This window comes from Mytilus trossulus, chromosome 6 (assembly GCF_036588685.1).
Source record: "Mytilus trossulus isolate FHL-02 chromosome 6, PNRI_Mtr1.1.1.hap1, whole genome shotgun sequence".
Lineage (NCBI taxonomy): Eukaryota > Metazoa > Mollusca > Bivalvia > Mytilida > Mytilidae > Mytilus > Mytilus trossulus.
This window is the reverse complement of record NC_086378.1, coordinates 39,344,968-39,489,146: the sequence shown is the minus strand read 5'-3', so window position 1 is coordinate 39,489,146 and position 144,179 is coordinate 39,344,968. Positions and strand designations below refer to the sequence as shown.

The following is a 144,179-nucleotide window of genomic DNA, read 5'->3' as shown; positions in this document are numbered from 1 at the left end:
TTTGTAAAAATAAAATTTTGTTTTTTCCGTATTTTACTTTTAAATGGACATAGTTTTTTCTGAGGGGAAACATTACATTCACTCTGTGGTTAAAGTTTTTAGAATTTTAATAACTTTCTTAAGCTATCCTTGGTTTGTACCAAACTTGGACAGATGCTTGTTTATGATCATAAGATAGTATCCAGAAGCAAATTTTATAAAAAACTAAGTCCATTTTTTCCGTATTTTACTTTTAAATGGACTTAGTTTTTTTCTGCAGGGAAACATTACATTCACTGTGGTTAAAGTTTTTGAAATTTTAATAACTTTCTTAAACTGTACTGTATTTCTACCAAACTTGGACAGAAGCTTGTTTTTTCCGTATTTTACTTTTAAATGGACATAGTTTTTTCTGAGGGGAAACATTACATTCACTCTGTGGTTAAAGTTTTTAGAATTTTAATAACTTTCTTAAGCTATCCTTGGTTTGTACCAAACTTGGACAGATGCTTGTTTATGATCATAAGATAGTATCCAGAAGCAAATTTTATAAAAAACTAAGTCCATTTTTTCCGTATTTTACTTTTAAATGGACTTAGTTTTTTTCTGCAGGGAAACATTACATTCACTGTGGTTAAAGTTTTTGAAATTTTAATAACTTTCTTAAACTGTACTGTATTTCTACCAAACTTGGACAGAAGCTTGTTTATGATCACAAGATAGTATCCAGAAGTAAATTTTGTAAAAATAAAATTCCATTTTTACCGTATTTTACTTATAAATGGAATTATTTTTTTCTGACGGGAAACATAACATTCACTCTGTGGTTAAAGTTTTTAGAATTTTAATAACTTTCTTAAACTATCCTGGGTTTGTACCAAACTTGGACAGAAGCTTATTTATGATAATAAGATAGTATCCAGAAGTAAATTTTGTGAAAAGATAACTCCATTTTTTATGTATTTTACTTTTTAATGGACTTAGATTTTCTTCCAGTTAACATTACATACAGTCAGCAGTTAAAGTTTTCAAAACATTTATTAGATTCATTAACTTTCCTAGATTTTTACCAAACTTGGACAGAAGCTACTCACAATCATAAGATATTTTCCAGAGGAATATTTTTATTGATTTTTTTCCTCATTTTTGTTGAGCCTGCGATTTACAGCAAAAGTAGGCGAGACACTGGGTTCCGCGGAACCCTTACAAATTTTTATATATGAATTGACATCGTTTGGTGCACATATATTTTATAATGTAAGATTCTCAATTTAGCATATTTATATATGATATGTAGATCATACCCCAAATCAATATACAGTTATCAAACGTAAATGCATTTTGATATAGGGTGTCATTAAAAAGGAGGGTCATTCTTATATAAAGAAAAAAATTATAATTGCCTTTCAAGACGTCATAATTATTTAGACTAGATACATATATGTAAAAAAAAATATGTTCAGGGGAGATAATCATACATGTACATTGTATCTTATTTAATAAATTAATAAAATGCTACAATTAAAACTGTTTTTAAAATCCAATGTTCATTTTTTCTAGAGGATTGATTAGCTTCAAAAGACCTTTTCAAAATGAAGTATATGTATGTGGAATAATAAACTTTAAAAAATAGTTTATACAATGTACAAAAGTATTGCATTTTTGTTGTATCTATAATACTAAAATAACGAGGTCAAGTTTGTCAGCCCTTTTATTTTCCACATAATTAATAATGCCAATAATTAACAAGTTCAGGGTCGAATCCGATAACGATAGTATATTCACCTGTTACCTACAATATCTATATTTAGGATTTTGCTATATATATATACACGGGTCATACTCGCAGGGTTGACACTACTAAATTTGGTCATTGTCAAGTTGTTCCCTATTGTAGTATTTTAATCAGTAAGACTTTCTGAGATAACGATACAAATACTAAACATCTGGACTTTAAATAAGGCATATATAGGTACAGTTTTTTAATTTGTTAGCAGGCATGACGTAAAACATCGAAATCAAATAACTCAAATTTATTTATAACTAATATAGGACAATACTGTTGATTAAAAAATACTCCATTCCAGGACCTTTTGTTTTCCAAATAATTAATATTACCAGTAATTGATAAGTTCCAGGTTGACAGGTTCACCGTGACAGAAAAAGTTTGAAAGCAGAGAAAAAACTGTGGATCTTATTATCGGCATCACTTTATCAGCTTACAATACCAATACTTAAAACAGGCTTACACATAGTTATATACAGTCACGCCCGCGATATCACGTTGTGTTCTAGTATTTCATATAAAAACACAATTTTTCAAAAAAATATTTTGAGGGCATTTATGGTTGGATTTATATGAACAAGGCATTAAAAGACATAGAATTGTCTAAAGTTTGTTTGTTTATTTGGTAATAGTTTTGTCTCCGGGTGTTTTTTACATTTTTTTCTCTTGATGTGAACACAAACAATACATTTTTATAATTTAATTTGGTTGAATACAGTATATAGCGAATTTCTGAACAGAAAATAATATTTGATGAAAATGAAAATGATCCACAAAAAAATATAACCAAATAAACAAATAAACATGTGACAATTCTGCTTCTATTGGTACCAAGTTGCTTAAAATCAAACCAAAAATGATCTCAAAATATTTTTTTGAAAAAATATAGTCTTATATACCGGTACAGTATAATTCTAAAAATCTCAAGTGTTGAATACTTATGGCCACACTCTGTACTTGTTTTATGATTTTTATAAATTAACAAATGACCATACAGGTACATGTAAAATGTTCTTTACATGAACAGTTTTTCAATACTAATTTTCATGGGTTTCATGGTTACATTGGTGAACTGCGAAATCAAATGTTCAATGAATAACAATAATAGGCTAACAATAATGAATAACAATAAATAAATTTTTAATAGGCTTTGTATGCAGAGATTGGCAAAACCACGAAATCAAATATCCACGAAAATGTAAGTTATCCTTAATCCGCAAAAATTGATACCCTTGAAAATAAATGAATCCACTAAGTCAAGAACTGAATCATTCAGAATCTACATTTGAAACTGTGACATCAATTCAAAATCAAAATAAGTAATTCCAGTATAAAATAAACATGATTTATTGATGTTGATTTTTTTTCTTTCAAAGTGGTATACAGTTGACCTGTCCAAAGTTCCAGAAGAGATTTGTGCAAAGTTTTTACAGTTTAACCAGGATGAAGAAACAAGCCAGTTCCTAAACCAATGTTATGAAAAATCTGATTGGTTATTTACTCAGCTAGGTCATTCCTTCTGTAAATCTGTACTCGGTTGGTTTATGTCAAGCACCTCGATTAATGGGTAATGCTCTCTAATAAAGCGCTGTGTATACAAAGTCTTGAAATAGCATGCAAAGGTATTTAGGAGGTTTAGATAAACATAAACCGTTATTAATTGGTCAAACAGGGAGAAAAAGATATTTTACAAACGCTTTAGCTATTAGAAAGTATCGAAGCACACGAAAAGATTTTCCCTGACCTGCCAAAATGAGCCAAAATAAGTACCCTGTGAAAATAATCAACTATACAGTTATAGAAGATGTGAAATGAGTGCCAATAAGATAACTCTCCATCGAAGTGACAATTTGTAAAAGTAAACCATTATAGGTCACAGAGCCTCACTATGAAGAGGAAGAAATGGCCACAAAAGTGACTAGTGTAAAACTATTTATAAAGGAAAACCAACAAACAGCGATACTACAGAAAAGGCATTATAATTTATAGATTACATGTTTATAGAGTATCCAATCTATTGAAACACTTGTTTGTTTTTTTTTAAAGTGAAAGCTTTTCATTTTTAAGAGCTTTTATACTAAGGTGTTTTTTAATTAAGAGCATACATTTTTTTCTTTAGATTATTAAAAAGAGGATCAATGTTTGTATTTTCCAAAGATCAGTTGAGACAGATGTTACATGTAGCACCAGACGGGAAAGGAAATAGGTTACTAGATCTTGGTAAGAGAAAAGTAAAAGGACTACTGTAAATCAACTTATCTTTGCAGATACTTTATTTCACATTTTACGCTTACTAATCCACTTTGCGGATATTTGTATTTGTGATTTTCTAATTTCCTTGATGTAGTTTAATGAGGAAAGATACAAGTTTAACATATTTACGATGATTTATATATTAGCACTACTCTTGAAAGTCACGAAAAATAAGTTGGTTTACAGTATTCCCATTTAACTAAAAATGAAGCAGTGAAAAATAAAAGTATTATGCCAGTTTAGATAAAGGGAAATGTGGTATATATACAATATATATAAACACAAAACTCAGACATCTTGAGGTCAACATTAAGTCTTCAACAATAGACAAGTAGCTCTACAATATGAGTGGTATTCTATCAAAACCATTCCATTTCCGCGATGGAAAAAATTAAGATGTCACTAAACACAACCACTGAAGTGGGTAAAACTAGGGGGGAAACTGGATCAGCCACTAGACTGTGTTAATTTTTATGCTTACTAACACAATACCCAGTTCATACTAATTTGGGAAATGTCCACCAAATTTTAGCAGGACATGTTAAAAGGTTATCAAAAGTACCAGGATTATAATTTTATACGCCAGATGCGCGTTTCGTCTACATAAGACTCATCAAAACTAAAATGTAAAATGTCTCTAATCATGAGCAAGTAAAGGGAATATTTGTTCCTCGCCTATGTGCTTTGGTTTTTCTTGTGTTAAACAAACTGATCATATATGCCAACCAAAGCATCAACTTACAGTCTTAATCCCAATAATTTGATGCCACCTGAAATGGCTGGTTTTGGACTTCACAACTTAATTAACTTTGGTTTATACACTTCTAACCCATTTGGCTGAGAGTTTTATAAAAGTGCAGGAATACCAATGCTAGTAATTTTGATTAATTCTCTAAAAAGGTTTGCAGACTTTACTGGAAGAAAGGTACATAAGTTGGGCCTAATGGGCCAAAATTTTTTGCGGATCGTATAATGGTATGTGATGTCGTCGTCTGTGTCATCGCCCAAAGACACATTGATTTCCGGATAATAACTTTAGTTTAAGTGAATAGATCTTCATGAAATTTTTTCAGAAGGTTCAATACCACGAAAGGAAGGTTGGGATTGATTTTGGGGATGATGGGCCCTTTGGGGATGATGGTCCCAACAGTCCCAACAGATTAGGAATTAGGGGCCCAAAACAAGCATTTTTCTACTTTCGGGATAATAACTTGTGTAGAAGTATTTCAATTGATCTGAAATCATACCTCAATGTTTAAAACCACAAGTAGAAGGTTCGGATTCATTTTAGGGGTTATGGGGCCAAAGTTTAGGAATTAAGGGCCAAAAAGGGGTCAAAACAAGCATTTTTGTCGAGCCTTCGACTTTAGTCGAAAAAGCGAGACTAAGCGATCCTACATTCCGTCTGCGGCGGCAGCGGTGTCCACAAATATTCACTCTGTGGTTAAAGTTTTTGAAAATTTAATAAGTTTCTTAAACTGTACTGGCTTTCTACCAAACTTGGACAGAAGCTTGTTTATGATCATGAGATAGTATCCAGAAGTAAATTTTGTAAAAATAAAATTCTACTTTTTCTGTATTTTATTTTTTGAACTGGACTTAGTTTTTCTGCGGGGAAACATTACTTCCACTCTGTGGTTAAAGTTTTTATACGACCGCAAAATTTGAAATTTTTTTCGTCGTATAATGCTATCACGTTGGCGCCGTCGTCTGCGTCGTCGTCGTCCGAATACTTTTAATTTTCGCACTCTAACTTTTGTAGAAGTGAATAGAAATCTATGAAATTTGAACACAAGGTTTATGACCAAAAAAGGAAGGTTGGTATTGATTTTGGGAGTTTTGGTCCCAACATTTTAGGAATTAGGGGCCAAAAAGGGCCCAAATAAGCATTTTCTTGGTTTTCGCACTATAACTTTAGTTTAAGTTAATAGAAATCTATGAAATTTTGACACAAGGTTTATAAACACAAAAGAAAGGTTGGGATTGATTTTGGGAGTTTTGGTTTCAATAGTTTAGGAATAAGGGGCCAAAAAAGGGCCCAAATAAGCATTATTCTTGGTTTTCGCACTATAACTTTAGTTTAAGAAAATAGAAATCAATGAAATTTAAACACAATGTTTATGACCACAAAAGGAAGGTTAATATTGATTTTGGGAGTTTAGGTCCATACAGTTTAGGAATTAGGGTCCAAAAAGGGACCCAAATAAGCATTTTTCTTGGTTTTCGCACCAAAACGTTAGTATAAGTAAATAAAAATCTATGAAATTTAAATACAAGGTTTATGACCATAAAAGGAAGGTTGGTATTGATTTTGGGAGTTTTGGTCCCAACAATTTAGGAAAAAGGGGCCCAAAGGGTACAAAATTAAACTTTGTTTGATTTCATCAAAATTGAATAATTGGGGTTCTTTGATATGCCGAATCTAACTGTGTATGTAGATTCTTAACTTTTGGTCCTGTTTTCCAATTGGTCTACATTAAGGTCCAAAGGGTCCAAAATTAAACTTAGTTTGATTTTGACAAAAAATGAATCGGTTGGGTTCTCTGATATGCTGAATCTAAAAATGTACTTAGATTCTTGATTATTGGCCCAGTTTTCAAGTTGGTCCAAATCGGGGTGCAAAATTAAACTTTGTTTGATTTCATCTAAAATTGAATAAATGGGGTTATTTGATATGCAAAATCTAACTGTGTATGTAGATTCTTCATTTTTGGTCCTGTTTTCAAATTGGTCTACATTAAAGTCCAAAGGGTCCAAAATGAAACTTAATTTGATTTTAACAAAAATTGAAATCTTGGGGTTCTTTGATATGCTGAATCCAAACATGTACTTAGATTTTGATTATGGGCCCAGTTTTCAAGTTGGTCCAAATCAGGATCTAAAATTATTATATTAAGTATTGTGCAATAGCAAGTCTTTTCAATTGCACAGTATTGCGCAATGGCAAGAAATATCTAATTGCACAATATTGTGAAATAGCATTTTTTTTTTAATTAAAGTTTTCTTTCTTTGTCCAGAATAGTAAGCAAGAGATATCTAATTGCAAAATATTGTGCAATAGCAAGATTTTTTTTAATTGGAGTTATCTTTCTTTGCCCAGAATCAACTTAAATCTTTTTTATATACAATATACAATGTATATTCACTTTTTACTACCAACTGATAAATTAAAATAATCTTTACCATCCAGTGATAACAAGCAGTTTTTTTACATCTTAATATTTTATGATGTATTTAAATGAGTAGTTATTGTTGCAAACTCCATTAGAAATTTTAATTGAGATTAGTTTTGGAATAAGGGAAAGGGGGATGTGATTGAAAAAATTGGGTTCAATTTTTCTCATTTGAAATTTCATAAATAAAAAGAAAATTTCTTCAAACATTTTTTTGAGAGGATTAAAATATTCAACAGCATAGTGAATTGCTCTAAGAGAAAACAAAAATTTTAAGTTCATTAGAACACATTCATTCTGTGTCAGAAACCTATGCTGTGTCAACTATTTAATCACAATCCAAATTTAGAGCTGAATCCAGCTTGAATGTTGAATGTCCATACTTGCCCCAGCCGTTCAGGGTTCAACCTCTACGGTCGTATAAAGCTACGCCCTGCGGAGCATCTGGTTAAAATTTGAATATCTTCAACTATACTGGATTTCTACCAAACTTGGACAGAAGCTTGTTTATGATCATAAGATAGTATCCAGAAGTAAAGTTTGCAAAAATAAAGTTCCATTTTTTCTGTTTTTTACTTATAAATGGACTTAGTTTTTCTGCTGGGAAACATGACATTCACTGTGTGGTTAAAGTTTTTAAAATTTTAATAACTTTCTTTAACTATCCTAGGTTTGTACCAAACTTGGACAGAAGCTTGTTTATGAACATAAGATAGTATCCAGAAGTACATTTGGTAAAAAAATAAATCCATTTTTTCTGTATTATACTTTTAAATGGACTTAGGTTTTCTGTCAGGAAACAACACATTCACACTGTGGTTAAATTTTAAAAAATTTAATAACTTTCTTATACTATTTTAAATTTGTACCAAACTTGGACAGAAGCTTGTTTATGATCAAAAATAAAGCTAGTATATAGAAAGGAAATTTTGTTAACATTTGGTACCTGTGTATCTGTATTTTACTTATAAATGGACTTCTTCCATTTAACATTACATACAGTTAAAGTTAAAGTTAAAGTTTTTAAAACATTTATTCAATTCATAAACTATCCTGAAATTTTTACCAAACTTGGACAGAAGCTTCTCACAATTAAAAGATAGTATCAAGAGGAATATTTTTATTGATTGTTGTCCTCATTTTTGTTGAGCCTGGGAGTTACAGCAAAAGTAGGCAAGACACTGGGTTCCGTGGAACCCTTACAAATTTTTCTAGTTTCAAGACAATAACTTATGTGTAATTGTATGGATCTCTCTGAAATTGTACCACAATGTACCATATAACAAAGGGAGGCTGGGATTAAGTTTTAGGTTAATTGCCCAAAATATGCAGGAATTAGGGGCCAAAAAAGGGGCAAAAAGAAGCATGTTTTTAGTTTCCAAACAATCATGACAATAACTTGTGTTTAAGTGTATGGATCTTTCTGAAATTGTACTTCAAGGTTCAATACTGCAATGAAAAGCATGGGATTGAGTTTAAAGTTATTGCTCCAAGGGGGTTTAAAAAAATGGGTGATTTTTTGTTTACCATTTTTTAAAAGGGTTTTCTTTTTTTTCAATAAATTTCAAATTTCGAATTTTGAAAAGTTTCAAGAAGAAATCTTCAATTGCACAGATTTGTTAGATCTTTGACCACATTAATTGTGTGACAAAAACCTATATTATGTCAAAAATTTGATCCCAATTCAAATTCAGACAAAATCAAGCTTGAATATTGTGACCAAATTTGCCCCAACTGTTCAGGGTTCAACCCCTGGGGTCATATAAAGCTGCACCCTGCGGAGCACCTGGATTTATTGTTGCCCTATTTTAACTTGAAAACTACCCATCAATTTATATGTCCAACTTTTAGTTGATGAGTACATCATGCAGGAAAATCTATAAATCTGCATAGAATGCATCAAAATATATCATTTAACTGGTAAATTGTTTTATAAATAACAGGTGCTTGTAATGGAATGGTTGCAGATATAATGGCCATAGATCATTTAACTGGTAAATTGTTGTCTAAATTACAGGTGCTGGTGATGGAATGGTTACAGATATAATGGCCATAGATCATTTAACTGGTAAATTGTCTAAATTACAGGTGCTGGTGACGGAAAGGTTTTAGATATAATGGCCATAGATAATTTAACTGGTTAATTGTTGTCTAAATTACAGGTGCTGGTGACGGAATGGTTACAGATATAATGGCCATAGTTCATTTAACTGGTTAATTGTTGTCTAAATTACAGGTGCTGGTGACGGAATGGTTACAGATATAATGGCCATAGATCATTTAACTGGTAAATTGTTGTCTAAATTACAGGTGCTGGTGATGGAATGGTTACAGATATAATGGCCATAGATCATTTAACTGGTAAATTGTTGTCTAAATTACAGGTGCTGGTGATGGAATGGTTACAGATATAATGGCCATAGATCATTTAACTGGTTAATTGTTGTCTAAATTACAGGTGCTTGTAATGGAATGGTTACAGATATAATGGCCATAGATCATTTAACTGGTAAATTGTTGTCTAAATTACAGGTGCTGGTGAAGGAATGGTTACAGATATAATGGCCATAGATCATTTAACTGGTAAATTGTTGTCTAAATTACAGGTGCTGGTGATGGAATGGTTACAGATATAATGTCCATAGATCATTTAAGTTAAAATTAACTGGTAAATTGTTGTCTAAATTACAGGTGCTGGTGACAGAATGGTTACAGATATAATGGGCATAGATCATTTAACTGGTAAATTGTTGTCTAAATTGCAGGTGCTGGTGATGGAATGGTTACAGATATAATGGCCATAGATCATTTAACTGGTAAATTGTTGTCTAAATTACAGGTGCTTGTGATGGAATTGTTACAGATATAATGGCCATAGATCATTTAACTGGTAAATTGTTGTCTAAATTACAGGTGCTGGTGAAGGAATGGTTACAGATATAATGGCCATAGATCATTTAACTGGTTAATTGTTGTCTAAATTACAGGTGCTGGTGACGGAATGGTTACAGATATAATGGCCATAGATCATTTAACTGGTTAATTGTCTAAATTACAGGTGCTGGTGATGGAAAGGTTACAGATATAATGGCCATAGATTATTTAACTGGTAAATTGTTGTCTAAATTACAGGTGCTGGTGACAGAATGGTTACAGATATAATGGCCATAGATCATTTAACTGGTAAATTGTTGTCTAAATTACAGGTGCTGGTGATGGAAAGGTTACAGATATAATGGCCATAGAACATTGAACTGGTTAATTGTTGTCTAAATTACAGGTGCTGGTGATGGAATGGTTACAGATATAATGGCCATAGATCATTTAACTGGTAAATTGTTGTCTAAATTACAGGTGCTGGTGACGGAATGGTTACAGATATAATGGCCATAGATCATTTAACTGGTAAATTGTTGTCTAAATTACAGGTGCTTGTGATGGAATGGTTACAGATATAATGGCCATAGATTATTTAACTGGTTAATTGTTGTCTAAATTACAGGTGCTGGTGACGGAATGGTTACAGATATAACGGCCATAGATCATTTAACTGGTAAATTGTTGTCTAAATTACAGGTGCTGGTGACGGAATGGTTACAGATATAACGGCCATAGATCATTTAACTGGTAAATTGTTGTCTAAATTACAGGTGCTGGTGATGGAATGGTTACAGATATAATGGCAGAATTTTACAATGTAGTTGATTCCACAGAGATGTCACCTACAATGGTTTGGAGACTGAAAGAGAAAGGGTTTAAGTAAGGTCTTCTGCAATTTAATCTTCATTTTGTAGCCTATGGAAGATAACTCAATAAAGTCAAGTTAAATAACTTTGTTAAGCAAACAAAAAAAATTTCCTTCATTAGTCTACAATCAAGGAGTGTTTCCTTTCATGTTTCAGTAGAATTTTACCTGCAAAATTTGAAAATGTAAGTTATAATATTGAATAATTAAGCAACTCATTTTTTCATATTTAATAAAAAAATATTGCATGAATTTGAATAAATTGTAAAAAAAATAATTATTGTATTAACAGTGTGATTCCAGTTGACACATGGGACAATGGTGCTGTAACTTATGATCTGATTAGTTGTTTAAATCTGCTGGACAGATGTGATAAGCCAATGAAAATCCTTCAGTCGATACACAGATTACTTACTCCAACAGGAAGGGCTATTGTGGCTGTTGTGTTGCCTTTTGAACCTTATGTTGAATTTAGTAAGGATATTTATTTAAGAGAATGGGAGAGTATTTTGCACCTTTCCTTTGCTTTTCTAGTCCAGATAAATTTTGGTGCAGCTAGTTAAGTTTATAAAAAAATGGACCAATTTAGAAATTATTGATTAGTCTGTGTGTGGTCTTAAACAAGATCACAACAAGTTTTGAGGTTGAATTGTTTATACATTGCATTTTAGTAAAAGAAGAAAACATTTTGTGCCCTTCCTAAATGGGAAAATTGACATACATGTATCATGTATTCTTTCATAAAGGGTCTTAAATTGTCAGATTTTGAAGAAAACAAAGGTTTATATATGACAGCAAGTGCCTAGACAAGTTCTAAAATAATTTTCAGTCTCTGTTCTTTTATTATTATACCCCCGTTTTATAAAAGTTGGGATGTTTTTATACCTCTGTCCATCCATCCATCTGATCAAAAAATATTTTTTGTCATATCTTTCTCAGGAACTTCATCAAAAGGATTTCTGATATTTGGTTTCACAGTTTATATAAATCAGCGTTGATTCATTTATTTTCTGGGTATTCATTTTTCGAGGATTGAGGAAAACTTGCAGTTTTGTGGATTTTGTGTTTTTGCCAATCTCTGAACACAGAGCCTATAGATAATTTGTAATTCTTTAAACATTTGAATTCATGGTTCAACTGTACCCATGAAAACCACAAAAAATGGTATCCAACGAAAAATAATGATTCATTTATTTTCTGGGTATTCATTTTTCGAGGATTGAGGAAGTGATGTGTTTTCAGATTTATTACTCAACAATTATCTGTTTACCGAATACTTGTATCATTTTATACATGATAGGTAGGCTAATCCAAGTTGAAAGTTTTGGTCGCATCTTTCTCAGGCACTACAATTCATTGTACAAGGAGTTCTAAAAATTGGTTTCAGGGTTGATTCAAGTCAACTACAGTGTGTGGTGAGTTTTCAGATTCATCACTCAACACCATCCTGTTTTCCAAAATTTATTTGGGAGAAGTTTCATCAGTGAGCAGTAGCTCACACTTTCATTTGTTTGGTATTGTTTTGCAGATTGGCTGTTGGTGTGATAGGCAAATGTTCAGGCCTTTGGACTTCACAAGCTGTTTTTTGAGAACTTTCAAATATCGACCCATGCTTTTTCTAATTTTAATAAATGTTATTTCTAGCATCACAAAATTTAGGTCAAATTTGATTTTTTTTTCACTTTTGAGGTTTAGGATTGTGTTCCTTGATTAATCTAAAATTGTATTCTACATGTATGTCTATTTAATATAAAATATATTTTCTCATGATAGAAGAGAGGTCCAAATTTGGTTTAACCATTAACACATTTGCTCACTACACAAGTTAGAAAACCCCAGCAAAGGTCACCTTTTTTAAAGGGATTTTGCCTTATACAAATGTAAATACTATGGAAAATTACATTGTTATAGTTTTCTCAAGCTACATTTCTTGTCATATTTTAATGGAATTTATATAAAATGTTAAATTGCACTTCTTAAATATGTCTCAAATGCTTTTATCAGAAATGTCCATGATAATTAACAAAATCAGCATTGATCAAATATTTCTAAAGGAGGCAGGTAATCTTACTGATTTTCCTTTGAAATGTACAATGTGCTCTTTTGCCAACATTTCTTGTCAGGTTTTTTTTATGAAATTTATGTTAAAATCATCATAGAAATCTTCTGTATGTTATGATAAAAGAATTGTTTGTGAGAGACACAAATATGATTTGTTTAGTCAGTTAACAACCAGAAATGTTTCCTTTCAGATTCCTCAGATCATAAACCTATAGAAAGTCTATTAATCAAAGGGAAGACATTTGAAGAACAGGCTGCTAGTTTTATAACAGATGTGTTCCAACCATTAGGATTTTTTGTAGAACATTTTACAAGACTGCCTTATTTATGTGAAGGAGACTTAAATCAATCATTTTTTGTCTTAAATGATGCAGTTTTTGTGTTAAAACTGAAGGACAACGGTTAATAAATGGATTAAAATTATTAAAATATTTATCGTTTTTTTTTACCAAAGTTTACCTTAATATTTTTAGTTGTAATTGGCTTTGAACTAGCTTTCAGTAATTGCAATTACTCTTGGTACCTTTCTTTGGTCTTTCTGTTATTTTGTATTAAATTCTAGCCTTAGGTTTTCTTGATTGAATTATTTAAAATTTTGTCATGGTAGGACCTTTAAAAGCTTACTATATTAAAGGTACAGGGTGTATGTGAATCTTCAACAATGAATGATCTATAAAACCTCTTGGATGTTGATCTTTTATTGCTGAAAAATTCATTATCCTTTTTTGCTTCTCTTTATCTTCTATAGTTGTTGTTCAAAACACAAAAAAGGGTAAAACCAGAAAGGACACAAATGGCCTTGCTTGCAAAAAAAGCTTTTTAGGAGTAGAAATTTTCAGTCCAAAGCCCTTAACTTTAATTTCTTAAATCAATGGGGCAGAACCCAAATTTAAAGAAATTCTGTTACTCATCATAGGAGACTCAAATACTAGAAATCAGCATTTTATATATATATGAAGGTGTTTAAAAAAAAAAAGTCTTTTTGTGTTATTTTCATGAAATGTTCTGCCTTCAATGCCCTTAATTTCCACAAAAATCAGTACAGCCGAACTAAACATGATCTTGGATCTGTGACTCATCATAGTAGACTCACATACAAAAAATCAGCTGAAGGCACCAAGAAAAGTCTGTATTACTGTTCATTGCAGAATGTCAGATAAGGATAGCATTATATGGTGTGTTGGTGATGGTAGTGCATCACAGGGTAATGTTATGCGTCTAGTGTATGGGACTGTTCTTTGGATGTCTTATGCCGCTGGCTAGCAATATTTTTTGCGAAAAGAAAGCCGAGTGAGTAAGTCTTTCCTGCCAGTACATAGCCTCTACATTATCAAGACTTCAGCAGTAGCCTCCCCGCGGTAGCACACGGGTAACTGATTGCAATAAATCAGGCGAATCTGTTGGGGATCTCGGAGCAGCAAGGGCCCCAGAAATGCAGTGTGTAGGCCCACTGGTATGTGGACACGCCCTAGCACTCATTAACCTTGCCCCAACTATGGGTAAAATAGTCGGCCAGGAGAGGGTCGCAGCCTGGTTAAGGCAACTTTCTTAAGAGAAGAAAACTCTAACATCAAAATCAACGGGTAGATCAGACTCGTAAGCCAAGGAAGGAATCTATCTTTTGGAAGGAAAACCATAAACAAATAACCCTGGTCCACCAGGTTTGAGGTTGAGCTAGGGGGTAATCTCCTCTACTCATAAAACAGCATCTGATTACGGAAACAAGGATTACAAAAAATTTAACTCGTCTCGTAACATCAGAATACCAGCAGAATTCTGCGCATATGAATGGGACTAGTGAAAGCCAGCAGGAAGCTAGTCACATGAAAATTATCCTGAATGCGAGAACCAAACTTAAATTGGGTTTTTGGAATGTCCGTACCATGTATGAGGCAGGAAAACAAGCCCAAGTGTTAAGAGAAATGAAGGAAAACAAGCTGCACATATTAGGTATAAGTGAATGTAGATGGACAGGGTTTGGCAAAAACTTGACAAATACAGGAGACACGATCATATATTCTGGTAGAAACGATGACAAACACCAGGGGGGAGTTGCCATCATCCTCAACAAATCATCTTCTAAATCACTCATTGAGTATAATCCAGTCAGTGAAAGAATAATAACAGCAATACTAAATACAAAACCTATAAAGACATCAATCATCCAAGTCTATTCTCCAACAAATGAAGCTGATAAAGAAATTAAGATAGAATTTTATGAAATGCTTCAAGCTGAGATAGAGAAAATCCCCAAAAAAGACCTAACAATCATCATGGGAGATTTTAATGCTAAACTACGGCAAGACAACAGTGGTTTTGAGAGAATAATGGGAAAACATGGCTGTGGGATCATGAACGAAAATGAAGAACATCTAGTAGACTTCTGTGGACTGAACAATCGTGTAATAGGTGGAACATTGTTCCGACACAAGGATGTCCATAAGCTGACCTGGGTATCACCTGGAGGCAGAGATAAAAACCAGATCGACCACATAGCAATTAATGGCAAATAGAGGAGATCCTTACAGGATGTGAGAGTAAGGCGAGGCGCTGATGTTGGAAGTGACCATCATCTTGTCACAGCAAACATCAAACTCAAACTAATGAGAGCATCAGAACCTTGCAGGGTACAGAGATTCGACACAGGGAAACTCAGACACAGGAAAACCAACCATGACTTCAAATTAGAACCGAAGAATCGCTTTCAACTCTAAGAACAACTAAAAAGTAACAACACTGAAGAAAGTGAAACAGTAGATGAACAATGGCAAGAAGTGGAAGATCTGTTTAAAAAGACCAGTGAAAAAATATTAAGTTTCAAACGCCAAAAGCACAAAGAATTGATCAAACAAGAGACATGGTCGCTGATTGACAACAGGACAGAGCTAAAGAAAAAGATCTGCAACACTCACTCTGATAGACTAAAAGACAGACTAAGGGACCAATACTCTAACTGTAACAAGGACGTTAAGAAAGCCACCAGAAAAGATAAGAAAGATTTCATCGAGGGATTGGCTCTAGAGGCTGAAAAAGCTGCGTCTGAGCAAAGAATGGGCGACCTTTACCAAATTACGAAGAAACTTTGTTGTCAAAAAAGAAACACCAACATGCCAGTAAAAGACAAACAGGGTAATCTAATAACATCTGAAAGAGAACAAGAGAATAGATGGAATGAGCACTTCAAAGAAGTATTAAATAGGCCAGAACCAGAAACAACAGCAAACATACCCATAGCAGAGCACGACCTTGAAGTAAATATAGAAATTCCATCAAGATCGGAAATTATCAAAGCAGTAAAGAGTCTTAAAAACAATAAAGCTCCAGGAAACGATAAACTATCAGCAGAACTATTTAAATCAGATCCAACCTTAACAGCAAACATTCTTCATACACCATTCAAAAAGATTTGGTAAAATATCAAGATACCGAAAAACTGGTCAGAAGGTAACATCATAAGACTGGCTAAGAAAGGTGATCTCACAAACTGCAAAAACTGGAGAGGAATCACCTTATTACCAATCCCAAGCAAAATTTTCACCAAAATCTTAATAGACAGAATTAAAACAGCAATTGATAACAAACTCAGAAAAGAACAGGCAGGCTTTAGAAAAGGCAGGAGTTGTTGTGACCACATATTTGTGCTACGAAACATCATTGAACAGTGCACAGAATGGCAGAGACAATTAATAATCAACTTTATAGACTTTGAAAAAGCCTTTGACAGCATACACAGAGAAAGCTTATGGAATACCAGCAAAAATAGTACAACTTATCAAAATGTTCTATACAGAATTCAGATGCACTGTGGGAACTTCATCAGACATCAGCTTTCTAGTAAAATCTGGAGTTAGACAAGGCTGTGTTATGTCTTCCCTTCTATTCATTATAGTTGTCGATTGGGTAATGAATTCCACCATCAGTAACAGCAACAACACAGGCATTAGGTGTACTCTTTTTAACTACCTAGAAGATCTGGACTATGCAGATGATCTGGCCTTATTGTCGCATCTAGGAACACACATGCAAGACAAAAGTTACAAAAGAATGCAAGTTTTATTGGATTAAACATCAACATCAAGAAATCAGAAGTCATGCCTCTTAATACCACAGAGCCTCCTTTAATAGATTTAAATGGAACACCCCTAGACTGCACTTCATCTTTCACCTACTTGGGCAGCATAGTAACATCTGAAAGAGGAGCAAAGACATCAGAGCCAGAATAGGAAAAGCAAGAACTGCATTTTTAAAACTAAGACACATCAGGAAGTCAAGCAACATCAGTAAGAAGACCAAAATAAGATTATATAACAGTTGTGTACTAGCAGTGCTACTTTATGGGGCGGAATGCTGGAGAATGACAGAAAAAGACATCAACAAGCACTCCAGTTTTCACAACGGTTCCCTTAGAAAGATATTAAGGATATTCTGGCCTCGTAAGATCACCAACAAAGACCTCCATGAAACAACAGGATCCAACAACATGGAGACTTTATTGAAGCAGAAAAGATGGAGATGGATTGGCCATGTTCTAAGAAGACCAGCAGAGGACTTGACCAGGGTAGCCTTACGATGGACACCTGATTGGAAAAGGAAGAAAGGACGCCCCAAAACAACTTGGAGAAGAACAGTTGAAGCTGAAATGAAAGAACATGGAATCAGCTGGGGTGTAATAGAAAAGAAAGCACAGAACAGAGATGAGTGGAAAGAACTAGTCCTTGCCCTATGTGCCCCGGGCATAATAAGGACTAGGTAGGTAGGTATATGGCCCAACCCAGTCGCAGGATCCATAAAAAAATGTCATTTAAGGAGAAAACTATAAGGAGACAACTGACAATTTCATTTACTGACTAATGTTTAAATCTTATTTGTTTTTTCAGCTATTAAAGTTCTTTGAAGAGAATATGTAATGAAAAAATAAATGGTAAAATTCATCATTTATGAGCAATTAATCCTATAAAAATTGTCATGACAGTTTTCATTTAAGATGTCAGAAGGAAGATCTCAACAATCGAAAATACTTTGCCCTTATCATTATTTTTCTATCTTAACTTAACGCAGTTTTCAAGGTAATAGACAAAACTTGTATATTTTACTCCCATCTTCTATTTGTAGCCATATTAGCCATGTTGGTTGGCAGGCAGAGTCATTGGACACACGTTTTAAACAAAACACTTCTATGATGATTGTGGCCTACTTTGGTTAAATTTCACCTAGTAGTTTCAGAAAAGATGTTTATAAGATATGAGATGTTGGCACTATTAAAATGCTTTTAGAATATCAAGTCAAAAGAAAAAGTACATATTTAATACCTACTTTGATATAAAATAGGAAAAACAAGAATGTGTCCACAGTACACGGATGCCCCACTCGCACTATCATTTTCTATGTTTAGTGGACCGTGAAATTGGAATAAATTCTCTAATTTGGCATTAAAATTAGAATGATGTTATCAAAGGGAACATGTACACTAAGTTTCAAGTTGATTGGACTTCTACTTTATCAAAAACCACCTTGACCAAAAACTTTAACCTGAAATTTGCACTATCATTTTCTATGTTCAGTGAACCGTAAAATGGGATCAAAACTCTAATTTGGCATTTAAATTAGAAAGATCATTTCATAGGGCACATGTATATTAAGTTTCAAGTTGATTGGACTTCAACTTCATCAAAAACTACCTTGACCAAAAACTTTAACCTGAAATGCACTATCATTTTCTATGTTCAGTGAAACGTAAAATTGGGGTCATAGCTCTAATTTGGCATTTAAATTAGAAAGATCATATCATAGGGCACATGTATACTAAGTTTCAAGTTGATTGGACTTCAAGTTCATCAAAAACTACCTTGACCAAAAACTTTAACATGAAGCGGGACGGACGGACGGACACACAGACGGACGAACGGAGGCACAGACCAGGTGGGGCATAAAAATCCTGTTTTCCGTAATGAATATTTCAATGTCTGAGTAACATACCTTAAGGTTGGTCATAACAAATGGACAAATATGGCCGTATTTTTACCTCAAAAACTACTATGTGTACAGAGTTACCTGTGCTGTTTGGAAAGTTTTAATGCCTAGCATCCACTAGATATATAAAAGTTAAATGCATTTTGTGTTTAAGGAAGATAAAATCTTTCTTGGTTTTCGATGGGCATTTTTTTTCCTTTCTGCAGAAGGTGTAAAAATAAACAAACACCTGAATTAGGGAGCTACCATTTGATTTTTATGGGGGGGGGGGTTGAGATCTTCCTTCTGACATCTTGAATGAAAACTGTCATGACAATTTTTATAGGATTAATTGCTCATAAATGATGAATTTTACCATTTATTTTTTCATTACATATTCTCTTCAAAGAACTTTAATAGCTGAAAAAACAAATAAGATTTAAACATAAGTCAGTAAATGAAATTGTCAGTTGTCTCCTTATAGTTTTCTCCTTAAATGACATTTTTTTATGGATCCTGCGACTGGGTTGGGCCATATACCTACCTACCTAGTCCTTATTATGCCCGGGGCACATATGGCAAGGTTTGAAAAGGACGAATCAAGGCGAATTAGATACTCCCCTTCATCTCTTCAATTTTTTTGGTTAGGAAGAAAGTTGTTTGGAGGTCGATTTATTCGATTCATGTCTGGTCTAAAAACCGAAAGTGACATTTTATCAGGAAGTTCATCATCTTTGTCTCCGTTGAAATCTAGAATAAATTTTGCGTGTCCAAACGAAAACATTTTAAGGGGAATCAATCCATTAGGGTCAGACTTTCCATCAGTGTATAGTCCTGGATAAATAAATTCAATGATTAACCTCAAGGCCGAAAAAAATGCAGAACAAACGTCCTACATACTTATGTTTGATGGTAAAAAAGTCAGGAAAGGGGGTGATGTAGATCTTCTTGGCTTTGAGGATGGACAGACATTACAAGATAGAAAGGAAATCCATGCCAATGAAATAAAAGCAATTTCAAAGCTCGTAGAATTAATCGGGAACATAAATAGAATAGACCAATTTGTAAAGAACACACAGTTACATGAACGACAGAATGTTTTTGACCTTCTCAAGAAATGTTTTGAAATAATATCCTCCAATATCCGGGAACTTAGAGAATTCAAGAAAAGCAAAGATGGTATGCTTAGACGATTGAAAGGTCTTGCATCAAAAAATGTTACAAAAATGTCATCATATGTGTATGCCACAGATCTTTGCAGGACAGTTCTATACAAGGTCGACAATTGTTTGTCAACATTGTTGGAGGTTCAGTGGACTATATGCAAAACTGATTCGGTCTTAAACAATGCTGAACATGTGTTTGCAAAAGGTAACATTGTTAATGTAAAGTTGCAAGAAAATGTTCGCTTTCTTCAATCGCCAGATGAAATAAAAGAACGCTTAAATGTTACTGTCGTTTCAACTCACTTGACAAAGCAGCATAGCAAAGAATGGATAGATTCACGACGTAAAGCAAAAGTAACTGGGAGCACAATGTATGCTGCTATCGGATGTGATAGTTTAAAAAAACAAAAACAGCATTTCGACAAAGTTATCAGTGGTGTTGAAGCAGACGAACCTAGCAAAGAACAACAAAATGCAATGCGTCACGGTACCCAATCCGAAATACACGAAATTGCTACTCTTTCTATCGTAATTATGCCGTTTCTCTTTCCTGTCATGATTTTCCATGAAGAAGGTTGTTACGTTTATAATGATATGGTCGTATCTCCTGACGGTAGTCTAACGTCTGCAGCTGGTATTGAGTTTGCTTTTGAAGGGAAAGCCCCGATTGGCAATATCTTCACGACGCCTGTTCACTATAAAATCCCAACTAGGTACATCACACACACTTTGTTTGAACAAAAAGCAATGTCTGCAAAATCTGGAACATTGTATTTATCATGGTCAACAGAAAGTACTACTGTGTTTATTGTTCCTGAAGATGATGGTATCTGTAGAAAGGTTGAAGACGTGATAGACTCTCTGTATAATGTTCGTGTTCCGAAACGCCCAACTGCCATTTCAAAAGAAGCAAAGACAATCAAAGAAGACATTGAAAATTATGTTTTTCTTGGAGAATTTCCGTCAGTCAGAGGCTCTGATACAGATGCTAATCAGCAAAACAGGACAGCTGAAAATACCATCTTAACATATGACGACGTAGTAAGAACACTGATGAAAGCAAAGAAATGTCTTGTCGAAGTGTATGAACTACAGAGAAACTATGCATCTCAAGTTGTCGTGTTTTTGTTGGCAGATTTAAACAGAATGTGGAAGCCGGAAGAACCTCATGCTGTGCCAATTCTGTATTTTTTTCGTGGCTCTAGTTTGTCTATGGGCATTTCCAGAAGAATTATGGACTATTGTAAGCAGGCATGTCGGAATAAAGGTCTAGATGTTGTTGTTTCGTCATCAGATGGAGAATTTCTACCATTAATGGTTCGCTCGAAAAGTGGAATACCCCTAACTCTTCATCAGTTGAATAAAGCAGTTTGGACGGAAGTATGCAAACTACAAAAAACAGAAATTGTGCAAATGTTTCGCAAGTTGAACACAAAATGTATGTTTCTAAAGGTAGGTCAATGTATAAGTGCAATATCTGAAAATAATGATGAGGCAAAGATAGCAACACCTGTAAATGGTTGGAAAACAGGAAAAAAGAACACCGAAAGCTCTTATGTTTCAGACACTTGTTCAAGTGATAATACAATTGAAGAGATTTCCTCTCAGAATGCATATGATGATGATGATGACAATGTAATGATACACGAAGAGGTCATTGTAAGGACTTTGCAAATGCAAGTTGAAACTGATGTTGTTAACAACCAGCACCAGGGAAGAGAAACGAGAATAGAAGACTTAGACACAAGTGATCTTTTTGAGACAGAAAATGACGTAGTAGTTCAATATAATGGTGGGTTAAAAAATATGGACCACGAGTCAACAATATTAAACGAACCATAAAGCGGTCCTTATGGCAATGAGGCAAATGTTCAATCAGTCGAAGTCCAAATGAATGACTCAGTAGCAAAAGCATACAAATATGTATTAACTATTTCTGATTACTCAAACATTTTGTACTTGCTCCGTTTACAAAATGAAAAGAAATGGTCTGCAGTGACAGATGAACGACTAAAAGCCTGCTTTCATCAACAATTAACATGAATAAGTTTCTAAAATGTGAACTAATGGAAATTACAAAGTATTTTAATGTTATTTTAAAGGGTAGGAATATTGAACTAGACATGAGTTCCAAGATGACAAAAGTAGATATTGTAAACCAGCTGTCTAACTGTGTATAGGAGATGGAATTCACTTAGAAAAAAAGACCAGAAAAAAACAAACCAAAACAGCAAAAACCCTTCATGAATTAGCAGTACAAGCTTTAACCAAAAACAGTTATCCGAAACAAGTGTTAAATATTGCTATTACCACTTATCTATGCCAAAAAGGCTGAAGGAATGGAGAGAAAGGTCACATGTGTCATCAAAAGTGACTGTAAAAGGAGATAATGAAAGGACTTTTGAACCGTACTATGTGCCTGAATTTGATGAAACGTGTCAAGATTTTGACATATTTGTGTATGACAAAACCCATCTTGCAACAAATCTAAGAAAGTGTGTATGCATAGACAAGGTTGAAAATATAAGTATAAAGGCATGGGAGCAAGTTGCAAATATATCGCCTAACATCCTCAACCGTAGTGTTATTGAAGTCTCGTCAGAAGGGAAATTTTAGATCAAATGGAAGAAAAACTTTCTAGAACAATGTTTAGTAAGGCAGTAGAAGATGTAATGATTTCAAATGGACATCTAAAAGAAGCTAACTTTTGTAGCATTATAAGAGAAGCATTGTTTGTAGCTGATGACACCCCTGGTATTTCAGCCTTTTCCCGTTGCGAAAAACGGATGGATTTGGTCGACTGGCTAGCAGAAGGAGTAGATTTTGGACATTTCCCACCATATGGTGCAAGGATCAAAGGATTATCACACATTTTATATGAAGGTCTCCGATCAAGCATGGAAGGGAAGTTATATCTTTACGCCATAGCTAAAGGTGGTACATATTGCGCCAGAGCGCCCAGCACAATGTGCAGTGAATCCTTCTTCAGTACCGTGCAAGAAATGGATCCGTGGGGTCAAGGTATATTGACAACTACTGGAGTGGAAAAGCATATCAGCGATTTTACAACTATAACAGCAATGAAAATTCAAGAAGACAGGTATGTTTTAGTATCAGTAAAAATTTTGCGATGATATACAGTATAATGCTGACTTACGGTTTTTCAGGTCAGCATGCATGCAATTCTGAGGGAATCAAAATTTGCCCGAGTCGTAACAAAGCACCTCTAACTGTAAAATAATGACAACACGAAAAACCTTACGCACAATAAAACCCTTATTTATTAACTTAATCTTTGATGTTTTCATTAAGGGATTTCCCCTCCTCTCAACATCAAATGGTCGTTCCCTATATGTCACAACATAATAGTAAGTCATACGGTTAAAATAGTTTGTAACCTAGTGAATTTTAAAGTAAAGTTGTGTTGTGCTATTACACCTTCAGATCAACCAACTCATGATAATTATTATACTAAATGATCTGCTCTGTTTCACAGCAAAATTCATTTCACAAAGAACTAGACAGCAAACAGATCGTATGGACTAAGTCATAATGATTCATATGTTACATTTGTCTAATTTGTAGAAATATCTTCATACAAACCAGAAAAGACACTGCATATCCTGCACCGAAGATGTGTGACAACGTAGTGGAGAAAGTTGTACAGCAACAGCAAGTTTGCAATTGTCGTTTGAATAAATGGATTTCCTGTATTGTTCCAAAGTAGGTAAAATTTATAGACATGGTACTTACTACGGAAGCCGATAAGGGCCATTCAAAAAAAATAAATTATGTCGTAATTTCGACATAACATGTCGTTATAATGACATCGCTATGTCGTAATTTCGACATAACATGTCGTTATAACGACATCGTTATGTCGTAATTTCGACATAACATGTCGTTTTTACGACATCGCTATGTCGTAATTTCGACATAACATGTCGTAATTTCGACATAACATGTCGTAATTTCGACATAACATGTCGTTAAAACGACATCACTATGTCGTAATAACGACATATTTATACTTAAAGAATATGTATTATGATTGACAAGATACTAACAAATGACACAGAAATTAACAACTATAGGTCATCATAATGCCCCCTATGATTAGAAAAGGCCCCATATATATAACAGAGGGAAAAAAGATACCATACGGAGAGTCCCCGAAATGCTGTGTGGCAGACAGTGTTATTATTTAATTATTAGCTCCCTTGGTAAAACTCCAAATTTCATATTTAATGTATTTTATTGTTAAATAATTTACAAGAAGCTTATAAAGTATATATTTGTTAATTGCATAGCTTTTGCTATTTGAATTCATTGGTTAAAGATTTCTATTTATATTGTAAAGTTAAATATTTGCATCGTCGCAAAATCCTAGGTAACCTTCTTTGAATACCTTCAGTGAGAAACTTATATATTTTTGAGATTCCATCTATTATTTAAAAATAAGCATTAGAATAATGCTTTGTGTTAAATTTGTGTAATATGTAATATATCTGTTGTATATAAATGATGAAGAATTGAATAAAGATAAAAAAAAAAAATAATTCACTGGACTTAAATATCGTTTATCAAAGGGCTATACAGCCAGACAAGGGTGTATCAGATTTTTATTAGTTGGAAGATTATTTTTTGGATTGATATGGGGACTGATTTTGCAAGCCAAGCATCCCATCTCCCTTTACATAAGCGCAAACTACATGGCATCTTGTATTAAGGGTGAATTGAAGTATTGATAGCTCTATTTCTACTTTCAAACGTTGGGCACGATTTTCCGTTACACTTAAAATGCAGTGTCAAAGAGGGATTTGGACTTCGATTAATTTTTGCAAGTTTATTCGTGTTTTTTTTTATAGTGTTGGCTGATTCTGGTTCTGTTCGTTTTGTGATGTCATTTTATCAAAAATTACCTCGAGTTGTGGAAATCGATTTAATAATGTTTACCCTTTAAGTTATTTCAATTAAAAATGCAGTACAGTCGCGAGTAATGTAGGAAGGAAAGACAGGACGGAAGTACATGTATACGATTTTCTATAAAAAAAATTTATCATAGGATAGGATGTTTAACTCTCAAGGTGCATATCATCCACTGTGATATCATCCGTCATTGTAAACTTTCTATATCTTAATTCAACCCCAATACAAATATATCTGACACTCTACAAGGAAATCGAACATGTTTACCCTTGGTTAAATTTGAATAGAATTGTATTTTCTCTGGCACATATGTTTTCGAAATACACCCCTTCAATTACTTGAACCTAAGTTTGAGAATTATTTCCCCAAGTCATCTTCAAATATATACATTTTAAAATATAGTAATCTACTCCTGGATCGTCCGCGAAAAAGGCAAATATAATCCCGGGTTTTTATTACTTCGATGAAACGGTTTTCGTCGCTGTTTGGGATTCGTCTTTCAATTACCTCCATTTCATGCACAAGTTTATATTGACGAAAAGTTCCGGCTTCGCTAGTACAGGAATTAATTTTTATCACGACAGTTATAACATGAATAGCAGGACAAATCGAGAAGTAAAACATTCCGTGAACTGGTATTAAGTCTTGTTTTGCGGACGAAATTGCGAAGATTCTGTTTTAAATCCTAGGGGTTGTAGGAACATCGTGCCCAACGTTTGAAAGTTGAAATAGAGCAAACAATACTACAAGTTACCATTGTTACATACATTCATATAGTATGCGCTATATATAAGGAGGTAGAAAGAATTGCTTGCCTTTGTAGGACAAATGAAATGCGGTTTATTTAACATTTTTTGGACAATTGGTATCTGTCACTCAGAGATGAGATCTATATATGAATTTCTTACTTTACGTATCCAAAGAAGGTAGCCTAGGATTTTGCGACAATGCAAATATCAAACTTTACAATATAAATAGAAATCTTTAACCAATAAATTCAAATAGCAAAAAATATGCAATTAACATATATATACTTCATAAGCTTCATGTAAATTATTTAACACTAAAATACATTAAATATGAAATTTGGAGTTTTACCCAGGGAGCTAATAATTAAATAATAACACTGTCTGCCACACAGCATTTCGGGGACTCTCCGTATGGTATCTTTCCTCCCTCTTTTATAGCTGACAATTCGGGGGCTAATCTAATTATTGGGGGTATTATGATGACCTATAGTTGTTAATTTCTGTGTCATTTAGTCTCTTGCAAATTAAAATACATATTCTTTTAGTATATATATGTCGTTATTACGACATAGTTATGTCGTTATTACGACATGATATGTCGAAATTACGACATAGCGATGTCGTTATAACGACATGTTATGTCGAAATTACGACATAGCGATGTCGTAATAACGACATGTTATGTCGAAATTACGACATGCTATGTCGTAATTACGACATAAAATATTTTTTTTGAATGGCCCTTATCGGCTTCCGTAACTTACCGTTAGCTTCATCGAAGAACTAAAACAACCTATATTTACGCAAACATGAAAGGCAATATGTAAATAGGAATTGATGGTATACGCCAATAAGATAATAGATATAGGAAGATGTGGTATGAGTGAAAACTCTCCATCCAATTCACAATTTATAAAAGTTAACCATTACAGGTCAAGGACTCAAGGTACGGTCTTTAACACGGATACTTGGCTCCACACCAAACAGCAAGCTTTAAAGGGCCCCCAAAATACTTGTGTAAAACCATTCAAACTTGAAATATAACGGTCTAGTTTATATAAAAAACGAGAATCGAGAAACCCTTAAGAACCACATACACAAACGACAACTGCTGAACATCAGATACCAGACTTGAGTATGGACGTTGCGCAAATGTCTATTACCTGTCACTTCAAGTTTAGGAATTGGTTTTAAATTGCAGCACTTCAAGTAGGTCTAAAATTATTTCAGATTCATGCATTTTATTTTCTATTTTAAAATGTATGTCTTCTTTCAGAGATCATTTTTTTGATAGCAGCGAAAGGGCACGATTGACCAAAAAGAAAGAATACTTGTACCATCCACGACCACTAAATAAGCCTGCACGGGGGGAACAACCTATACGATTACAATACGGATATCGCATCAATGAGGCAAAACTTTTACCATCTCACCGATTGGGTATCCAGTTACCGAATGATGTTTAGATTTCAACATGATATTATGATTCATAGAACTTGTCAATTTGTAGTTTTGATGTTGTACATGCTAAACTAATAAATATGTTAAGTCCAATGTCATTTTACTAATTACCAGATACAACATGTTGTATGAGTGCCAATGAGACAACTCTCCGGGTAAAGATGTGTGCGAAAAATATCTAAAAGTCCTTCTTTCAGATTTTTGTTCATTTCAATTTCAATGTTTCTGAGTGTAGCATGGCATCTATCTGGTATATAAATACAGGTGTTTTGGGGCATGCTCAGTTCCTATTCTTGCTGCTGGATATATCGCCGTGTTGACAAACCATTTGGCTGAATTTTTGTCTTTCGACACATTACCCGTTTTCATTCCATATTCTTTTAGATGTTGAAGTCCTAAAGATGTTTTAAGAAAGACACATTTTTTGGAATGTGCACTGTAAGAATGCCTGCTCTAGCATTGCAATACAAATTTCTACCCGAGGACAATAGATAAAGAAGGGTTTAGACCATTTACAATATACAATAACAATTCGTATTTAAAGTAATTAATTTTTTAATAAATGATGATAAATCAACATAAATAAAATTAACAAATTTGATCTTTTCTCTACAATAACAAAATTATATAACAGCAGTTAGGCCTCAAAAAAGCCTAGGCATATTAAAAGTATACCATATCACAATTTGAATTTTCTTTACCAATATAAAACAAACAAAATATAAATTAACCTGAGAATGAACGAGATCATTTTTACAACAAATAAAAACTTAGAACTGTGGCAAGCCGTTTACTATTCATTCTCACTTGAAGATATCTCATAAACTGTATGAGTTCTATATAAGATATCTTATACATCATTTAAGACATCTTATAAAATGTATGATATATCTTATAAATATATAAGATATCTTATAAACTATATACGATATCTTATAAACTATATACGATATCTTATAAACTATATAAGATATCTTATAAGCTATATAAGATATCTTATAAGCTATATAAGATATCTTATAAGGTATATAAGATATCTTATAAGCTATATAAGATATCATATAAATATATAAGATATCTAATAAACTATATACGATATCTTATAAACTGTATTCGAATTAAAATATATATCATCTAATTTATAAGATATTTTATAAACTTTACAAGATATCTTACATACTATACGATATTTCATATAAAATGTTTCAAAATATGTATGAGATATTTTAAATAAATTCAATTATAAAAGATATATTAATTAAATTCAAATATAAAAGATGTCTTAAATAAATTCAATTATAAAAGATATCTTAAATAAATTCAATTATAAAAGATATATTACATGTATATATTAAAGGCAATATCTTATATTAGATAAGAAATATTGAAATTCTAAAAATTAGTAAAACGGCTTGCCATATAGAACACATATAAGTAAAATTAATGTCAATAAACTAACTGCCATGTTTTCTTATTTGATGTCTCCTATAGGAGGACTTGTATGCAAAAGATTGTCCACAATGTTCACATACAAATGAGAACATGTTGGCTGTTTATGTGTGATGTGAGCGCTCTCCGTGTTGTGAAAGATGCTGTAAAATTTCCATTTCCACAACATGTGAATTTGGGAGGTGATGTTATCCCGCATCTTTCTCTGTGCTCCACTAATGTGTGTTCATAGGAAAACTCCCCTCCACAAATGTCACATTTCAATTTCTCCGCGTGCTTCTGTCTAATGTGCGCACGGAGACGATACAAGGTTGAAAATACCTCCTGGCATTCATATGTGTTGCACTGGAAAGGCTTGGCTCCCATGTGGACCACAGACTCATGCCTTCTTTTACTATCCTTAGAAGACAATGTCTTATCACAATAGCTGCATTATGTAACCAATGTGTTTGCATGTACCAGCTTAACATGAAAGTTCAGCTTTGAACATTGACTATATGATTTATCGCACTACAAGCAATGGTGGCGTGTTCTTTCCATCTAAAACATAGATTAGTAAAGTCTTATATATAATACATGCACACAAGAAAACACATGGTCAATCATAAATCTAAACCACTTATATTTCCATTTCCATTTCCATTGTCAATTTACATTTAGTATAAACTTCAATAAATCTATTTTAGTTTCTTGCTTTTATGTAAAGTTATTACACCCTAATTTCTCTCCTTAGATATATAAAAAAAAAGGCCGTAAGTTTTGAATAGTTTTACCTTGTCATTACGGATCATTTTATAGCTGACTATGCAGTATGGGCTTTGCTCATTGTTGAAGCCCTACGGTAAACATAAAGTTGTCAAGTGGTGAATCTGAAAACGCTTTACAGAGAATAGTTGACTTATATAAACCATAAAATTAAATTTTAGAAATCCTTTTCAAGTAGTTTTGAAATAATGCAACCAAAATATCACGGGACGGACCGACTGACGGAAGGACAGACAGAGGCAAAAATAATATACTCTCCCCCTTTTTTTTTTTTTAAAGCGGGTGTATAATGAAGATGTGGTATGCTTGACAATGAGACAACTCAAGAAACAAAATGACATAGAAATTAAAAACTTAGGTCAGTGTACGACCTTCAACAAGGAGCAAAGCAAATACCGCATAATCAGTTATAAAAGGACCCGAAATAACAAATGTAAGTGACGTTACGCACAGTATTGGTGCCACTTTTCGTTACACGACGTTCCTAATAAAACGACGATTTTGACGTTGTTCCACGGAAAGTTTCAAATGTTGACCTTATATCTACTCATGTGAAATGCTGCTTAAAGTACAGAGACTTTCTAAGTTGCTCTTTTATATGGTTTTATTTTTTAAAGGCGTTGCAAATACAAAATTCCATTAAATTTGAACAAAATATTAAATACATGAACAATTTTTAATTTTTGCGAAGAATACTTACTAATAGATGCAACAATAACAAAAAATAACAATTTGATGTCTTGTTAAATGATTGAAATGTATAAAAAGAAGATGTGGTATGATTTATTTACAAATCAAGCGAGAAACGTAACGGCCGAATTTAGTTAAATTTAAACAGCTACGCCATGAGCGCATGATACACCCTTCGTCTTGTGTGTAAATTTTTGCAATAATCATAAATAGTTTCTGGGATATAGTGCGACATGTGAAAACCCAACTTTTGTTTAAACAAATAATTTCAAGAACTCTAAAATAAAATTTCGATTCATCACCAAAAGTATAAAAATGTTTAAAATATTATAACTAAGCGTGTAAAGTTTTTTGCAATAATCATAAATTGTTTTTGAGATACGGCGCAACATGTGAACCCCCCTTTTTTAACAAAAAAAACCCAAATATCTCTAAAATAAGATTTTGGATCGAAACCAAAGAATATAGGGATTTTTAGATTAATATAATAAAGTTTTAAGCAAGAATAATAAATCGTTTTTGAGATAAGGCGCGGCATGTGAAAAAAAAACACCCCTGTTTTAGTTACAGTCTCGTTACTCAAAAAGTTTTAATCAAATTTTCACCAAAACGTATACAGATCGTTTGCTCAAATAATCAAGAAATACATGTATATCGCATTATCTCCATGTGAAAACTTATTCAATTTTTTTTAGAATTTCAATACATGTTCGAACTTCCCCTTTTAAGTTTTAACGATGCATTTACTACGAAAACTTATACTACTAGTAAATTAACAAATTCAAGGACTGGTTTGCCCTAAATGCTATCTAATTGATAAATTAAAGATGCTAAAATTATAGGGGTTTACATAAAATATAAAGAGTTGTACACTAGTTGTCCTTATCAAAAATGAATCTTAATCAAGTTCGTGACATCCCACCTTTCGATAAAAATAGCCATTTCATACCAGAGTAAGGCACGAATAATTAGGAAATTGACGACAGTTACTATAAAATATCTTTCGGATTAATCATTTTTCTAATTATTGCTATCAAAATGACCCCCCTCTCTTTATGAACTTGAAATTAAAAAAAATGTATGGCCAGTGTACAATATCTTTTATTAATTAAAAACGGAAACGTAAATTGATTTTAAAAATGTTTGACTTTAAGGAGTGTAAAGAAGGAAATATTATTCACGTCAAACATTGAAATACGACTAAAATGACATTTTTGTCGAGCCTTCGACTTTAGTCGAAAAAGCGAGACTAAGCGATCCTACTTTCCGTCGGCGTCGTCGTCGTCGAGCTTGTTTATGATCATAAGATAGTATCCAGAGGTAAATTTGTAAAAATAAAATTCTATTTTTTCAATATTTTACTTATAAATGGACTTAGTTTTTTCTGCGGGGAAACATTACATTCACTCTGTGGTTAAAGTTTTTAGAATTTTAATAACTTTCTTAAACTGTCCTTGGTTTGTACCAAACTTGGACAGAAACTTGTTTATGATCATAAGATAGTATCCAGAAGTAAATTTTGTAAAAAGATAACTCCAATTTTTCTGTATTTTACTTTTAAAGGGACTTAGATTTTCTTCCAGTTAACATTACATACAGTCTGCAGTTTAAGTTTTCAAAACATTAATTATATATTCATTTATAACTATCCTACATTTTTACCAAACTTGGACAGATGTTTCTTACAATCGAAAGGAATATTTTTATAGTTTTTTTTCCCTCCTTTTTGTTGAGCCTGCGATTTACAGCAAAAGTAGGCGAGACACTGGGTTCCGCGGAACCCTTACAAATTTTTAGTACAACTTACCAGTACGAAAGTTTTCCCTAATCTAAATACATATTGACCAGACGAGGTTTGAATAAGTCTGGACATTGAGTCTCAAGCACGAGAAAACGACCCCCGCGAAAAAGTGACCGGACGAACAAGTTATATATATATCTAAAAATAGTAAAAAGGCGAATTTACGATGACCCATAACGTTATAGTTCAATATAAGAACGAACTATAAAAATCAGTTGAAGAAGGCTTTTAAAATGGAGATTCATAATATACACATTTTCGAAAGAAGTTATCTCCCCTAAAATAGTTTATTTAAAAAAAAAAAGATGATTTTAATAACACAAAATTTTATATTTGTTTAAATACTTTGATTTATACAAATCACCAAATATTCTGTATATGAATAAAGTCTAACAATTGAATTGAAAATTTGTCTGCAAATTTGCAGATGTGAGCAAATAATCGGTCTAGTTTTTACTTGTAGCAAGAAAACAAAATCGTTGATAACATTTTTGTTTTAATTCTTCGTGAAACATATTTTTGAACCTAGGCTCCTACAATTATTTAAAAATTCAATCTCATAACATTTTTTAAGCACACTCACATATATGTTTTTCATGAACAATGTATCCAAATTTAGGTAGGTTTCAACGACTCATAGCTTGAATATAAAGATATGATTTGTACCTCCCCTCACGCATTCACGATGTCCTCAATCAGAACCGTTCCCCTCACGCATGACTTAATGGAAAAATGTAGTTTTTGGAATTATTAAGACGTCTTAAACAACTTTCATACCCATTGCCCGAAAAAACACTAAATTTGAACTAGTAGATCTGAAAATAGAACCATTTTAAAATTGAAATGTCACTTTTTTAGGCAATTTTTTGTGAGACAACTGACTTTGTAGGAGTTCAACTCTACGTACAGCAGTATATGATACATGTATATCTTCGTTAAAGTATTCACCACAGCATAGCATTCTCCGATTTTCAATATTTATATCAGTTGAATAAGAAAATTGAGATTTAGAAATGTACATACCTTTTGAAGCGGTGAGAATTGCTCCACTCAAGCACAACCGGAAAATCCTCTCACGGTTTTCATTGCAGAACCAAATGTTCTGCGTGTGTAGATTACCAGCCGTGTGAGGGAGCATCTCATAGTTGTACCACAACTTAGTTAATTTTCACACCTTTTGCATGAAGGAAAAAAAATGCCCATCAAAATCCAAGAGATTTTATCTTTCTGAAACACTAAATGCATTTAACTTTATTATATCTAATGGATGCCAGGCATTAATACTTTTCCAACTTCACAGGTAAGTTTGTACTCAGAGTAATTTTTGGCATGTAAATTCAGCCATATTTGTCCGTTTGTTATGATGAACCTTAATGCCATGTAGTGTCATGGTAATGTCATGCTATATTTCTTAAATGTGATGCTAACTGAATTGGTTTTGGTATAGATTATGTTATAAAATTTTTATAACAAGATGATATTTCAAATTTCTCTGTTTTCCAGGATGCTAAATAAAGTGTCTGGGGAGAACACTGTTGATGCTTTTATATATAACGATAGAAAAATTGAAAAAATGGAATCCAGTAAAAGTGTTCTTCCTTTTTCTCACTACTTGGCGTCCGGCGTCGTTAACTTTTACAAAAATCTTCTCCTCTGAAACTACTGGGCCAAATTAAACTAAACTTGGCCACAATCATCATTGATGTATCTATTTTAAAATTTGTGTTTTTTTACCCGGCCAACCAACAAAGATGGCCGCCATGGCTAAAAATAGAACATAGGGGTAAAATGCAGTTTTTGGCTTATAACTCAAAAACCAAAGCATTTAGAGCAAATCTGACGTGGGTAAAATTGTTAATCGGGTCAAGATCTATCTGCCCTGAAATTTTCAGATGAATCAGACATTCCATTGTTGGGTTGCTGCCCCTAATTTGGTAATTTTAAGGAAATTTTACTGTTTTTGGTTATCATCTTGAATATTATTATAGATGGAGATAAACTGTAAACAGCAATAATGTTCAGCAAAGTAAGATTTACAAATAAGTCAACATGACCAAAATGGTCAGTTGACCCCTTTAGGAGTTATTGCCCTTTATAGTCAATTTTTAACCATTTTTCGTAAATCTCCATGATCTTTTACAAAAATCTTCTCCTCTGGAACTACCGGGCCAAATTAATCCAAACTTGGCCACAATCATCATTGATGTATCTAGTTTAAAATTTGTGTCCGGTGACCCGGCCAACCAACCAAGATGGCCGCATCGGCTAAAAATAGAACATGGAGGTTAAATGCAGTTTTTGGTTATTAATCAAAAACCAAAGCATTTAGAGCAAATCTGACAAGGGGTAAAATTGTTTATCTGGTCAAGATCTATCTGCCCTGAAATTTTAAGATGAATCAGACATTGTTGGGTTGCTGCCCCTGAATTGGTAATTTTAAGGAAATTTTGCTGTTTTTGGATATTATCTTTAATATACTTATGGATAGAGATAAACTGTAAACAGCAAAAATGTTCAGCAAAGTAAGATTTACAAATAAGTCAAAAGGACCAAAATGGTCAGTTGACCCCTTTAGGAGTTATTGCCCTTTATAGTCAATTTTTAACCATTTTTCGTAAATCTTAGTTAACTTTTACAAAAATCTTCTCCTCTGAAACTACTGGGCCAAATTTTACCAAACATAGCCAGAATCATAATTAGGCTATCTAGTTTAAAAATTGTGTTTTGTGACCGGGCAAACCAACCAAGATGTCCGCTACGGCTAAAAATGGAACATAGGGGTAAAATGCAGATTTTGGCTTATAACTCTAAAACCAAAGCATTTAGAGCAAATCTGACAAGGGGTAAAATTGTTTATCTGGGGTCTGTTGTTCAACTTGTCGTTAGTGCTAACGCGTCGTTAAAATTTCTTAATCATTTGATTAAATTTAATCATATGATTAGTGTGTTGTTCAACTTGTCGTTAATTTTAACGCTGCGTTAAAAATGCTAAAACTGTCGTTAAACTTAATCGACCTCTTTGAGGTGTATTAAATTTTAATCATATGATTAAAGCATCCAAGATGGCTGCAGTACCAATGCAAAAATAAGTGTATCCTTGAAATATGAGATGTTTAAGATATATCTGCCCTAATTTTTTTAGATGAATAGGACAACTCGTTGTTAGGTTGCTGCCCCTTAATTGGTAATTTTAAGGAAATTTGGGGTTATTATCTTGAATATTATTATAGACAGAGATAAACTGTAAACAGCAATAATGTACAGCAATTTAAGACTCAAAAATAAGTCAAAATGACCAAAATGGTCAATTGATCCCCTAAGAAGTTATTGTCCTTTATAATCAATTTTTAACAATATTCATAAAATTTGTAAGTTTTTACTAACATTTTCCACTGAAACTACACGGACAAGTTCATTGTAGATAGAGATAATTGTAAGCAGCAAGAATGTTCAGTAAAGTAAGATGTACAAACACATCACAATCACCTAAACACAATTTTGTCATGAACTGTCAGCTTCCTTTGTTTAATTCACATATACCAAGGTGAGCGACACAGGCTCTAAAGAGCCTCTAGTTATACAAACACAAAAATTGATCGTATATTGGTATCATGTTGGCGTTGTCTGAAGACATTTGGTTTTCGTAATCTAACTTTAGTAAAAATGAAAAGATATCTATGAAATTTAAACACAAGGTTTATGACTATAAAAGGAAGGTTGGGATTGATTTTGGGAGTTTTGGTCCGAACAGTTTAAGAATAAGGGGTCAAAAGTAAACTGTATTTGATTTCATCAAAAATTGAATAATTGGCATTCTTTGATATGCCGAATCTAACTGTATGAAGATTCCTAATTTTTGGTCCCGTTTTCAAATTGGTCTACATTAAGGTTCAAAGGGTCCAAAATTAAACTTAGTTTGATTTTAACAAAAATTGAATCCTTGGGTTTTTTGATATGCTGAATCTAAACATGTACTTAGATTCTTGATTATGGGCCCAGTTTTCAAGTTGGTCCAAATCAGGATCCATAATTATTATATTAAGTATTGTGCAATAGCAAGAAATTTTCAATTGCAAAGTATTCAGCAATAGCTAGAAATCTTCAATTGCACAATATTGTGCAATAGCAAGAAATTCATTAATTCGTAGTGTATTTCTGTTAGAACATAAATGAAAAATAAAAAAATCCCACCTGCGCTTTCTCAATGAAATTTTTACAGTGTGTTGTACTACTTTTGGGACAAATTATATCAAAATTATAGAAAACTTCATCGCCTCTAACTCAAAATATGGACAATTTTGTGTTTAGGGTGTCTTGAAATCTTTTGACAGCTTCCGAAGTGCTAATTTTAAACCTTTTTCAGCTGGACCAAATCACTATTTTCCTGTAAAATTATGGACCCAAATTTTTTTAGTGTAATTTCACCCCCCCCCCCCCCCCCCCCCCCCCCCCTACTTACAATTTGAGGCATTAAACATGGAGAAATAAATTTGGAAGGTGTATAAAAATTATTGTCAAGTAACCCACTGTTAACACTAGGGACTATATTCGTGAACAACGAAAATCAAGGGACGACAATTGTGGTCTCGGACCTAATAGGATAGAAAGAGTTGGCAAATCTTAAAAAAACTTGGTATGACTAAAGCTTAATAAATTATAACACTGCTTGCAAAGTTTCATAACAATAGGATATATATTATAGACAATATGTTAAATTCTATACTCATCTTTGTGTGTTAAATTTTGACATTAAAATTGAAAAATTTCAACTATCAACATTTTGGGCTTTGAAAGTTAAAATATTGCAAAAAAATACTATTTAAATGCCCTAATATATCATTTTTTATGTACTAAAAGCAGAGTACTCATTTAATTAATCAAACTTAGCATAATTATTCAAAAGTCAAATTTATATCTGCCTGGGCCTAAAAATTGAGGTTTTTCAATGAAAGGGGGCCTTACATGAAGATGTAATATTTTCCAGCAATTTTAAATTTGTGAAGCTTTTTGGTTATATATAATCCTTACATATGTATTGAATGTACTTTAAATGGAAAGAAAAGTTACAAATAACATATCCTATTAGTTTAAAAGGGTCTTAAGCCAAGTAAGACTAGAAAAAAATAAGGGTCAATTTAGGCCGTGCCACATATTTACATTAAAAAATGCATATTGAGGCTATGAGAAATAAAAAATTGTGTCTTTTTTTATCATTTCTATACTCATGTGACATGATACAACAAATCTGAGCACAAAAAGGCTCTTGTAATTAACTTTTCTTACAGACAGTATTCTCTGATACAAAGATATTTTCCTTTTTAATGAAAAATTTGAATGCAATTTTAGTCTCAACAGGCTTATATTTAAACCACTTGCTATCCTACAGAAGAAAAGAAAGATATTATGTGAATTGAAACAGGTACAATCGACATTGTAAAGTGCTTTTGATACAAATTTAGTGAGGTCTTTGTTGTGGACTTCAAATTTTATGTACCAAGAACCCCACTTTTGACTTCATTCAAACAGGGCGTTAGACAAGGGTCATTTATACAACACATTTTGTACATATTGTCTGAGATAATCTTCTTTTCTGTAGATTCTGAGTTCATAAACAAGTACAAGAACTAGATTAAGGCATAGAAACACAAGTATTGACACATGAAAACCTGTCAGATAGAAAGTCAGGATGTCATGTATGCATCAATATTGAAAAAGCCTTAAAATGCCTATTTTGACCGTAAAATGCTGAAATTGGTCATTTTTGCAGAAATTCTATAAAATAAAAGTTTAAATCTTTTAGTTTCATGCTATTTGACAGATTGACACCACCAAATTATTTAGGAAAGTTGCCAAAGTACAGATTCTATATTTACAGACTTCACCTCTTAGGTCAGAGACCACATTTAATTCGTAGTGCATTTCTTTTAGAACATAAATGAAAAATAAAAAAATCCCACCTGCGCTTTCTCAATGAAATTTTTACAGTGTGTTGTACTACTTTTGGGACAAATTATATCAAAATTATAGAAAACTTCATCGCCTCTAACTCAAAATATGGACAATTTTGTGTTTAGGGTGTCTTGAAATCTTTTGACAGCTTCCGAAGTGCTAATTTTAAACTTTTTTCAGCTGGACCAAATCACTACTTTCCTGTAAAATTCTGGACCCAAATTTTTTTACAGTGTAATTTCACCCCCCTACTTACAATTTGAGGCATTAAACATGGAGAAATAAATTTGGAAGGGGTATAAAAATTATTGGCAAGTAACCCACTGTTAACACTAGGGACTATATTCGTGAACAACAAAAATCAAGGGATGACAATTGTGGTCTTGGACCAGTATTGCACAATAGCAAGAAATCTTCAAATGCACAGTATTGTGCAATAGCAAGTATTTTCAATTGCATAGTATTGAGCAATAGCAAGAAATATCTAATTGCACAGTATTGTGCAATAGCAAGAAATCTTCAATTGGAGTTATCTTTCTTTGTCCAGAATAGTAGTTGAATCAACTTAAATCATTGTTTTATACAATATGCAATGTATATTCACTTTTACTACCAACTGATAAATTAAAACAAACTTTATCCTTCAGTGATAACAAGCACTTTTTTACATTTTAATATTATATGATGTATTTAAATGAGTAGTTATTGTTGCAACTTCATTAGAAATTTGCATTGAGATCAGTTTTGGAATAAGGGAAAGGGGGATATGAAAAAAAAATTGGGGGGGTTCAAATTTTCTCATTTCAGATTTCATAAATAAAAACAGCATAGTGAATTGATCAAAGGCAAAACTTTAAGTTCATTAGACCACATTCATTTGGTGTCAGAAACCTATTACTTCAACTATTTAATCACAATCCAAATTTAGAGCTGAATCCAGCTTGAATGTTGTGTCCATACTTGCCCCAACCGTTCAGGGTTCAACCTCTGCGGTCGTATAAAGCTGCGCACTGCGGCACATCTGGTTAATGTTTGAGCTTGAATTGGGTCGTTTTTAATGACTTAATTAGTTAAAATCATTGAATCAAATGAAATCATTGAATCAAATGAAATAGACACTTAAGTGTTTAAAAAGAGGTCTAAATCTTTCTTCAGATGAACCTGAAATTTGAGGCCAAAATCGGTCCTTATCGGACCTATTCATTTAGGCAATTTTCAACAACTCATAGCTTGAAAAATAGCATGGTGACCCATCCTTTTTATTATATTTTTGAAAAGAGCATAGTTAAATCATTATTTTTGGCAAATTATAAGAAAATTCTATTTTGGGGTAACACATATCAATGATCTACCTTAAAATAGTTATTCTTCGAAAAGCTAAATATGAAAATTTTTAAATATTATATTACCTTGTATTTTTTCAGTAAAAATTTTATGCAGCCTTTCCATATCTTTGATATTGTTTTTATTGGAGTAGATATTGATTTTCTTATCAATAAATTAAAACCAAATTAATATTATTTTGTTTTTACATATCCACATTCACTGTTCTACAAGTGTTGATATGGTCCTGTTTATCTCCCATTGTTAATGATGTCTTAACACTACATTCTTTGGATGTTGGATGTGTACCAATTGAAATTTAAGTTTTAGATACATGATATTTTTATTAGTTGTTATTGAACTATCTATTAGTTACTGAGCAGGGTCTGATCCAGCCATTTAAAAAAAGGGGGGGTCCAACTATATGTTCCCATTCAAATGCATTCATCGTCCAAAAAAAGGGGGGGGGGGGGGGTCCAACCCCCAGAACCCTCCCCCTGAATCTACCACTGCTGAGAATATAATCAGATCTGTACATCAGTGTCTTATTGTGGAGATGTAAACCTACTGTGACACTTCTGTTCTCTGCTTTGTTACTTGTTTTTTCTGCTTTGTATAATTCTGATGAGTTAATAAAGCTTTTTTCAACTGATTTTTTAGTCGATAAAATGCAATGAAAACCCTATGGTACTGTCTTTAAATCTAAACCTTCCAAGTTTTATCACTGCTTAAGAGATATATACAAAATATAGTGCATTGATCATAACATTCTATGCATCTTATCCATGAACATTATCAAAAATTTAACAATGACATTTTTTATAGCCTACTTTATGGTATGGTTTTACTTTTCTCTTTGTTTGCCTATACTAATTGCTTACATCCAAGGCATTTCAACTTTGGTGAATATTTGTCTCATTAGCAATCAAGGGACAGTGGGACATAATCTCCATACTAGTGCTATTACAACTGCATACCAAATATCATTGACTTTCCATTATAAAGTGGTTCCCCTTAAATTGAACTTATCAAACATTTTATAACTAATAGTTGAAGAGGTTGGAAGCAGCATACTAAAGTCTCAATTTTTAATTATGTCAATGCAAGAGAAAAATATCATTATAGATTTAAAAGCATTAATATAAAATGATACATGTACCTTTTGAAAATTTAGAATACACTTAAAAATATGCTAGATCTGACCTATATTCCTTTATTATGCTTTTCACAGAATTTAATTGACAACCTCGTACTTGGTAAAACTGTTTAGACTGAATTTTCAAGACTACAAATGCATTATAAGAGTTATAAATGATACTAATACATGGGATGTTAATTACTATTGAAATAAAATTTTAACATGTGTATGAGACACATATAACTAGTCCTCATAAGTAAAGTTTTAAAAACAATAAAAAGAACAATAGTATCCAAGGAAATATCAGAAAATCTGTAAAATGTAGCATGCCAATTATAAAACAAAACTGCCACAATTCTTTATATTAAAACTACTGTTGATACGCATGTATTTCCTTGATGAATTCTTCTTTCAAAAGGTTTTTCCTTATTTGAATGTGTATGCCAGGCAGGAAATTAACTTTAAAGTGAAAGTATGATAAGGCTACTTTTTTTGCCCCTTTAATTTGAAATCAAAAAGCGTTACAAACACATAAAAAAAAAAGGAATCAGACGTTCACAAAAGTCTGGAAGATAATATATTTGAATTTATTATAAATGATTAACTGACAAATTGACAAACAAATAGTTGAAGGCACAATAGTCCGTCACATTTTTTCTTCAGTGAATTGGTAATGATAAATCTTTCTAGACCAGTTTAAAAACATATATGTCCGTAATGGTTCATTAATACACATGGATACCACAGGGCTGTCAAGTAGGCTTCTTGGTTCTACTGCTCTGTGAAGTACAATCAAATATCTACTATTCCATATGAGACACCAGTTTAATATTAGGTTTAAATTGTCAAAGATACAATAAAGTCTTAACAAAAGTGACTAACATGTGACTTCTTGCATAACTTATCACTACACAAGCATGAAGCAACATTGACTATATCTTGTCATGTTGTCAATTTCTTTCTCTTCTTTCTATTCCTCTTGAAAGATTTAGCAGCACACATGTCCAAGTAGACTTTGTTCTTCTTTATCAAGGACTCCATATATGTTATTTCTACAAAATAAAGATTACTTTTATTTGTAACTCATTTTGTTACTGCCTATTACTCAATGCTGGTGTGCTCTTAAACTTGTAGATAAAGATGGAGCTTATTACATATATTTTGAAAGATTGTGTATTTTGGGAATTGTCCTGTTTCCCTTTTTTGGTCAATAACAAAATTGCTGTTTCTGTAAAAATATTTGTTTGTATCTAGCACAAAATTGTCCTCAAAATGTCCCTCCTAGTATAAACTAGAGGCTCTAAAGAGCCTGTGTCGCTCACCTTGGTCTATGTGAATATTAAACAAAGGACGCAGATGGATTCATGACAAAATTGTGTTTTGGTGATGGTGATGAGTTTGTACATCTTAATTTACTAAACATTCTTGCTGCTTACAATTATATAATTAACTTGGCCCAGTAGTTTCAGAGGAGAAGATTTTTGTAAAAGATTACTAAGATTTACGAAAAAATGGTTAAAAATTGATTATTACGGGAAATAACTCCTAAAGGGGTCAACTGACAATTTCAGTCATGTTTACTTACTTGTAGATCTTACTTTGCCGACATTTATTGTTTTTTACAGTTTATCTCTATCTATAATAATATTCAAGATAATAACCCATAAAAGCAAAATTTCCTTAAAATTACCAATTCAGGGGCAGCAACCCAAGAACAGGTTGTCCAATTCATCTGAAAATTTCAGGGCAGGTAGATTTTGACTTGATAAACAATGTGACTTCATGTCAGATTTGATTTAAATGCTTTGGTTTTTGAGTTATAAGCCAAAAACTGAATTTTACCCCTCTATTCTATTTTTAGCCGTGGCCGCCATCTTGGTTTGTTGGCTTGGTCACGCCACACATTTTCAAAACTATATACCCAAATGATGATTGTGGCCAACTTTGGTTTAATTTAACCATGTAGTTTCAGAGGAGAAGATTTTTGTAAAAGATCATGGAGATTTACGAAAATGGTTAAAAATTGACTATAAAGAGCAATAACTCCTAAAGGGGTCAACTGACCATTTTGGTCCTATTGACTTATTTGTAAATCTTACTTTGCTGAACATTTTAGCTGTTTACAGTTTATCTCTATCCATAATAATATTCAAGATAATATCCAAAAACAGCAAAATTTCCTTAAAATTACCAATTCAGGGGCAGCAACCCAACAATGTCTGATTCATCTTAAAATTTCAGGGCAGATAGATCTTGACCAGATTAACAATTTTACCCCACGTCAGATTTGCTCTAAATGCTTTGGTTTTTGAGTAACAACCAAAAAATGCATTTAACCTCCATGTTCTATTTTTAGCCGTGGCGCCCATCTTGGTTGGTTGGCCGGGTCAAAAAACACATTATTTAAACTAGTTACATCAATGATGATTGTGGCCAAGTTTGGATTAATTTGGCCCGGTAGTTTCAGAAAGGAAGATTTTTGTAAAAGATCATGGAGATTTACGAAAAATGGTTAAAAATTGACTATAAAGGGCAATAACTCCTAAAGGGGTCAACTGACCATTTTGGTCATGTTGACTTATTTGTAAATCTTACTTTGCTAAGTAAAATGACAATGATACATAAATTAACAAAGGACTACTGACGTGCAACTCCAGACCTCAATTAAACAGTAACCTGTATTAACTGGTTTTAGTCAGCAACAGATTGGAAAAAAAACATTACTTAACGCTGAATGTGACCTTTCTAATAAGACTTATCACAGGATTTGTACCTTTATCAGCAACACAAACAATGTGATAATGCAACATGTGAAGCAGAATCTGTTCACCATTCAAGGGCACCTGAGATCCCCCCTAGTTTTTGTTGGGTTTTATGTTGCTGTGTGCGTATGATATTTGCGCCGATTTTTTAAATTGTCATTCTTTCATTTGAGCCGATTTTATATATGCTTCTAATTACAGTTCAAGACAGACGAGTAAATACTTATACAACCATACATTGAAGGTATATTGGTAAAATTTTATTATAAACATTGTTCACCTAAGTTTAGGTTTAGACCTACAATGTGTGTTTGAATGTGAACTCCAGAAATGCCTGCATCAGTAAGTAAACCAGAGAAAGAAAAGATGGACTTTGTTAATGACAATAGAGTATAATCAGAGTGTTTTTTGTCTTCGGTTTTTACTTTTTTGATTTTAAAGTTAATTTAATAAATATATCCTCCTTGACATCCTACTCCCATCTTCTTATAGTGAGCAACAGTCATATATATATTATGAATTATAATTCATATCAATTGTACATCTGGCCAATAATGATATTTGAAAAATAACATTCACCTGTAATTTACCTGTAAAAAAATCATTGAAAAATGAAAGAAAAAATCGGTGCAAATGAAAAACGCCAGGTGCTATCTTTAGTATACACCTAATCACTATTTATTCAATTCCGGATAAGTTCTAAAATTACACAACTTTTTCATCCAGTTGAAGCTAACTGGGAACCTGTTTAAACAATTCACCATGCATGATACTTTTTTAAAAGACCTGTTTAAACTACCGTAAATACTTCAAACAAAATATTTTTTTTCTTCAATTTTAATTTCGGAAAAATTGGATCATACTATATCAAAGTTTCTTGATGATCACTTTCTAAACAGCTCACTATACTGATGACCTCCATTTTTCGGCCGGTGACCTATACAGGAAGTTGTATAAATGACTGTTTTTCCCGGAATGGACTAAATAGCGATAAGGTGTATTCTTTGCTGTGTTCTGTGTTCCATTGTTTTCTTTTTTGCTACAGCTTTGTCAATTTTTGACATAATAGCTAAAATACAGTCATAAAATATTAATTATTTGTATTATTTTTATAATAACATGTCTATTTTGAAAATAGTTAATTACTTCTCTTTAATCTATCATGGGCAAGTAACTCTTGCATAAGACTTCTCATCATATCAATTCTTATGTCCTTCATAACTATTATCATTCTACTGAAAATATTCTTCTCTTGACATATCTCTGAAAAATATATTAATACAACATAGTTTAAACAAGTGAAACTGCGAGCTACTGCTCACTGATGATACCCCCGCCCCAAGTGGATAATATAAATACTGTAAAAATAAACAAGTGTTCGGTAAACAGGAATTTGTCCAGTGATGAATCTGAAAACACATCACACGGTATAGCTGACTTATATAAATCCTGAAACCAAATTTCAGAAACCTTTGTATTGTAGTTCCTGAGAAAAATGTGACGAAAATTTTCAACTTGGCTATCATGTGTAAAATCATACAAGTGTTCAGTTAACAGGAAGTTGTCAAGTGATCAATCTGAAAACACATCACACGGTATAGCTGACTTAGATAAACCCTGAAACCAAATTTCAGAAATCCTTGTATTGTAGTTCCTGAGAAAAATGTGACGAAAATTTTCAACTTGGCTATCATGTGTAAAATCATACAAGTGTTCGGTAAACAGGAAGTTGTCAAGTGATCAATCTGAAAACGCATCACACTGTATGGTTGACATATATGAATATTGATACCAAATTACAGAAAGGGTGGATGTGTAGTTCCTGAGAAAAATGTGACGAAAGTTTCATGGGATGGACTGACTGACGGATGGATTGACGGACTGACAGACAGAGGTAAAACAGTATACCCCCCTTTTTGAAAGCGGGGGTATAATATAATAAGTATATATTAATACAGGCATTTTGTAAAATGACTGAATTTAAAAACAATTCATTAAATACATGGAAAATGTTGAAGTTTTACTCTATATATAAAATCCTTGAATCTTAGGCATTTTAGAAAATCTCGCAAATGCCTAACTTTAGAAAATGACTAAAAACATATTTTCTTTTTACCCAGTGTAAATCTAATTAGGTTTCTGCAAGTGAAATTGATCAGAATTAAGTGGAAAAATTCAAAACTTATGTTAGATTATGGGTAGAAACTTTGTCCTGCAACAGGCTATCTAAGAATAAAAAAACCAAAAAAAACAACAACATTGATGTTGATTAGGTTGTTCTATAACTACCCAGTAGGTGAAAAGTTCAAATAAATGGATGTGAAAGACTTAGTCCAGTCCAACCAAGTTTGAACCTCAAATTAATTGCAAAAGAAAATGTGTTACTTCTTATCTATAGCATTCAGCACCAAATATACACAGAAAAAGTCCTATGAAATCTAACTTTAGGAAAACTAAAATTTTGCATTTTTAATTTCTTATGGAAATTTACATTGGAAAGGGAGATAACTCTTTTTTGTCAGTTTTTGGTAGATTTTCTTAAAATTCATGAATCATGTAAAATATGATACTTTGATGTGGTTATAAGTTTGAATTTGACTACATACCACGATAGAAGTACCAGATATGTGAGTAAGGAGGGTCTGTGACTGGATAATAAGATGGAACAAATGGATTTTGTCCCTCACTAAAAATATTAGCATCCATTCGATCCATGACAGTTTCGAAGTCTTCTGTTCCCAAACTACATAAAGCTTTTAGACAACTTTTGTACATTCCACTATTCTTTACATACTCCAAAGCTTGGAAACTGTCATCAGACCAGTCTTCATCTAATTCTATACTTTGACTTTGAGAATTGTTGTCATTAAGGTTATTGTTTTCATCTGTTTTCTTATCATCTACGATAATAACATCATCATTTTCACTTTTGTTCATGTTTTCCTCATTTGCTGTTTTTTTGTCAGTACATGTATTTACTTTCCCTTCTGTACTTATTTTTACAATTTTAGTTTTTTTCTGGGGTGGCTCATCTTTTGAAGGTGAGTGAGATATTTCCTTTGACTGAACTTGTAGTTTCTGTTTAAATGTTAGTTTCAAGGAGGAACGGCCTTTCTCTAAAGGTACATTTATCCCCATGTTTGGTTGATGTGTAGTTTCATCATTCAATTTTGATGAAATTGAAACTTTATTCATATCAGTTTGACTATTTTTTGCCATACTTTGCAAAAGAGTTGAAAATTGCATTTGTGATAAGTTTATAGTCTTTGTAATGTTCCCAGATACATTAACATTAGAGGCAACCTTCCCAGTAGTACCACTAACTCCTGGTGCTGATGAAACATTCACTACTGGTATACACAATGATTTTGTGTTACCTGTCTGGCCAGTTGTTGTTGTGTTCTGTGACATGGTTCCCTGTTGACTCACAACTGGAAGCAGCAATCCTAACTGGTACTGACCAGTATTTGTTCCATTTTTAAGTACAGACACTGGAAATGGACCAATTGAAATAATCTCTGATTTATTTGATGTTGCATTGGAGGCTGTGACTGTTGTTGATTTTTGTGTCATCTGCACCAAAGAGGGCAATTTGTTTACTGGTATTTTTTTCTTCTTTTTCAGTTTAACTTTATTTTTTGGCTTTTTAGCTTTGCCATTAATATCTGTACTGGAAGTGGAAGGTTCATATGCTTGACTGTTTTCATTTGTTTCCCCTTGAATTTGTTTGGTAACATCCTGTTCATTTTCGATTTGACCACTAACTGTTGTTTCTCCCATTGCCAAACATTTTCTTGTGAATCTTTTTACTGTTTCTTCATATTCTTCAAAGAAATAAAAAATAAAAAAATCTATAAGGTGGCATTTAAATATTCAATACAAATATTAAACCCTTATATTATTCTTAAATAAACATGCAGTTAAACATATTCTTATAATTAAACATTGGATGTAGCTAGCACCTCTCCTGATTAGCAGAAAGTTTTTTTTATCATCCCATAGACATCAATGTGCCATGTAACTGTAAGTTAACATATCAACGTCTCCTTAAAAATTGAATTTAGAATTAAATTATAAGGACCAAGTAGTTTTTTTTCGGTCTGTTCAAACTAACCTAAAACATGGGAAGCACACCTTTTTAATATCAAACTACACAGGTTATTCAGAGTGCATCACATTTTCATGTTAATTCTTCATAGACAGAGACAATATTACAGTCATTACTTATATATATTAACAAGAATATGTCCAAAGTGCACAGATTCCCCACTTGCACTATCATTTTCCATGATCAATGGACCATGAAATTGGGTAAAAAATCTAATTTGGCATTAAAATTAGAAAGATCATACCATAGGAAATATGTGTACTAAGTTTCAAGTTATTGGACTTCAACTTCATAAAAAAAAAAACTACCTTGACTAAACTTTAACCTGAAACACCCACTTATATTTTCTATGTTCAGTGGACCGTGAAATTGGAGTCAACAGTCTAATTTGGCTTAAAATTAGAAAGATCATATCATAAGCAACAAATGTACTAAGGAAAGGGAATTGTGCCTGCGGGAAGGATTGTGCCTGATATTCATATGATGAAATCATAATCTTTCAATCAGTTTAACTGAAGTCTGGAGCTGGCATGTCAGTTAACTGCTAGTACATGTAGTCTGTTGTTATTTAAGTATTATTGTCATTTTGTTTATTTTCTTTGGTTACATCTTCTGACATCAGACTCGGACTTCTCTTGAATTGAATTTTAAATGTGCGTATTGTTATGCATTTACTTTTCTACATTGGCTAGAGGTATAGGGGGAGGGTTGAGATCTCATAAACATGCGCCTGTCCCAAGTAAGGAGCCTCTGGCCTTTGTTAGTCTTGTATTTTTTTTATTTTAGCTTCTTGTATACAATTTGGAAATTAGTATGGCGTTCATTATCACTGAACTAGTATATATTTGTTTAGGGGCCAGCTGAAGGACACCTCCGGGTGTGGGAATTTCTCGCTACATTGAAGACCTGTTGGTGACCTTCTGCTGTTATTTTTTATATGGTGCGGTTGTTGTCTCTTTGACACATTCCCCATTTCCATTCTCAATTTTAAGTTTCAAGTTGATTGGACTTCAGCTTCATCAAAAACTACCTTGACCAAAAACTTTAACATGAAACTCGGACAAATTATCATTTTCTATGATCAGTGGACTGTAAAATTGGGGTCAAAAGTCTAATTTGGCTTTAAAATTAGAAAATTCATATCATAAGCAACAAGTGTACTAAGTTTCAAGTTGATTGGACTACAGCCTCATCAAAAACTACCTTGACCAAACACTTTAACCTGAAGCGGACAGACAGACGGATGCACAGACCAGAAAACATAATGCCCCTCTACTATCATAGGTGGGGCATAAAAATGTAAAGTGGGACATGAAATCATATAAAACCAGATGATCCCCAGAGTGCAGCTTTATACGACCGCAGAGGTCGAAACCTGAACGGTTGGGGCAAGTATGGACACAACATTGAAGCTGGATTCAGCTCTGAATTTGGATTGTGATTTTAAAATAGTTGAAACAGCAAAGGTTTCTGACACAGAATGAATGTGGTCTAATGAACTTAATTTTTTTTTTGCTTTTGAGCATTTCACTTTGCTGTTGAATATTAATCCTTTCAACAACAAAAAAATGTTAAGAAGTTTTCTTTTTATTTCCAAAATCTGAAATTAGAAAAATTGAACGCCAACCCCCCAATTTTTTGTTCACCTCCACCTTTCCCTTATTCCAAAACTGATCTCAATTCAAATTTTTAATGGAGTTTGCAACAATAACTACTCATAAATACATCATAAAATATTAAAATATTAAATGGCATAGTCATGGTTAAAATTAATATAAATAAATAGTAAACTTCTAAAAAAAATAATGGGGAATGTGTCTAAAGGGACACAGATGATGCCCCCACTAGCATATAACTCAAGAACTGTAAAAGTGAAGCTGCCAAAAATTGAACTTGAACTGAGTTTAGAGGTAATAAGCATTATATACACATTTCATTAAATTTAGTTGAGACAAACGTAAGTTAAGAGAACAGGAACGAACAAATTCTTCATTTTTTCCACTTGTAAAGGGGCATAACCCTAGAATGGTAATCAAAGTGCTTGTAATCTCTTGGTTAAGATTGTTTTAATTTATTAGTTGGTAGTAAAAGTGAATATTGCATTGTATATTGTATATAGCATTGATTTTAGGTGATTCAACAACCATTCTGGACAAAGAAAGATAACTCTAATTTATTGTCTTGAAACTCCAAAAATGCTTCTTTTTGGCCCCTTAGTCCAAGACTGTTTGCTCCATAATCCTTAAAATACATCCCAACCTTCTACTCATGGTATTAAACATTGTGGTACAATTTCAGAACAATTGAAATACTTATACAAAATTGTCCTGATTCTAGATAAATGCTTGTTTGGTCCCTTTGGGCCCCTAATTTCTAAATCTTAGGGACCATAACCCCCAAAAGTCGGACGAAGCTGACAACGTAGCCGCCGTGGACGTGATACCAATATATGACTGCAAGAATTTTGCAATCGTATAAAAAGAAGATGTGGTATGATTGTCAATAACACAACTTTCCACAGAAGACCAAAGGTTATGAATGATACCAACAATAGGTCATCGTTAGATCTTCAACAATGAGCAAAGCTCATACTATTCAGCGTAGTATAAAAGACCCTAGAATGACAAAATGTAAAGAATTGAAATCTAAAGATAAAATCAAGAGTCAGATTGACTGGTATGATTAAAACAATATATGCATAAAAAAATATGATGACAGCAATTTAAAAGCTCCTGACTTAAGAAAGGCACAAACAGAATGTGGCAGGTTAAATAGGGTTCATGCAGGGTGCTGTAGCTTCTGTTGTCATAAGATATTATAAGTAATTTCTAGTAACAAGATGGTATTTCATGATTCCCTGTTTATGAATGTGCTATATGAAATTTGTGATGACACTCTGAATCAACAACATGTTTGAGAGCACTCATCCTTTCCCTTAACCTTGGACAGTGGTGTGACAGCACAGCATAAGATCAAACTATAAAATTCATTTGAATGGTTAGACTCATCATATATGCACTAATAATCATATCCATAAGTCTGACCTAACCCTTAACCCTTTAACATCAAAAGAGTTAACTTTTCTCAGTACCCAAAAATAAACGCTGTCCAATTTCAATCAATTGTGTCAGTGATTTTAACAAAAGCTCATACAAAGGGCAACTTAGACTCATAGTCATCTGAGAGATAAATGGTTGAAGTTCCAAGAAAATATGATTTAAAGAAAAAAAAAACCTTGGTCACATGGTATTTTTCAAAAACTCATATGACTTGCTGAAAAAAAGTGGAGAAATGTTCAATTCAAGGTGGAAAAGTGGTACTACAGGCATTTTATTTTTTGACAAAATAGAAAATAGTTTTAGTGTAAAAACAAAGCTCAAAGCCTTTGGGAGATGTGCAAACTTTCTAAAGAAAGATGAAAAACATGCCTGATGCGTCCAAAAATCAGCATATATTTTTTAGTTTTCTAGTTATTACGAATCAAATGAAAGTTTTCCACAGAGTCATCTCCTCTTAGTCAAGATATTTAAACTTTTGTATGTTCTTTTGTGACGTTTGTATCATACACCCATAACTTTGCATAAGTTTGTAAGCTTGAAGATTAAATTACCAATATAAAAATTGTTAAATGAAATATTTCAAACAAACAACTGAAAATTTATAAATAGTCTGTACCTATGCAATAAGCCCTCGTTTTTCAATGGCATTTTCCAAATTTCCAGACCTTTAGCTTAATAGGACCTATATGCACCTGGAAGTACACAACTAATTCATGGTCCCATTGCTTTCTATGTTAAATTCCTCCGTTTCAAGCAGGCACACCTCTTTTATTTTAAGTTCAAATAAAGTGGCAATCATTGCATTTCAAAGCAACACTTTATGGTGTATTGTACTGAAAAAATCAACATACCTTGCATGGCATATAAGAAAGAACTGGTTCCCGGAACTTCAGATGTACCAAAACAGGTACTTCAGATCTGACAAACAGATAAAATGTACCCTCTTTTTAAAATTTGGTGCAGTTTTTTTAATATTCAAAACTAAAAGTCCAAAAGTGTTCTACAATGATCACCAGTCCTTCAGCTTTCATTTGATACCAAAAATAATTAAATATTCTACATATTTTGAAAGTTACACTCATGCGTAGGAACTAGTTTGTGTTAAATATGTACTACTTTCTGGTATGTGCTTTCTGGCCAGGCCTGAATTAGTGGTGTTACACCTATAACAGAACCAAACTTGCTATATGGACTTGTTCATTACTTTTTTTCATTCTATGATCTATTTCAAGCAATAAAAAAACATATAAAGCTTTAGTCCAAAGACTATTTTATTACTTCAAAGCTCAAATTGGACTGGTAGTAACATATGGGTAATTCAAAGAAATCTGCATATGTATATTACCAGTGGCCAATATACTTTTTTTATTCTCAATATCACTGTTTTATTTATTAATTTCTATTAGGAAAGCTATGCGCTTACTAGTTGTCATATCTTTATCAGAGGTTCTTCATTAAATAAAAATATATTAGTCCAAATTTAAGACATAAATGAGAAATTATCCCCCCTTTTTTCTTGAAATTCAAAAAAGGCTTTTTTTTGTATGAACCATAAATTATGTGGTAAAACATAAGATTAATAACAGCAATTTATATATCCCTAAGCTAGATAACTTGCTAAACTGGTTCAAAATTGCATGCACAGTGAGATTTTAGAATTCTTATATGAGTATATACCATTTGCCTAGATTGTAAAAGGCTACCATAAGAAAAACAAAAAATCTTGAAAAATCAGAAAATTATTTTGACCAAGAGCTATTCTGTTCCATATACAAGTCATAAAATACATGTTTTATGGATTTCAATCAGAAAAAAATGCAAAAATAAGAACTTGGAGTCAAGTCCTAACTGCATGCATGTTGTATGACCATAAAAGGCTAACATACTTGAGTATGCCAATTTAAGACCTTAAATTTCCCATAAGCAGGTTGGTTGACCAAAAAAAGATGATTAAACATGATTACTAACATCATATTTGACTTATTTTCATTGGAATAGGTACAACTTCTAAAAATTGGATTTCTGGTGATTCTCAGTAATAGGAAGTACACCACTAATTCATGGTCCCATTGCTTTCTATGTTAAATTCCTCCGTTTCAAGCAGGCACACCTCTTTTATTTTAAGTTCAAATAAAGTGGCAATCATTGCATTTCAAAGCAACACTTTATGGTGTCTTGTACTGAAAAAATCAACATACCTTGCATGGCATATAAGAAAGAACTGGTTCCCGGAACTTCAGATGTACCAAAACAGGTACTTCAGATCTGACAAACAGACAAAATGTACCCTCTTTTTAAAATTTGGTGCAGTTTTTTTAATATTCAAAACTAAAAGTCCAAAAGTGTTCTACAATGATCACCAGTCCTTCAGCTTTCATTTGATACCAAAAATAATTAAATATTCTACATATTTTGAAAGTTACACTCATGCGTAGGAACTAGTTTGTGTTAAATATGTACTACTTTCTGGTATGTGCTTTCTGGCCGGGCCTGAATTAGTGGTGTTACACCACCTGTCCTATTGCAAATTTGTTTTTGTCCTGATCATGCATCAACTGTTTGCCACTGGACATTTAGCAATCAATCAATCAATAAACCAGTTTTCAGTATTACTTCGAGTACTCTCAAATCTTTGTGTAACAAGTACAAAGGAACACAATTATTCATACTCTTCTGCAGATATGGATTTTACAGCCCAGGGTATAAGAAAATATGAATTTCTTGAATTGTCATATCCCATGGTACTACATTAATTCATAAGTCAGATGTTAAAGTTATTGTAAAACTATCTATAATTTTTCTACTTTTCTTCATGTATATTATTATGATAAAAATCTTATCTTTGAAGTACACAAAATTTTGCACCTAAAAATTCTTTAAACTTTTTTCCACCTTAAATAATCATGATTCCCTGCTGTAAAGTGTGCCTACAGTTTTTGAGATGCCCCTGGAAAATGCCTGTAAGCTATAGTGATATCAAATTTGCAAACTCATCATATCTTTATAAAATACAGAATATGAGATTCTAACAATCAATTTGCAGCTTTATCCTTTCTATAACTTCGTTCACCTCTTTTCCTCTTTTTTTTCTTTTTTTTCCAACATAGTCCAGAGTTGCATGATTTAACAACAGCTTCTATAAGTTTCTTGCTCATGCCATAAGTTCTCCGACCAATAGTGTAGTTTTCTGATAGCTGAAAAATAAATAACGATCTGTTAAATGTTTATTGTTATTAAAAAAATGGAGGTTTTTAACTTTCTACACAGGAACTAAATGCTCTAGGTTGGATATATTTGTTGAAATTGTATTTCCTTCAGCTGATTTTGATGAGATAAACGAGCCTCTGGCCTTTGTTAGTCTTGTATTATTTTAAGTTTCGTTTCTTGTATACAATTTGGAAATTAGTATCATTATTACTGAACTAGTATATATTTGTTTAGGGGCCAGCTGAAGGACGCCTCCGGGTGTGGAAATTTCTCGCTACATTGAAGACCTGTTGGTGACCTTCTGTTGTTTTTTCTATGCTCGGGTTGTTGTCTCTTTGACACATTCCCCATTTCCATTCTCAATTTTACCATTCATTGACATCAGCCTTTTGAGAATATGGTGTGTACAGTAGGGAAATCTAGTGACAATTATTAACTACCCTGTAAACAATGAAAACACTTGTGTCCCATATTAGCAAAGACACTATCAATTATTTATTTACAGAAAAACATTCTGGAAAATAGCAAAAATAAGTGTATCTGGAGGACCAACTTCGATTTTTTTTCTGTCTGTATTCATCTCTCAGACTCTGGAACATGCTATCTATTCGTATATATACAGCTATGTCAGCCAAAGTCAGGGAAAATTTCAAAGCAATCGATTGATATGCAGCAAAGATTGGCACTTTTTAAATAAGTTACTTAAATCAAATTAATCACACCTTATCTGCATGTTAAGGGACGACATCAAAAGTTCAATGAAGGATAAAAAACTTAATTCACATAGTTTTTTCACTGACCCCCCTACCCCCCTCTTAACTTAATTTGGGACAAATTGATTGACCCATATGGATATATGTAAAAATCAATGTCGGATAACCAAATCTTTCAGCAGTTCGACCCCCCACCCCCAAACTATTTGAATGAAGTTTTTTTATCTTACATTGATCTTTTGATTTGGACCAGTGTCATATGGTATTTTGAACCCCATGGTAAAATGACCCCGGGGTCAAAATACCGCTATGGTAAATTGAACCCCCCCCCATGGTAAATTGAACCCCCCTGTATGGAAAATTGAACCCCCATGGTAAATTGAACCCCCCTGTTTTTTTCATTCTAGATGATTAATAAAACATTTAACATTATATAAAAGCTAATCAAATATTAATCAAAGTGATGGATATCACTCATGGAAAGATTAGAATAGTTTGAATTATTTCATATTAAGGTATGGTGGGGGAAAATGAACATTTATATAGCACTATTGCTGAAAATTGTATTTACAGCAGGTCTTTAGAAGGAAACTTGCTTTTCCATTGTGAGGATAAAATGAGCTCAAATTAAATAATATGAGTCTCTAAATTTGCACAATTTTATTTAAACTGCAGTTTATATCTAATCGAAATTATGTTGCCGGTTCTGAACATGTTTTAAAAAAACAAAAAAATGCAAAAATTCTTCTAGTAAATGTTATCAACTATCCTTGTAAGACATAAATTTAGACCAACAGCTAAAAGCTTTAAAGTGCCAACAAATATAATCTAAAAATGTTGTTTTGGGGTATTTTGTAAGTTGGGACATAGGTTATATATGGCATTGAAGATTACAAGTTGTAGAGTGCCTTTTGATCAAATTTTTAAGTATTTTTCAACACAGGGCATTTTCAATATTATTTTTCAACATAAAAAACTTATTTTATTGAAATGTGGATTCTTTAAAATTTCTTGATTGCAAAAATATATATTTACTTCTAATAAAAATTCAAATGACTAAAATAGACATAATGATTGATGGGAAATAAACTAATAAACAATGGTTTGATATAATTAAAAGTTTATAAATTTTAAAACTGTTTCAAGCCAATTCCTGATAAAAAAAAGTGAACTAATCTTAATTGTTGATTAATTACAGATGATTATTGGAAATTTATCAAGTAAATTATAGGCCATACTTGAATACCTTTTATATATTCATATTTATATTCATATTTCATTTTTTTAAGATCTTGTTAATCCATTAATCATTTATCTTTCAGATATAATTTACAGAATCACTTTATGTAATGTAGATCAAAAGTAATTGGCAATAAATAAATCTATCATCCTTATAAATATCAAACATCTAATATACACATTTGTGTATTCAATAATGAGGTCAAATACTTGTGTATTTAGAATTAGATGCATATTGGAGTGATCTGTATAATTATGTAAGACTGAAGTTGATAGGTGATGTGGTCAATTTTATTGGCAGTTTAGGAGGTGGGGCATTGTAATTAAAGGTCCACCTTGTCTCTGATTGTTTAGTGATAATGCCAGTTGTCAATCATACTAGTGGAATCAATACCCACTTACATAATCAAAATGTTTTTAAAAAAGACTACACATCAACACACCTTAATTACATACATTCTTGAATGAACTGCTCCAATAATATACCCAGTTTTTTTCAGTTTATTTGTGTATTATGTGCACATTCATGAGAACCATAGGGAACTATATTTTAGTGTGAATATATTTAGTAACAGTAGCTAACCTGTCCTGTTGTTAGGGAGGGTGGTGCCTAAGTAAAGATTTAGAACAAGTTCTAATCTTTCCAAAAATCATTAATGCAAGAAGGGGAGGTCAATTTTCAATGATTGGTTAAAAGAAAAATATTTGCTTGGTATAAGTGCTCTAGATCTGAAGTCTTAACCAACAAAATTTCATTAAACAAACTTCTTAAAGCATTATAACTAGACAATGTAGCTTGGACGCTTTAATTCTTTGAAATTTAAAATATTTATATAGAATGGTAGACTTAAGTTTTAATTCTCAATGGTAAAAAAGGAGGAGGGGGTCAAATTACCATGGCTCAGTTAATCTAAAAAGTAAAATTTTCAAAACATCTTTTCAAGCTAATAAAATAAATGCAAACTACTTATTGGAGTATAATAAATATGTAAAGGAGTTACAGTAGCAAGGTATTTTAACATTAAAGGTCTTTAGATGTATAGTAGGGGGTTCAATATACCATGGTAGGGGGGTCAAAATGACATGGCTAAGTAACATTTTCAAAATATCTTTTCCATCATGTTAAATACATACAAACTACTTATTGGAGTATTGAAACTATGTTAAGGAGTTAGAAAAACTTGGATTTTTAAAATTCAAGGTCTATAGGAGGGGGTTCAATAAACCTTGGAAAAAGGGGAGGGGGTCAAAATACAATGGAATTTTTTTCTTTCTTCAAAATATCTTTTCAAGCATGTTAAATGCATTCAAACTACAAATTGGAGTATTATAACTATGTTACGGAGTTAGAATAGCTAGAATTTTTGAAATTGAAGGTCTATGGTAGGGGGTTCAATATACCGCAGGGGATAAAAATACCATGGCTAAGTAAAATTTTCAAAATATCTTTTCCAGTATGTTAAATACATACAAACTACTTATTAGAGTATTATAACTATGTTAAGGAGTTAGAATAGCTTGAATTTTAGAAATTCAAGGTATATAGTACGGGTTCACTATTCCATGGAAATTTTCTTTTCTTCAAAATATCTTTTCCAGCATGTTTAATGCATACAAACTATTTATTGGAGTATTATTACTATGTTAAGGATTAAGAATAGCTGGAATTTTTTTTAATTGAAGGTCTATAGATGGGGGTTCAATATACCGCAGGGGGGTCACTATACCGCAGAGGGGTCAAAATACCATTGAAATTATTATTTTTCAAAATATCTTTTACATTATGTTAAATACATACAAACTACTTATTTCAGTATTATTACTATGTTCAGGATAGATAATAGCTGGATTTTTTTTAATTGAAGGTCTATGGTAGGGGGTTCAATATACCGCAGGGGTCAAAATACCATGGCTAAGTAAAATTTTCAAAATATCTTTCCAGTAGAATAGCTTGGATTTTTTTAATTGAAGGTCTATAGTAGGGGGTTCAATATATTATACCCCAGGGGGGGTCAAAATACCATGGCTTAGTAAAATTTTCAAAATATCTTTTCCAGTATGTTAAGTACATACAAACTATTTATTGGAGTATTATTACTATGTTAAGGAGTTATAGTCCGGCGGCTTTGTGAAAAATTGTGCACAACCTGTTACAAGCATGAAATTTGGCAAAGACCTTCCTCAACTATTATTCTTTTATTTCAGATAGGGAGGCATTTGAAAAAAATGTCTCACTTCCGGTAAAATCCAAAATGGCGGACGTCATACTTAAATCAGCCCAATATCGAAGGCTAGCGTGTAAAAATGTCCTATTATCATGCTACTATCATAATATTTGGTACAGACCTTTGTGTTTTACTACTTTTGGATAAATTGAATAGATTAGATGTCTTTAGAAACCCCACTTCCGGTTAAAATCCAATATGGCGGACATTGTACTTAAATAAGCTTATTTTTTAGGGAGGGTCATTAAAATGTGTTTCAATGTATTGCTACTATAATTACATTGTGTATGAACCTTTCTTTGGTGCTTCTGATGGAGACAAGTATAAGACTTATGTCTTAAAAACCCTTACTTCCGGAAGTATCCAAAATGGAGGATAGAGAAATATCATTTTTTTATTCAAATTTTCAACTTTTTCCAAAATGTAAAGAAAATGAATTTATTTTGTGCTGGTCATTAAACTTTTGGCTTGAAGTTATACCCAAAACCACTTATTCTAGCATGTTGTAAATGCTAAGATATAAAGTTGACACTTCCGGTAAAACTATGACGTAAATTTCAAAGATGAGTCCTCAATCTATTTCTTCGATGTAGAGTTTTGGATAGATTGATTTAAACAAAATAAAATCACTATAGTACTAAAAAATATTTAAAATAACTACTATTTGGCCAAGAATACATGCTTATTCACAGTCACCACCACATGCACACAAGGCAGTGCACGGGGTACCCGATTTTCCACATTAAAAATAACCGCGGCATCCTTTCTTACATCCATAATGTACAAGCTTCTGAAAAAATGATGAGGTCTCAGAAAGAGTTTTTTTTAAAAGGAACCCTCTTTGTTCCCTCGCAATCCATTAGTGACAAGACTAGTAGGTAGCATAAGAGTCAATCCAAAGATCGTCTCACTAAACACCTGCATTAGTATATTACACGTTTTACATGCTTGAAAAGACTAGAACAAGTCGTGGGAAAAGCCTCACTTAAAATGAGTTTTCCCTTTTGTGCAAAAATTGACTTTCTTGCTTCGTTAATCATGTTAGATCTGATAAGTTTGTACAGTACAACCCCGGTGAATTAGGCTGATTTATCATCATTCTTTATGTTAAAATCACATCTTCAAATACCATCAATGTCTCCAACGCAGTCTTTTTTTTTTCCTTTTTCAAGCAAAGAGAGAACAGTATCACAACCCATTATAAGGTATGGGTCAGAAATAAAAGTGTGTGATCACTCATTGCCTAGTGCATTTGAAAGGCCATTGATAGATATTAATCCAATGATTTTTGCCTCCCCAAATACAATCCATAGTTCGTCTGCCCCTATGTCACGGAATAGCGAAATAGTATTGACAGCATCATCAGTGACTTTTAATCATGACTCGTTTAAGTGCGTGTTTCACTGCATCAGACACATGCACCATGATTTAAGTGTCAGTCTCTTTATGTGAACATGGTGCTACACTTAAAATACATCACGTGGTGAATAAGATATAATATCCTGAGCATTTGTTGCTACGACTACCATACTCATTAAAGACTTATTCCACTCTTGTTACAGTCTCAATGTATTTTATTAAGGTAAGGACATAATATCCAATCATCATACTCGGTAGGAAACACCTTGAAACTGTAACAACAGTGGATGTAGTGTTTGATGTGAACATAGACAATACTGGTAGATTGAAAGCTGCTAAAAGAAGCAAGGGCAACATTTAGGAGAAAGGGAATACACAGACGAACCCAGGATTAAAAACATCCTCAAAATTGGGAAAGTTTCCTGGAAATGACGACAGTAAAAAAGAACTTTTAAGTTTTCATTCATAGGAGCTTGCTCAATACAATTTTGAGTACAAGGTAGTTGAAGCAACAAATGCTCAGGATGTTCAGTGTTATCCACCACTTGATGATGTTTCAAGTTTAGCCCCATGTTTACACGGAGAGACTAACACTAGAATCAAGATAGATGTGTCTGATGTAGTGAAACATAGACTTGACTGAGTCATGACTCAAACAGTCGATACTGATGTCATTGCTGTTTCGCTATTCCGTGACATAGGGGCAGACAAACTTTGGTTGTTTGCATTTGGAAGGGGAAAAGTATAAGATATATATCAATCAATGACCTTTCAAATGCACTAGGCATTAAAAGATAACACGTTTGCTGGAGAAGGCACTGCATTGGTGACATTAATGGAGTTTGAAGATGTGACTATAGCATTTAGAATGATGATTGACCAATTTATGGATGTGAGAAACAATACCACAGTCTTTGTAAATGTTGGAAATCAGCTCTCCGATTGTGAATTGCGGCCTACTGAGTATGCTGATTGGGTATTATGTCCTTACCTAAATAAAATACCTTGAAACTGAAATACGAGTGGATGAAGTCTTGGATGCGTATGGTAGTTATAGCAACAAATGGTCAGGATATTCTATCTTATCAACCAGTAAGGTATTTCAAGTTCAGCACCAAGTTCACATTTAGAGACAGACACTAAAATCATGGTGCATGTGTCTGATGCAGTGAAACACGCACTTAAACGAGTCATGATTCGAACAGTCGTTAATGATGATGTTGTCACTACTGTTTTGCTATTCCGTGACATAGCGGTAGACGAACTATGGATTGTGTTTCGCAGGGCAACAGACTTTGGATTAATATCTATCAATGGCCTTTCAAATGGCACTAGGCAATGAGTGATCTGAGTGATCTGAAACACTTATTGTTATCCATGTCTTTACCTGTTGTGATATGATTCTCATTTTGCTTGAAAGGGGGGAAAAGACTATGTGGGAGACATTGATTGCATTTGAAGATGTGACTTTAACAAAAAGAATGATGATTAATCAGACTAAATCACCGGGTTTTTACTGTAAGATCGCACAAACTTAACAGATGGGTATAACATGGTTAACGAAGCAAGAAAATAACTATTTGCGCAACAGGGACGGCTTTTTGAGGCTATTCCCTCAACTTGGTCTAGTCTTTTCTAGCATGTAAATCATGCAATATACTTAGGTAGGTGTTTAGGGAGACGAGCTTGGGATTGGCTCTTATGCTACCCACTCCAGGCGGGGACAAAGAGGATAAATTTTGAAAAACTCTTTTTGAGGCCTCATCATTTTGTCAAAAGCTTATACATTGTGGATGTAAGAAAGGATACCGCGGTTATTTTTAATGTGGAAAATCGGGTACCCCGTGCACTGCGATGTGTGCATGTCATGGTGACTGTGAATAAATAGGTATTCATGGCCAAATAGTAATAATTTTAAATAATTTTTAGTACTATAGTGATTTTATTTTGTTTTAATCAATCTATCCAAAACTCTACATCGAAGAAATAGATTGAGGACTCATCTTTGAAATTTACGTCATATTTTTAACCGGAAGTGTCAACTTTATATCTAGATATTTACAACATGCTAGAATTAGTGGTTTTGAGGATAATTTGAAGCCAAAAGTTTAATGACCAGCTCAAAATAAAATCATCTTTACATTTTGAAAAAAATGAAAATTTGAATAAAAAATTGATATTTCTCTGTCCGCCATTTTGGATATTACCGGAAGAAAGGGTTTTTAAGACATATGTCTTATGCATTGTCTCCATCAGAAACACCAAAGAAAGGTTCATACACAATGTAATGATAGTAGCAATAGGTTTAAACACATTTCAGTTACCCTCCCTAAAAAATAAGCTTATTTAAGTACAATGTCAGCCATATTGGATTTTAACCGGAAGTGGGGTTTCTGAAGACATCTAATCTATTTAATTTATCCAAAAGTAGTAAAAAACAAAGGTCTGTACCAAATATTATGATAGAAGCATGATAATAACACATGTTTACACGCTAGCCTTCGATGTTGGGCTGATTTTAGTATTACGTCCGCCATTTTGGATTTTACCGGAAGTGAGACATTTTTTTCAAATGCCTCCCTATCTGAAATAAAAGAGTAATAGTTGAGGAAGGTCTATGCCAAATTTCATGCTTGTAACAGGATGTGCACAATTCGTCTGAAATATGCTTTTAGCCGCCGGACTATTAGAATAGCTTGGATTTTTGAAATTCAAGGTCTATAATTAGGGGGTTTAATATACCATGGTAGGGGGGTCAAAATACTGTGCAAAATATTTTTTTCCCTCATATCTTTTCCAGCATGTTAAATACATACAAACTACGTATTGAAGTATTATTACTATGTTAAGGAGTTAGAATAGCTAGATTTTTTTTGAAATTTAAGGTCTATGGTAGGGGGTTCAATATACCATGGTAGGGGGGGGGGGGGTAAAAAAAACCATGGAAATTATTTTTTTTAAATATCTTTTCCAGTATGTTAAATACATACAAACTACTTGTTATTCATTAATTTTATAAGCTGACACATTATTTTTTGACTTTTTATCAAGATTTTACTTCAATTAATAGAAGAAACAACCATGAAAATTTCAATTGACCAGTATTTGCCAGTATTGACCACTTGGGGAGTATTGTCCGGGGCGGTAAATACCACTGGTAAATAACGGGGGTGGTATTTACCGCCCAACCTTGTTTTTGGCTATTATCATGTCAAGTATTATTGCACAATTAAACTTTTGTTCATAATTCCCTTAAAATAAGATAAAGGGGACCTATATGAACAAATTTAACTGAGAACAAAACTAGGGGTAGGTCACTGTAGGTGTTAATATAAGAAAGTTTTCTAAAATTTTGTTGCTTTTTCGTGTCAAGTTTGACATATATATTGATAAAAAATAATCTTTAGCTTGAAAGACCTATACATATATGATCATATATATTGTTTGCTTTATAAAAAAAACCCACACATTTCAGCTAAAAGATGGATTTTTTTTGGGGGGAAAAAATTGTAATTCAAAACACTATAACTGAAAATCTATTAAAATTTTAACCACCGAATTCATGATTTTTGGCAATAAGGTTGCAGGAAGCTCCAATGGCGGATCCAGACATTTTCTGGCCCACTGACTGACCAAGGGCCCTGCTCCCGTCATGCTTAAGTTATTCACTATATAATTTAAAAAAAAATCCCCATAAATCCGCCTCTGAGCTCGACATAGGGATTGTGATCCAGCGGATTTGTACATATATTTCTTGTCTGTAGAAAACATGAAAAGATGTGGCGAAAATGAGCACCTCACTCTAACATGCCGTCTGCTGTGACCCCATTTGTCGCAGGAAAAGGAAAAAATAAAATAGCCTTCCAAGTTCAAAGACGTCATATTTTGCTATGTATACCCTTTTAAGTGTTTCCGAAAAATGCAAATGTTCATCCTCTTTCTCTCCTTTATGTGCTCTTTGTATTGTTGAAATGAATTCTTCTACAGGAATGACATTTTTTCCGGTAATGTGTATAAGCATATTCTCGTTGTTCAATGAGAGACGTTTACATGCCGTCTTCAATCGCACTAACGGGCCATCCGAACTACTGTCCCATCCAAAATTGGCATTTAACAACGAGTGTCTATCAGGATTTTCCTTTGTTTGTAAATAGTTTGTAACAATTTCTAACTGCTGACGTGTAAATTTTCCTCCTCTTTTAGAAAACCTCCGACACCCTGGATGTGACGACATTTTCAGGCACGCTGACGTAAACTTAAAAAATGATTGTCGCAAAAGACGTACAGTGATAAGCACACGCGATTATCTTCCCCTAAAAAGATAATTTCATAAAGTTCTTTTTTTAAATTTCTAATGTGCGTATTTCCTATGTGGTGCGTATTTTATATAAATCTAAAATGAACAATTAAAGATTATTTTAATAAAATACTTGAAACACTTTGAATTTCTCTTCTCTTTTAAATCTGAGACTATAATATTATAACCAGAGACCTAATATATATATACGCGTACGGTCTGACTAATAGGCCTATTAAGAATTTGGTTAAGTTTATTAGATACAAATGTATATAACAAATCAACATAACTTATATCTCAAATTAACATAAAAAGTTGAATAGTTATTGAAATTAAAACTTTTAATATTTCAACTATTTGTAAAAAATCAGACTTATTTAATCTGTTAATCTCCTGTACTTAGCATGTCACATTAATTACCACACAGTTTGCTCATTGAAATTGAAGTTATAGGAAGTAAACATGATAATGTGGGAGGACAATTGTTTTGGAATATTTAGGAACTTTACAAAAAAGCATATGCAAAGGAACATCCATGAACAAAACATGTTAATGTTAAAAACAGATTACGTTCCTTGTGGAAGCAAATGTCATCTTGGCCAGAGTAACAAAATAGGATTCACGGATATAAAATTAAACAAATACTTAATTTTAATTGTTCGCTTATTCACTTTATCCATCTAATTGTAATATTAACAATTTGTATAACTAAAAATAAAGATTTTGATAAATGTTTGTTAACATTTAACCCATATGATCCCAAAACATGTATTGTCAGCTGGACCGTACGCGTATACTGATACGATCCGACCGTACGCGTATGGTCGGACCGTACAAGTATACGTATACGGTCCAAATACTCGTATGGTCTGGAACATATACACATATGTATATATGTCTCTGATATAACTAAACCCCACATCTCACAGTTTTCTTTATAAGACAGTCATTAGCCCCAGAGGACGAGAGACCCAAAACAATAATTTGAACTGCTATTTTAATATTATATTGTTTACTTTTGTAATGTTAGGTTTGTCACAGGTCATGTTTTTGATTTAATATATGATATATGGCAACACTGAAAATATTTGATGGTTATTTGATATAAAATTAAACTTGTATTTATTACTGATAGGCCCCTACACTCGTGATTATACTAAATCCATCAACACCAAATGATGTAAAAGCAGTTGTTTCTTTTATTAAAGAGTCATTAGAACCGAGGAAAGGAGAACAATAACTGTATTTATAGTATTTCTTATAATATTGTCGAGTTTTCATTATGTTTGATCATGTCTGTTTTGTTTATGTATTTGCCATAACCATTCAAAATGGGGTTTTGTCTGTTTTTGCAAATAAAGAATTATTTATTAATTATATATAAAAGCTAAGATTCTATAGATGATCATAGATAACGTATCATATTTTTTTATATTTTTTTATATTTGTCTTTATAGCTGGCTGCGGTATGGGCTTTGGTAATTGTTGAAGGCCGTATGGTGACCTAGCTATAGTTGTTAATTTCTGTGTCATTTTGGTCTCTTGTGGAGAGTTGTCTCATTGTATCTGTACCAAGGGGGTTACTTTCTATATTTTAGTGGTATGAGTGAGTCGCAAAACAGGGTTCCTTTTTCATGCCCTGCTGGTAAGAACGACAGGGTCCCTTTTCCATGTCCTGCTGATTAGAACAGAGTCTCTTTTTCGTGCCCTGCCGGTGAAAACAAGTTTAAAAAAAAAAAGTATTTTTCCTAGAACAGGATCGCTTATTTAACTGTTTAAGATACAGTCTATAGAATCTATTGGTATACATTTTCTGCGTGTGTATAAAACAGGGTATGTTTTTCAATATTTTTGTTTAGAACAGGGTATGTTTTTCAATGTTTTCTGGTAAGAACAGGGTGTGATTTGGCATGTGCTGTCGGTCAAGCTATATCCAAAAGTATATATAGTCAGTAACCCCCGGGTATCTGTATCTGTATATATGAGTACGTTAAAGATACCCCTATTAATTGACGGTGTTGGCGAGCAGCCATGAAGCTCTCAACTGTATTTGCTCATACAATAGGTCTTCCAGTTGGTTCCAATGTATATATGCTCTTGACAAAGAAAGAGTTCTTCTATGGATCGGTGTTGTATGGCATAGTGTATAGTGCCTTCGTATTCTTTTTCACTGAATTTGTCACTATATAGGCACTTACAAAAAATGTCAAATGTTTTAGGTTTGCTTTTCCTCTTAGGACTTTTTACCGGATCGTACGAAAATAAATTGACAGCTAATCACCTCAAGAAAATACAACATTTCTTTATACATACATGTGATTAAAAAGCAGTGTAAAAGAGGGACGAAAGATACCAGAGGGCCAGTCAAACTCATAAATTGAAAATAAACTGACAACGCCATGGCTAACAATGAAAAGGACAAACAGACAACATAGAAAACTAAAGAATAAACAACACGAACTCCACTATAAACTAGGGGTGATCTCAGGTGCTCCGGAAGGGTAAGCAGACCCTGCTTCACATGTGGCACCCGTTGTGTTGCTTAGGTAGCAATACACAGTTAAGAGTTTAGTTTCGCATTATGGCCCCTGTGGATTTTTCAAATAGGAAAGTTATTGTGTAATAAAATTCATTTTAAGACAGATGAGTGCTAATTTAGCCTTCAAAGATGGTTTATAAGAGCATCAAGATTATTTTTTACATGTTTTATGGGCTGTTTTCTGTTTGACAGTCCGTATTTTCATAGCTAGACCGGCCATCGGTCCAGAAATTACTGTACTGTTTACAAACACTCTTTTTCTACACGAAGTTTTTGACGCAATTTTACAAAAAAATGAGACGAAAGACATATGATTTTCATTGGATTTGCTGAATGGTATATGTACACAGTTTCAGAAAAGGTATATCTTCAAGCGATTGAAATTCTAATTTTAGCCAAATTTTGGGGAAATATGTGACATCTTCCCCCCCCCCCCTTTTTGCAATATTTTATAACAAATTAATGCAGATTGTTGCCATGGATACACCAAAAAGAAATTATATTTTACAATTTTATATACTAGAAATAAAATATATGGAAGATTCTGATTCCATACATATGCCCATATATGACACAAACAGTAAGCTTGATATTGCAAGAAAGCAATGAAAAGGGAATGGTAAAATTCATAAGGGCAAATTTTAGTACTTTTTCCTAACTGTTTATTGCTACCTTATGATATAACAAATCCGGTAAATAGTCTAATAAGCAATCGGTAGGTCACATTTATGAAAGGGAAGGGGATTGTAGTTACGACGTAAGGGACATATCCGATATCATTTGTTAAACGGTTATTCCGTAACGGTCAACCAACTCGTGATGGCGTCCGTAAAATTTACAAAGAGATGATTTTAACTTCACCATTTGGAACTCTTGATTTAATAGCTTCCTTGTGAGCAACAACCCTCTATCAATAAAATCATGATAAGAAATGCAAGCACGGGAATATCGTATCATTTGGAAGATATATACACCGTATGCAGGTGCTGCTGGAATGTTGCTACTTATAAATGGAAAGTTCACAATTGGAAAGCTGAAATCATCTCTTTTGTCATAAAGTTTTTTTTTTCAATCGACCCTCATTGTCAATTTCTAGATGTAAGTCAAGGTATGAGACCGACTTAACCTGTTTTATCCTTTATCTCTAGTTCAATGGGATAGATGCGTTCGACATAGTCACCAAATTTTGAATTTTTTAGTGAAAGAACATCATCTTATTTTATATAGCGGAAAGTAGAGTTAAAGGATATTGCTAACTTCTTATCTTTCTTCATAAGAAGTTACTGTATGAAGTCAATCTCATTATAACAAAGAAGCAAGTCGACAAGAAGAGGGGCACAATTCGTTCCAATTGAAATGCCGATAGTCGGTTGAAAAACACGTCCTCCGAACGTAACAAATATGTTGTCAATAAAAAAATCAAGCATCTCAGTGATAATGTCTGTTTCAGAGATTTTTTTGTTTGAATCAGAGTAATCCTTTACAAAGTAGGATTTATCCTTTCCTAAGACAAGATACTTGTATCTACGTTGGCCATTCGTTTTGATAAAACAAAGCAATACCAACTCTTTCAATCTGTCTTTTAGTTTGGAATGTGGAATACTTGTATAAAGTGTAGAAAAGTCAAATGTTTTAATACTATTACAAGACGAAAGAGAGTTAGATTGTATGTACTCTGAAAGATCTTTAGAATTCTGATTCACACCACCTCAAGAATAGGCAGTTTAACAATAACTTTGAATCTTTGATTGCTGATAAAATAGATGTTAATAATTTAGAAAGAGGTTTCGTGGAGCCCTTGGAAGGGAGGTAATCCAAACATATAATTTGTACGGTTTGAGCCATTACCCTCCCCACCACCACAATCCCTTTGTGGTATGGAAATTACAGAGAGATCCATACAACGTTCCACAAGTTATTGTCTAAAAACTAGGGGAAAAAAACCCTTTTAGCCCCTAATTGCGAACTGTTAGGACCATAACCCCCAAAATGAATCCAACCTTCCTTTTGTAGTTTTAAACCTTGTGTTTAAATTTCATAGATTTATATTTACATTTACTTAAGTTATTGTCAGGAAATCAATTGTCAGTTTGGTCGACGCTGACGACTATATGTGATACCAATATACGACCACTGTTGTTTTGCGTTCATATACAAAATTTGGTCATTTGACTTATTTGTAGATCTTATTTTACTGAAGATTATTGCTATTTACAGTTTATCTCTATCTATAATATAAATAATATTCAAGATAATAACCGAAAACTGCAAAATTTCCTTAAAATTACTAATTTGGGGGCAGCAACCCAACAATGGGTTATCCGATTTGTCTAAAATTTCAGGGCAGCTAGATCTTGACCTGAGAGACAATTTTACCCCTATGTCAGATTTGCTCTTAATGCTTTGGTTTCAGAGTTATAAGCCAGAATCTACATTTTACCTCTAAGTTCTATTTTTAGCTGTGGCGGCCATCTTGGTTGGTTAGCAGGGTCACGCCACACATTTTTAAACTAGATACCCCAATGATGATTGTGGCATAGTTTGATTAAATTTGGCCAAGTAGTTTCAGAGGAGAAGATTTTTGTCAAAGTTTACAGACGACAGACGCCAAGTGATGAGAAAAGATCACTTGACCTTTCAGGTCAGGTGAGCTAAAAACTAGAGGCGCTAAATAGCCTGTATAGCTCCTTGGTATATGGGCAGATCAAACATTAAGCACACTCTACAAAATGTAGATGAGAAAAGACTTCATGACAAAACAAAATCTATTAGGTTGATCATGTTAAATTCATACATCCACAAACAAAATTTGTATTCGTATATTGGATTCACAGTGTCGTCCGAAGACACTTAGTTTCTGGACAATAACTTTAGTTTACGTGAATGGATCTTTAAGAAATTTATACACAAGGTTTGAAACCACAAAAGGAAGGTTGGGATTGATTTTTGGGGTTATGCCTTTTAACAGTTTAGGAAAAAGGGGCCCAAAAGGGGTCAAAATAAGTATTTGACACATTCACCATTTCCTTTCTCAATTTTATTATTCTAGTTTGTATACAATTACTTGTTTGTGAGTGTATGGATCTTTCTGAAATTGTACCGAAAGGTTCCATTCCAAAACCAGGTGCTCCGCATTGTGATCAAATTTTTGACATGATATAGGTTTTTGGTTACAAAATTAATGTGGTCAAAGATCTAACAAATCTATTGCACAATACTGTGCAATTGAAGATTTCTTCTTGAAACTTTTCAAAATTAAAAAGAAGGAAGCACCCCCCCCCCCCCCCTTTTCCAACTTTTTGAAACCCCCTTGGAGCAATAACCCTTAAACTCAATACCATGCTTTCCATTGCAGTATTGAACCTTGTAGTACGATTTCCGAGAGATCCATACACTTAAACACATGATTGTTTGGAAACTAGGAACATGCTTCTTTTTGGCCCATTTTTTGGCCCCTAACCCCTAAAGTCAATCCAAACCTTCTACTTGTGGTTTTAAACATTGCGGTATGATTTCAGAGCAATTGAAATACTTCTACACAAGTTAGTATCCTTAAACTAGAAAAATGCTTGTTTTGGGCCCCTAATTCCTAATAGGTTAGAACCATCGTCCCCAAAATCAATCCCTACCTTCCTTTTGTGGTATTGAACCTTCTGAAACCAATGCGTCTTCCAACGACGACGCAGACGACGCCATCATACCATTATACGATCCCAAAATGTTTTTTGGGTCGTATAAAAAGGAAGGTTGGGATTGATTTTGGGGGTTATGGCTTTAACTCTTTAGAAATTAGGGGCCAAAAACAATACTTTTCTAATACTTTGTATACAATGCTTATTTCTTGGCCAATTATAATTGGGTTTTATTATTGACTTCTTGTGTTTCTTACATATGCTGAATCTAACTATGTATTAAGTTTTTGGAATTTGATTTAAATTTTTAATTTTGGGTCCCGTTTTCAAATTGGTCTCCAGTTAAGGTCCAAAGAGTCCAAATAAAACTTGTTTGATTTAATAAAAAAAAAAATCGAATTATTGGGGTTCTTTGGAATGCTGAATCTATTTGTGTTATTAGATTTAAAGTTTTTGGTCCCGTTTTTAAGTTGATCTACATTAAAGTCGAAAGGGTCCAAATGAACCCTGTCAGGCAGACCTGTACCTCTCACAATCATTACATGCTGTAACCCCACCACAATATGTATGTATGTGCCTGTCCCAAGTCAGGAGCCTGTAATTCAGTGGTTGTCGTTTGATTATGTGTTAGTTACATATTTGTTTTTTGTTCATAAATTATAAAGGCTGTTAGTTTTCTTGTTTGAATTGTTTTACATTGTCATTCCGTGGCCTTTTATGGCTGACTATGCGGTATGGGCTTTGCTCACTGGAGTAGGCCTTATGGTGACCCGTAATTGTTAATTTCTGTGTCATTTTAGTCTCTTGTGGAGAGTTGCCTCATTGGCAATCATTTCACTTTTTTATCTATATTTTAATAAATTTGATCTATTGCATATAGTATCTAAGATACAAACTTAACCAGGAAAACCTAAGATTGACAAATGAATCATGAAAATTAGGTCATGGTCAGATGTAATTGCCAGACAGACTTTCAATCATCCTATATTGCAAAAATAGCTGACCTATTACTTATATTATTAGAAAAACAGACCAAACCATAACCAGATGCTCCGCAGGGCGTAGCTTTATACGACCGCAGAGGTTGAACCCTGAACGGTTGGGGCAAGTATGGACACAACATTCAAGCTGGATTCAGCTCTTAATTTGGATTGTGATTAAATAGTTGACACAGCATAGGTTTCTGACACAGAATGAATGTGTTCTAATGAACTTAAAATTTTTGTTTTCTCTTAGAGCAATTCACTATGCTTTTGAATACTAATCCTCTCAAAAAAATGTTTGAAGAAATTTTCTTTTTATTTATGAAATTTCAAATGAGAAAAATTGAACCCAATTTTTTAATCACATCCCCCTTTCCCTTATTCCAAAACTAATCTCAATTAAAATATTCTAATGGAGTTTGCAACAATAACTACTCATTTAAATACATCATAAAATATTAAGATGTAAAAAAACTGCTTGTTATCACTGAATGGTAAAGATTATTTAAATTTATCAGTTGGTAGTAAAAAGTGAATATACATTGTATATTGTATATAACAAAGATTTAAGTTGATTCTGGACAAAGAAAGATAACTCCAATTAAAAAAAAAATCTTGCTATTGCACAATATTGTGCAATAAGATATTTCTTGCTTACTATTCTGGACAAAGAAAGATAACTCTAATTTAAAAAAAAAAATGCTATTTCACAATATTGTGCAATTAGATATTTCTTGCCATTGCACAATACTGTGCAATTGAAAAGACTTGCTATTGCACAATACTTAATATAATAATTTTAGATCCTGAAATTGGACCAACTTGAAAACTGGGTCCATAATCAAAAATCTAAGTACATGAATTCAATTTTTGTTAAAATCAAACTTCGTTTAATTTTGGACCCTTTGGACTTTAATGTAGACCAATTTAAAAACAGGACCAAAAATGAAGAATCTACATACACAGTTAGATTTGGCATATCAAAGAACCCCATTTATTCAATTTTTGATGAAATCAAACAAAGTTTAATTTTGGACCCCGATTTGGACCAACTTGAAAACTGGGCCAATAATCAAGAATCTAAGTACATTTTTAGATTCAACATATCAAAGAAAACCACCCAATTCATTTTTTGTCAAAATCAAACTAAGTTTAATTTTGGACCCTTTGGACCTTAATGTAGACCAATTTGAAAACATGACCAAAAGTTAAGAATCTACATACACAGTTAGATTCGGCATATCAAAGAACCCCAATTATTCAATTTTGATGAAATCAAACAAAGTTTGCCCTTTGGGCCCCTTTTTCCTAAACTGTTGGGACCAAAACTCCCAAAATCAATACCAACCTTCCTTTTATGGTCACAAACCTTGTGTTTAAATTTCATAGATTTCTATTTACTTATACTAATGTTATGGTGCGAAAACCAAGAAAAATGCTTATTTGGGTCCCTTTTTGGCCCCTAATTCCTAAACTGTTGGGTCATAAACTCCCAAAATTAATACCAACCTTCCTTTTGTGGTCATAAACATTGTATTTAAATTTCATCAATTTCTATTTACTTAAACTAAAGTTATTGTGCGAAAACAAAGAATAATGCTTATTTGGGCCCTTTATTGGCCCCTAAATCCTAAACTGTTGAAACCAAAACTCCCAAAATTGATCCCAACCTTTCTTTTGTGGTCATAAACCTTGTGTCAAAATTTCATAGATTTCTATTAACTAAAACTAAAGTTTTGGTGCGAAAACCAAGAAAATGCTTATTTGGGCCCTTTTTGGCCCCTAATTCCTAAAATGTTGGGACAAAAACTCCCAAAATCAATACCAACCTTCCTTTTGTGGTCATAAACCTTGTGTTAAAATTTCATAGATTTCTATTCACTTTTACTAAAGTTAGAGTGCGAAAACTAAAAGTATTCAGACGACGACGACGACTCAGACGACGACGCCAACGTGATAGCAATATACGACGAGATTTTTTTCTAAATTTGCGGTCGTATAAAAATCTAGCATTGAGTAATGAACCGTAATAATGAGGTCAAGATCTAATAAAACATGCCAGACTGACGTGTAACATCGTAAAATATTTTTATAAATCAAATATAGTTGATCTTTTGCATACAGTATAAAAACCAGATGCTCCGCAGGGCCAAGCTTTATAAGACCGAAGATGTCGAACCCTGAACAGTTTGGCCAAGTATGGACACAACATTCAAGCTTGATCCACCTCTGAATTTGGATTATTATTAAATAGTTGACACAGCATAGGTTTCTGACACAGAATGAATGTGGTCTAATGAACCTATTTTCGTTTTGTTTTTGATCAAAACACTATGCTGTTGAATGTTAAACCCCTCAAAAAGAGCTTGCAACAATAACTACTCGTTTCAATACATCATAAAATATAAAAGAGGGACGAAAGATACCAAAGGGACAGTCAAACTCACAAATCTCAAACAAACTGACAACGCCATGGCTAAAAATGAAAGAGACAAACAGACAAACAGACAAACAGACAAACAATAGTACACATGACACAACATAGAAAAACAAAGAATTAACAACACGAACCCTACCAAAAACTAGGGGTGATCTCAGGTGCTCCGAAAGGGTAAGCAGATACTGCTCCACATGTGGCACCCGTTGTGTTGCTTATGTGATATAAAATCCGGTAAATAGTCTAATTCGGTAGATCACATTCATGAAAGGTAAGGGGATTGTAGTTACGACGTAACATATCCGATATCATTTGTGAAGCGGTTATTACATAACGGTCAACCAACTCGTGGTGGCGTCCGTAAAATTTACGAAGGGATGATTTCAACTTCACCATTTGAAACTCTTGGTTTAATAGCTTCCTTGTGAGCAGCAACCCTCTATCCAGAAAATCATGTTATACAGGAATATCGTATCATTTGGGAGATATATACCCCGTATGCAGGTGCTGCTGGAATGTTGCTACTTAGAAATGGAAAGTTCACAATTGGAAAGCTGAAATCATCTCTTTTGTCGTAAAGTTTTGTTTTCAACCGACCCTCATGGTCAATTTCTAGATGTAAGTCAAGATATGAAGCCGACTAAACTGTATTTGTAGTATCCTTTATCTCTAGTTCAATGGGATAGATGCGTTCCACATAGTCACCAAATTTTGAATTATTTAGTGAAAGAACATCATCTATATAGCGGAAAGGAGAGTTAAAGGATATTGCTAACTTCTTATCTTTCTTCCTAAGAAGTTCCTGCATGAAGTCAGCTTCATAATAATAAAGAAATAAGTCGGCAAGTAGAGGGACACAGATTGTTCCCATTGTAATGCCGACAGTCGGTTGAAAAACACGTCCTCCGGACGTAACAAATATGTTGTCATCAAATAATCAAGCATCTTGATAATTTCAGTTTCAGAGAATTTTTTGTTTTAATCAGAGTTATCCTTTACAAAGTAGGATTTATTCCATCCTAAGACTAGATACTTGTATCTACGTTGGCCATTCTTTTTTATGAAGCAAAGCTTCTCTTTCAATTCTTTCAATTTGTTTTTTAGTTTGGACTCTGGAATACTTGTGTAAAGAGTAGAAAAGTCAAATGTTTTAATACTGTTACAGATCAAAGAGAGTTAGATTGTATGTTCTCTAAAAGATCTTTGGAATTTTTAAGTATCCACATCTGATTCACGCCACCTCTAGAATAGGCAGTTTCACAATAACTTTGACGCCCGTCTTTGATTCCTGATAAAATAGATGTTAATAATTTAGAAAGAGGTTTCGTGGAGCACTTGGAAGACCCAGCAATATACCGTTGTGTGTAAGGACACTTGTGTAGTTTAGGTATCCAATACAGTGATGGAAGATCCAGTTCTTCATCTTTGGTTGAAATTCCAAAAGGAACAAAGAACAGACCTATGATTATCCAGGATTTCCTCTTTGGCAAGTGTCGTGAGGGTATATGTTGAGTTTCCAAGTGAATTGTCAATACCTAATTCGTTTATCAAGCAGTTAATGTAATGACTTTTACACACAAAAACGATGTTATTTGGGGCTTTGTCTGCGGGGACAACAACATATTTATTATGGAGTTCGGATAGATGTTTAGCAACATTTGGGCTTTTAAAGATTGACGTAGCATGGGCATTGATGGACCCATTCAGTTTCTTAATCCTGATTTGTATCAACGACCTCACTGCCTAATTCCATTCGGAAAGAGTGTCTTCGTCTTCCTTCTCGCGCTTAGCCCAGTGCCTGGCATAATCCTCGACTAAATCCATCAAAATTTTAAAGTTGTATTTCCAATCCATGGATTTAGGCTCACGATATTTCTGACCTTTCGATAACACATTTCGTAGAGAAGTGTTATTAACAATGTTGAGGTCACCGGTAATAACGTGGCCAGCAGGATTATATGTGAATTGGGAACTAGCACAAGTGCAATCAGAAGGTTTAGACTTGAAGTCGTCAATATCGAGATCCTGCAAAACGTGTTTGTAATGGAAAATTTTAGCTGGAATAGGTTTGGTATAGGTATAAGAAATTATTGGTACAGACTGGTCTCTGAAATAAGGAGGTATTTTCGATTGAACTAATTTATGATGAAGGATATTGCCCAAGTTGACGCCATCGAGACCTTTGTTGGCAAAGGAAAGATTAAAGAAAGATCTTTTCTCTTTTTCATCTTTTCCAATACGGACTGGCTTGAAAAGTCTGTGACTTGCAATATCCGAAATTATAGCTTCAAGTTGGTATTGGTTTGAATGAGAGTTTGTAACAGTGGATTCCAAACATAAATTGAACAGAGAATGAAGTTTTGTAAGATGTAATGAATAAAGTTTCGTGCGAATTTGATGAATACCTAACGGCTTTTGTATAAATGGCAGCAGGTCATTAATAGAGACATCATGCAGAGAAGGTGATGTATAATGACGATGACCATGACTGCATCTACGTCAAGGAGTCGAGTTGAAAATATTCATCACATTCACCGAATTACACGAAGGACTAGATAGAATACCTATACCATCAATTTTGTCATTGCAACCATAAGGTGTCCCAGTTCCCAATAGTCTAATCCAGTAGTCTTCTTTTTGTCTAAGGAGAGTCGTTGAAAGATTAGGATTGTTAGAGCTATGGAATATCTTTTCGATAATGCGAACTGTCATAGAAACCATGGAATGATCGGGCTGATTGAAATGCTGGTATAAAATGCCATTAGCATTGAGGTTAATGTCTGATCCATGACCGCACATACGTTTGTTTAGCATTCCTTTCGTTTCACTGACATATACCAATCCGCAAAGGTTGCACTATAATCCGTAGACGACAGTAATAGTTAAAATAAATATCAATTAATAGTCACTTCTTACATGTCTAAATATAAATTTGCAGCTAATCATCTCAAGACATTCATCATTTCTTAATACACAATTTTCAAGCAGTGTAAGGGAGGTAATCAAACATATATATAACAGTACTCTTCAAATGGAATTGGCCTACCTCCCTTGAACTACTGTTAAATTGCCAGAAAAACCCGTTTTCCTCCTTTTTTGACCCTAAACTGCTAAATGATTTGAGCCATAACCCCTCATAACCATCCCTTTGTAGTAAGGAAACTTGTGGTATAATTTCAGAGAGATTTATACACTTAAACACAAATTATTGACTTGAAACTACAAAGAATTGATAAGAAATGTATAATCTAACCAAACTAAAAAGGTTTGGCTAAGGTTAATTTTGCTTCCACTGATATTTAATTGATTAAACTAATTGCCCATAGCCATGCATGGCTAACACTCCTAAATTGTGTTAGTTTTCATTATACATTTCAAAATTATTCCAGATTCAAATAATTCCTTGTTTTAAGAAGGTACACCAAACCCCTAACAGCGTCTGGGAGGCTTCTTTCTGAGGACTGTTTCCTTATTAACTGTCATGTTAAAAATTGTTGATTGGTCATACATTCTTCCTTTTAACATTTCTAAATTGAGTAAATAGTTTTCATTTCACCTAATTTATTCAAATAACGTATATAAACTACAAAGAAATCTAAAGACTATATAAATATGTAAATAACAATTAAGTATATATATTAATTAACAATCCTATATATTTCAATAGAAATAAACTTTATAAGGGACAACATCAAAAGTTCAATGTAGGATAAAAAACTTAATTCACATAGTGTTTTCACTGACTCCAGCCCCCCCCCCCCCCTCTCTCATCTTAATTTGGGAAAAATTGATTTACCTATATGTTTATATTTTTATATGTAAAATTGATTTTGGATTAACAAAACGTTGACCTCCCCCCCCCCCCCTCCAACTCCCAACCCTCAAAGGATTTGATTTAAGTTTTTTTTTATCCTACATCGATCTTTTGATGTCGTCCCCAAGAATTACAACACAGTGAGAAATTCAATCAGAATTTCATCATTGTAGCACTTGAGGGGGACATATTTATTAGTCTTTCTAAAAGTTTCAACAGTGGTCTCTTTAGAGATATATCAAATGACATCATATGCTACACATTATTAAAGGATGATATAAACAAATGTTAATATATTCCTTAGTAATAGAATTAGACTACAATTTAAAACAATTGCATGATTTTTAACATATCAAGATACTGTAAGTTCAGATATTATTGCGTGCATTTATTATTGTGATTTTGTCATATTACAAAAAAGTAAAATCACAAAAATACTGAACTCAGAGGAAAATCAATACCGAAAGTCCATAATCACATGGCAAAATCAAATAACAAAACGCATCAAAAAGGAATAAGACAAGAACTGTCATATTCCTGACTAGGTACAGGCATTTTCAAATGTAGAAAATGGTGGATTAAACCTGGTTCTATAGCCTTAATGCAAATTTTAATTTTTACAATATTGACAAAAATTCTGTTCAATTCATATAAATGAATTCAAAATGTGAGTGTAAATTATTGCGATTATAACCCTGATGTATTTTTCGCTATAATAAAAACATTGCAATGATTTCTGATTTTACACTAGTCATATATAGGACCCCAATAAACTAGGGCATTCAAATGAAAAAAAATTGACAGAATTTCTATTGATAAAATCACTTTAATCATGGTAATTTCACTCTTTCTTCAGGGAGACCATTTCAAAATATCCCCATTTTCTTGGTACTGTGAATTCATTATAATTCGTTGGATACCAATTATCGTGGGATTCGTGGGTACAGGTTAACCACGAAATCAAATGTTCAACAAGATACATATTTTTAATAGGCTTAGTATACAGAGATTGTCAAAACCACGAAATCAAATATCCACAAATATGCAAGTTTTTAGCAATCCACGAAAATTGATACCCACGAAAATAAATGAATCCACAGTATATAGTTGGTTTAGTTTGATTTAACCACTCGCCCACCTGTCTTGGAAGACAAAGAAGCTAGTTAACATTGGAATACAGATATGCAGCTGTTTACCCTGATAAAGTACCAGATTAAAGAACTAGAAACAACAATCAATAAAAAAGTTTAAAGCACTAAATGTTGACTAAACTCAAAACTGTAAATACCAATGTCCAACAGACTTATGTCTTATGAAAATCTGAAAGATGCTATTAAAAGAATTAGGAAGATCAAACATACTTTTTCTAATTGAAGGGGCCAAAAAAGTGTTCTGACAAATATTTTGTTTTTGATCAGTGGTTCTAATGTCAAGTTGAATCATAATACAATTTCCAAGTTGAAGGAATATTTTTTAATACTAGTTCCACTGGAAGGAATATTGCAGTATTTGCAGTATTTGCATAATAAATGTATTCTATGGTTCTATAGATCTATGGGAAATTCTGTAAGGTGGAACAAATACATGTTGACACTTGAAATAAAAGGTTATGATTAATGTCAAAACCAATAAAGAACAACGAAAATCTAGGGATCAGAAAATCACTTATTTATACCTTCTTTTTTTATTTTTTTTTATGTCAATTGAAATTTTAGTATGAGAGTAGATGTTTAAATGTACAAAGCAATGTCTAGTTATAAAAATAAACCAACATATAATGCAAAATATGTACAGATATATCAATATGCAAATAACTTAAAATCTAACACAAATATTATGACGAATAATTTCTAAGTTTGAACATGTATTGCACATTTCAGCTATCAATCTATCAAGTAGAAATGATAATGCCAAGGCAAGTTAAAATAAAAAAGTACAAATGTATAATTAGTTTTTACATAATTTAAAGGAAAGTACAAAACAGTTTATTCAAATATGCATAAAATAATCTTCAATGAGTATTATAACATACATGTCGACTTGACAGTTTATTAACTAAAAGAATAAAAGCAGATATCTAGGCACTATATTTAACTTATATTCTTAATATGATGTTTGAAAATTTATATGCCATTATATGTAGAGATCTGGCAGACTACAATGCTACCAATGGAATCATCTATCCAGTAAGGGTGCGTCTTGGACTATCTCACATGTTTTGAGTACCAAAACAAAGTTAAATGCAATTCTCTTATGCAAACCAAAAAGTGTTTTTAAGTTATGTTTCATAAAATTAAATTCAAAAACATAGTACTCATTTCCATTTGGTCACTTGACATTTTTGCAATGCTACATTTATTTAATTAATCTATGGAAGACTATACTCATAATTCCAGCTCTAAATGAATATCTGTAATAAAAATTACTTATAGATGAGTGAATTATTCTGTTTTTAATTTTTTTTAAAATTGAAAAATGAGCTATCATAAAAGAATGCTATTCGAAAAAATTATGAATATGCCTTTCAAAATGAAAATTTATGATCATAATATCTCCTGATTTGCTGTTTGCTATTTACCCTGATTTTTATTTTTCAAAAGCACAATTCAGAATGCAACATATTTCATAAACACAAATCAAACAGAGAGCATAGTTTGTTCAAATGTAATAAATACCCAAAGAACATAAGCAAAACAGTAAATACATGTTTATTTTTTCAAGAAGAATCTTTGGTCCAAACTGGTAACAATGAGTGGTGAACACTGAGATAATGATCATAAGCAGTTTACTGAGGTATATTATCAATAGCAGTTGTAATACTGGGGATTTATTAATGTTCATGCTGAGTCATTGGATACCAATTTTTGTAGATTTGTAGATTACTGATTAAATTGTTGCAGCTTTATTTAAAACAAATCCAGAACAAAGGTTAAACACGACTGAAGATACCTCTGACTCATTCTTTGAAAGGCTTAAAATATTAATGTATTGTTTCTAGCTTGTATAAAAAGTAGGCTCAATTTTAGTACACTCTCATTTTGAATGTTTTCAAAACAGAACTATAAAGGTACAAAAAAGCATTAATTTAACAAATAAAACATCACCTTTCTTATATATTTTCAAATTTCAAAATATAAGAAGATGTTTTATAGAGCACTATATTAAGCACACTAAAATTAGATAAAAACGCTGATATAATCTATTTGATGATAATTTTGTTTTAAGAAAACCCCAAAACAACATCAGAAAGAAGTTTGTTTTGCCATATCTTTGGACATCATTTGCTGAACTTTCAGTCTTTTGGCTGTTGAGGCATCCAATCTCTACAAAAGAATAAAAAATAAATGAAACAAGAATGTGTCCAAAGTACATAGATGCCCCACTGGCACTATCATTTACCATGTTCAATGGACCGTGAAATTGGGTAAAATATGTAATTTGGCATTAAAATTAGAAAGATCATATCATAAGGTACATGTGAACTAAGTTTCAAGTTGATTGGACTTCAGCTTCATCAAAAACTACCTTGACCAAAAACTTTAAGCTGAGGCAGGAGAGACAGATGGATGAACAGACGAACGGTACAACAGACAGACTGATGCACAGACCAGAAACATAATGCCCCTCTACTATTTTAGGTGGAGCATAAAAATTGTGAACTACTTGAGATATTGAGTAAATGTTATAATGCTAGTCATTGATTATATTGAACAGACCTTATAAAAAAAACATACATGTGCTTAACAATTTTCAGCCAATTGGTCTATTATAATTTACAGCCAATTGGTCTATTATAATTAACTCATATTAAGACCTGTTTAAAACATTACCAAATAAAGAAATGTGGTATTTTTTTTTATGTAAAGTCTGACAGCTGAAGTCAACTATTTTATCATAGCAAAATAAATGATGGTTTAAATAATATATAGTACAACATAAAATTCGAACTGAACTGACAGGAAACTTGGATAAATATATATAAGAGGATTTGGTATGAGTGCCAATGAGACAACTCTCAATCTAAAGCTTATTTGTGTTTTTTTTTTAAATACTATGTCATATATATGTAAAAATATAGCACATACAATGCTGTGAGTCAGCCAATCTGCAATGATTACAAAAAGCAAAATTTTTCAAACACGTAAAAATTATTATATCAAATAATTTCTTTACAAATGTTTTATTCCAAGTAATTTTACGAAGCTTCCCTTTCAAGTTTTTAAAGAGATATACAACATAGTTGGGTTAAAAGTTTCTTACTAAATCTATTTTTTTCAGAATTTTAAAATAAATAATAATCAACAATTGAGTACTACATGTACCACAAACATAAAGAACTGACAAGAATCATCTTTTTTTTCCCTACCTACATATCAACTTTATCAAAATTGAATCTGGAATGTTTCACTTGAAAACTACCGTTACCAGTAATTTGTTTCTGCAAACATTCAATATGTTAATGACCAATATTTTATTCATTGAATTCAGAATTCTGACCCATCTTTAAATATTGAGTGGTAAAATAAATACAAATTTCCTTTTCAAAGATGAAACAAATATAAAACAATATGCTGTCAAATAAACAAAAATTTAAATAATAATATGTAAATCAAATATAAAATAAAGCATGATCACTAAAGAACAATAATTGAAACAAAAATTATCAATCTCATTAATGAGATTGAAAAATTATTAGATTATGAAGTGTAAAACATGGATGAAGAGATATGTATCTTAAAATGAGCTCGATTTTGTTATTTTCCTTTTTTTCTTTTCTATGTAGTATTTAAAGAATCAATTACTAACATTTATTTCGTTTTCTAACAATAATTTAAAAAAACAAATTTTACTGCACAAGATGGCATCATGAGTTGACAGTGATGCTCAAAGCTCACAAGATGGCATCATGTCTATACAGTGATGCTCAAAGCTCACAAGATGGCATCATGTCTAGACAGTGATGCTTAAAGCTCACAAGATGGCATCATGTCTAGACAGTGATGCTCAAAGCTCACAAGATGGCATCATGTCTAGACAGTGATGCTTAAAGCTCACAAGATGGCATCATGTCTAGACAGTGATGCTCAAAGCAACACTATATGTAAATTCAAAACTTATAGGAATGTTGAAAATCTCATATGCTAGTAACTGAACTGATAACAAAAGGACAAAGAGTATAGCTAAGCAGTACACGAATCAGTGCTCTACATAAACATGATAAAGGTCATACTTACTAAGAAAGACTTACCAAAAGGAACATTACATGCTCAGATAGAAAAGGAAAACAAATAAAACTTGATTATATCACTGTTTAAGGAGTGGGTGTAAAACCTCTGATCAACAATTTTGTTCAATAACTTTCAGTTAAATCAAGTTGTCTGTTTGTCGACACATTTGGAGGAAACGGGTACCATAAACTTGCCTAACACTTTACCTTAACCAAGACTTAATTGTAGATTATAATGACCTGAATGATATACCACCAGCTATTTCAGAAAAAAGGATCTAAAAATAAGCATTTTACTTTTCAGGGTAGCCAAGGGTGAGCCATAAATGGGTTCCAAATATTAAGAATTGGTAAACTATATCTAGCTTGAGAAAAATAAAGAATATGAAGTTCTGCCATTTTTCTCAACTTTTAACTTAATATTCACAATAGAATGATGTTTATAACAAATTAGAATACAACACTGAATGTCATACTGAAGTTATCTATGTAATTGATATTGTCGTTTTATTTTCCTTTGATACCCTTATGAAGTTGATTTTCAATCTATTCAGGACTGGTATACATACATATCTCTCTCCACAATGTAAATATATATAAATTTATAAAACATGCAAAGTAATTTGAAGTAGCTAACTTAATATTTTATAGGGTATTAGACCACACATAAAAAAACAAGCAATATTACAGCATAAACAAATGTATTAATATCAATAAATTGTAAACACAGAGATATGTCTTGCCTTATTGTAATCAAAATAGAGATAAACCTGTTATGTCTGCAATGCCAGTTTGAGAGACTACGGTTATTTTCATCAATAATTTTTCATAAAAAAACAGCCTTGTATATAACTTAATGGACTAAACAGAATCATTAAATAGATGTTAAAACACCTAGCCCAACTACAAGATTCTTCTCTTTTGATACTGCCCATATATAAGCAACTGCAGCATTTTCTGATCTAACTGTAGAAAAAAACTACAGTACATGAAAGACTGTGCATATAATGTATTGATAAAATGGAATATGCATATGTGTGCATGCACAAGTATCAGTGAATATGTAAGTTTGGGTGTGATGGTTTGGTGTATACCAATGAAACAGCAACAACACAATAAAATAAGAAGAAAAAACATATTCATGTTTACCATGTAAAACATCAACAAAAACTAAAAACAGGAAATAATTAAGTCTCCTGGTCAAGACTGAGGAAATAAGACACCATATACTTCTATCAACTAAGATGTGTGGTCAAAATAATTACAAATTTATATGGTCTATCATAACCAACTTTTATGACAAATTAACATTTACTATAATTGTATTGAAGTTGGAAAAAATATACCTTCCTTCCTTGATAAAAAATAACTTTTTGACAAATATGCTGAAATATTAAAAGCCAACTTGATAAAACAATATAGAAACTACCTCATTTTTCCATGTCCACTTGTCTGCAATGCAAAATAAAAAATCAAAACAAAAGGGCTAAATAACTAAATAAAAGCAACTATGTATAAGTAATGGGATAATTATATGCACAAAGTATATATTTATAAAAAAAAAGTGAACATGCAAATCAAACAAAGAAAAAGTAAAGAGTAGTAGGTTTATATGGTTTTTATTGACAAAAGGAGTTAAGCTTCTATTATAAGCTTGCCTGAAAGAGGCATTCGCTGCAATTTAGACAAAAAAAAATTAATTTCATTATATGTCATCAGTTTGCACTTTGTCAAAGTAAGTAAATTTTGAACCAAATTGGTGAACATGAATTTGTTAGCTAATGATACTTAACTACAAATATTATTTGTAATTTTGATCAGGTAAAAGATTTCCACTTTCAAGGCATACAGTTGACCAAAATGAACTTGATGTAACCTGTATCCTGGACTAGCAAGAAGTTGTCCATACAGGCTCAAATGTAAAATTACTGTGCATTTACAAGTTAAATGGGCCATTCCAGTCAATTTCTGATAGGTGGGGAGAAATGGGGAGATTTGTTTTTATACGTATCAGAAAAAAACATCATGAAATACTACCTATCAGATCTAAAAAAAAATTAAAAGACCTATCAGATGTAGAGTTTCTGTTTATATTGGGTGGATGGGCTTTCATGGGAAAATTGACCTATCAGAATTGTTTACCCATCAGAATTTTAAACACAATACCAGTCAATGCATGATACGAAACTGTCAACTTTCCAAAGCACCCCTAAGATCTGACACAGGCATTTTTGTAACCCCCTAAGATGTTATTATTTTTAATTATTTACTGCTGCAAGACCCTCAGACGTTTTTTTGCTTATAATGTATGTGTCAGATGAAAAAAAAACCAAACTTTCACCCCTTAGATGTATAAATTTTACACCCCTCAGAAAGGACCATCCATCCCCCATTAGCAAATATTAACTGGAATGGCCAAACGAATGTTGAGTGTTTAAGTCATTCATACTTTCTATGATGATTATGAATGAATGTTTAGTCAATGCTAAGTAAAAAATAGTTGAATGTTAAGTGTTTAAGTCATTCATGGTTTCTAAGAGTATCAAGAATGAACATTGAGTTAATACTTTGTCAATGTAATTGAATATTAAGTGTTTAAGTCATTCATGCTTTCTAAGAGTATCATGAATGAATGCTTAGTTAATACTTTGTCAAGGTAATTGAATGTTAAGTGTTTAAGTCATTCATGCTTTCTAAGAGTATCATGAATGAATGCTTAGTTAATACTTTGTCAAGGTAATTGAATGTTAAGTGTTTAAGTCATTCATACTTTCTAAGAGTATCATGAATGAATGCTTAGTTAAAACTTTGTCAAGGTAATTGAATGTTAAGTGTTTAAGTCATTCATGGTTTCTAAGAGTATCATGAATGAACATTGAGTTAATTCTTTGTCAAGTAAATTGAATGTTAAGTGTTTAAGTCATTCATACTTTCTAAGAGTATCATGAATGAATGCTTAGTTAAAACTTTGTCAAGGTAATTGAATGTTAAGTGTTTATGTCACTCATACTTTCCATGAATATTATTAATGGGTGAAAATTCAATTGGCAATCTTTTTTCTCACATGTGCAAACATGTAAAAGGTTGAAGTCCTACGATATTCCTGTGCTTGCATTTCCTATCATGATTTTATTGATAGAGGGTTGCTAAACACATTGATTTATCTTGTTCCAACTACAATTCTGTCCAATACTTCATTCCTTACAAAAGCCTATTCTATTATCTTTATAAAATATTTAAAGTGTATTTGGGATTAGAAAAGTATACAAGGAAGCTATTAAACCAAGAGTTCCAAATGGTGAAGTTGAAATCATCCCTTTGTAAATCTTACGGACACCATCATGAGTTGGTTGACCATTATGGGATACCCTTTTCACAAATGATATTGTATATGTTCTTTAAGTGTAACTACTATCCCTTTCCCTTTCATGAATGTCATCTACCGAATTAGACTATTTACCGGATTTGTTATCACATAAGCAACACGATGGGTGCCACATGTGGAGCAGATTCTGCAGAAACAACTTTATATTTGAATTTATGTAAAAGCTAAAATAAAACTTTTTTTGTTTGGCTGCACAAATGTTTAGATGTGGTTTAACCTGATTAAATTAAATATTTTACTTCAGTTTCAGGAAAAACTCATATTTTAACATAAATCTTGAGCAATTTAATATATTTCTTGATCTTATGCATTCCACACATTATTGGGCTTTTTGAAAAAGTTTCAAAAAAACAATTTGTCTGAACCAAAAAAACATGCCACCTCCATCTCAAACTTGACCTTTTTCAAAATGTAAGACATGACTAACAATCAAATGTGATTTTTTAAAAGCATATATTGATCCTCTACAGTTCTAAGTAAGTTTTCTAAGTTACAATCCATGCAATTCATTTAATTTATGTAACTTTAAAAACAGCTTGTATTAATCTTATACACTGTAAACACTGATTATTTAACTCTACCTCTTTGTGAAGAGCTTGTTTGGATTTAAATGCCACTCTTGCTAGTTCTACTTGGACCCATTTAGGTGTATCTGGTATAAAGTAGGCTACTGCAAACTTGACAGCTAATATAATATGCTGAAAAATAATTTGATTGTAATTATAGACTAAAATATCAGCTATATGTCACAATGTCATCTGCTTTCTACATATTTAATCTTCCCAAAAGCAATAACTTATTTCTCACTTTTTATTAAAAATCTTACAACAGATGTAGGCACGAGGTTGCTAACACTATTTTTTCCATATATCTCCTTTTGCAAGCTAAGCGGCTTTAAAAAGATTTAAATTATCAAAAATACATTTACAAATATGATTTGATTAAAAGATAAACAAGAGGCTCTCAAGAGCCTGAATCGCTCACCTTAATTCTTTTGGTTAAATCTCTCATCAATGATTATTTTGGCTTTTCGATTTATTTAAATGTTTTTTGGATCGTCCTATTTTCTTCAAAAGCAAAAAAAAAATCATTTTCTCAGATGTTCTATTTTAGCCATAGAAGCTATGTTTCTTGACATACAAGGAAATAAAATATAAAATTTATACTAGATACTATGAAACTCATTTAGCCTAAGTTTGGCTGAAATTGATACAGCAGTTTCAAAATAGAAGATTTTTTAAAGTAAGTCAACATGATGAACAAATTGTGAAAAAAGTCTTTAAAGGGCAATAACTCTTTAAGGGGTCAATTGACAATTTTGGTCAGATAGACTTATTTGTAGAACTTACTTTTCTGAACATTATTGCTCACTTTAAAGTTTATCTCTATCTATAATAATATTCAAGATAATAACCAAAAACAGCAAAATTTCCTTAAAATTATCAATTCAGGGGCAGCAACCCAACAACCGGTTGTCTGATTCATCTGAAAATTTCAGGGCAGATAGATCTTGACCTAATGAACAATATTACCCATGTCAGTTTTGCTCTAAATGCTTTGGTTTTTGAGTTATAAGCCAAAAACTCCATTTGACCCCTATGTTCTATTTTTAGTAATGGCGACCATGTTTGTTGATAGATCAAAACTTCGGATACAATTTATAAACTAGATACCCTAAGGAACATTCAGTTAAAGTTTGGAAGTATTTGGCCCAGTAGTTTCAGAGGAGAAGATTTTTGTAAAAGATAACTAAGATTTACGAAAAATGGTTAAAAATTGACTATAAAGGGCAATAACTCCTAAAGGGGTCAACCGACCATTTCGGTCATGTTGACTTATTTGTAAATCTTACTTTGCTGAACATTATTGCTGTTTACAGTTTATCTCTATCTATAATAATATTCAAGATAATAACCAAAAACAGCAAAATTTCCTTAAAATTACCAATTCAGGGGCAGCAACCCAACAACAGGTTGTCTGATTCATCTGAAAATTTCAGGGCAGATAGATCTTGACCTGATAAACAATATTACTCATGTCAGTTTTGCTCTAAATGCTTTGGTTTTTGAGTTATAAGCCAAAAACTGCATTTGACCCCATTGTTCTATTTTTAGCAATGGCGACCATGTTTGTTGATAGATCAAAACCTCGGATACAATTTATAAACTAGATACCCTAAGGAACATTCAGTTAAAGTTTGGAAGTATTTGGCCCAGTAGTTTCAGAGGAGAAGATTCTTGAAATAGTTTACGACGACAGAGGACGGACGACGACGGACGCCAAGTGATGGCATAAGCTTACTTGGCCCTTCGGGCCAGGTGAGCTAAAAAGGTGAAAATGAACAATTGTCATAACCATGTTTGAACCATTGTTTGAACTAGTTCATGTGTGCGCAGGTGTGAAATTTAATAATGCATCCTAATTTCTTCAAAAAATGCTTAAATTGTCATTGATACCTTTATCTCACGTTTATTTCAATATTTTCAAGAAATAACGTAGAAAAAGCTACTTTCACTCATTCATGCTTTGCAAACGTACACAGAATTTAGCTAACTGTCACTGGTCCATGGTTTACCATTGTCAAGATAACATCCAGTATTAGATTTAGAAACGAAAGTAAAGTTTTTGATAACGTTGTTTTGCACAAATAAAGAGTCTAGGGCAGATATAAGTACGCTGATGTTGCACACGTTAAATGATGCAATGTCAATTTAACAGTTTACGTCAGAACTTCAAATTTGAATCAAAGAATATCGTTTTTTTTTTAATGTCAATGGCCAACTCGGCAACTGATTACCATAATTGCCTTCTGTTTATTTAATCTTAAGGGATTAATATCGGGATAATATATAAAATGTACGGCTGGCAAAAAATTATTTTGGAAGTCCTTTAAAAATAGCTGTTTGGAACTAATTCTTAAACTTGTCAGAGACATTTAATCTTAATGTGCGTATTGTTAGACGTTTACTTTTCTGCATTGGCTAGAGCTATAGGGGGAGGGTTGAAATCTCATAAACATGTTTAACCCCGCCGCCTTTGTTTTAGTTTCTTGTGTGCAATTTGGAGTTAGTATGGCGTTCATTATCACTGTTCCAGTATATATATTTGTTTAGGGGCCAGCTGAAAGACGATTCCAGGTGCCGGAATTTCCTGCTGCATTGAAGACCTGTTGGTGACCTTCTGCTGTTGTTTGCTCTATGGTCGGGTTGTTGTCTCTTTGACAGATTCCCCATTTCCATTCTCAATTTTATTGCTGATATAAATCTTGTGAAAATGTGGTAAGAATTGTATTCCTGTGACTGCTTACAAGACCAGACCGATAAAAGAATCAGAAGAGGATTAATTTTATTTTGAATTATAGTCATTCACTTTTTACACATGTATGATATAGTTTTCGACTGAGCGCAAAGATGAATTTTATTTACATGACAAGTTTTGTAGGAGCCAGGCAGATTAATAATTATAAAAAAACTCATCATAAAGAAACACTATAACCATGATGACATCTGTTTGTAATAGGGTCTTATTTTAACAAGAATATATACTGTACATCTAATATATACAAATATAGATTTTGTGATGGTGACGTATCTTTTTTAAACCTCTGTTAAATTTATTCACAATGAATTTTAGATTAATGGAAATTCAAAGATTGACATATGTTAAAACATCAATCAAGGTTTTCTTTCGCAGTTAATTTGTTGATTGATTTATTGTTTGAGTAGTAACACCAATTTTGAGCTAGTTTGTGGCAGCCAGTTTTTATTGGTGGAGGAAGCAGTAGTGTCCAGAGAAAATCTCAGACCTTCAATAGGAAAACTGAAAAGTTCGTTACAATTATAATTTGAGTCAAGTGTATCTGCAAGAGCGGACAATTTGTTGATCAAGTTTCTTTAGCTTTTTCTTGTTGTTGAGTAGTCTCATTGACGAATACCTTATATCTCCTTTCAATCACACTTTTTTTGTTCCCTTATATTATACTTGACAAGATGACTTAGTTTTACACAGCCACAGTTTGTTTTGTCTGTCAATAGCTATAGCACTGTAATATATCAGTGTGATTTGTCCCTATGAAATTTACAATTCCAAATTTGACTGATGTCAGATACCTTCACACCCAATATAAGGGTTCTGTTTCACATAAATAGAATATCAAAGTCAAAAGATAATGTTCTGGACTAGTGTGTGAGAAACAGAAGAATCATTTAATATGTAGTACTGAAACAATGTCTCCCTTTAATAAGTAACAAATATTACATCATATAAATAAGTCATTTTGTGGCCCTTTATAGCTTTCTGTTCCTTGTGAGCCAATTTTTTGTGTAGAAGGCTTTACTTTAACCTATAATGGTTTACTTTTACAAATTGTGACTTGGATGGAGAGTTGTCTCATTGGCACTCAAACCACATCTTTTTACATCTAATTACATGCATTTAAGAACTTGGGGGTTAATGAGGAAATAGATGATCACATTCTATGACATACCTCAACCAGTACAAATATAAGCACAGTATTGACTGGTGTAATATCAGTGGGTAGTAACTTCTTGACTTCAGGATTCATCCCTATCAAGGCACAGTTAGTAATAACAGCCATTACACTGATCAACTCAAAGGCTAGCTACAATTTAAAAAATAGAACCCTTATATTGGGTGTAAATTTAAAATTTATAAACTCATGCAATATTTATTGGTTTATTTGCAATAGGTTTTGTATGAATTTGAAGTTTTCATATCAATTTTGAACTAAAATTTATATCTACTTTGTTGTTTTAAAATAAAACAAAACAATGAATCAAAATTGACTGTATCCTATTTCAATAATAGAAGTGCACATATCTAATATGAGTATGGCTTAATAGTATATTTCATAAGCTTTTTAATAAAAGATCATTATACCACATAGCTGTGACTTATATACAAAGCAATAAACTTTTGTTTTCATGACTTTTAAATAAACGTTCTGTAAAACAAGCATACATGTGATGTTTTAATAAAAGTGATGAGTGTAACAGGATAAGCATCTCATTAATAATCATAGCATGCAATTTAATTATCTACTAGTACACAATATGCACAAGATATGTGATAATCTATCTAGCAGTATCGCCATTTGTCAGGAGTTAACAATAATTAAAGCACTCATCTGACTTTGAATTTACGGCAAGTAGATCAATGCAGTTAGATCATTGGTCCTCCATAATTTCACATTTGTCTAAAGCAGATGTCCCATCTTTTCTATAAAAAAAACCCTGATTTTTATTATTTTTCAACAAACAAATTGGATGAAATAATACATTACCTGCCAAGCACCAATATTGGAGGCTGTTTCAGAGAATGGTCTTCTAAAGACTTTACACATTTTAAATGCATCAGATCTAATTTCTGTGACATTGTTTAACAATGCCCACACAGCAGCCAATGGGAATGCAGAAGAGAACAAGAAGACATAACCAAATTGTAGGAACATCTCCAAGTAGTCATCCAGTGTGCCCTGAAGTTATATATATATAGTTAAGTTATATCTCAGGATAAAATAATAGTAGGAAGAAAGAGAAACAAAAACAAGAACTAGTCCTAAGTACACCAATGCCCCACTCGCACTATCATTTTTCATGTTCAATGGACCATGAAATTGGGTAAAAAATCTAATTTGGCATTAAAATTAGAAATATCATACCATATGGAACATGTATTCTAAGTTTCAAGTTAATTGGTCTTCAACTTCACCAAAAACTACCTTGACCAAAACTTTAACCTGAAACTCCCACTTTCATTTTCTATGTTCAGTAGACTGTGAAATTGGGGTCAAAAGTCCAAGTTGGCTTTAAAATTAGAAATATCATACCATATGGAACATCTGTACTAAGTTTCAAGTTAATTGGTCTTCAACTTCATCAAAAACTACCTTGACCAAAACTTTAACTTGAAACTCCCACTTTCATTTCCTATGTTCAGTAGACTGTGAAATTGGGGTCAAAAGTCCAAGTTGGCTTAATTTAAAATTAGAAATATCATACCATATGGAACATGTGTACTTCACCAAAAACTACCTTGACCAAAAACTTTAACCTGAAACTCCCACTTTCATTTTCTATGTTCAGTAGACCGTGAAATTGGGGTCAAAAGTCTAATTTGGCTTTAAAATTAGAAAGATTATATCATAAGCAATAAGTGTACTAAGTTACAAGTTGATTTGATTTCAGCTTCATCAAAAACTACCTTGACCAAAAACTTTAACCTGAAGCGTGACGAACAGACGGACGGACGGACAAACGGAGGCACAGATAATGCCCCTCTACTATCTTAGGTGGGTCATAATAATGTTTCCATAGTTATCAAAGGTACCAGGATTATAATTTAGTACGCCAGATGCGTGTTTTGTCTACATAAGACTCATCAGTGACGCTCATATCAAAATATTTATTAAGCAAACAAGTGAAAAATTGAAGAGCATTGAGGATCGAAATTCCAAAAAGTTTTGCTGAATAAGGCTAAGGTAATCTATGCCTTGGATAAGAAAAGCATAGTACTTGCACTATCATTTTCTATGTTTAGTGGACCATGAAATTGGGGTTAAAACTTTATATTTGGCATCCTATATATGACTTTTAAGATTACTTATTGCTACAGATGATACAATGATATATATTAGTAATTACTTTAGAAAAAATGTCCAAATTACAATTACACATTAACTTGCTGTTTGAAAACAAAGCTATAAATTATTGACATACAAAACAATATTTTGATTTAGTCATAAATTTTGTTTAGGATAGAAGTTTTCTTGTTAAAGTAAGACCTTTTAAAACCAGATGCTCATATTATAGTAACTCATTATTTGTTTGAATTTCTTGACATAGACAACAACTAATTGGAGTTGGATGGTAAGTTTTACTTTTTATTTCACTGAACTCCAAACTTTTAACTTTTCACTGAAGCAATCGGTTAAAATATTTTACCAGTTGATCAGTTTGTGGGTTAAGATTTTAAACTACAGTTTGGTAAACCATTTGAGCAATTGCTAATGAGATAGACCAAAGCCTTTAGGATAAGCACAGTGATTTAAGGTAGCACAATACAAAGATTTTTTTACTTCCAATCACTAACATTTGAAATGCTGTAACTTTCTTATGAATGCATAGAAAATAATAAAAGAGGTACATATAGATAGATAAAAGATTAATCTTTTAAATGAATGTAATATTGTTATTATGCAATCATTATATAATCAATTATTATGTAATTAGTGGCAATATCTGGGTAAGGTCACTTGAATGAATTTAGCTCTTTCATCTCTTTAACTATACAGAAAATTTTAACGAAATCTTAAACAACACATCATGGGCTTCAAAAGGGTGTCTCAGATTGTCTCTATGGTATTCTATTGGTAGTCTATTCTCTCATAAATCTCCAATTAGTGAAACATCCTGACCACATAAAAGAAGATAATGTTTAATTAGGTGTAAAATTTGTTCTATACATTCTATCTGAAATCTGAGACACCCTTTTGTAGATAATTGCCATAGGAACAACATATAATAAAATCAAGCCTCTAGGGATACCTATGCAGAAGCTAATTTCATTTGAAAGTGGAAATTTGGTGAAAAATATTTTAGACACCGTTAACATTATAATTGGTTACATAATTGTTGCATAATGCTAAAATTGCATTAATTTGAAAGAGTAATCTGTTAGCTATCCAAAACTACCACTTTTATAAATTTTCAAGCATTATTAAGAAAGTTACAGCATTTTAAAACTTGGTAGTTGGAGTTATTAAATCTTTGTATTGTGCTACCTTAATTGAGACTATTGTGGATACCTTTATTCATTAAAAATCAGTTTTGGTACAGTTTTGGGATTACTTGAACTCGAAAGTAAATATTTGATTGTTCTTATTCCAAAAAATATAAATAAATGTCTTTCCTAGTGGAATATCAGCTGATTATTAAACAAACAACTTTCATGAATTATTGTATAAGTTTTTGCTTGTATACAACGTTTTCACTGGTGAAACTTCTTAAGGAGTAATATTTGTAAATATTATATCAATGTTAAGTTTAAACAGGTTACCACTGTACCAAGGATTTGAGGAAGATTCTCAAATCTGTCTTCCCTACCTCATATTCATCCATGGTAGTTTCTAAATTGACCTGTTTCTGTAATCCATCATCTACTTCATTGTTGTAATATTCCACCTTCTCTACTGTAGATGTTTTCTTTAGTAATTCATCTACCTGTCTCTTCCTACGGCGCATGAAAATAAATGGAACCATGGCTTCTTTGATCTGACCAATCACTTGCTGTGTTATCAAAAGAGCTGCCAAATGCTGCAACAAAAGACAAATATAATCAATTTCCATTAAAAATTTAACACCCTAGAAATTGTATGTATGAACTATTTTGATGAAGACAAATATTAAGGACCACAAAACAATCAAAACTTGATAAATCTTTAGCTTTCAGAAGTTAATGAATTCCATTAAAATAAAGGAGTTCATAAGTTCTAGATTTGTTTTCTTTGTTGTTATATCATGGACATAAAATGATATGCTGAAGACAGGTTTTGAATTCAAAATAATCTGGAACCATTTGATTTTTTTCTTGGTGTCTGGTTTGTCTGATCACACAACAATTGTATGATTGTTTGTGTAGCACAATGATAATAACCTCCTTAGGTCCCCACCATTTTATTTTTATTTATAATTACAGGATGTGTAGGACAATGTCTCTCATCTGTTCAAAACAACTTTCAATTAAAAAAAAAACAATAATTGTCAAGTATTTGCAAACTGATAGACTTTACTTTTATCAGTTAATATAACTTTTTGGGATGAAAAAGTCTTCATCACCCCCATAGTTCTATGTATAATTAAAATTACCATTGATTTTTTTATTATTCTGAAGCAATTTAAAATTCCTGGAACATTTTAGTTCATTTATTACCAATCGATAGTGGTAAATAGTTACCAATAAAGAAAATATATTTACACATTTGTAAGGCGTTATCTAATGTAAAGGTAAAGGTCCTTTTTAAAAAACTGATGCTTCATTATATTAAACATGTTTAACCATGAGAGCATACACTTTTTTTAAGGCACAAAACATGCCTGGATTTCTGTTGTTGTGTTGTTACAGTTATGTTACTATATGAACAGATTTCAATCCTTATGGACGCTATGATACTAAATGAACAACTGAAATATTGTTTGTACTGTAACACATAAAGAATATTGTAGTTTCTAAAAATAGCATTTGGATAAAAGAACCCAATACATTTGAAAATATCAATTCATTTATGTGATTTTTAAAATTGACTTTTTTTATCAATATATCTCTACATGACTTCAAGAAGAACTTATATATTTATTACACCCCCTATGACATTTTAATCAAATATATATATACAATACTTACACTCCTGAGAAGAGTCATATCTTGTAGGTAGAATGCCACATAGAACAAACTTATAAAACAATTCACAAAGTCAAACTGTAAATAGAAACAAACTGTGTATTGCATATATACTACATATGTTTCTTACCTTTTACTTTAACTAAGTGTTAGGCGTTTGCCATTACAATGACACCTGCAGAAGTATGACAACCCGTATGCTAGAGTAGTTTTCAGTAAACATACCAGTTTGTAAAAAGATTATTCTAATGCAAAGGTAATCAAATGCAACAAGAAAGGGACTTGTAGCAAGTTTAAGAAACATATCCATTCTGTATCATGTTTATGACATCATATAAGATTATGATATAGAACAGACCTCAATATTCCTTTCTTCTTTTATATCTGTTAGTGGGTTGCTGCCTCAATGTTTACTCCCAATCTCATTTTTCTCATACTTTATATGCTTTTACAAAACAAGGGTTAGAATGGTTACAGACTTATCTTTTTTGGGGGGGATTTCCAACACTAGTCAGGTTTGGCAATGGACTTATTGTGTTTTATATTCAAGACAAATAACACATAGACGATAAGATGTTGTTAGTGTTTGTGTTTATGATTACATCAGGCACCAAATATCCAAGCTTGCAGTATTTTTCATTCTGCTTTGGTACCTCTCATTGCTTTTTCAAACAGCTCCACACACAACAAGACAACCGACCAAACACAGTTGTTACCAATGGTGTTGTTTCAGTTCAAATACACGGTATATTATATTTTTTTGTTTTTGTATGCACACAAGTATTTCCAATATGTATTTTGCACGAAATAGAAGAGAATAAAAGTCTACATTCTTATACACTGTGCCCAATATCATATTTAACAAATTACAGTTTTAATATATAATATATAGAGAATAATACATGACAAAATCCGTATCATATGCTGTGTCATCACGAGATACCAATATTAGCCAGAGGGACTTTCGGCCCGAGGGATGATATTGGTCAAGGGTGATACGGCATGTCACCCCAGGTATGCCAGGTATGCGACACGGATTATGCTATGCGTTACAGGGTATGTGATACGGGTTTAGCCATGTGATACGGGGTATGTGATACGGGTTTAGCCATGTGATACGGGGTATGTGATACGGGTTTAGCCATGTGATACGGGGTATGCAATACAGGGTAGGTGATACAGACTGGAAAAAGGAACCTTTATTAGATATACAAAATTGCTGTATTTTGTACTCAACATATGATAAATAAATATATTATAATGATGATTATGTGTAATTTCAAATTCTTAACAATTGCTCACCAAGTCTGTTTAACTGTTAAAAATTTACATAAAACTAAACATTCTACAGTGTAAGTTGATAATAGGCAAAACTACATACATAAAGAAAGGAGGTTTGGTACTAATTTTTTTATGGACAAAATTGTTAATATATATCATTATATGGTAAAAACAATATTGAAGATTTACAGCCTATTGTTTATATTAAACATACCAGAATTAGTTTGATGATGAAATGGTTATCATAAGACGACTGTAATCTGTGGTTTTCTGTAAATAAATAGAGAAAAAAACTAAAATTCATTAAAATCTCCATTTAGAAATTATTGACTAAGGTTCCAACTTCACAGCCAAAGTTGTTCATTAATGAAATGAGCTATACATTTTACCTCTTTGTTAGTCATACAGCTCAAATATCGGATTTTTTTCCCTGATGAATGTTAAACCAGAAAAATGCTTCAGATTTCTGACACACCAAATTTATTAAGTGTTACTTTCAAATTCAAATATAACCAGCCTGAATCTAAGTGACTTTGGTAATACAATTTTGTTTGGTTCAGACATTTGCTCTTTTTTTAAATTTTAAGTCACCAAGGATTCTAAGTGTGTCCTGATGTAAACATTTGAGTTTAGATTGAATTTGCACTGGGTTCTGTTTGAATACTTTCACTGCAAATACATGTACTAATTTACAGCATATGATTAATTTCTGTCTGTTTAAACTCAAATATCAAATATCATATGCATTTTGAGGATAATGTTAATATCATATAAATATATATATCATACTTCTATATGTCTTGTTTCGTTCTAGACTGACATGCTAAATCAGATTTTTCAAACAATGTATTTATAGAAAGAAGAATCCCATCTTACCTGACACATTTTCTGATCCTCAGCTGATCAAATGAACAATTTATATTTACATTTTGCATTTTTGGACAGTAAAAAACAAAATTTGTCGTACAGTGCCCTATAGTTGTTAATTTCAGTGTCTTTTGGTCTCTTGTGGAGAGTTATCCATTTGCAATCATACCACATCATCTTTTTTTATATAAATATTAAAGTTTTGGTTCGACATGAGCACAGGATTAAAATACTAACCTACAGAGGAGTCAAACATGCTACTTATAGACAACATAGGCCATCATTAATACTAATTTACTTTATTATTAGATTATATATTGTAAACTTATATTACCTACCCCAATCATTCAGTTTCTTGGCAACACTTCTATAAATAGTGTTCACAACTCCAATGATAATTGCGTAGATTGCCGTTGGGAGATATAAGACACCCATATTAAACCAAGATTTGTCATTTTCATACTTCTTATCTGCTAATGCTTGTAAAAAGAAGTATCCCAACATCACATAAAATGCAACAACTAGCCAAAAGGCAACTACAGGTACGGTCACACCATAGAATCTTGCAACACGTTTCCATTTGGGATAAACTGGCTCTGGTTTGCCTGTGACAACATTTCTACCAATTGTTCCATAAAAGTTTGCTCTTGGCTCTTCAAATTTTGATGATACAATGTCAGTAGTCCCCCATCTAAAAGACAGTTCTGCATTGTATCGTTTCCATGCCTCCAAAAACAATGTTGCCCAAATCAAATTGAACACAGAAAAAATGGCTTCTCTGTACATGCTCTCCCATGATGTTACAAAATAAATAATGCCAATCATAGCAGGAGGAAGCAGGGCTATTGTATAAAATCCCAAGAATGCAAAATAAAGAGCTATTTTATCTCCAAAGTAATACTGAATTCTATCTGAAAACAAAATCAACATATCTTCATTACAAAGAAATGTATGTGTGAAGCAATTTATCTAGCTGTATAAAATCAATTGGGAATAATGCTTACCATGACAGAACATCCCATATATATATTATGGAGGTACATTTACGATAAAACGAAGAAGGCAATCAAATGTGTGGGACATTACTCCAAAAAGTTCACTGCTGCATTTGTGTCTATGATTTTCATAAATATATTTTACAAGTTTACAGCTTAATAATATCCCTTATTCTTTTAATTCTGTTTCAAGGAGTGTTGAAAAAGGCATTAATAAAACTGACTTTTTCAAATTTACTAATTATAGAAATTAATATCCTTTTTCAACATGTTCAAGGTGTGACCCTTCAAGTCCAAATTTGAAAACAGTTAATTCAGAATTTATTCTGAGGATAATTTATTAAATGTAAAATCTTTGGCAACTGACAATAAATAATACTCCTCTAAATTTATAATATATTACTATAAGAAATCTAATGCAAATGATAAAAATTGCAAACTTTGTCCATTTACATACTGTAAATAGAATTTGTTGTTGATCTTTCTACTACGGCGCAAAAAAAAAATAACAGTATCACATTTCCAATAATAAAAACATATCCTTTCAGTTGTGATTTTCACTAATAAAAGTTAATCTATTTTGCATCAATCAGATTTCACATTTTGCCAATGGTCAAGGATTTGAAATGTTGCATCTACTTGTAGAATTACAATATATTGTTATGTAGTAAGTATAATAATAACTTATTTCAAATATTTTAAACAAATGGAACCTTAAAGATTGTTGTATAAGAAGAAACCCAGATTTCATACATCACTTTCAAAAAGGAATGCAATTCCACCAATACTTGAATTAAACAGTCATTGTTTTCTTTAATTGAAAAATGTGCAGGAATGGGTTTTTTCCAAATCTTCTTGCAGTTATAACCAGATGCTCCGCAGGGCGTAGCTTTATACGACCGCAGAGGTTGAACCCTGAACGGTTGGGGCAAGTATGGACACAACATTCAAGCTGGATTCCACTCTAAATTTGGATTGTGATTAAATAGTTGACACAGCATAGGTTTCTGACACAGAATGAATGTATTCAAATGAACTTAGAATTTTTGTTTTCTCTTAGAGCAATTCACTATGCTGTTGAATATTAATCCTCTCAAAAAAATGTTTGAAGAAATTTTCTTTTTATTTATGAAATTTCAAATGAGAAAAATTGAACCCAATTTTTTATTCACATCCCCCTTTCCCTTATTCCAAAACTAATTTCAATTAAAATATTCTAATGGAGTTTGCAACAATTACTACTCATTTAAATACATCATAAAATATTAAGATGTAAAAAAACTGCTTGTTATCACTGAATGGTAAAGATTATTTAAATTTACCAGTTGGTAGTAAAAAGTGAATATACATTGTATATTGTATATAACAAAGATTTAAGTTGATTCTGGACAAAGAAAGATAACTCCAATTAAAAAAAATTCTTGCAGATATTTCTTGCTTACTATACTGGACAAAGAAAGATAACTCTTAATTAAAAAAAAATTTGCTATTTCACAATATTGTGAAATTAGATATGTCTTGCCATTGCACAATACTGTGCAATTGAAAAGACTTGCTATTGCACAATACTTAATATAATAATTTTAGATCCTGATTTGGACCAACTTGAAAACTGGGCCCATAATCAAAAATCTAAGTACATGTTTAGATTCAGCATATCAAAGAGGCCCAAGAATTTAATTTTTGTTAAAATCAAACTTAGTTTAATTTTGGACCCTTTGCACTTTAATTTAGACCAATTTTAAAACTACGCCAAAAATTAAGAATCTACATACACAGTTAGATTTGGCATATCAAAGAACCCCAATTATTCAATTTTTGATGAAATCAAACAATGTTTAATTTTGGACCTCGATTTGGGCCAACTTGAAAACTGGGCCAATAATCAAAAAATCTAAGTACATTTTTAGATTCAGCATATCAAAGAACCCCAAGGTTTCAATTTTTGTTAAAATCAAACTAAGTTTAATTTTAGACCCTTTGGACCTTAATGTAGACCAATTTGAAAACGGGACCAAAAATTAAGAATCTACATACACAGTTAGATTCGGCATATTAAAGAACCCCAATTATTCAATTTTGATGAAATCAAACAAAGTTTAATTTTGGACCCTTTGGGGCCCTTTTTCCTTAACTGTTGGGACCAAAACTCCCAAAATCAATACCAACCTTCCTTTTATAGTCATAAACCTTATGTTTAAATTTCATAGATTTCTATTTACTTATACTAACGCTATGGTGCGAAAACCAAGAAAAATGCTTATTTGGGTCCCTTTTTGGCCCCTAATTCCTAAACTGTTGGGACCGAAACTCCCAAAATCAATACCAACCTTCCTTTTGTGGTCATAAACATTGTGTTTAAATTTCATTGATTTCTATTCACTTTAACTAAAGTTATTGTGCGAAAACCAAGAATAATGCTTATTTGGGCCCTTTTTTGGCCCCTAATTCCTAAATTGTTGAAACCAAAACTCCCAAAATTAATCCCAACCTTTCTTTTGTGGTCATAAACCTTGTGTCAAAATTTCATAGATTTCTATTAACTTAAACTAAAGTTATAGTGCGAAAACCAAGAAAATGCTTATTTGGGCCCTTTTTGGCCCCTAATTCCTAAAATGTTGGGACCAAAACTCCCAAAATCAATACCAGCCTTCCTTTTATGGTCATAAACCTTGTGATTAAATTTCATAGATTTCTATTCACTTTTACTAAAGTTAGAGTGCGAAAACTAAAAGTATTCGGACGAGGACGACGACGACGCTAACGTGATAGCAATATACGACGAAAAATTTTTTCAAAATTTGCGGTCGTATAAAAAATTGTTATCCATTTATTTTAATTGTTTGAGCTTTTAATTTTGCCATTTTTCTATGGACTTTCTGTTTAGAATTTTCTTAAACAAACACTTAGAACTCTAATGTACAAAATACAACTGTTTTATGAAGCAGATTTTCACAAATTTAAACAATAATGTGCAATGAAAAAAATTGTGTCATAAGTAAAATTATAGTGTAGGTCAAGTAACCATTTCTTCTTTATTTAAGATAATGAGATCAACCCACCTATTGGTTGTTGTTTAAATGCATGCTTCATCTGATACCATTCAGCTCCTAACTTCTTCAAATATTCATCATCATGAATAGGGAAAACTGTTGTCAATATATTTCTACTCTGGTACTTTTTAACTAAAATAAATATAATTGTATTAATAAACCAATTTTCCAAGACGTTTCGGCCATTGGCCTTCTTCAGTTCGTTATTTCTCCTCTCAACTACATGGCTGACATTACATTTTTCAATCATAAGATGTTATAGATAAAGGGGCTTGGATAATAATTATTACAATAAAGTAGTTGAAGTTTGTTTTTTTATTGGAGACTTAACCTAGAATTATAAATTCTAATGACTGTGTTTTAGGATGAATGAAAGTATAAAGAGTAACCTATTTTTTATGAAAAAGTTGGAGAGGTCCTTGGTATTTGACTCCAATGTTAATAGCAATGTTAATTTTCCAAATTTCTGGAGGAAAATAAATTGGCAATGATCTCAAAATTTGATTAAATCCTTCAGAGACTAAACAGTTATTATTTTCATAATTTGCCATTTAGGAATTCTTTCAACATAGTTAAATATATCTATATATATCTATATAACCATATCCGAATCTAGAGTACAAAAAAAATATTGACACCTTATGTTTGTGACATATTTTGGCCACTAGTTAATTGTTTTCTGTTTAGTTTTAAAGTTATATTAAGATCCATTTTGTTGCATCTTGTGATCAATTTTATTTGGCAATCGTCAATGGCAGTCAGCAGGGTTAAAGAACATCAGTTGTTTGACCTGTTAGTCAAATGTGTTTTGTTTAAATATTCCTTTTCACTTTTTTGGTCTTTTGGAAAATGTTGTTTGTAATGTATTTAGACACTTCTACAACGAAATTTGTTTTACATGCACACGTATAAAAATTGTGGATTTTATCCAACCCAATCATCGGTTTGAATGTAGTTTTCATTTTAGACTTGGGTATATACATGTATATCTAAAAATGGTCACATTTTATATCAAAAGATGAAGTATCCAATGCAAACAGCAAAACCTACAGATATATTGCACATCCACAAAAAAGTCAACTTTTAAAAATGAGTATTTAAACTACGTCACAGGAATCAATTCTCACCAAATTAACAATTAATATCCAAAGAAATCGTTTTTGAAGCTATTAACTGAGAAAAAAATGTTATTTTTCAGTCAATTTCATAAAAATGGTAAATTATTTTGTCTATAATTTTACCAAAAAAAAACATACATTACCATATGCTGCTGTTATATCATTTTTATTTTTGATCATCATTTTGTAAATATCAGGCCATTAGTTTTCTCTTTTGAATAGTTTTACATGTTTGTCATTTTGGGACCTTTTACAGCTGACTATGTAGTATGGGTTTTACTCATTGGTGACCTAGTTAATTTCCGTGTTTTTTGGTCTCTTGTTGAGAGTTGTCTCATTGGCAATCATACCAAAACATCATCTTATTTTTATATTCGGAACAAGGTTTGATAATAAATTCTAAAAAAAATAATCCAGCTTAAAATTCTACACCATGTGAAACAGTATAAAAACTATCCTAACAGCATTCAAATCTTTAAGTTTTTAATGAAACACAGCTTTGTTAAGCAACTATGGAATAAAAAATTATCAAATATACATACTTATACTTTTCCCTGGATACAACTTGATATTTTCATACCCAGGTATATGAGGGTCCTCCTCTGTTGCTCTGACAGCCTCAATTTCATGCAATATTATCTTCTGCTTTTCTGCCATAGTAAGAAAGGAATCGAGATCCTCTGAAATGAAGAAGATGAATGATAATAACAGGGGATTTCAATGAATACTTAAATACTCTAGTATTGCTAGGAAGTTCTGAGTATTGAATATCAAAACAATACAGACTTATATAGGTTTCCTGCTAGAACATGGTCCTTATGTTTCTTTTGTTGTGAACGCCCATTGAATAATCTAAGAGTAATCATAGTGAAAATATATGTTTCTGCTTAAATTGTTAAGAATGCCTCTGGAATTTTCTGTTTAAAATCAATAATAAAGCCACAAAGTATCCTTTAAAGTGGTGGGCTACACACTTTATTTCTTAATAATCAAAGAGACCTCTAATAATCATTCCTCTACAAGTGTTGTTTCTTTACGATTACCCAAATGTTATTTTTGTTTGATCTGGTTTGACCTTGTTATCATTCATATTCATAGGTTTTTATTAAGGTATTGATTGATTCAGTGTTATCAATATCAGTATGTGTAATAAATACACAATTAACTATAGTATGAATTTCCTGGGACTATTTAGGAGAGAACTATGTTGTATTATAAGCTCTGACAGCATCAATTGGTGATTTGATTGTAGCAAATTAAGTTTACTGGCGACCCATTAGTGGAGTCAGTAAACAGGTATTTGTGACCATCAAATCATCAATTGATGTCGTCAGAGCTTAAAATACAATATTCTTATCTCCATTCTAATAAAACTGACAGAAAACCACTTTAAATCATACATTTAAATCTGTCATATATCATCTGCGCTTGTGCATATTTTACATGAAAAATGGATGACGTTATCCAATCAATATGAACGTTACAAACGATGATGTATTAGAATACCTAATTACAGATAATTATGTTAAGGGTTGAACATCTTTTAGACAAGGACCTACAAAGAGTAAAATGTGTATACATGTTATTGTCAGGGCCTGATACAGCAATTTTTCAATCATATCAAGATTTGATGATTTGATTTCTGGTGTTTTAACTGGTGGCGGCCAGTTTTTATTGATGGAGGAAGCCGGAGTACCCGGAGAAAACCACTGACCTTCGATAGGAAAACTGACAATCCTAGTCAATTAAGGTTGGAGTCGAGTGCATCTGCATGAGCAGGGTTTGAACTCACAACCCCAGTGTTGACTAGCTAGTGATTACAGTACTTACTACTTAGATCACTTGGCCACTGAGGCCCCACAATCATATCAAGATGCAACTAGTAAATTGCAAAGTATCATCCACATACATTAAAGTTATCCATTGAGTCATTCATGACCTATAGGTGCACACTTTGTGTTCCCATTTTGAAGATATTTTATCAAGCAATTACTCATGTATCACTCAGTAAAACCAGCAAGTATTAAATTAGTTATTCTTAACGGAGTTGAAATTCCTAATAACAAAGAATAATAATTTAATTTTGGATGTACATGTAACATGTTTATTAATGTCTGACAGTGTTTTGTTTATCAGCTCATTAACATAATTTTGTAATGTGTCAGTGATGTCATGAACATTTTTTTCACGATTTACTTCAGCTTAAAATGGAATTTATAATAAAATAAAATTATAAGGAATGACTGTAAAAAAAATCTGTCTTTTTCGTGACTACATAAACAAGAGGCTCTCAAGAGCCTGAATCACTCACCTTAATTTTTTTGGTTAAATCTCTCATCAATGATTATTTTGGCTTTTCAATTTATTTAAATGTTCTTTGAATCGTCCTATTTTCTTTAAAAGCAAAAACTAGAGGCTCTAAAGAGCCTGTGTCGCTCACCTTGGTCTATGTTAATATTAAACATTGTACACAGATGGATTCATGACAAAATTGTGTTTTGGTGATGGTGATGTGTTTGTAGATCTTACTTTACTTAAACATTTTTGCTGCTTACAATTATCTCTATCTATAACAGTTGTTTCTGTGGAAAATGTTAGTGAAAATATACAAATTTTGTGAAAATTATTAAAAATTTACTATGAAGGGCGACTATTTCGGTCATGTTGACTTATTTTTAGTTCTTACTTTGCTGTACATTATTGCTGTTTACAGTTTATCACTATCTATAATAATATTCAAGATAATAACAAAAAAAACAGCAAAATTTCCTCAAAATTACCAATTCATGGGCAGCAACCTAACAACCGATAATCCAATTCATCTGAAAATTCCAGGGCAGATAGATCTTGACCAGATCAACAATTTTACTTCATGTCAGATTTACTCTTAATGCTTTGGTTTTTGAGTTATAAGCCAAAAACTGCATTTTACCCCTATGTTCTTTTTTTAGACGTGGTGGCCATCTTGGTTGGTTGGCCGGGTCATCGGACACAATTTTTAAACTACATACCCCAATGATGATTGTGGCCAAGTTTCAATTAATTTTGCCCAGTAGTTTCAAAGGAGAAGATTTTTCTAAAAGATTACTAAGATTTACGAAAAATGGTTAAAAATTGGCTATAAAGGGCAATAACTCCTAAAATGGTCAACTGACCATTTTGGTCATGTTGACTTATTTGTAGATCTTACTTTGCTGAACATTATTGCTGTTTACAGTTTATCTCTATCTTAAATAATATTCAAGATAATAACCAAAAACAACAAAATTTCCTTAAAATTACCAATTCAGGGGCAGCAACCTAACAACGGAATGTCAGATTCATCTTAAAATTTCAGGGCAGATAGATCTTAACCTGATAAACAGTTTTATCACCATGTCAGATTGCTCTAAATGCTTTGGTTTTTGAGTTATAAGCCAAAAACTGCATTTTACCCCTATGTTCTATTTTTAGCCATGGCGGCCATCTTGGTTGGTTGGCCGGGTCACCGGACACAATTTTTGAACTAGATACCCCAATGATGATTGTGGCCAAGTTTGGTTAAATTTGGCCCAGTAGTTTCAGAGGAGAAGATTTTTGTAAAAGTTAACGCCGGACGCAGGACGACGACGGACGATGACGACGACGACGGACGACGACGGACGACGACGGACGCAGGACGCCAAGTGATGAGAAAAGCTCACTTGGCCCTTCGGGCCAGGTGAGCTAAAAATAAATCATTTTCTCCTATGTTCTATTTTAGCCATAGGAGCTATGTTTCTTGACATACAAAGAAATAAAATACAAAATTTATACTAGATACTCTGAAACTCATTTAGCCTAAGTTTGGCTGAAATTGATACAGCAGTTTCAAAGGAGAAGATTTTTTAAAGTAAGTCAACATGATGAACTAATTGTGAAAAAAGTCTTTAAAGGGCAATTACTCCTAAAGGGGTCAATTGACAATTTTGGTCAAATTGACTTATTTGTAGATCTTACTTTGCTTAACATTTTTGCTATTAACAGTTTATCTGTATCTATAATAATATTCAAGATAATTACCAAAAACTGCAAAATTTCTTTAAAATCATCAATTCCGGGGCATTATACCTGAAAAACCAGTTACCCAATTCGGCTGAAAATTTCAGGACAGGTAGTCCTTGACCTAATAAATACTTTAACTTCTTGTCTTATTTGCTCTAAATGCTGGAGTTTTTGAGATATAAGCCAAAAACTGCATTTTGCCCTGTGTTCTATTTTTAGCCATGACGGCCATGTTTTTTGACGAAATAGAAAATAAAACACAAACTTTATTTTATACACCCTACTGATCATTCAGTTGAAGTTTGGTTGAATTTGGTAGAGTAGTTTTAGAGGAGAAGATTTTTTAAAGTTATCAAATATGATGAACAAATTGTGAAAAATTGTCATTAAAGGACAATAACTCCTTAAGGGGTCAATTGACAATTTTAGTAATATTAACTTATTTCTAGATCTTACTTTGCTGATCATTTTTGCTGTTTACAGTTTATCTTTATCTATAATAATAATCAAGATAATGACCAAAAACTGCAAAATTTCCTTAAAATTACCAATTAAGTGGCAGCAACCCAACAAGGGGTTGTTTGGTTCATCTGAAAATTTCAGGGCTGATAGATCTTGACCTAATGAACATTTCTACCTCATGTCAGATTTGCTCTAAAAGCTTTTGTTTTTGAGATATAAGCCAAAAACTGCATTTGACCCCTATGTTCTATTTCTAGCAATGGCGACATGTTTGTTGAGAGATCAAAACTGTGGATACAATTTATAAACTAGATACCCTAAGGAACATTCAGTTAAAGTTTGGAAGTATTAAGCCTAGTAGTTTCAGATGAGAAGATTCTTGAAATAGTTTACGACGACAGACGACGCCGGACGCCAAGTGATGGCATAAGCTCACATGGCCAGGTGAGCTAAAAAATGTGGTGCACTTTTTAAAATAACATGCTACACAGGTTATACAGTGTGTACCAATCTTTTCTGTTATTTCAAATAGACAGAAAAAATATTAAAGTCAATCCTAAAAATAAAACAGAATAAGTTAAGCTGCAGTAAAATATTTCATGGTGCTCCTAATCTAGAAGTAGTTGCTTAAAGCAATTAAATGGCACATTAAACTAAATTACAAAAGCCATTTTATAAAAAGGCATATGCAGGATTCCTGCACTAACCAGATCCTAAGAAATTGTGTGCATCATGTATTGAGAATTCTCTGTAATTTCCATCCCCATACTTCTTCTCCATATCCATCATATCTGCTCCTAGCAACAGCCTTTCAGTGGTGCCCCCTACATACAAAACTGTTTCCTAAAAATAAAGGAATTTTTCAGAGTTACTAATGGTTTCAATTCAGAAGTTTAACTGAAACTTTCATAATTTGTGAGGACTTATTTAAGTACTAAGTAAAATTGAATGCATTGATGCAAAATCACCTTTTTTTACTACAAATAAACATAGAAAAAAATGTACACACGGTCTTACTACAATTCAAAGGAAATAGGAAAAGCTGTTCATCAAAGTTTTAACAACTGGTCAATAACATGGATATCATTTAATACAGAGATGATTGTGAGGTTTCTGTTGATGCAAATAATGCAACTATGCATACATCGCAATAAGAACTCACATTCTGATATAGTAATTGTCTGTATGCAGATTTTACTGAAATTGTAATAATTTTATATCTCTGATATTTGTATATTCTTAAAAAAAAAATCACAAATAATAAATGCATGCCATTATTTCTTAATATACCTTTTTACCAGACACATCTAAAAGATCTGGAAGCAGATTTATACAGATGCAAATTTATAGTGTTAGATTTTGAACTGTTAGTTAATTTCAATCCACTCCTGGTTTTTAAAACCATGCAGACAACTTAAAAAAAAGTATGGATTGTGTATCTAACAGTAAACTATTGTAGGAACTGAAGCATATAATTATTATTGCTAAAATCAAATCCATAAACTAAACAATAAATTTAGTATTAAACTTGTTTTTACATTTTGTACATGTATGTAAAGGACTATACTCATTGGACTGGAACTAATAAATATATACATTGTAACCTGTATATCTACTGGGAAATGGTTAAGATTATTTTATCATCTTTGCATTGAAACGTTCTTGTATTTAATATTGATATTATAATAACTCTTTTCAATAAAAGGGGCAAAAAAACTATGATTTGATACAAAATACATTTTAAGGTAGATCAAGTGTCTTTTTCTAAGCATTTATCTGTGCATGTTGCAAAATTACTTTCCTTGTTTAAAAATATTTTACTAAATGTTATTTATATACAACAGAAACATCAGAAAATCTTAAACTTAAAATTATTTCAAATAAACTAAAACAAGAGTGCACATGCTGAAATGTCTCGCCTTCTTTACTAACCATTGATATTATGTTGATAGTTCTTAATGTAAAGCATTACTATCACATAAACTTAACATAATCCAAGAAAATGAGGTCAAAGGTCTGACAAACCAAACTGGAAATACATGTACACCTTATAATCATTCCATACACCAAATATGCTTTATGTACATGTGGTTGACATATTGCATATATCTAAAAAAAAAAAAAAAAAAAAAAAAAAATGAACCAGGAAAATATTGACCATAAAAATGTGGTCATGGTCAGATGATAGTTTCCAGACAGACACATACATCTTGAAATCATTCCATGCACCAAATATAGTTGATCTATTGCTTAACGTATAAGAAAATAAGACTAAAAAACAAAAAATAAACATTGGTCAATGAACTGTAAAAATGAGGTCAAGGTTAAATAAAACATGCCAGACTGACATGTCCATCGTAAGATATTTTCATACACCAAATACAGTTGATGTATTTCATACAGTAAAAGAAAAACAGACCAAAATACAAAATATTTTTTTAAAACTTTTACCACTGAAACATAAACATAATGCACGGTCAAGGTCAGATGACAATGGCCAGTTGGACATGTAAATCTTACAATCATTCCATACACCGAACATAGCAGACCTTTTGCATACAGTATTAGAAAAATAAAAAATACTTAACGACAGTATAACCACTGAACCATGAAAATGAGGTCAAGGTAAGATGACTCTTGACAGATGGACATGTACACCTTACAATCATTCAGTACACCAAATACAGTAGACCTGCTGCTTATAGTATCTAAGATATGGACTTGATCACCAAAATTAAAAGTTTTTCAGTAATCCATGCAATGAGGTTGAGGCCAAGTGAAAAATGTCTGACGGACAATGAGGACCTTGCAAGATATGCACATATCAAATATAGTAATCCTATTAGTTATAAGTTATTAATAAGAGAGAATTCTTTTTTCAAATAGTCAATGAACCATGAAAATGAGGTCAAGGATAGAAATATGACAGATTGTAACTGCATAACATATTTGGCATCTATATACAAAGTATGAAGGATCAAGGTATCTGATATCTGAAATAATAAGCTTTTAAGAAGTTAGCTAATGTCGCGCTACCATATAATCTTATAAAAACTTAATTTCAATGTATTTTAATGAAAAACAAGGTCAGTGGCCACTAGTTTTTAAATCTAAAATTAGAAACAAGTCTTCTTAGGAGTTAAAGAAAAATCTATTATGTAAGATTTTAGACACCACAGCTACCTAACCCTTTTTAACTGTTTTAAAAGTGGTTGGATACATGTGTATTTTTTTTTTAGAAATCTTCATATCAACGTTTTAATCTATCCTTTTATTATTCATGGTATTATTTACTATCTAGTTTTAAACATTTAATTTGGAATCCATACTTTGTAACTATAAACATATCTTTATTTCCTAGTTTTCAAAAGTCAACTATGTAAGTGTGAAATGCAAAGTTTCAGTAAATCTTACTTTTCCACTTGAGACTTCATCTGCTGATATACAATGTGATTGCTTAGTGTCTTAAAACATTAAGACTGCCATACAAGTAAGTGGTTTAGCTAGCTATATAATCAGGTTTTATCTACACAAGAAAATGCCTGTACCAAGCTTTTGAATTTGCAATTTGATTAGGGACTTTCGGTTTTGAATTTTACTTGGGGTTAAGTATAATTGTGATTTTACCTTTTAACTACGGGTATAAAACTAAGAATTGATTAGACTCTAATGAAACTTATCAGACATCCATAAATTTTTATGCAAAATGGATGGAAACTGAGTACTGTTAACTTACAAGGTTTTGTTCTTTACCTTTTTTCTTGTATAAAGATTCTAATGAGTTTGTTTTTTAAAAAGGTAGAGAAGAGGATCAAATGGGGACATTCTGAATTTCTCTTAAATACAATTAAGGAATGACTGTAATATTTTTTCTGTCTATGAAGAAATAACAAAAAATTTGATACACACTAAATAATGCGCGTAGCGGGTTAATTAACAGTGTGCACCACATTTTTTATGTTATTTCGAATCGACAGAAAAAATATTAGTCATTTCTTATAATTTAATTCTAAATTCCATTTTTTAAACATTAGAAAACCATGAAAAAACGTTGATGACGTCACTGTCACATGACTAAATTATCTCTATGGGCTCATAACAAAAAAACGTCAGCCAATCAAACTATGTGTTACATCCAAAATTAAATTATTTTATAATAGACAAAATTATAATTGTATTTATAGTATTTTGAAAGAATAAAAGAAAGTTAATGGTTATTATTGGTTGCTGTCTTTCATATTTGCTTGCCGGTGGGTCTTATATATAGCTTACTTTAAAGTATGGGTTTGATCATTGTTGAAGGCTGTAGTAATCAACCATTGTTGCTTACATCTACATCATTTGGTTTCTGGTAGATAGTTGTATCATTGGCTGTCATATGTTTTGTATTTCTAACTTACACATGAAGTTATTACAATAGATCTGGGTCTTAAAAAGAACACCACAACACCATGCAGTGAGTACTGGCAATCTTGGTAATTTGTGCATTCCACAAAACTGGAGGGACAAAAAAATATAATTCCACACCTTATAAGCAATTGCACATTTATTGTTTTTTTTATGCTAACATAACTTCTGAATTATAATGATATATGTTTACTTTAAAACTGTTAAATATAATATGACTGTTTTACCTAAAAAAACAAAATCTTTTTTATTGCTTCCTTGCATTTAATTTACATAAACTTTTTTTTTATAGACCAAAGTCAGTCTAAATAGAACTATTGGTTTATTTCTAATTGAAAAATTGTTAAAAACACAAAAGAAAAGTCTAGGAACCATTTTTGTTACTTACATTTTTGTCAATTACATAAACATATGTACAATACAATATAAATGTAAATCTATAGTAAACAATTGTGCAACTGTTGACTACTGCCTATACAATATGCTTGGACATGCTCCTTAGAAATTACTTACTTTGTTACCCTGTAAAATTGTAGTATAAACAATTACAGATGTTTTCAAAAATATTTCTCTAACAATACTGTTATATTCAAGGATAACAAGGGGGATAATGTCTGAGGCACCACCCCTAATATAAGACTGAGGTACAAAAAAAATGTAGATTTTGCTGGTGTGGTATTTGTAAATTAAAAAAATATATATTTCAAGTAAACAACAATTTCAAATATATTTTCAAAATGAAATTTCATTTTAAAAATATATTTGAAATTGTTGTTAACATGGTCCATTATTTTGTATATTAAAATGTAATAACTCTTTCCTACATATAAATACATGGGGAATGTGTAAATGCATATGGGACACAGATGATAATACTGCTTGCATATAACATGCTAAAGGGACATGCAGATGGACAAGGGTAAAACTAAATGTCCCCTCCACTACAGCTGGGGCATTTAAAACACTTATCTTTTATTACTACCAATTACCAGCTATCAGTACTGCAGATGCAATAGGTAAATCAGATCAAAATCTGCTGTACAGGATTGCAAAATTCATTTTATTGCAATTATGAGGGTGACATTTTTTGAAAAGCCTCTTCCTTTATGATTTTAATGCACACACCTATATCATATATAATTTTGTCAATTCGTCTTACCATAAACCATTAATTTGTAGAGTACTGTAGATCGTTAAGACATTTAAAAAATCAACTTTACTGGCCAGTTAACTGGTTAATCAGTCAAAAGATTAAGCGAGTTACCGGTTAGGCAAAACTGTTCGATTCGGCAACACTAAATTTAAAATGTTGTCAATCTGAAATACAGATCATATGGTATCTATCATAGTGATAGTTTGGTTGCGTTCAATATTTTAGCGGCTACATAGTGATACATACATCTATGTAGCAGCTAGGATAGCTACACATCAAATAGTCATAAATCTACATAGCCCTTGATGTAGCTGCTACGAAATTGAACACAACCCTGGTAATATGGTGTGTTACTTAAATAACAATTATTAAAGGTAGAAACAAAGAAGTGAAGATATTCATAAGCAGTTATTATTCATGTAGGTATTCAATTTACCCGTACATATTGATTCTTGTTTATATATCATGTTTATCAAATATTTATTAAATTTAAACACAATTAATTTCTAATTAATAATAATTGTAAATATTGGATTAACAAGGTTGCAAAAAACTATGTGAGATAACTCAATATAATGTAATTATAATTCATTTCATTTCATTGCAAATTATAATTTCTAATTAGGATTTACTGCTGTGCTGGATTTTTGTGTTGTTTTTTTTGTGTTTTTTTTTTACATCATACTAGTACTACATGTACCAATTCAATTAATAACCATGCAGTACATTTACTCAGTAATGCCTTAAAAATTCTAGTCTGGCCTGGCTCAACAGTGGAGTATACAGGATCTCAAGACTACAAAGATTCTACCTCACTCAAATTAAGTGGATTCATATGATTTGTTCTCTTTTATAGCTAGGTCTTAAACTAAGTTCACAACAACCAATTTTTGAGCTCTTTCTAAACATTTAAAACTATCTTTCAGAAAAGTTTTTCAGTTTTTTGTTACCTGATTATGATGCATGACAACAGTAGACACCTCTAATTCAGCTCCTCCTGAGGCCCTGGTGGCCTGTAGTTTGGCAACTAACCATTCTATTGCTGCTTGCTTAGAAGAAGTTGGAAACTGTATAATAACAAGAGGCTGGAAATCACTAGATGATGTCTTTACCATTGACACACTTTGTATTCTCTCTGTAGCCATGTTTACACAATTTTCCTGCTGCAAATTAAATATAATGGTTACAATCTTGTATACATGTATGAGTGTGTGAATACCTGTTTTAAGAAAACCATATATAAGCTAATTAGACCAGGCATTATGTCACCAAATTACTTTATAAAAGGAGATGTGGAGTATATCAGATCACTATGCAAAATCGACAACAAACTGATAGCAATATACAACCAAAATCTTTTTAATTTTTGCGGTTGTATAATAATTATTACATTTGTACTCCTAAATCGTAAAACAATCCTACTGAAATCACCTAAAAACATGTTAAATGTAATGCATTCAATTACCTGAGTCAGGGATACTACATCTGTGTTCTTATACAAGTGATTTCAGAATCACATTATTCAGTGACTTTTGGTATGATAAATTCAAAATTTTAGCAAAAACAGACACAGACTTTTTAAATTCACCGAAATTTTATTGGTTCAAAGACCAGGTTCCCATTTAGAGAAAAATGATTTTCATGCAGATTAATTATCTTTTCCTGGATGCCTTTTTTTTTTTAAAGTTAATTCAAAATTAATTTTTCTCATGAAAGTAAAAAATTGATTTCAGCTTCAACACAGCCAGAAGAGATTTTTTTTTGCAAATTCTTTGTTTTATTGGAATATTTGAAAATGGCAAAATTCAATTGGAAGCTGATGAGCATATATATGTACTTTAAATTTGAAAATAAATGAATACATGCACAGATTCTAATATTTCAATCAAATTTAGTGCCATTTTTAGTTTAGTGTCCAAGTTAAGATATACTATGAACTCAAAGTAGTAAATTATTGACTGTAAAAATGTTGGCAGTGGCCTTGGTGCTATTTTGCTGTCTCCAGCAAAATAGTGATTTACAAAGAGTTTTGCTATTTTGCCGGTCTTCATTAAGATGTTAATAGAAGTATAGAAATTAAGAATAGAAAAGATATAGAAACATACACTTTAACAAGGAATCTTTATACTAAAATGTCTTCTTCAAAAATGTATTTAAATTGATATTCTATACTTTTAGAGTACCGGTAAGTAGACTGTAGTCTCTAAAAATGTGTATTTTTTAAATATTTAAATATCAAAATTGATACTATATTTTTTTCTTTAATAGGACACGTACGTAGGAAGTCTAAAATAAAGCATACACATTCAAATTGATACTAGTATTTTTTTCTTTAATAGGAAGTCTAAAATAAAGCATAAACATACAAATTGATACTAGTACTTTTTTCTTTAATAGGAAGTCTAAAATAAAGCATACACATTCAAATTGATACTAGTATTTTTTTCTTTAATAGGAAGTCTAAAATAAAGCATAAACATTCAAATTGATACTAGTATTTTTTTCTTTAATAGGAAGTCTAAAATAAAGCATAAACATTCAAATTGATACTAGTATTTTTTTCTTTAATAGGAAGTCTAAAATAAAGCATAAACATTCAAGTTGATACTAGTACTTTTTTCTTTAATAGGAAGTCTAAAATAAAGCATAAACATACAAATTGATACTAGTATTTTTTTCTTTAATAGGAAGTCTAAAATAAAGCATAAACATTCAAATTGATACTAGTACTTTTTTCTTTAATAGGAAGTCTAAAATAAAGCATAAACATTCAAATTGATACTAGTACTTTTTTCTTTAATAGGAAGTCTAAAATAAAGCATAAACATACAAATTGATACTAGTATTTTTTTCTTTAATAGGAAGTCTAAAATAAAGCATAAACATTCAAATTGATACTAGTATTTTTTTCTTTAATAGGAAGTCTAAAATAAAGCATAAACATTCAAATTGATACTAGTACTTTTTTCTTTAATAGGAAGTCTAAAATAAAGCATAAACATACAAATTGATACTAGTATTTTTTTCTTTAATAGGAAGTCTAAAATAAAGCATAAACATTCAAATTGATACTAGTATTTTTTTCTTTAATAGGAAGTCTAAAATAAAGCATAAACATTCAAATTGATACTAGTATTTTTTTCTTTGATAGAAAGACTAAAATAAATTTCTTAAATAGAAAAACATATAATATACACATGTTTATTCACATAAGAGAAGCATTCAAACCCATAAAAAAATCGACTTTCTAATTAAAACTTTTAATAAAATATTATATTAGTTTTGAAACAAAAAGTATCACCCAACAACTTCAAACTGATTGACGAGCGTTATGGACATCTAGCCACATACATGATTATTTGTGCATAAATAGTTTCCTTATAATATAATTTCATATCATCGTGATTAAAAATCTGAAATAGGACTGGCAAAATAGAAAAACTCTGTATGAATCGCCTTTTTCATTACAAATTTTATTTATTACCTTTAGTAGTTGTTACTCTATCATATGATGTTGGCCTCCGGTGACTTTTAAAATGTAGATATCATTGAAAAAGCTCCAAATTATCTCCCATTGGTGCAAAAATGCAATTTTTGGCATTAAAATTGAAATATCTTTTTTAACTCATCACCTATATTTTTTTATTGTTGTTTTCGACTAAGCTGTATGTACATAATCTAAATAATTGTAAAATTTAAGCGATTTCTGTAATTTAGTTCGTTTTTTATTTGGATATTACCTCTATTTCTCCTATTAGTTCAACAGAAAAAAAGGACATTCACAAAAATGTATGCTTCTTTCGAATGCAAATCGTGATCATTAATGAACAGTGACCCCATTTTTTTATGAATTTTTCTATTAAGTATAAAATAAAGTTCATTTATAGAAAAACATAGCGAAATCCTATATATAATTAAAAAAAAATGATTTGCCCCCTAAAGTATGAAATTTTTAGTACTTGTATAATTCAGTCCTGAGTCCTGTCTTGTCCCTCCCATTGATTGACACAAAATACAAAATATCATAAGTTGTGTAGGCAATTTAAAAATTAATATTTAAAATGTTTAAATTAGGAAAATGTAAAGTTACAACAATATTAACTTTTTCTTTAGTTTAAATATCATTTTACAACTTTAAAATTTATCAATAGCCCCTTCGAATTAAAAATGTAATTGCATTGGAAAGGAAATTAATATCAGCCCATGTTTCTTTCAATGCAATTGACAATCTTTCACTGAATATACAATAGTAAAACATATTATGTGTCAGAATTGCTATAAATCACCTTGTCAAACTATCAAATAGGACTGCTACGTTGTATATCTACCTGTAAATGCAACCAGTTGTGCGCCTTACCTGTTTGTTTACATATTTCGAGTGCACGTGGGAATGCATCCAAAAGTTAAACTTACAGATCAAATTATCAATTGGTATTCAAAGATAGGTCATCAAAGCGGTTCACATTCCAGCCAAATTAAAATCGTAGGTGTCATCACATTACGAGATGCAATCCGGAAAAGTCACAGGTGAGCGATTCGTCACTCAGGTATGACATTTAACTGGGACACTAAACTAAATATGGCTGACTAAAACTGTTAATAGTAAAACTGGGAAGTTCAAACGAACAAAATCACATAGAAATTTGACTCAATTGGAAACTTTCGGGATCACCAAACATGAATTATTCATTATGAAGAGGAAAAAAACATTTTCTGGTGAGTTTAACATCTCTTAAAGACCGTGAAATGTACAAAGTTTACCGCTATCACAGTAAAAACAAACCATTGGTGCAGAATTTCGTCTCTTACCAAACTATCCAATTACACCTTCCATGTAAACAAACTTTTAAAGATACTACAAAAATGACCATCAGACAAAAAAAAACAAATTAACCAAGCTATCGTACAACAAAACACAGCGTTATGGTTTGAAAATGGAATTAAAATCAACAGTTCCTTGGTCCCAACCCCGGAATACATTGTACATGTACATTTACAACAAGAGAAAGGTGGACGGGCAGTGTTCTCAACGGGACCTTTAAGCATCATGTTAATGTAATGTGATGCTATATTTCTTTATGTGATGCTATCTGAATTGGTTTTCTTATAGATTATGTCATGGATGTGATGCTTAGAGGTGGATTTAGGGGGGCCCTTTTTGGGAATAAATTGGTTGTTTATATAGGGAATCACTGACACGTGACTAGAGCCCCTCTTAGGTCAGTCAGTGGACCCCCACTTATGAAAATTTCTGGATCCGCCACTGATGCTTTAATTTTATGAAACAAGATGGTATTTCAAATTTACCTGTTTACCAGGATTCTGGATACTAAATGAAATATACAGGGATAATTTACATTGACAGGGGTAAGAAAAAAGGGGAATGAGCAGCCAAACAGGAGAAAAGGTGGAGTTACAATTAACGGATATATAAAGGAAAGATAGGTCATCATGCATATGGCCTTCAAGAATGTGAAAAAAAACTTATTAATGTATGAGTTTGTTCTTATGCTGTACATTTTACTGTTACACCACTGTCCCAGATTAGGGGACGAGTTGGGATCCCGCTAATTTTTTTAACCCTGCCACATTCTGTATGTTCATGTATGTGCCTGTACCAAGTTTGGAGCCTGTAATTCAGTGGTGGTTGTTTGTTTATATACACAAAAATGTATGTGTCACATATTTTTCATTATTTTTTTAACATAATCAGGCTGTTAGTATTCTCCTTTGAATTGTTTTACATTGTTATTTTGAGGTCTTTTATAGCTTATTGTGCAGAATGGGCTATGCTCATTGTTGAAGGCTGTACAGTGACATATAGTTGTAAACTTTTGTGTTATTTTGTCTCATTGGCAATGATACCACATCTTCTTATTTTATACATATTGTTATAAAGCATTCTTAAGAAAAATGTGAAACATAAAATATAAGAGATGCATAAAGAATGTGGATGATTTAAACATGTTAGTGGAAGCTTAAGATTTCCATGAAAAGGAACAGTGGTGTAACAGCACAGGATCAGCATAAGATCAAACTGTTTAACCAATAGATTAGATGACAGTCATCATACGGCATTCAACAATGAGCAAATCACAAACATGGCATACCACATAGTCAGCTTAAAGGCCCTGAGATGACAAATGTAAAACAATTCAAAGGAGGAAATTAATGGCCTACTTTATGTACAAAATAAAGATAAAAAAACATATGTTGAACAGCAACAAACGAAAACCACTGAATTACAGGTGCTGGACTCAGGACAGCCACATTCTTTATGTACATATTATGGCGAGGTTGAACTACTTTGAAGGTGCCAACCCTCCCCTTACCGAGAACAGTTGTGTAACAGTACAAAATAAGAACAAACTTTACAAATTATTTGAAATTTTTAACTTATCATGCATATATATCAAGAATAAAAGGCAATTTGCATTATATATAGAATTGATAAAAAATATGGCCTAAACAAAAATATTATAATAGATTTTTTTCTCAATTGTAGATAAAAAATGATTGACCCTTACATCTATGCTCTCACAATATTGCTGGTTACAAGTGCAATTCTTGTTACTGGATGCCCTACTACATGTACATGTATATTAAGAGAGGATGGTAAAGAAAAGGTAACATGTAGTAGTGGTGGAAGTCTACAAACCATCATTTCAACTTTAGACTCATCAACAAGTTACCTTGAAGTTATTTCAACAACAGTTAATTCTCTATCTCCAACAGATTTCAGTGGGATAACTGCCACAAGCTTGACAACTCTCATCTTACGAAATTGCTATATTAGTAACATTTATGACAATACTTTTGAACTTCTTCCAAACATTGTAAATTTAAATCTGACCCATAACAGTATTAGTACAATTTCAACAAATGCATTTGCTGGATTGTCAAAGCTGCGATCGCTGGATTTGTCTTCCAATAGGATCTCTAAACTTGGAGAACAGTTACTTCCCTTGGTTTATTTGCAAAAATTAGATCTTGGTGAAAATTTACTCACAGACTTAAATTCAGGTGTATTCAGAACATTGACTCATTTGCAGACTTTAACACTTAATGGAAATAAGCTGGAAAATTTGCATGGAGATGGTCTAAAAGGACTTGGATCTTTAAAACAGTTGAATTTGAGGCATTGTGATTTGACAGCTATACCTAGTGATTTATTTGCAAATTCCAGAATCGTTCAAATTTTAGATATTGGATTCAATAGAATAGTTTTACTTCCATCATCAGAAGTCTTTGTCCAAAAGTCACCATATCTGAATACACTCATTGCTGATGGAAACTACATAGAATCGTTAAACAGAGACCAGTTTTCTAATATGCGCATGGCCAAGTTGAGTTTAGCTAAAAATAGAATTCAAAAAATACAATATGGTGTATTTGATCACTTTGATGTTCAAGATTTAGATTTATCTGAAAATGTTATTACCAGTATTCACAGAAATGCTTTTAGTCAGATAGCTTTACAATTGACAAAACTGAATCTAGCTGGAAATCCTCTAGGAATTATTCCAGAGGGTTGTTTAAATAGCCTATACAGGCTGCAACATTTGAATTTATCAATGTGTGCATTGAACCGTTTAGGCATTGATGAATTTGGTAAACTACAGAGGCTAGAAACTCTGGACCTATCAAGGAATAGAATTCCATACGCTCCACACCCAGTTTTGGATTCTTTTAATCGCATGTCACAAGTGAACATAGAACAAAATGCTTGGCATTGTGATTGCCACATACTTCCATTTAGAAGATGGCTTTCAACATCAAATGTTGGAAATATGTATTGCAGTTCAATATATTCCCTTGAATGCAGACGTCCTAAATGTTCATCCCCTCCAATATTAGCAGGTCAAATTATAAAACTCACAGATGAAAGAGATTTAAAATGTGAAAAAGTAACTGAAAGCGCACCGCTAAAAAAATCTCAAGTAATTGGAATATCTGTTGGGTGCATAATCTGTTTAATCATTATCATAGCTATCATTATAATATGTATACGCCATTCCCAAGGGAAGATAAGTCTGTCATGTAACGATTCTCAAATCAGTAGCACAGAACTTGGTGACAAAGACAGGTCAACAAAACCATTCCATGACCCAGAAGTAGGATCACTTGATGAGTCAGATAAAAGTTTTGTTGTCCGCAATTTTTTTCATTCAATGGTCCCAAATCCTAGTGCCGTTTCTCGTGGTTCTCCTGAAATGTCACGTAAAGAACTTGATGTATCCCATAGATCCCGATCATATTCAACATTAAACAGTGTAGGTTATAATCCATTTGGGAGAGAATCTGCAGTGTAGTGTAATAGTTTATGGATATATACTTGTATGTACAATGTAATATTGTTGTGTACATTATAGATGTGTGCTATAAGGCAAGGACTATTGTGTGCAAATTAAACAACAGGGTATTTAATTTATTAGGCAATGTTTCATTCACAAAAAACTGCATTCAACAATTAATGTAGATGCATATATGTCAACTGAGAAAATTTGGCAATACATATGCATTGTAATAATGGTTGATGTTTAAAGAAATATACAAATTGTACATGTATATTCTCTAATTAATTTTATACAAGTGGTACAAGTACTGTGTCGAAAAAATGTTCTCCTTTAAAGTAAAAAAGAATGACTTAATGAACCAAAAGTTTAATGTTTAGCATATTTGGAACAGGGGGGGGGGGGGGGGGGGGGTCTCAACATGGGATTTTGGGTACAGGTGTGCAGCTGGGATTTTAAAAACACCCCCCATTCATATATTGAATAATTGTGAAATCCCTACCTATACATATATTTCACAGCGAAATCATAACCCATTCATATATTTATCAGCTCAAATAGTACCTATATGCATATACAATCGGTCAATTACTACCTATTGATATATTTCCTCGGTAAAATTGCACCCCATTGATATATTTGACGGATCAAAAAAGGGACTCATTCCAGCGGCACATATGTATATACCTTTATATAGGAAGAGATCCCCCCGTGATTTGTCCCTTATTTTTACAGCAAAATATATGTACATGTAACTAAGCCATTTTTCAGCAAAATTTAGTCATAAATATTGGCAATTTTTCAGCAAATTATATGCTATAAATGCAAAATTCAGTCATAAATATTGCAACTCAACTGTGTATTTTACTAATTTTTTTGTTTTATTATTTCATTTTTTTTAACTTTTTCTTTGGATTTTGTATGAAAGTTTAATATACATGTATATATAAACAAAGTGCATCTAAAGATGTGACTTAATTTCTGATTGCTGAAAAAAAGTGATTAGTACCGGTATGTTAAATTTTTTATTTTCATTGAATTAACATTTATGCTAGTAGATATGGCATGTACCGGTATGTACTATGTTAATAGAAAGAATTTAGTGTATGGCCAATATTAATTGTTACCTACTCTTTTTGCTAACAGTACTGGTACATATATATTTCATATAAAAACATGTTTTTTCAAACAAATATTTGGAAGCATTTCATGCATTTATGACATGTATGATTGGAATTCACAAACTAGTTAAAAGACATAGAATTGTATATTTATTAATTTAGTCACAATTTTGTGGTAAATTGTTTTTTAAGTTTTCCCTTGCAATAGACAAATACAATATTTTTTAATTTTAATATTGTTGAATTAAGTTATCATTTGTGATTATGTCAGTTTAAAGAGAACCAGTTATGTTTAGTCAATGATACATGTACATGGTATGCAGTAACTGTTGTTTAAGCATTTCAATGATGATTATTTGGTCCAGCCCGTCATTCATGGTCATGAAAGCACAGACCAGAAAACATAATGCCCTTAAATGAGACATAAAAATTACTTTTACTCTATAACTTGTAATTATCAAACAACATGATAGCTTGTTCAAACATTTACTTGAACTTTTGCTTACACATAAAATTAGCACCCTTATCTAAAAAGTATATTTGGTCATAAAATAAAAACCTATATTACTATATCATGTTCATTGTATACATGTTGATGTTATAAAGTATATCAGTATATATTTTAGTAACAGTGCAGTGCATAGGTTTTTGGAGAAAAAAAGTTGTTTCCAGTTTTTTTGAGAAAAAATAATTTGTTTTTGACCCTGCAAAAAAAATATTGTTTGTTTCACCCTTAGCTGCCACTATATGTAATGCTAAAATTGAAAGAAAAAAATTGTTTCATCCTCTCTCCTTCTAATATAACCTCCTTGGTATCATTAAACTTATATTTATCATGTTTATTATGCATATCATGAATATTGCAATAAAAATGTTTAATAGACAAATATTCATAAGACTTGTGTTTGTATGGACAAGATATCAACATTTTGCAACCTTTTTATTACAATAACCCTATAATTTAGAAACAAGAGTGCACATGCTGAAATGTCTTGCCTTCTTTACTAACCATTGATATTATGTTGGTTCTTAATATAAAGCTTTACTACAGCTATCACATAAACTTGACATACATGTAATCCAAGAAAGTAAGGTCAAAGGTCAGACAATTTTCTATTTACAATAAATCTTTATTTAGAAACAAGAGTGCATACGCTGAAATGTCTCGACTTCTTTATTATTCATTGATATTATGTTCACGTTGGTTCTAAATGTAAAGCTATATACAACTATCACATAAACTTAACATAATCCAAGAAAACAGGTCAAAGGTCGGATAAACCAAACTGGAAATACATGTTCACCTTTCATTCATTCCAAACACCAAAATATCCTTTCATATGTACATGAAGTTGACCTATTGCATCCTTACATATATACATGAAGTTGACCTATTGCATATCTAACAAACAAACTAAACCAGGGAAACTTAAAATTAATCTGTGACACATGAAAATGAGGTCACAGTCAGATTAACCCAGCCAGACTGACAAACAAATATCACTTACAATCTTTACATGCTTTAAATATAATACATGTAGTTGATTTTTTCCACATAGTTTAATATATTATAGTATCTGAAAAACAAAATTAACAAGGAAAACCTAAGAATGACGGGGCCCCATTAACCATGAAAATGTGGTCATGGTCAGATGATAATTGTCAGACAGACATATACACCTTTATCATGTTTATACAATCATTCCATACACCAAATATAGTTGACCTATTGCTAAAAGTATTAGAAAAATAGACCAAAAAAACAAACACTTTACAATAAAGCAATAAACTGTAAAAAAAAAAAAGAGGGTCACAATCAAATAAAACATGCCAGGCTGACATGTACATCGAAAAGTAATTTCATACACCTGACCAAATATAGTTGATCTTTTTCATACAGTATATGAAAAACAGACCAAAACACAAAAACTTAACTTCAAACCACTGAACCATGAAAATGAGGTCACAGTCAGATGACTCTGTAAGTTGGACATGCACACCTTACATTCCATACATTAAATATACTAGACCTATTGCTTATAGTATCTGAGATGTTGACTTGACCACCAAAACTTAACCTTGATAACTGATCTATGAAATAAGGTTGAGGTCAAGTGAAAACTGTCTGACGGGCATGAGGATCTTGCAAGGTTCACACACACCAAATATAGTTATCCTTTTAATCATAATAAGAAAGAAATTTAGAATACTAAAAACCTGACCTTTTTTTTTCATGTAGCCACCGAACCATCAAAAATAAGGTCAAGGACAATGAACATGTGACAGACTGAAGCTCTATATCAAAAGCATCTTCATGAATATACTAAGAATAAAGGGTCCAGGAATTCTACCTTCTGAAATATTTGAAAAATTTAACAAATGCCCTGCTGGATCACTATCCTTAAGTCGAGCTTTATGCGATAAAAGTGGCACTAGACGCAAGCTTTAAGTTTACAAAAACCCAACACATAGTTATAATGCTCTTTAAAATGCTTGCTTTTTGTCTTTTTAAAGTAAAGTCATTTAATTTCTTTAAAATAAAGATTGTAAGAAGAATGCCATTACCGATTCCTTTTTTTTTTTAAAATATGCATGAAAGAGTTGTCACCATGCCAAATAGTTGTTACTATTATTTGCCATGATACATAGTAATAAAACACAATCAAAAGCTTTGCTGAGCGCAGTTGGATATGACCACAGAGGTTCAATCCTGAACAGTTGGGGCAAAAATGAACACAATATTTGTGCTTGATACAGGTCTTAATTTGGATTGTAATTAAATATTTGACACATAATAGCCTTGGATTTCTGACACAGAATAACTATAGTCATTTTTTATTAGATTTTTCAAGTCATCTTTGTTATATATATGGAGTTCTTCTGTCTGACTATGTGACAAGAGTCTTGGTGGCTTAATCCAATAAGCAACTTTCTCTGGTTTGTTTGTATACAAAAAATACAAGTCCTAACAGCAGGTAATATCATTTTGAAACAAAGGGAATCTCAAGTAAAGGCACTTTGCCTAAGGTTATCTTTTTTTCTTAGAAATATTATCAATACATGTATATCTGATTGTCATTAGACCAACAAAGGAGATTTGGTTTCCCATCACACAAGAAAAAGGCAGAATATTTTTTTTAAATTTTATTTAAATACATTTTCTAAATTTAATTTTTTTTTATCTTCTTAAAACATGTAAACCATTGACAGGAAATCCTTTAAAAAAACTCTTGTCTGATACTATATCCTGATTATCTATTTTGGATATAAGCTATAAACCTGTATCTTAAACTTGATTAAAGACAATTGCAAATATTTTTTTTAAAAGAAATTATCAGACAGTTAAAATGTTATTGATTATAGTCTTAAAATAGTGTCTAAGTACCCTTTTCTACATGTACATGTACTTATTTACTAGTCTACCTGTTTTGAAAAATAATTGACCAAAAAGCGGGATTAAACGTTTTAATGGTACCAAACCTTCTCCCTTTTTCTGAAACATTGATTATTAAATAATAGTACATGTATATTATAAAAGTATTTAATACTTAAAATGATATACAAAAACAGTCTTCACGCTGAGTGGCAGCCCTGGCAGCCCAGGCTTGTAGAATTGCTCTCGGGCCTGTAAAAATCATATCTTCAGGCAAACAGAATCTGACAAAAAAATTTCAAAAAATCAGCTCAGGGCCTGTAGATTTAAAAGTTCATCGTGAAGACTGCAAAAAGCAGGCAATCTCATAAAGATCGTTAAAAATATAGTTTAAACTCCAACATGTGACCAAGGATAACACATATATATACCATGTGACATGGTGGCCATGGTGGATGTACACACTTATTGACAGTTTGACACTATATTTATAACGATATTTTGAACGTACCTGCTTGCTGTAAATCATTTTTAAGTTATCAAATACACTTATTATATCATATTATTTAAAAATCTATAATCATGATAATTAAAAGTCACCAATATGTGCTAAAATTAAAATTTCAAGTGTTATTCGGTCATTCGTATTAACCTTTAGTTTAAACATATTTATTTATAGTGGATTGGGAAACAAGTTTTACAACTTATATTAATCCCTTTCCACTTTGCGGGTGCGAGTGCTGCCTTGTAGCAGCATTAGCCTACTCTTTTTCGAAATCTACAAGGGTGTCTTTAACGTGTAAGAGATATGGCTCTCTCTTAACACGGTCCAGCCGTTTATCGTCCCCGTCCGACAAACTATCATCGTTTCCTCAAGACCATACTGGCAAATGGTGTCAAGGGAGAGCCGAAAATTGAGTTCCTGAAATTTTCATCCCAAACCTTTCCTACCTTCCATATATTTTTTCAAAGATGAATTAAATAGAAAACACACAAATCATTTTATTTGGCCTTATTGTAAACTATTTTCCTTATTTTTAATATATTAATTTTAATAAGGTCCATATGTACATACATGTAAAATTTATAAAATTCTAAAGGTTGCTTTAAAATTACAAAAAAGCAATGAATTACATCAAAAGATATGAAGCATTGAGAGGTTTTTTTTGAAAACTAGAACATTCCCTTTTTTTATGAATAAAACCCTGTAGGTTGCATTTCTATAAATATTGACAATGCAATTTCCCATCTAGGAACTCTTTTTACGGCTAAAACTGTACCACTTTACCATGAAGTTTTGAAAAAAAGTCTGATCCTAGAATTGAAAGTTCATATGCACTACAATTTTTTTCAAAGGTCAAAATATGCTGTGCGTCATATTTTCAACGTTTATATGCCCAGAACTTATCATAGTTTAAACTAACACTAATTTTTTTATCTACGGTAAGACTACCCCTACCTCAAATGAAGGGTTACCACAGATTTCAATGTAAACAATATGAACATGTATATTTACTGGTAACATTTCCAAGTTATGTCTCTATGAGATAGAACACAGAGAGCTTAACTGGGAACCAGTATCATATGTAAACAAAATTAATTTTTTATGAATATTCTAAATCTCCCCAAAAGAGGCATGGTTTGAGAAACAGCTGTATTTACAAAGTGCAACCTGTAACTTGGAAAAGTAAAATCTAAAACTTATAAATATTGAATAGGAGCTCATGTCAATACATATTAACAATGCACCACAATTCTTGCAAGTTGGTGAAAGCATTCTCGAGTTATTGTCCGAAAAATCTGGAACATCCTCCTTTTTTTAATGAATAAGGGTACACCCGCTGAAATGTCTTGCCTTCTTTACTAATCATTAATAATATGGCCCAAATGTAAAGCTTAATTACAACTGTGACATAAACTTAACATTAACTAAGAAAACTAAACATTGACCAATGAACCATGAAAATGAGGTCAAGATCAGATGAAACGTGCCAGGCAGACATGTACAGCTAACAATTCAGCCATACAACAATTAAAGGTGACCTATTGCTTATAGTTTAATAATTTTTAATAATAAAAATAAAGCTTGTATATTTTCCCTTTGAAACATGTAACATGTTATCACAGTTTTTTGATATTTTATCTCACAATAACAACATGCATGACATGTATGTTATTTTTCTCTTATAACTTATTTAAGTTAGAGCCTTGACTGAACACTGAGGTCAATGTCAAATAAAACCTGCGCGACTGACATATATTATAGATCATAAAATATTTCCATAAACCAAATATAGTTGACCCATTGCATATAGACATGATAGCACATGTAGTAGAAAAAAAGACCAGACTCAAAAACTTAACTTTGACCACGTGCACTGAACCCTGAAAATGAGGTCAAGGTTAGATGATACCTGTCAGCTAGACATGAACACTTTACAATCATTCCATACACCAATTATAGTAGACCTATTGCATACAGTATAATAAAAACAGACCAAAACACAAAAACTTAACTATAACCACTGAACCATGAAATTGAAGTCAAGGTCAGATGACACCTGCCAGTTGGGCATGTACACCTTACAGTCCTTCCATACACGGAATATACTAGACCTATTGCTTATAGTATCTGAGATATGGACTTGGCCACCAAAATTTAACCTTGTTCACAGATCCATGAAATGAAGTTGAGGTCAAATGAAAACTGGTTGAAGGGCATGAGGACCTTGCAAGGTAGGCACATACCAAATATAGTTATATATCCTATTACTTCATTAAAATCATGATAATAAGAGATTATTTAACATTAAAAAAATCTTAACTTATGTAGTCACTGAACCATGAAAAAGAGGTCAAGGACATTGGACATGTATCTGGCAGAGAATTTGTAACATAAGGTATCTATCTCCAAAGTATCAAGCATCCAGGTTTTCCACCTTCTAAAATATAAACTTTTATGAAGTAAGCCTATGCTTCCACTGCCACTGCATGATGCATCACTATCCATATGTTGAGCTTTCTAGTTTCTGCAACAAATTCTTAAAAAAGAAAGGGAACTTTAGTCCTATAACATATGACCTTGGAGGCATTATTTACATTTTCTATTTACTGTTCTGATATTTTTTTTTACTATCAATGTGCCAAACAAAAAAATATGAAAATATCAGTATAAAAACGTTAAATATTGAATAAGAATGCGAAGTCATGTGTTATAGGACTAAGGGAGCTTATGTCAATAGATATATTACAATTCACAAAAGTTTTATGCGAATTGCCAATTGGTTAAAACGTTTTTGAGTTATTGTCCGACATGTTGACTACGGACGGACAGAAATTGGTATACCATATTTCGTCCCGTAAACGAGCGTATAAAAACAGGACAGCTGGTACTTTTACTAACTGCCAGTTAGTAAAAGTACTGGAATTGTACCCCGTAGTACTCATAGTAGGAGTCCAAAATATTAGACAGCTACGCCTACGCCACGGTTACATATTTTCCAAATAAACGAGGGGCTAAAATAAAGTGTGTGTATTTCCACATTGATCCTCATTATCATATTTTTGCATTTTTTATGTTTTATGTCGTACTTAAACTTGCATGATCCTGGAAAATTTGTAAACATCCACTGTCACTCACTTTCTTGAAAATTTTGAAACTATATATATGTACTGATTCTTGCAGCAGAGAATATCGAACAGTAAACCAGTACAATTAAAAGTAAAAGTATAGCCGACAGCGACGTACTGACGAATACTTTCCGTGTGGAAAATAATACTACGACCTTGGATCAACTAAATGTAAAAATTAGGTGGCCGGATTATTTACATTTTCGCTCGATTCACATTAACCTTTCAGGATGAAAATTCGTAAAAAAAAATAGGCAGGATAGGAGTAAAAAAAGGCACTGACTACGGTTTTATCTTAGTCCTGATCATTGCAAGGAGGTGGGTCGGAGGGGACCTAATCCCGAAATCCCCTCGAGGAAATCCCGGGCTTAGGGACTTATCATTTTTTATCTGGGAGAGGGGGGACTGGTCAAAATACAGGGGATACAGTTTTTTTCTGTATGTGGAAAAGGGGGGGGGGGCAATTTTTTTATAAATTCAAAGTGGGATGAACAAGTTTTTTTTACACTTTAAAATATAAAGTATGTCAAGGGACAAAATGTCTAGCACCAGAGGCGGATGCAGGAATTTTCCAAAGGGGGGGGGGTGCTATCCCAGGGCAAAGGGGGGGTGCAAAACATATGTGCCGATACAAATGCATTGATCGGCCAAAATAAAGGGGGGTGCGAACCCCCGGAACCCCCCCTCTGGATCCCGCGCCACTGAGCACGGAACATTTATACAACAGTCAAATCAAAATATATGTTTAACACCATTTATATACAATTATTAAAGTAAAACATAACAAGACTTTGGTGATGTAGGAAGCTGCAGCTTCATTATCCAAATAATTCAGTCGTCATACATGTATTTCACTCACTTTGATCACTAAATTAACAAGCATTACTGCCAAGCTTTATTTTGAGGGGGCTCGCTCCTCTGTTTCAAAGTAATTTACTTTTCAGAACACTACATCATATTGATAGGGGACTCATAATTTAAAGGAACCCAAAAAGCAAGAAAAATATATATATAGGTCACCGTGCTTGTTTTCGAGATATTAGCCATTGAAATTTTGGCGGGAAAATATTCTCTCTTGACTTTTCTTATCTTTATCATTGACAAGTCTTAGTTCTCAAAAACTATTAAAAAATAATTAAAATGTATGAGACTTTTACAGATAACTTATCATTATACATGTAAAAGATTTACAAAAAGAAAAATGTGGGTCACCGGGCAAATTTTTTCAAGGCATTCAAATGGATAAAACCAGAGGGTTCCGAAAATCTGACAAAAAATCCAAAACATAATGTTCAAGCCACGAGAAACAATTATCAAGTGGGTGAAATAAAAGGAAGTCAGTAGGTATAATTTGTATTGCCTGATATAAATATTTTTTCAATATATTACAAAATACAATATATCATAAATAATTAAATACACAAATGAAAATACATAAACATAGATATATAACCAAATTTTTTGGCAAACATCCGCCACTATGAATTTATAAACGGAAAAAAAAAAAAAAATTAACAAGGGAGGGAGGGTGGGTAATTTCAACGTAATATCAAATTCAAAAATGTAAAGAAAACACTTTGCAATAGTATAAATAAACAATTAACAACAAAGGAAAAGTTTATATCCAATAAAAAGAGCGAAATAATATAGTGAGTAAATTTAATGCAAGAGTTTATACTAATGAAAATCTAGTTTGAACCAGTGTGATTACTGAGGTGTAAAATATAAATTTCACTGTTTTGCTAATTAAATAATCTAAATCTTAAATTAAACCGACAACTACTTTTTTACAAGCTCCTGACCTTGGACAGGACCCGTTTCAGTGCTCGACCGATACCGTTACTTATTCGTTCCGTATTCGATTAATATACATGTGTTAATCGGTGCATATTTTAAAAACTATCTTTTCAATTGTATTTATTCATTATTATTTTTTTTATAATATCTGTAAATTCCTCATCTTCAAACAAAATGACCGTTATAAGAAAAATTATTCTGACATTTCTTTGTTTTTAAAAGAACTTCTGACATATTAATCAAAAAGATAGTTAATAAATGCAGAAGCATATCTTATGAACCAAATATTTTCTTATCCTATTTACTAACTACGAGTTTTTTTTTAACGAAATGACCGATTATTTTAGGATTGCAATGTATACGAAATGTAAACGCACAAGTTCTAAAAAGATCGTACATGCGAGATACTCCTGAAAGATCGATTCAATTTTCGAGCCTGTGTTAATGGGGTCTATTTAACATAATACTGTTTTGATCATTCATCCATAGGCATCTACTACGGGGCGCCGAATGGGACTCTTGTGGTTTTGTACAAAATTCAATTCTGTCATAACAAAATCATTTTTGTCTTACAAAACTATGTGCTACAGACTTGTTTTGTGAGAACTTCAATTTTGTGATGACAAAATTCATTTGTGTAGACAAAATTCATTTTTGTCATGACAAAATTCATTTTTGTCATGACAAAATTCATTTTTGTAGACAAAATTCATATTTGTCATGACAAAAGTCAATTTGGTCTTAAAGGAATGCAAATATAAACATATTTGCATACAAAATTGACTTTTGTTACCTGATATGGAAATTAAATCACAAAAGTCAATTGTGTACGGTAAGATTCAATTTTGTGAGACAAAATTGACTTTTGTGAGACAAACTTGACTTTTGTGAGACAAAATTCAATTTTGTCATTTTTGTTGAGACAAAATTCAATTTTGTCATTTTTGTTGAGACAAAATTCAATTTTGTCATTTTTGTTGAGACAAAAGTCAATTTTGTTAATTTTGTTGAGACAAAAGTCAATTTTGTAAATTTTGTTGAGACAAAAGTCAATTTTGTTAATTTTGTTGAGACAAAAGTCAATTTTGTCAATTTTGTTGAGACAAAAGTCAATTTTGTTGAGACAAAAGTCAATTTTGTTGAGACAAAAGTCAATTTTGTGACGACAAAATTCATTTTTGTGATGACAAAATTGACTTTCGTGAGACAAAATTGACTTTCGTGAGACAAAAATCAATTTTGTTAATTTTGTTGAGACAAAATTGACTTTCGTGAGACAAAAATCAATTTTGTTAATTTTGTTGAGACAAAATTCAATTTTGTTAATTTTGTTGAGACAAAATTCAATTTTGTTAATTTTGTTGAGACAAAATTCAATTTTGTCAATTTTGTTGAGACAAAATTCAATTTTGTTAATTTTGTTGAGACAAAATTCAATTTTGTCAATTTTGTTATTTTGTCAATTTTGTTGAGACAAAAGTCAATTTTGTCAATTTTGTGTAACAAAAGTCAATTTTGTGTAACAAAAGTCAATTTTGTGTAACAAAAGTCAATTTTGTGTAACAAAAGTCAATTTTGTGTAACAAAAGTCAATTTTGTGTAACAAAAGTCAATTTTGTGTAACAAAAGTATTTTTTGTGTAACAAAAGTCGATTTTGTATGCAAATTAGTTCACAGAAACCAAACTAAAATAATTTAAATACAATATTGACTTGTGTCGCTCAATTTTCAAATTAGGTAACAAAAGTCAAGTCTGTGTAACAAAAATGAATTTTGTAATGACAAAAGTGACTTTTGTCCGCTGATAGATAATTTTGTATGACAAAATTTCAAATTTGTAGTATGATACAAATTTTGTTAAACTGAACTCATTTTTGTTGAACAAAAGTCACTTTTGTCCGTACAAAATTGAATTTTGAGTACAAAACCACAAGAGTCCCATTTGGCGCCCCGTATCTACGCATATCGAAATATTCATTCATGTTGCTAGAAACTCAGTCTAAGCATATCCATACAGTTGTGATACCGTGATTTTGAATGGAACCTAGTCCGAGCTTTTTTTCTCAAATCAACAATTGATTTTTTTTCATATGCATTCCTTTTTAATTCTTCATTCCGACAACTTTTTAACACAGGCAGGATTATGTTGTTTTTTCATATAAAAATTGCGCACCTAGTACATAAATATAAAATTTGGCAAATCGGATCATACTCGGAGTGGTCAAATATGAAAACCTACAATGTTAGAAGCGAATATGTTAACTTCTCTAGATGGGACTTTATTTTACACGTATGTGTCGTTGGATTACTGTTTTGTTGATGTTTATTAGAAATCTAAATATTATATTCGTGTAAAAATGTAATCGCCTTACACATTCAAAGTACGTATGTGCAATTTGCCATATCCATATAGGAACGTAAGGCTTCTATTTCTATAGATACATTGATTTTTGATGACATGATTGATGATTTTCGTACTTTCTTTATGATTTGTGGAAATATAAATACAATTTAAATCCTATCAAAGAGATTGACTCTATAAAATAGATAAGTCCATACACGTAGCAAATTATGGAAATTAGTTTTATATTATAATAAGATTGAGGGGGGATAGGAGGGGTCCTGATCCCGAAATCCCGAGGTCCTGAATTTAAAAAAAGTAAAGTTAAAAAGGATTCACATATCCCGAAATCCCGAGCTTAAAAGCACTCGATCCCGGAGTCCCGATAAAGGTCATTCCCCCCCTCCATCTTGTTGTCGCGTATCCAGATTTTGTTTCTCAGTGGACAGCTGTTAGATTGCTGTATAGTTGACTCTCTTTTTATTCATATATTTTATCGTTTGCTGTTTTGTTGTTTGTTTCAGATATTCTTAATTCACATAATTAATGTTTATATCCATTTCTGGAACATGTCTATTATATAAAAACATTTTTCATTTTCTTCTCGGCAAATCTACCGATCAAAACGTTTGTCACTCTCTTCATCGGCTCAAAGAGGAACAACTCTCATTAACGTTTCGAGTTCGCGGAAACCACGACGTCATAAACTATGGAAAGCCAACGGGGTCAAAATTCTTACTTCGTAACTTGTCAATGTGTTACTTGTAACTGTGTGATTTGTCAATTTGTATATTGATGTTTTGTAACTTGTCGATTCGTAAATTGTCAATTTGTGTATTGATGTTCTGTAACTTGTCGATTTGTGAATTGTCAATTTGTATATTGATGTTTTGTTACTTGTCGATTCGTTAAATGTCGATTTGCAAATTGTCAATTTGCATATTGATGTTTGCCGATTTGTAAATTGTCAAAGTGTATATGATTTGTAACTTGTCGATTAGTAAATTGTTAATTTGTATATTGATGTTTTTTAACTTGCCGATTTGTAAATTGTCAAAGTGTATATGATTTGTAAATTATCGATTCGTGAAATGTCAATGTGTGAAATGTCATCTTTGTATTATGCTAACAATCATTATGACGACAGATGGCGCTCGGTCAAGTTATTCTTCGGGTATACGCCTCCTGTAAGTAGGAGTACCTCCATATGAAATATAAACCTAAGTAATTTTAATTTATTAATTACAGCAAATGCTTCTAAAAGAAAACAATACAAAAATTGCATGTTTACAGGATCCCAGTTTTATTTTGTTAACTGAGTCAGACGTGGACTTTCGTTCGAGAACGGATTAAACTTTATAAAAATGCATCCGGACTAGTTTAGTCCCTCGACGTTATCGATCTATCAAAATTGCGAGTTTAATGAAATAGTCGTTGGTCAGTGGAATACAACGACGGAATTTTTCAGGTAAATACAATAAGGAGATGTGGTAATAAACCGTATGATTGCCAATGAGACAAATATTCACCAATGCGAAGTTCAAATAAAGACGATTTAAGCAAATATAGGCAATCTACGGCCTTCAACAATGAGAATACCATATAGTCGGCTATAAAAGGCTATATCATTACTGGAAAAACAGGTACTAGTAATAAACGATTTCTATTAATCATAAAATGCTATTATCGGACCATTTCATTCTGACAGGAGGGGAAAGGGTTGACATGTATATATATATATATCCCGGCGAGGGAAGAACCAAAAATTTGCGAAAGCAAATTTACAGATCTAACATTGTTGGGTTGATGTTTAGACGAGTTGTATATATATATATTAATATACATGCCTACTGAATAGTTCTGGTCAAAAAGCTTAAACATTGCCGCTATATTTCCTTTCTATAAAAATTTACAACCAAAATTTAAAAGACCAAAATATTCACTAGTCCCTCGATCTCAAGAGCTGCTTAACGCCCAGTCCTCCCGATATGAACCCAACCCGGTGCCATATAGCCCGGCAACCTTACCAAATCTAATAGTTTGTCGATCGGATCGTTTACTAACCGAAATGATTCACGATGTTAATCAAAAAAGCTATTTGTTTTGAAATTTGCATGTCATATTAAATAAAAAATAAATCATTTGCAATGAATTTGTAATAATATAATCATAATATCTAATTCACAAACCATGTTGTATTCCGCCTTCCTCTTCTGTCGAGCAGTCATTCCGGATCCCATTTTTTTTTTGCTACCATTTTACTCTAAAAATTACTCAAATATACCCCAGGGCCAAATCCCAAATCATGTGCAAATATTTTCATGGAGAAATAAAATTAGTGTAAGCATATTTGAGATAATTGCCTCTGTCATGCAAATGGCGATAATCTTTTCTCTGACAAGTCAAAGGGATAGGGCGTCACTTTGGTTAACTTGAAGTGGGTGTATAAAAAGGGGGGAAGGTTGAGATCTAAAAACAAATGTTTAACCCCTCAGCCGTATTTTAGCGTCTGTCCCAAGTCAGGAGCCACTGGCCTTTGTAAGTCTTGTATGCGTTTTAATTGTAGTTTCTTGTGTATAATTCGGAGTTTAGTATGACGTCAGTTATCACTGAACTACTAGTATAATATTCAAATTTGTTTAGGGGCCAGTTGAAGGACTCCTCCGGGTGTGGGAGTTTCTCGCTGCATTGAAGACCCATATTGGTGGCCTTTGGTTGTTGTCTGCTTTATGGTCGGGTTGTTGTCTCTTTGACATTCTCAATTTTATGATAATTGTTAAATCGGGCCCTTGCCCGCAATTAGGTGTTCTTTTTTAACGAGCTTTTTTTTTAATTGTCTGGTTCTATAACAATGAGAAACCAGCCCCTGGACCACCTCGTATAGAAATATTACTTTCTGGCTTGAGCGTCTTGTCTGTTTGTCTTGTAGTTTCAGTTTGGTGAGCGTGTTTGAGACGCAACCAACTTCTCTGGATTTGTCTCCTGTTATAAATCTCGCAGGTTGTCGCTGTATTCTTTCAAGCTTATTGATGTTTGTGGTCCAATACTATTGACCATATGATATCCCATTATTGACCTGACCATTGAAATATATGCGGTTTTCTTGCATTCCGATAAACAATATCCAAATTTCTTATCAGGAATCCTAGTGTTAATTTGCCTACTTGGCTACGTTGGAAATATTGGTACTTCCATTTAAGGTCCTCGTTTAGTTTTCTGGTTCCTTCAGATTTTATTTTCAAAATAGTGCATATTCAATACAGTTTTGATATATAGTATACATTAACTAAGTGATTCATTTAAAATAATTGTTCACTTCAGTTTGTTTTGTAAAGTACAAATATGATATGCGGATAAAACCTTTTTTTTTATCTTCATTACTCATTCAGGAGCCAAATATATAAAGATTGTTCTTCCATTTACTTCTTGTATGAAAAGATCATTAGATAATTACATTCTTTTCTGAAATGTTCATATTGAGATTATAATATTAAGGAATAATGGGTGTCAAACCATTTCTCCCACTATACATTTAGTCCAAAATTTGCGGCCCATGATAATATAAGTATAAATTTTCAAGCCCCGTCTTTAATTATATTTCATGTATTAAGTCTTATTTTGACCCAGTTAAATATTAAGTAGAAATTTCCTTCCAAGTGACAGTAATATATTTGCGAAGTTGATAAGGAAGCCCGTTCCAGCCACACATCTATGTATACCTTAATACAGGAAGTGACAAACCCCATCCCATGTTTGGTGACCAGTACATTAGTAAACAAACATGCTTATTTGAGGTCACCTCTATATAAAACCGAGTCCCTGGTAAACATCTTCCTATATCCATATTAAACAAACAAATGCATGTATCTATTTGTTTCTTTTATATGTATGTGGTGGTGCACAGAACTGATTTAAATTACTTTGGTATATATATTCCATATGGCGTGCACATACTTACAGGAGGCTTATACACATAAGAAGAGACCGAGCGCCATCTGTCGTCATAATGATCGTTAGCATAATACAACGATGACATTTCACACATTGACATATAACGAATCGACAAGTTACAAATCATCAATATACAAATTAACAATTTACGAATCGACAAGTACAAAACATCAATATACAAATTGACAATTTACGAATCGACATGTTGCAGAACATCAATATACAAATAGACAATTTACAAATCGATATTTAACGAATCGACAAGTAACAAAACATCAATATACAAATTGACAAATCACACAGTTACAAGTTACAAATTGACAAGTCACGAATTAAGAATTTTGACCCCGTTGGCTTTCCATAATAAACCACTGACGGCATAGTCCTGTAGGTAACACGATACCAAATGGCATATCTCTCGATTTCCAAACTTTTATACACTGAATCCATACACGTATAGACGTTACGCCTCATTGGCAAATCGGTGTCGTAGGCAAAATGGCAAGTCCAAAATATATAATTTTGTGATATCATATTCATAACTATTTTACGGAATAAAAAAAAAATAATGTTTTTTTAAATAAAAAGGAAAAAAATAATTGTTGAAAATATGTTTTATGCTGCATGCGACAAGCTTCATTTCAAAAACATTTATCTAAAATGGAAAAAGGACAGTATTTGTATTTACTACACCAATGTTAATTTGCTTAATTTAATGAATTTATAGACAAATATCCTGACAAATAATATATGGTAATTTATGAGCAATTTTTCAAAGGCTTACGAGGTTGTCGCACCGCCATTTTTTGACGTAAAAACGAACTCAACTTAAATTTAAGGGCATACGATACAGTTTCGATCCTGTATTTACAAGACTGAAGTTCGTGAAAATTTGCATGTAGGCTATTTTTTACCTAATTAAATCAAATATGTAATAAAAAAATACACCTTCATGTGCTACTTTTGAGTAGAATGAGGTCGAAATTTTGTATATTTGCTCAAAATTCAGATTTGTGGCCGTAATTTCTTTTTCGAAAGAAAGACATAATTTTTTTTTGTTATAATAGATAAACACCAAATTATTTTTGTTAAATAATCGATAATTTCTGTATTTTATAAGTATTCCAAAAAATTATGCATTTTTTATTCAGAAACAACTCTTATTTATCAAATGTTCATGAATTGAGGAAATTACGTCATTTTTAAATGACTTTTAAGTTTCAAGCTACGGGTGTAAATTGTAGGATTGATTGATTGAATTGCTGTTTGGTTAACGTTCAGTGGCAAATATTTTATGCATGTTTAGGACGAGAACAAGTTAACAATAAATACAATAGGAAGGGTTTGTAATACAGGCAGGCTTACGGGATGATGGTCGGGAAAATTTTGACTGACACTAGAAAATTGGATAAGGACAGAAATGTTGCCTTGCAACAGGCCACCTACGGATCCCTACGGGTTCTTAATGTTTAAAGAGCGTGACACTCTATTTACACAAGGCCACACTTAAAAATATTTTGGTTGGCCCAAACCCTACCCAAAGGTTGAGACAGTGGGTAGGTAGGTAGGCTTTTTCTTTTTTTTTTCTTTCAAAAAAAAGAATTTGAAGTATCAGATGTTCAGTAGTCTTCATGCCTATTTGATTAAAAAAAACTTCTTCAAATCAGGACAATAAACGAATTTGAGTAGGCAGCTTTTTTCTGGGTAGGTAGCGTTTGGGCAAACAAACCTATTATTTATTATGGCCCAAGGCATCGAATTTAACACCCCTGTCTGACCGGACGTTGCTGCAAACTTCATACATCCAGCACAGCTAAACGGACACCCTACTTTGGCAAACGTTTTACTACCTGTCGGAAGAATACCAAATGACCCCATTTCTATTCCCCAGTCGTCCTGGGGAAAAGGGGGGGGGGGGTGTGTTAAATTGAGGAATAAAAACAACATGAAAATTATATACATTGTCAGAAATATAAAATATAAAATTTATTTGTAGTCACTAAGATTAGAAACAAGTGGAAAGCTCGGTGAGTCTCGCATTACGTCGTTTTTCTAAAGCTCGTACGAATACATTCTATATTTTCCAGCAATATATAGAGAATAGTACATGGCAAAATCCGTATCATATGTCGTATCATCCGAGACATCAATATCAGCCCGAGGGCATTTAGACCCGAGGGATGATATTGGTCGAGGGTGATACGGCATGTGATACGGGTTTTGCCATGTATTATACGCTTTATCATATATTTCAACAGAAGAGTATTATATTATATGAACTGTTTTCTGATCCATTGCACTATAAAATTACCTTCAGTTCTGCATTTGTCTAGTTTCAAAGCTTTAAAATAATTGCTCAATTATTCATACGAAGCACCTTGGTTACCTTACAATCTGTTGTTTTGAAAATATTTTGTTTCTTATTGTATTTATTTGAGTGTTTTGTATTTTTTATAGTTGCATCTAGTGTGCCACAAAATATGTTGTAAACACTTGATGTTCGTGACGTCACATACAATATGAAAATTTAACGTTCGTGACGTTACATACCAAACAATGACGTCATTAAAAAAATTGACCTATTTTTAGGGAAAAAAATTTAAGCCAAAAAACACAAAAAACTGATTTTATATAAAAAAAAAAAAAAAAAGGTATGCGATTCGGGTTTAACTATGCGATACGGGTTTTACCATGCGATACGGCATATGCGATACGGGGTTTAATAGCTATGCGAAACGGGGTATGTGATACAGGGTAGGTGATACAAACTGGGAAAACGAACCTTTATTAGATATACAAAATAGCTGTATTGTGTACTAAATATATGATAAACATATATATAGTATATTTATCTACACAAAGAAATAAAAACACTTTTTTTTTACATGTATATACTTGTATACTTGTTCTAAAAACTAATTTTTAACTCCCCGGGCCTTTTCCGATGCCTAATATGTGAGCAATATGCCCCTCAGGGCCCGGCCAAAAGGCAACTTTGTTAATTTTCATCAGTCGTTTTGTCTCCCAACTCGTACATGTACATTTTTTCAAACTTAAAAAAACCAAAAAAACACACAGTATCACCGAATACTACGGAAGCCGATAAGGGCCATTCAGAAAAAATAATTTATGCCGTAATTACGACATAGCATGTCGTTATAACGACATCGCCATGTCGTAATTTCGACATAACATGTCGTAATATAACGACATCACTATGTCATAATACTGACAACATAGCTATATATAAAACAATATGTATTATGATTTTCAAGAGACTAAACTGACACAGAAATTTTAAAACAACTATAGGTTATCATAATGCCCCCAATGATTAGAAGAGCCCACGCATAGTCAGCTATAGAAGAGGGACGAAAGATACCAGAGAGAGAGAGTCCACGAAATGCTGTGTGGCAGACAGTGTTATTAATTAATTATTAGCTCCCTTGGCAAACCTCTAAATTTCAAATTTAATGTATTTCATTGTTGATAAATATTAACATGAAGCTTAATAAGTACATATCGGTTAATTGCATAGCTTTTGCTATTTGAATTCACTGGTTAAAGATATTTATTTATACTGCGAAGTTTAATATTTGCATCGTCGCAAAATCTTTGGTTACCTTCTTTGGTTACCTTCTGTGAGAAACTTTTATATTTTGTAGATCCCATTCATGTTTATGAGCACACTTGGTACAATTAAAAACCTTATAATAAATTGTTCAAATAAGGCCTTCGAAAATAGTGGAATAAATTACTCTTGGAGTGTCAAGAACTCGTTGGAAGTACTTGATAAATTGCATGCTTATATTGATGATTTTGAATCTGTTCAAAGTTTTGATTTTCTTCCCTGTATACCACATTGCCTCACATTCTCATTAAGAAAAAATTCTCACACCTAATTAAATTGGCATTCAAAAAATCAGAATGGGAATATATATGTTCAAACTCTTTTAGGTCATTTTTTAGTAGCAATAAACAAAAAAACTATGTTAATTGGACATGCTTTGATACTATATATGCCCTTGAATTTTTACTAGATAACATTTTTGTTCGCTTTTGGGATTCCGTATATCGTCAGATTATCGGAATTCCAATGGGGATTAACTGTGCACCACTTATTGCGGACCTCTTTTTGTATTGTTATGAGTTACAATTTATGACAAAAATAAGCAAAGATCCATCATAACAACACCTGATAAACAAAGAGGTAGGGCCAATATGCCGAGGATTTTTTTCACAGAAGGGCCAATTTCAAAAAGTGCCAACAGAGTAAAATTTCCTATAAAAAACAAAAATAAAAATGCTTTTTGATCAATATCTCGATTTACATATAGTATGATATGTGTGATCAATAGTTAATTTAACCCTAAAAAAGGATGAAAGTCCAATAACCGGATTTTCGGGTGTTTTTATGTGGAAAAAACAGGGAATCCCCCAAGAAGGACATTTCAAACCAAAGAAAAGTTATGCTTTTTATGACTGTTGTTATTCATACTACTTTTTACTTCAAAAATGAAATTGGTTTAGTGTGTCCTTATTACATAAAAAACAACTTTTTAAAGAAAAAATTGTAACATCGATAAATTGTACCAATATAGTTTCTAAATAATAGTTATAATGATAAGAATCGCCGTAGCTCCACCAGTAGAGCACAGAACTACTAATAAATGACGGTTTTGAAGAAAGGGTTCGAACCTCGCTCAGCCGGCACTTTCGCATTTTTTTGTGTTTTTAATATTAAATTTTAAAGTTTCTATCATATTTTTTCGGTTGTTTGCTTGATTTATAGAGTCATTTTGGTTCATTTTGACTATTCAGTTAGTGTACTAGTAAATAATTTTACGTGTATCAAAGAAAAAAACAAAGTATCGCTTATTGTGTGCAATCCTATGACTGCCCATACTCTTGAATTACTTTCTATTCATGTGTTTACGTTATTACATATATCCAAGGGACAACTGCCGTCAAACTGATGTAGGTGCCTGTACATAACCAATAACACGAGAATTAATTCTATAGAAATAAAGCCTACATGTTGCGGGAGTAATATACACATAACTTAAAATAAGGCCATTGTATACAATTTTCATAACAACAAAACACATTTCGTCGAAACCTTTTTTGAACATGGTATTATATGTAACAAATGCAGTCAACATCAATTTTGTCGCCAAATCACAAACTGTAAAGATACTAGTACTGAAATTTTTACCACCGTCTATACACGGGTACATAACTCATCAGAAAAATAAAACAACATAACAGAACAAATCAATTACACTACAAATCGTGATTGTAGGTAAAACATCAAGAAGCTGTTGCATCTGTATCACAACAAAGGGCCGATTTGTTAAAATTACAGAAAAGGCAATACAACATGAAGTAGTAACACAGGGTGATCTATGACCAACTGATGTAAGATGTTCTCCGGTTAAAATATATACATGTACATGTATTTTCTTGTCTAATCTTATAGACGATAAAACCTTAAAAGATCAGGACAAATACTGTGTAACAGATATACATATTCAGAATGAGAAAATCACGATTTGAATTAGTTCGATATTATTTGGCTCCTTGAGAAGTTACATGGTATGGCACCTTGTAAGGATGTTAATAATGAAATAAAATCAATATTAAAAAATCAATAGTCATGGCCTTGTTTTTGTAGGAATACCTGTTCAAGGTATGAAAAAAAATGATGTGACGTATTTTTATGTACTATAAATAGCATCTATCGGGCTATTTAAAACATGCTTTACCTATCTTATCGAATGAAAGAAATTGCCGACAAATTGTCCCTACCTCTTTAATAATACTTTTAGATATTTGGATGATATTTTGGCTCTCAATAATGACGACTTCAGTATGTATATTAATGAAATTTATCCTGCTGAACTTACTTTAAATAAAGCTAATACTAACAATGACCACTGCCCTTTCCTCGATCTTGATATCTATATAACTAACGGAAAGCTGAATACTAAGGGATGATTTTTCATTTCCTATCGTTAATTATCCGTTTTTAGATGGTGACGTTCCCTTGTCACCATCTTACGGTGTTTATATATCTCAACTTGTACGATTCGCTCGTGTATGTAACAATGTTTTAGATTTTAACGATAGAAATTTATGTATTACTGAAAAATTATTACACCAGGGTTTTCGATATCACAAACTAGTCAAAACATTTACTAAATTTTATCATCGGTATAAAGACATCATTCGTAAATATAGCTCAACATGCAGACTTCTTATACGTTCAGGTATTTCACATCCAATTTTTTATGGAAATATTCTTTATAAAGCACAAAGGTGTCAGTTTTCACCACAGAAACTTACAAAACCTTTGAATAGACTTATTAAAAAGGGATATAATTACGATACTGTTGTCAAGTCATTAAAGATTGCATATTTTGGCGTTAATATTGAGTCACTGATAAGGTCTTTGCGTCGGAACTAAACACATTTATTCTAAAAACAGTTGTTGGCATGACACGGGTTATGTTCTTCTCATATATGTTATGATGGTATGATACTAAACCCCTAACGGGAAGGATTGTGCCTGATGTTCATATGATGAAATCATAATCTTTCAGTCAGTTTAATTGAAGTCTGGAGCTGGCATGTCAGTTAACTGCTAGTAGTCTGTTGTTATTTATGTATTATTGTCATTTTGTTTATTTTCTTTGGTTAAATCTTCTGACATCAGACTCGGACTTCTCTTGAACTGAATTTTAATGTGCGTATTGTTATACGTTTACTTTTCTACATTGGTTAGAGGTATAGGGGGAGGGTTGAAATCTCACAAACATGTTTAACCCCGCCGCATTTTTGCGCCTGTCCCAAGTCAGGAGCCTCTGGCCTTTGTTAGTCTTGTATTATTTTAATTTTAGTTTCTTGTGTACAATTTGGAAATTAGTATGGCGTTCATTATCACTGAACTAGTATATATTTGTTTGGGGGGCCAGCTGAAGGACGCCTCCGGGTGCGGGAATTTCTCGCTACATTGAAGACCTGTTGGTGACCTTCTGCTGTTGTTTTTTTATTTGGTCGGGTTGTTGTCTCTTTGACACATTCCCCATTTCCATTCTCAATTTTATTTATCATAAGTTCGGGATGTGAAACAACTTTATATAGACAATAATAGTGCATTGACTTGACATATCAACGAAAAAGGATGAGGCTTAGAAACGGGGAAATGCGAGGCTGTGCTGAGCATTTTCCCCGTTTCGGGCCGAATCCTTATATCGTTGATATGTCAAGTCAATGCACAATTATTGTCTTTATACTGCAATATAAAAAAACAACATTTTCTATTGTTGTTTAGTGTGTTAATGTTATTTATTTGATATAAATATTTGGGAAAATCCCCCTTTAAAAAGGCCTCATATCACACAGGCGGAGAAATATACAACACGATGAAATGTTCATCATTACCTGTTGAAAACAGCAATCAATGGTGAATACATTCGTTTGTTTACAGTCTAAAATATCAACAATTAACATTAAAACATAATGATTTACAAGTTGCAAACAAA

At 32.2% G+C, this 144,179-nt stretch overlaps 5 protein-coding genes across 11 annotated transcripts in view; 3 read left to right on the top strand and 2 right to left on the bottom strand.

The window, feature by feature from the left end:
* LOC134721336 (protein-L-histidine N-pros-methyltransferase-like) overlaps positions 1-13,430 on the top strand; it is a 15,741-nt gene extending 2,311 nt beyond the window's left edge. Inside the window, exons 2-6 of the mRNA XM_063584266.1 lie at positions 3,142-3,332; positions 3,885-3,985; positions 10,842-10,950; positions 11,229-11,410; positions 13,189-13,430. Of these exons, the coding sequence (XP_063440336.1) occupies positions 3,142-3,332; positions 3,885-3,985; positions 10,842-10,950; positions 11,229-11,410; positions 13,189-13,403 (798 nt within the window). The 3' untranslated portion in view covers positions 13,404-13,430. The remainder of the gene's footprint in view (positions 1-3,141; positions 3,333-3,884; positions 3,986-10,841; positions 10,951-11,228; positions 11,411-13,188) is intronic.
* A 1,351-nt stretch (positions 13,431-14,781) lies between these two features.
* On the top strand, positions 14,782-17,220 carry LOC134722706 (uncharacterized). Its single transcript, XM_063586327.1, has 3 exons — positions 14,782-15,502; positions 15,740-16,406; positions 17,010-17,220. Exons 1-3 carry the CDS (start codon positions 14,782-14,784, stop codon positions 17,218-17,220), a joined length of 1,599 nt encoding a protein of 532 aa, XP_063442397.1.
* Positions 17,221-40,937: 23,717 nt separating this feature from the next.
* On the bottom strand, positions 40,938-63,352 carry LOC134721335 (uncharacterized). 3 transcript variants are annotated; one of them, XM_063584263.1, is made up of 5 exons: positions 62,937-63,352; positions 53,366-53,489; positions 45,735-46,952; positions 44,275-44,391; positions 40,938-41,418 (listed from the first exon to the last, which is right to left on the bottom strand). In XM_063584263.1, the coding sequence occupies exons 1-5, from the start codon at positions 63,270-63,272 to the stop codon at positions 41,309-41,311; spliced, it is 1,905 nt and encodes a 634-aa protein (XP_063440333.1). In that variant the 5' UTR covers positions 63,273-63,352; the 3' UTR covers positions 40,938-41,308. The 3 variants fall into 3 exon arrangements, with proteins under 3 accessions (XP_063440333.1, XP_063440334.1, XP_063440335.1); XM_063584264.1 differs by lacking the exon at positions 62,937-63,352 and adding an exon at positions 62,591-62,662; XM_063584265.1 differs by lacking the exon at positions 62,937-63,352 and adding an exon at positions 62,594-62,646.
* A 14,487-nt stretch (positions 63,353-77,839) lies between these two features.
* On the bottom strand, positions 77,840-128,666 carry LOC134721332 (anoctamin-10-like). Of its 4 annotated transcripts, XM_063584257.1 has the most exons (14): positions 116,486-116,609; positions 113,079-113,291; positions 107,276-107,411; positions 102,626-102,763; positions 100,975-101,097; positions 97,256-97,828; positions 96,265-96,320; positions 94,773-94,847; positions 93,476-93,685; positions 90,655-90,846; positions 89,839-89,973; positions 85,934-86,050; positions 83,397-83,419; positions 77,840-80,063 (listed from the first exon to the last, which is right to left on the bottom strand). In XM_063584257.1, exons 1-14 carry the CDS (start codon positions 116,522-116,524, stop codon positions 80,033-80,035), a joined length of 2,061 nt encoding a protein of 686 aa, XP_063440327.1. In that variant the 5' UTR covers positions 116,525-116,609; the 3' UTR covers positions 77,840-80,032. The 4 variants fall into 4 exon arrangements, with proteins under 4 accessions (XP_063440327.1, XP_063440329.1, XP_063440328.1 ...); XM_063584259.1 differs by lacking the exons at positions 83,397-83,419; positions 116,486-116,609 and adding an exon at positions 128,508-128,666; XM_063584258.1 differs by lacking the exon at positions 83,397-83,419 and having other exon boundaries at positions 116,542-116,684.
* Positions 116,481-122,432, top strand: LOC134721334 (carboxypeptidase N subunit 2-like). Of its 2 annotated transcripts, none has more exons than XM_063584261.1 (2): positions 116,481-116,655; positions 118,634-122,432. In XM_063584261.1, the coding sequence occupies exon 2, from the start codon at positions 118,641-118,643 to the stop codon at positions 120,438-120,440; it is 1,800 nt and encodes a 599-aa protein (XP_063440331.1). In that variant the 5' UTR covers positions 116,481-116,655; positions 118,634-118,640; the 3' UTR covers positions 120,441-122,432. The 2 variants fall into 2 exon arrangements, with proteins under 2 accessions (XP_063440331.1, XP_063440330.1); XM_063584260.1 differs by lacking the exon at positions 116,481-116,655 and adding an exon at positions 116,667-116,844.
* Positions 128,667-144,179: the final 15,513 nt, after the last annotated feature.

What these genes read in the sequence shown, in the direction of transcription:
- LOC134722706 (XM_063586327.1), top strand. Translation starts at nt 14,782, where the DNA reads ATGAATGGGACTAGTGAAAGCCAGCAGGAAGCTAGTCACATGAAAATT. An exon ending in CGACCACATAGCAATTAATG is followed by an intron (nt 15,503 to 15,739) that starts GCAAATAGAGGA and finishes ACAACACTGAAG; the next exon opens with AAAGTGAAACAGTAGATGAA. An exon ending in ACACCATTCAAAAAGATTTG is followed by an intron (nt 16,407 to 17,009) that starts GTAAAATATCAA and finishes TGTCGCATCTAG; the next exon opens with GAACACACATGCAAGACAAA.
- LOC134721334 (XM_063584261.1), top strand. Translation starts at nt 118,641, where the DNA reads ATGATTGACCCTTACATCTATGCTCTCACAATATTGCTGGTTACAAGT.
- LOC134721332 (XM_063584256.1), bottom strand. Translation starts at nt 116,524, where the DNA reads ATGCATTCCCACGTGCACTCGAAATATGTAAACAAACAG. An exon ending in ATATGACTCTTCTCAGGAGT is followed by an intron (nt 93,686 to 94,772) that starts GTAAGTATTGTA and finishes CTTTTGTTGCAG; the next exon opens with CATTTGGCAGCTCTTTTGAT. An exon ending in AACAAGCTCTTCACAAAGAG is followed by an intron (nt 80,064 to 85,933) that starts GTAGAGTTAAAT and finishes ATTCTTTTGTAG; the next exon opens with AGATTGGATGCCTCAACAGC.
- LOC134721335 (XM_063584263.1), bottom strand. Translation starts at nt 63,272, where the DNA reads ATGTCGTCACATCCAGGGTGTCGGAGGTTTTCTAAAAGAGGAGGAAAA. An exon ending in GAAAAAAAAGAGGAAAAGAG is followed by an intron (nt 46,953 to 53,365) that starts GTGAACGAAGTT and finishes ATTTCTTTGAAG; the next exon opens with AATATGAAGAAACAGTAAAA. An exon ending in TATCTGGTACTTCTATCGTG is followed by an intron (nt 44,392 to 45,734) that starts GTATGTAGTCAA and finishes TATATTTTTCAG; the next exon opens with AGATATGTCAAGAGAAGAAT.